This window comes from Micropterus salmoides, unplaced genomic scaffold, assembly GCF_014851395.1.
Source record: "Micropterus salmoides isolate LMB-PRFRI ecotype aquatic unplaced genomic scaffold, ASM1485139v1 Ms_hic_scaffold_20, whole genome shotgun sequence".
Classification (NCBI taxonomy): Eukaryota; Metazoa; Chordata; class Actinopteri; order Centrarchiformes; family Centrarchidae; genus Micropterus; species Micropterus salmoides.
The window spans coordinates 27,115,017-27,236,912 of record NW_024041151.1 but is presented as its reverse complement, the minus strand read 5'-3'; the positions used below and the strand labels follow the sequence as shown (position 1 = coordinate 27,236,912).

General features: G+C 41.5%; 3 protein-coding genes and 2 non-coding genes across 7 annotated transcripts; 1 reads left to right on the top strand and 4 right to left on the bottom strand.

Annotated features, from left to right (window-relative positions):
• The first annotated feature begins 18,522 nt into the window (after positions 1-18,522).
• Positions 18,523-26,253, top strand: spp1 (secreted phosphoprotein 1). 3 transcript variants are annotated; one of them, XM_038732957.1, is made up of 8 exons: positions 18,523-18,652; positions 21,837-21,908; positions 22,015-22,059; positions 22,138-22,212; positions 23,101-23,184; positions 23,305-23,442; positions 23,967-24,320; positions 24,949-26,253. In XM_038732957.1, the coding sequence occupies exons 2-8, from the start codon at positions 21,855-21,857 to the stop codon at positions 25,330-25,332; spliced, it is 1,134 nt and encodes a 377-aa protein (XP_038588885.1). In that variant the 5' UTR covers positions 18,523-18,652; positions 21,837-21,854; the 3' UTR covers positions 25,333-26,253. The 3 variants fall into 3 exon arrangements, with proteins under 3 accessions (XP_038588885.1, XP_038588886.1, XP_038588884.1); XM_038732958.1 differs by having other exon boundaries at positions 23,302-23,442; positions 23,967-24,314; XM_038732956.1 differs by having other exon boundaries at positions 23,302-23,442.
• Positions 26,254-34,110: 7,857 nt separating this feature from the next.
• On the bottom strand, positions 34,111-35,973 carry scpp8 (secretory calcium-binding phosphoprotein 8). Its single transcript, XM_038732989.1, has 3 exons — positions 35,866-35,973; positions 35,532-35,608; positions 34,111-34,622 (listed from the first exon to the last, which is right to left on the bottom strand). The coding sequence occupies exons 2-3, from the start codon at positions 35,589-35,591 to the stop codon at positions 34,188-34,190; spliced, it is 495 nt and encodes a 164-aa protein (XP_038588917.1). The 5' UTR covers positions 35,592-35,608; positions 35,866-35,973; the 3' UTR covers positions 34,111-34,187.
• A 9,717-nt stretch (positions 35,974-45,690) lies between these two features.
• LOC119915168 lies at positions 45,691-45,798 on the bottom strand. Its single transcript, XR_005446907.1, has one exon. It is a non-coding gene; the product is annotated as a U6 spliceosomal RNA (small nuclear RNA).
• Positions 45,799-47,231: 1,433 nt separating this feature from the next.
• On the bottom strand, positions 47,232-47,339 carry LOC119915167. The gene has a single exon (XR_005446906.1). It is a non-coding gene; the product is annotated as a U6 spliceosomal RNA (small nuclear RNA).
• A 7,988-nt stretch (positions 47,340-55,327) lies between these two features.
• parm1 (prostate androgen-regulated mucin-like protein 1) lies at positions 55,328-77,355 on the bottom strand. The gene is made up of 7 exons (XM_038734320.1): positions 77,240-77,355; positions 70,903-70,989; positions 69,320-69,721; positions 67,764-68,165; positions 63,968-64,675; positions 57,268-57,346; positions 55,328-56,712 (listed from the first exon to the last, which is right to left on the bottom strand). Exons 1-7 carry the CDS (start codon positions 77,268-77,270, stop codon positions 56,634-56,636), a joined length of 1,788 nt encoding a protein of 595 aa, XP_038590248.1. The 5' UTR covers positions 77,271-77,355; the 3' UTR covers positions 55,328-56,633.
• Between the last annotated feature and the right edge of the window lie 44,541 nt (positions 77,356-121,896).

Below are 121,896 nucleotides of genomic sequence, written 5' to 3'. Positions count from 1 at the left end.
TGATGTCTCTCTATACATTATCACTGCAGTCCGAAAAAAAATGTGTGTTCCATCCACATGTTTTATGAATATTTTTAATGTGCATAAACCCTGACTGAAATTCAGTAAATAAAATAAATGCTTGGCTGAGGTACAATGGAAACCAACTTAGCGAATAAATCATGACGTCCAAGAAGCATGTGACTTAAATGACCACTGAAGCTTCAAAAATAATGGCAGACAAAAACATCAGATGTGTAAGCAAATGAAGAGACTGTTTCGTTCCTCCTACTAATACATCCATCATTTGAGGTTTGCTCTTTTAATTATGTCATCTTGCTACGCCCTCTCCTTCGGTAATAGTTGGCATCTGGAACATTAGCGCCACCAACTCCCAACTTCTACTAAAGCAGTGGATGAAATCGGATTTTCCTTTGACAGTGGTTCAGAAATTCATTTAAGGGGCGATGGTTAGCTCCGCCAGAGTGCGCGCCCCATATACGAAGACACAGTCCTTGTCGCAGCAGCCCGGGTTCAAGTCCATCCTGCGGCCCTTTGCTGCATGTCTTCCCCTCTCTCTCTCTCTCTCTCTCTCTCTGCCGAATTTCCTGTCTCTCCTTGACTGTCCTGTCCAATTAAAGGTTAAAAAGCCAGAAAAAATACCTTTGGGAAAAAACGTTTTGCATTTAATGGGGCATGGGGCGTCTCTTTTACTGCATGTCATCCCTTCTCGCTCTTCCACGTTTCCTGCCTGTACTATCAAAAGCTAAGATATTCTTATTATTAAATTTACACTTGATTTGAATGGAAACTGGACTATAGTGTCTGAATATAGACACCTAAGTGTGCCAAAAGCCATGTTAAAATTAATTTCCTTACACACAAATAATCTGCTCTAGAATCATTTTAATCAATCATCTAAAATGTACAAGAGCCATCATTTCTCTTCTCTGACCTGAAGTCCCAGATGACTTGTAACTCAAATATCCTCACAGTGTTATTGCACAGTGATTAAAACTATTGCAAAATGCTAATCACCATCTGGCCTGGCTTATTTTATTTCAGGGTTATTGACTTGACTGTCTTGTGTCACTCAGTTTTGTGTTGGACTTCAGATAACCCTCTCTACCACTGTATGAGGAATTCCTGCCTTACAAAGTTGTGTAACACCAGAGAGTTTTAATGTACAACTCTCACCCAGAACCAGGGGAAACTGGCAGAATTTTTCTCTCAAAAAAATCATATACAGACTGTAGAGATGGGATTGGTAGGGAACTCAGTGGCCTGGTTTCAGTGCCAGACTACTGCAGAAAAAAGTGCATCTGTAATTAGTGATGCTGTAATGTCAGAGAGAATCTAAAAGCGGGGGAAAACTACAATCTGGAACAGAAAAGATTGAGGGGATTATAATTACAGTAGCTGAAAATGAAACTAAGTCTACATGTGAAATAAAAGTTGCTCAACAGAAGCACAAACACACAAGTTCGTGTTAAAGATATTGACGGCCCCCCAAAGCCCCCTACCCTTACCATAACCATCAGAAATGTTAGTGCCTAAACCTAAGTCAGTGACTAACCCTACAGTAGGGTTAGCCTCCTTTGTGCTGCTGCGACGAAGCAAACGGTGGCATTGGCTGAACATCATCATGTCAGAAATCTCAACAGATTTAGGTCTTGCTGTCTCCATGTAGTCTCTCTATAGAATGATAACTGTAGTCCTGATGTTTAATTACATTTTTGAAGAAGATGCACATAGACTTTAGCTACATTGCACAGGCTGTGCAGGTATGCTCAAACACCATAACCAGAGCTGGATATCCTGTCCGCTGAGTACGCACATTCAGTAGGGCCCCGCCTCACACCTTTGATAAGAGGATGAAGAGGAAACTATCTTATCCTTCTGGGCACGAGAAGTGAAAAAACGAATTTACAGGCAACAGCAGTCAGGTAAATGTCTTCTGATCAAAGTCTGATGTCAGCCAATGCTTAAGTTTGTCAATGGAGTAGACGCTGGATCATCAGCCAGTACAAGCACAGTTCATCACCATCCAGCTTCTGCCCGTACGAGCACAGCCAGAAATGTACAGCCAGCATCAGATACAAACAGCCGTAATGGAACAGCTGCTGCTCCACCAAATGTCCCAGCAGATTGGCCCCCAGTTCTAACGGACTTTATGAGGACTGATTTAGTGGGCAGATGTCCATTTAAACCAGCACTGGATTTTTCTAGAAGAGGTTTCCATTCAGGCTTATTATAGAGACAGACTGTTTTAAAGGAGGAAGGATTGTAGTGAGAGTACTGCAGTGTCAGGTGTGACTGTGCAGCAATGGCAAATTGTGTATATGGCTCACGAGTCTGGTAGGAGGGCCCGTAGCAGAATTTTGCTTAGGGCCCCAGGGAGGTCATGACTGGCTCTGACCGGAACACACAGCTCTGAATCCAGTAATATTTTGATTACCCCCTTTACTACTTATTTTATCCCAGTTTTGGTCTTTTCCAGGATTAATGCTTTGTCTCCAAGTAGCTATCAATGTGTAATTATTCTATTACTATTCAATTCTTTCTCTTGTGTAGAACTTTCTGTCTGTCCAACACTGTAATCACCTCGAGAGGCATCTCAGTGTAGAAAGCTTAAATTACATTTTCGAATGACAGACAGTACTTTTACTGGGAAAAAGGAATGATCCTGGCTCATTTGACAGCTGTAACGTTTTATCAGGTATTTTCATCAGGACACGCCTTGTAGAGACACATTTAAAGTCAAAATGTCTCAGATGAAATTTTGAATGATTGAATGTATGAAACTGTGATATCTTACTCTCACGCTCATGTAATTATGCTCTCTGATCAGGATCGGCACGTTTCTACTGTAAATACAAACTCGGGGAGGAAACCGCAATTCTGTTTCAAACACGTAATTCCCCTCTGATTCTCCACATCTCCCCAATCAGCCTGCATCACTGCTGACAAACTGACGGACAATACAGCATACTTCACCAAACCAGCATCTCCACAACCGCTGCCATTACGCAATGTTACCACTGAAGTTTATTTTCTTTGGTCTGAACCAATGTTGACTTTATTACTGTTGGCATTTTTAATTTGTTTAGGTTCAGGGTGCCCATCTATAATCAAACCAGAGCTCGTAAACAGAGGCCACATGATGCCCAAGCACTATACCTGCCATTTAGTTTTGTTTTTAATTTTGTCAGTAGGAGACAAAAAAAAGTAGAACTTTCTGTAACCTTGTGAGATAATGGGCCTCATATGAACATATTTTTTTTCTGAAAAGGCAAATTGTCATATTTTGGAATTTAAATCCACTGTATAGCACCTTTCTAGTCTTTTCAACCACTCAAAGCGCTTTTACACGACATCTGCATTCACCTTTTGCTGAGCCCAAGTGCTCAAACAGAACAGCCACCAGATAAACTTTAACTGCTTTATTATTATTATCATCATGGTTACCAATTTACTGAGAGGTTGTTTTTTTGATTTTATGATTTATTGGCATATTAAGTTACAGCAACTTCTATAGTTCATTAGTGTAACATCAGCTACTGTAACCTTTATATATAATATTCTTATTCTATAACATTCTTTTGTCCAATGTCTCAGTGAACCTTATGTCAAACATTCCCTCTTTATTTCTGACACAATCCAGCACTGCTCTGATGACATGACATTAACAGCTGTATTATTAATATTTGATTTCTGACAGCAGACCTTGAAGCTCTGTATTGTCAAATTCTGCTTTTTACTCTTCTTTTGTAACATTTTTGAGATTGAAACAGGCACCTTTATATGGCGGTTTTATGGCCCATGATAATGTCAATGATGAAATCTCATGAAGGAAGAAACAAGCAATTTACCGTACGTTTTTGGAAGAGATCTTGCTGAATCTGAGTTAGAACACTTGAACAGACAAACCTCACAGAACAAAGTAAGCAAGGTTTGCCTGGTTTAGAAAAGGAATGTAAACCATTTGAAAGCCTTTTGCTTCAATCAGTTTTACAAGTGTTGTCAAAAAGGCCAACTTAGGAAAACTATGTAAGAAAAAGCAAAATGTTTTTATCTATATAAACGACTTAAAGATGAAAACTGTTGCTCTGGGCCATTTTTAGATGTTTTAAAATTACCTTGTGACGTGTGTCGATATGACTTGTTGCACATGATCCTAAACATTTGTGTGTGTGTGTGCTTAGTAGTCACACACACTCACACACACACACACACGCACACAATGAAAACCATTCCATGGAAACATGCTGCTTGTTGCAGGAAGTCAGACACTGCGGCCAAGCCAGATACAGGAAGTGAACGGCCACCCAGTCATGGTGGAAACTGGGGGTGGAAGCTAAGAATACTGCAGACCTGTGTATGTATGTGTGTGTGTGTGTGTGTGTGTGTTTGTGTGATTTGTGAAACTGTGGTCTGTAAGAAAAGAGTCACATCAGGAAGTGATAAAGACTCAAGAAAGAACAATTTTATCTTTTTGTTTTTCAAAAACATGTTTTACTTCAAGCTGTTTGTTCCTCTCTTGCTCTTATTGGTTATTTTATATTTAATTTGGAACATGTCTGCTTTAAAATCAGCAACAACATCCCAGATGAATTGTTTCTCAGGTTGCCAGGTTTGCTCTTCGTCCTGCTCAGTTCTGGAGGCTTTCTCAGAGAGGCGACTGTTTTTATTTAAGAGCTTTCCACCAGATTAACTGTATTATTCTTACTGAGCTCTGTGTTTGTGTTGCAGAGGCCCAAAAGTTGGCTGTTATACACGGCGGATAGGCAATCCCAGCCACATAAAGCCAGAGCCTTGTCTGTTTCACAATGTATTTATTTGCTGCCTCAACAACTGCGGCTTATCCAGACTTTGTTTATGGAATATGAAAAATTCAGACGGAAAAGATCCAAACTGTGGCCGTTTTCACCATGGTCAAAGCTCAGTCAGTAAAACAGAAAGCAGTTAGGTTGTAAGAACTTACTGTTATGTTGATTCTGAGTTTTTCTTTTTATTTGGCAGATCCACCTAGCTTTGAATCCAAACAAATTTTACTGCTGCTTCCACTGTTGTTCACAATTCTAAAGTGAGAATAAAATATCATTGATTTACAATGACTATCTAATGGATCTTGGGTGTGATTGGTCCCCTTGCCACAACTCTGAGCTTTGCAAGCATTTTCCCCATACACAATCATTACAGAACGAACAGCAATAAAACTGCAAATACAGTTTTTCTAAGTGTCACAAACCGAAATGACTGCTTCTACTGTCAGAATTTGGTCCAATACAATTCGGAAAGTCTAGAAGAGCTACATGATTAAATAATTGGTGCTAGGAGCCGTCAGGAAGTCAGCCAGCTCAGACAGTGGAAGTCTCGGACTCACATGATCTCAACTGGCTTGGCTGGAGAAGTACCCAAAAACGGTGGCAATAAATTCCGTGATAATTCAGTGTGCTTTACATACATAAAAGCAATCAGGAACATCCATCCTCAGCTGCTTATCCTGCGCACAGGGTCGCAGGGGGCTGGAGACAAGCTTACATTGGGCGAAAGGCAGGGTACACCCTGGACAGGTCTCCAGTCCATCGCAGGGCCACACATAGACAAACAACCACTCACACTCACACCTAAGGACAATTGTAGAGACACCAATTAACCTAGGCTGCATGTCTTTGGATGGTGGGAGGAAGCCGGAGCACCCGGAGAGAACCCATGCAAATCACACAGAAAGGCCTGGGAGACCGGGGTTTGAACCCACGACCTTCTTGCTGTGAGGCGACAGTGCTAACCACTGCCCGCAATAAGGAACATACATATATAAAATACAATAAATATATGTAGCCGAAGCCTCTTGCTACGGGTAACCCCAGTACACACGCCGACTCAGGATCTCATCCAAGTAGTGACTTTATTTCACACACCGCACACAAACACACTCAACATGAAGAACTTTGCCCGGGCTGGCCGTGCGCTTCCCGGCTCATTCACACCAGTACCACAGGTCAGTCCTCCACCGGTCACACCAGCGTCCAACACAAATCTTTGCATGTAGGCTACAGCCTCACTGGCTGTTCTTCTTGTGACGGCAGGCAGCAGGCAACTGAGGTCCAGCACACTACTGCATTTGGAGGGAGAGCATAACTAGTGAATGAACAGCAGCTGTGACAATTTGCTCTCCCTGGCTCTGCTCACCTGAGCCACCTCCCCCTACCTCTCCCCACTGCAGCGGAATGCAAACCATGCCCACCTCCACAATATAATTAAAAGAACATACAAAGTACATAAAATAGAATTGAAACATAGTGGAAGTAGTCTCGACTGTGTGTTTGTATCTTTCAGAACACAGAAAAGACAACCACCAAGCAAAAGCCTGCCAGTAGGGCTAAGCTGTACACCTGAGGTCTACTTCAGGGTTAAAGAACAGAGTGCAAGACTTAGAGCTCAAGCATAGGTACATTTAAAAATTGTTAATTTGGGGCACATTTAAGACAAGTTCCAGTTGTATACAGCATAACAACTAAATGCTACTTCACTATGTTTAGTTTGGACAAGGTTTAAGCATTCTAAATGAGCCGTAGCTGTTTAATCTGCATGTCATAGTAACTCTGTCAGATTCATAACGAAGTAACTCCTCAATAATACTGTAACCAATCATTGTTATGTTTAGTCACTACTGGATCCAAGAGCAGACAAATAGACTGAGGTTGGAATGAAACACAAGGGGTTTTATTCAGTATTTTACAGGGATTTTGCAAGTGAGGGGATTGCACGGGCAGAGGCAGGTTATCCTCCAATCTTCCAAAGCGACAACCTGGGATGAAGGCAAACACAAAGACAGTTCATTAACTGCTCAGCAAAAGAGAGAAAAAAAAACTTAACTTCTATATGAGGCCGTCCATAGCATGAGTACCACAGATGTGGTAATTGTAGTAATTGTGACAGGTCTCTCATTGTTTTTAACACAGAGGTATCCATACTTCTTTTTTTCTTAATGAATGTCTGATAGCAGTGATCCACAACTATTTGCTGCAAATCAGATGTTGTCGAGCCAATCTGATTGCATCCCATTTTCAATGCATTCTGTGTTAATTTTCACACGCAACAAATTGGCATGAGTATTTCCTGATCAAGATGAGATGTCCAGATGTAGATTGCACGTTGCATACAAAACTCCTGCAATAAAAAGTGTTTTGTTGACATGGAAGACAGCGAGATGTGGGCATGTTAGTACTGTTGAAATATGTGAGACTATCCTTTAAGACTGGTTGAGCTAAACAAAAGGTCAGGGGGTCAAAAACATCCTTAGAAAATGAACTGAAACCATGGCTGCCCTCACATAACCTACGAGCAATTTGTAGTCAGAGCTAAAACAGGTCCAACTTAGTAAAAGTCCTTTTGCTACCTTGCAGAATAGATGACATGCACCAAGAGGAGCAAGTCTTGTCCTCATATAAACACAAAAACACACACATTTACACTTGCACCACATGTACACATGCACGGCCTGGGAAAGTCATTATCATAGCGGGTTTCACACTCTTCTCATTTATGTCTTGTTCCACTGTCTGCCAGCCAGTATTCCACCACATTTATAGCCTAGAGTGTGAACGTGTGTGTTTGTGTGTGTGTTTGCATGAATTGTATATGTACATGTCTTGTGTGTGTGTGTGTGTGTGTGTGTGTGAAACTCCAGAGCGAGTTGTTCCATCTCCACCAGCTGCCAGACCACGTCTGATCTCTCCCAGCATGCATTAACACACACATTTTTTTTTTTTATGATAAGAGAACTTGATGGACTAATGTCGTATTAAAGATTAACGCAGCAATTTGCATGAACACACAAATATCCTGAGGTTGCCATTAAAGGGAATATTTCCACACGGAGGCGACCACAGAGATCGAGGCCCCTCACATGCATTTAACAAGAGGCTACAAGCAGAAAATGACCAATGACATCAGCTTCCCAAAGCACGTGTGTGTGTCTCATTTTAGAATGCTACAGTTTGAAAAGAAGAGTTCCAGTCCTAACAGGGAAACAAAAAGAATGCACATATAAATATGTGACTTGCACATTTCTCGTATGCATCTGTTGCATGCCTCTTGGTGTTCCGTTCGAGATCAGTCAGTTTAAACATCATATTACATGGCTTATCTAGTCATGCTTTTAGACACGCAGGGGTCATTGTACATTCTTTTATTCCTGCACACAAAATCCCAACAGGCTATTCATTTGTCTTAAACAAAAATGTGTTGACTGTGTAGTACTCTGCAGCCAGGAGCAAATCATGCATCTTTTAACCTCCTTACACTGGGATTATTTTAATGTTTACCTTTATACCTGCAATGCTTCCTGGAGGCTACAGAAACAAGTTGCGAACACAATACTGACATATCATCGCCTTTGAAGATGAAAACAGTTACCATACAGCAGTTGACTGGCTCTTTAGCTGCCAAATGTACTATGCTCACCAGCTAGTCGCTAACTGTGTCTGTCTGCTGTTTGGTGCAGGGCCGGTAGAGTACAGTGGCTTTTTAGAGCTTTTTCTGTAAAAACAGCTGCCTGTTGTGGCAGAAAATGACTCTATAAGTGCAGTGAGAGGGAACCAGAACTGCCAAGTTACGACTGGACAGCAAAATCATGAGCTGAAACGTCTCGGGTTACGTATGTAACCCTGGTTCCCCGAGAAGGGGAACGAGAGACTGCGTCGGTTACGACACTATGGGAACGCCTCTAGGCGAAGCAGGTCTGAACGTGAATGAAATCACTCCAATCCTATTGGCCTGTTGCTAGAACAGTAAGGTGTGACGGAATAACCGGAGGAGTATAAAGCACACCTGTACACACTCATCATTAGCTTAAACTATGAAGCAGGCGCTTCAGGCGGGGAGAGAGGTGCGGCGGGCCGACGCAGTCTCTCGTTCCCCTTCTCGGGGAACCAGGGTTACATACGTAACCCGAGACGTTCCCCTTCGAGGGAACTCGAACTGCGTCGGTTACGACACTATGGGAACGAGATACCCACTAAACCGTGCCGAAAACCCCGCCTGCCCCTGTGTGCAATAAAGTGGCACGACTAAGAGGAGAGCGCACGAGTGCCAGGTGCCGAAGGAAGGTCAAGACTGTAAAACTGAATGAATGTGTGTGGAGTGGCCCAGCCAGCCGCTAAACAACATCCTGCAAGAGGCCCCGGAAAGGAGGGCTCGAGAGGCCGCCTTGCCTCTGGTAGAATGAGCCCTCACAGCCACAGGTGAAGGCAAACCGCGCACCTGATAGGCCAGGGAAATAGTCTGAACAATCCAGTTGCTAATAGTATGTTTGGATGCAGGGAGCCCGGCCCTGGGAGACCCAAAACACACTAGCAGCTGGTCAGCCTTCCTCCAACGGGAGGACCTCAGAGTGTAAATACTCAGTGCTCTGACAGGGCAGAGCAGATGAAGTCTCCCGTCCTCCGCCGTCACATGAGGTGGAGGATGAAATGCCTGCAGCAGTGTGGACCCTGCCGCACAAGAAGGCACTTTAGGGATGTATCCTGAATATTCCCCGGGGCAAACTCCAGGCTTTGCGGGGAAACCGAAAGCGCTTGGAGCTCCCCCACCCTCCTCAGAGAGGTGATAGCAAGGAGAAAGGCCATCTTGAGGGTCAAGTGCTTAGCCTCAGCTGACTCCAGGGGTTTGAAGGGGGCCTCAGCCAACGCCCCAAGAACCACTGCCAGATCCCAGGTGGGAACCTTGGACCGAGTCGCAGGTCTCATCCTCCGGGCACCACGGAGGAAAAGTACAACCAAGGGAAGTTTCCCCAAGAACCCCTCCCTCAGAGGGGTGTGGAAAGATGAAATAGCTGCCACGTACACCTTGAGGGTGGAAGGGGAAAGACCAGCAGAGAACCGGTCCTGGAGGAACTCAAGTACCTGAACCACCGGGCAGGTAACAGGGTCCACCGACCGCTCACTACACCAAGTGGAGAAAACACTCCACTTCAGGCCGTACATCCTCCGTGTGGACGGGGCCCTGGGCTCAGGAGGGTCTCGACTGCTCCGGCTGTTAGACCCGCCTCTAGGTACTGTGCCCCCTCAGGGGCCAGACCCACAGTCGCCATATGGCGGGGCAAGGGTGAAGAACCCGGCCCTGCGCCTGGGACAGCAGGTCTCTCCTCAGAGGGAACCGCCACGGCGGGCCGTCCAGGAGCGACATGATGTCCGAGAACCACACCCGGGTTGGCCAGAACGGGGCTATGAGCAGTAGGCCGACATAGTCCTGGCGGACCCGCTCCAGAACCCCGGGAGCAGAGCGACTGGGGGAAAAGCGTACAGACGTAGCCTCGGCCACGAATGTACCATGGCGTCCAGACCCAACAGGGCTGGAGGAACGAGAGAAACCATAGCGGGCAGTGCGTAGTCTCTTGAGACGCAAACAGATCCACGTCTATGGGGCCGAACTCTTCGCACAAGAGCTCCACCACTTCGGGGTGAAGTCTCCATTCCCCGGGCCTCAGCCCCTGCCTCAACAGCAGGTCTGCTCCCTGATTCTGCGTCCCCAGGAGATACATCGCCCTGAGCGATAGTAACCTCTGCTGGGACCACAGGAGGATCTGACGTGCCAGTCTGTCCAGAGGGCGCGAGCGCAGACCGCCCTGGTGATTCAGATAGGCCACCACCGCTGTGTTGTACTCCTCGGAACGAACCAGGACGTGGTGGCCTTGGAGATCGGGCAGGAAACTCCTTAGAGCCTGGAACACCGCCAACATCTCGAGACAGTTGATATGCCACTCGGATTGATGCACCTGCCAGGATCCCCTTGCAAAGCGGCCGTCCATGACCGCGCCCCAGCCCATGAGGGAGGCGTCTGTCGAAATAACCAGCCGGCGACAAGACCCTCCCAGCACGGGCCCCTGGGACAGGAACCAAGTTTCCTTCCAAACTGATAGGGAACGAAGACACTTGCGCGTAACCCAAATCAGACGGAGAGGATTTCCCCTCGGGGAAAAACCCTTGTTCCTTAGCCACCACTGCAGGGGTCTCATGTGCAGCAGTCCAGATGGTATTACGCTGGACGCAGCCGCCAGGAGACCCAACACTCGTTGAAAGTGTTTCATAGTGATGGCGTGGCCTAACTTCACCCCTTTCACGGCAGCCAATATGGTGTCGACACGTGCCGGAGACAATTGTGCCCGCATCGTTGTCGAATCCCATGCAACCCCTAGGAACGTAGCCCGTTGGGTGGGCGCCAGCACGCTCTTCTTTGCGTTGAGCCTCAGCCCTAAACGCCGCAGACGAGCCAGAACGACATCTCGATGCCGAACCGCCAACTTTCGAGACTGGGCTAGGATGAGCCAGTCGTCGATGAAGTTGAAATCCGGATGCCCCGGAGCCTCAGCGGGGCCAGTGCTGCATCCATACACTTGGTGAATGTGCTAGGGGAAGTGCCAGGCCGAATGGAAGAACCCGATACTGGTAAGCCACACCCCCGAAGGCAAACCTCAGGAACTTCCTGTGAGAAGGACGGATGGAGACCTGGAAATAGGCGTCCTTTAGATCTATCGTGACGAACCAATCCTCAGATTGGATGTGCGTCACGGTGGCGGGGATGATGAGCATCTTTAACCCGAATCTCCTCAGAGACCGGTTAGAACCCGCAGATCCAAAATAGGGCACGCAGCCCTCCGTCCTTCTTGGGGACTATGAAGTACCGGCTGTAGAACCAGCGTCTCTGTCTGGGGGGGAGACACGTTCCACGGCCCCTTTCCTCAGCAGAGTACAAACTTCCTGTCCCAACACCGGACCTTGCTCCGGGCGGACCACAGTCCAAACCACCCCCTCTCTTCTGTTGAATTTGGAGGGCGGGTTTTGAACTGTAGTCGATACCCATCTATGGCAGTGCGCAGGACCCGCGGAGAAATGTTCGTCAGGCTCCGCCAAGCATCTGCAAAGTCTGCCAACGGAACCAGCCCCTCGGGGCTGGTGGTCGGTGTCTCGTGTGATCTTCTGGTGGACCCCTGAAGCCCCAGAACGGCAGGGGGGAACCGCCGAAGATCCAAGGTGAGTGAGTCGGGATGCCGTCCGCCTGCAGACCCTCGGGGCAGGCAGTACGGCGCGGACTCGATGGTGGCAGGTGCGTCCTGAACGTGTAAACGGCGGGATAACATCACCTGTTGCCACGGCGGAGGGGACTGGATGACGGTCCTCAGATCGCATCTCTCAGACGGCTGAGGGTGAGAGCGCCGTCTCGCTGCCCCAGCTCCTCGGGGGGCCCCCGAGAAGCGACACTCTGCTTCCTCTCTTCTCCGTAGGAGCTCGTAGAGGGAAGGGACCTACGCCTGCCTTGGGTCCAGACCGGCGAGGGAGGTACTGGCGGAATGCTTCGCACTGCGTCTAACGCTTCGTGGTTCTGCGAAGCTCCGCCAGATCTTCCTCGGAGGGACCCCCCCTCTGAACCATCTCCTGTAGCAGGTTGGCTTGGTAGGCTTGAAGCACCGTGGTGTGCAAGCTCGCACCTGCCTGGCCCGCTGCCATGTACGCCTTCCCCACGAGCGTGGATGTGGTGCGACATGGTTTGGATGGTAACGCCGGCTTCTCCAGGGAGGACGCAAGTCGAGGGGAGAGATAGCTAGCAAGCTCATCCTCCACCCGAGGCATCCTCCCATAACCACGGTCCCTAACCCCCATCACATTACTGTAGTTCAGTGATCGGGGTGTGGAAAGCCATGTAGAGAAGGGTCTGCCCCATGATTACTCAGTTCATCATGTAAATCAGGAAAGAATGGCAGAGACCGGCGTGGAGGTGGCGTGTGGTGCTTAAGAAACCTTTCATCAAGCTACCACTAGCCTGTGGTGTCTGCTCCTCTTTTCTCCTTTTGTTTTTTTTCGGCCAGTTGATGTTGAGCTTAGCCACGGCTCTAGTCACCACCTCCAGCAGCACGTCATAGTCGGGCGCGGCCAGATGACGCCGCCCCGACACCCGGAAGTCATCGTCCACTGCACTGAGCACGTTCGCCTCCTCGGAGTCGGATTGCTGCAGCGTCTCCGGATCCAAACCGCGAGCGGGAGAAGCCGAGAACGGGCTCCCGAACGAGGAAAGGAAGCGTCGGAGCCAGCGGATGAAGGTCGGGAAAAAGCCTCAGCCGTCCCGAAATCCTCCGACAGATCACGCTGTGAACCCCATGAGTGAAGCCGCCGGGCCGCCTCAGCGGCCGCAGGGCCCGCACCACGGGGAAAACTTATCCGGCCATCCTCGGAAAGAGAGCCATGCTGTACCTCAGTACCCGCACGGAAAGGGCTTCGCAACGGGCGCAGGCAGCCCCCTCGAGAGCTGCCCGTGCGTGCTCCATCCCCAAACATGAGACACACATCTCATGAGAATCTCCATCCCTGATGTACCGAGGGCAAGAAAAAACACACCTTCTGTACATCTGGTTGCCGGACATGCTGGTAGACTTCTTCTTCAGGTAAGACACACTGCTTGTAGGACTGGAGCTTTCTTCAAACAACATACAGAGCGCCTGCTGAATAGAAAAAAGCTAATGATGAGTGTGTACAGGTGTGCTTTATACTCCTCCGGTTATTCCGTCACACCTTACCGTTCTAGCAACAGGCCAATAGGATTGGAGTGATTTCATTCACGTTCAGACCTGCTTCGCCTAGAGGCGTTCCCATAGTGTCGTAACCGACGCAGTTCGAGTTCCCTCGAAGGGGAACTCACTATTTAGCGTCGTAAAATGAGCAAAGTCTTTCACGTTGTCTCTTTTTTTTACACTGTCATTTGAAACATTGCTTTTCTCAAAATATTGATTATAGCCACTTTGAGGCTCTTGATAGCCTGACTCTGTGCTATATTTCTGCTTTTTTAATGCCATACAAGCCTGTAGTTTTAGGGTCCACAGTTTTGGTTTGTTCTCAGCGATCTCATCAACCTCGTTTCCAGCAGAAGGCAGCGGTTTCCCTTTGGAAAAACACAAATGCATGAATATCACACACACACATGCACATAAGCAGGAGGAAGAGATACAAACACAAACATTTCTATATATTAGTCCACTGTTTTTAGTTGCACTTTGGTTCTTTGTTGGGACAATTTTATTGAACTATGAAACGACACTTTGGTGTTTTTCCAAATAAACAGTTCACACCACTCAGATTTGTTTTTGTACCCGACGTTGGAAACTGTAGGAGGCCTTACAGGAGACTCATTGTCCCAGACATCCTCCACTCATCACGTTTGATGTGTTTACTGTAATTTATTTTTAATTGTTGCTGCAGCAGTTTGTTTCAGTTGACATTTTCTTTTTCTTCAGGCTGTTTGATGTCACTGGTATCTTCTTTATCACTTCTCAGAAACTGTTTCATGTTCACTATTCTCACCTATTCAGTAACCCACAGAAGATATAAATTGAACCACAACTTTTTTTTCAAAAAGCCAATGAACAAGAACAGGTAGAAAAAGTATCCTGCCACAGTACTATTCAGGGCTTTTTATTTGTCTCTTCATGTCTAATTTCTTGGCATCTGATAAATTTTCATGGGAGTTCATGGGCTGAATTCTTTGATCATTTTCAGTGTCTGTGTCCTAGTTAAACACCACATACTAGTATATAGATGAAGAAAGATGAAGGAGCCTGGACCTGCTAAACATTTAAAATTTTAAATCATGAATAAAAAATGCTAATCTACCGTTTGAAGGATAAGGCTGGCATGATTCAATTTTGTTTTTTATTTGTTTTAATATATAATTTGTCTCATTAATTTACTTAAACAGTTTTTAGGAAATGTAACTGAAACTGATGTTAAAAGTGAATTTGTTGGGGACTATTTTCAGTGGCAGATTAATACTGATTAGGTTCTCTAGTTAGTAATTACAGCAGCAGGACGGGGTATGTGGGACTGAGTCAAATTAAACTACATTGTGTGTGTTCTTAGTGATGAGGGACCATGTCAGCCAGTGCAATAGTGTGGAACACTGATGTGTTTTTTAGGAGTTTTTGGACAATAATGGAGCTCTATGGCACAGAGGAATATATGCTGTGCTCAACTTCGGAAAGGCATTGGAGTCATGGAGAGATCTCCGCTTTGTTTTGAAGATAAAAACCGATCCAGTGTTGGCTATCACGGAATGGTGCGCTAACAGTACTACACTGCATGTGAAATATATTGTGATTTTATGTTTTAGTTGGATCAAGTTAGATAATGTTAGCTTGCCGGCTAGCGGCAATCAGTTGCTGATGTTACCCATTGCAAAAAACAGTAGTTGTATGGCTTGCCACATTACTTCACCAGCTAACGTGATCCATATTACTATCTTATGTAGTCTACTGGTAGTATGTCAAAGTGTTGATTTAGCCTGTAAGAAAATGATACATGAAATGAATCCAAAAGGCTATCTTCCATTCCAAAAAGTAGGTTCTTTAGAACATAATTTTGTTTTTGTAAGATCACTCCCAAACTCCACAATGATCAGTCTGCCCCTGACAGATACACAAATAGTTATTGAAAAGCAGGCAGGCGAGCACCGATGTATCATGTAGGCTAAATGCAGTCAATGTAGCGTAATCATGCAACGAGCATGGATTAGTTCAACGTAAAATAAAAATATTGCTGTAACGTTGTAAGTTTGTTGAGTTTCCAGAATTTTGTGTGACGTCTTCTGTATGTCTCTTTTTTTTAGCCGATGCCCAGAGTGCTCATTCATTAGTTTGAGCGCACGCAGGAGCACATGCTTGGAAACTTAGTGGTTGCAATCTGAAACCTCACCGCTAGAGGCCGCTGAAAACTACCCATGGCCCCTTTAAGAGTGTTATTGCCAGGTTCACAGACACACACACACACGCACATATGTAAACTTATACATATGTATACAAAAACATATATGTATATGTAAAAGCATATAAAGTTTAAAGAATGGCATGAAATTAAAGAATAGAATATGCAAGAACATCATTTATATTCTGTGACATTTGAAAAAAAAACAGAGGCATCTTTAACGACAAAAAACTTTATCTATAATATCTATATCTTCAATTAGTCGCAAAAACAGCTACGGTTCTCCAGGTTCATACAAGGCTGAGCAGGACGCTCCTGCCATGTTTCATGTGCAACATACCTCAGTGCGTTGGTAGAAGACGAACGCTTTGATCTTGGCGCATGTGTAATTGTAGGTTTGTGACTCTGAGGCCTCAGAACTCATCAAGCTGTCAGAGTTCAACATGTATGTACTATCAGAGCGATGACACATTGTGTTACTGTAATCAGGCGATGACAATGTGCGTGTGTAAACCCAGTGACTAAAGGTGTATACTAAATATAGTATAGAGTGTGTCTTCTGTGTGTTTGCTTGTTAAGGCAAACTCAGTGTCAAATGCATTAACTGACTATTACTGTATGACTCAAATGTCCATTTCTGTTCATGTATTTACATGTGGCTTACAAGTAATCTTAATTTACCTATTCTACTTACCTTATTCTGATTGATTGATTTAGGTTAATTAGAAATGTTACCAAAGCAGGAGCTACACAAACTTTATATAGACTTTATTTTTCCTACAGGATTGAGCGAGTACTCTGTTGAAACGAGTATTCAGTACACTCTCTAAATTCTTCCGTCTCACGGAGAAAAGAAGGGTCAGGTCACAAACATCTGTTATTATATTATGGGATTATTATTATAAAAAAAACCTGCCTGATACATTCACAGTCAACTTTTTACAAGTATGATTCTCAGAGTAAAATGTCAATATCGGTTTTCTGATAAACTGTAACTGGGTGGCTTCTGCTGCTTGTGACCACCTTACATTTAAGCAAGTATTTGTCCAGTATCTGTGAGTTTTTCCCTAAAAACAGCTGCCTGCTGCTGGAAACAAGTTTTAATGACTACGCTGACAATGAAATAGTAAATGTGCCGTAAAACCAACATTATGTTCTAAATAAGGCAAACAATTTCAGGGAAACTGCAGAGTTGGCGATGATTCTCTGTTGGTTTGTCACTACGAACGATTACTTTCACATACACATAGTCATCTAATCAATTGTTCATCATCATGGTACGTCAGGTAAACTTCTCTGTGTTTCGCAGTATACTGGAGTTTTTAAATCTGGTGACGACATTCCTGTGCTGGCACACTGGTAGTGATGGGTTTTACGCCAACCAGCAATGATTGCTTTGCCAAAGCTGAAGGAGGAGTGACCCCACGGTGACAAGAGAAACATAGAACTTTTTTGGAGAAAAGTAACAATGTGTTATGTTTCTGAGATGTGTAAGAGATCAAGCTGGTACATGTATGTTTGTGTTGTTCCTCTATTTGTCTGATTCTTGAGCATAAATCTAAAAATGTGTAGGTACAGTATCTGTGTGCACGTGTCTAGCTTTGTTCGTTAGTGTATATGTTACCAGCCCTGTATGTCAGTGTATCAGACATCAACACACACAGACAGACTCAGACACTTTATGAGCCAATCAAGTTTAATGACTCTGTAGTCTCAATGATGCTTTAAGTGCAAAATATAAATTACATGAGAATTCAGAGAATGTATATCTGTCTGATACAACCCACCGAACCCCCTTTTTTATTTATTCATTCAATTCCGCCACTTCAGTCTTATTTTCAAATTAAAGTCAGCATGATGTAAAACAAAATGTTTTTAAGACATCAATACTAAATGTATGAACAGCGATCTTGGCGGAGATTTTCATTCAGTTAAAGATGTGATAAGCTGGTGAACTTTGTGAATGGACTGTACAACTTAACAACAACAATAAAATGTGATCTAATGCAGTATTAAATTGTCATACAAGCTAAATAAAAAGCGCAAAACTGATAACTGAACTAAATACCATGATGTCCTGTATGCTTAACTTAATAAACTATTACACAGTAACAATTTGTTCAGTTTATACATTGCTTTTCCAAATATATCCACACATGTAGATGTACACACACACACACACACACACACACACCCACAATGTTCAGAAAATTACTCACATGCTTGGAAAAATAATAATATATATATAGACTTTTACACACCCAGAAAAAAAATGCTTCTCCTCCCCTTGTTCGACAGTTTAAGACAAATCAGTCTGGTGTTGCAGACAAATTCTCAATTATCCAGAAAGACCTCAGTCAGATGATTTTCTTCTGTCTGTGAGGAAGCTGAATCACTGTCCTACCACTGACACTATATGTTACTTTTTCCCCCCAGAGCCTGTCACTACATGTCCTTAAATTAACTTCATACACAACAAGAATGTGTGTGTGTGTGTGTGTGTGCATAAGAGAGAGGCTGACAAAGTTGCTTCTGTCTGAGCTGTAAATGTCTGCATGTCTTCATCCATGTATTTGTCTTTGCATTGTGTGTGTGTGTGTGTGTGTGCGTGCGCGTACGTGCGTTTGCCCCCACACCACCACAGCACCAACCACAGGAAGAGTGGGAGAGAGAGAGAGGAGAGGTGGACCACGGAGCGGTTAACCTCATGACATCACAAGCTCCGACCTGATTGGCTGCTGCCAGAGGCTGGAGGGTTTATAAGCCAAAGAGGAGCCTCGGTTTCAGCAGCAGCATCACTGAGCAGTGAACAACATCCAGGGAAACCCGGGAGATAAACTAAAGGCAAACCACGTCTGTCTGTTTCTGCTCCCCATTCGGCAGCCGCTAAACTCCTGAAGCTTCCTCCGTCTGCAAACAAGGTCAGAATAAATATATGACAAACTGAACCTTATATTTACTGTGTACGATGATTGGTTGGAACTTTTTCTGCAGCACTGGTGGTGTGATGGGAGGTGGGTATGCAGGACAATATTTGTAAAAGCTGCTGGAAATATGCTTTATTTACCCTAAAGAAAACAATTCAACATTTACAATATGTCTACGTTCTTTCATGCATTTGAAGTACACTATATGGCCAAAGGTATCTGGACACCCCTGTCTACATACTTTTGGCCTGGGTCTGTTATTCACTGTTTGGGCTGAGCCTCTTATAGTTCCAATGAAGGGAAATCTACAGGTACAGTATGCAGAGATATTTTAGTCAATAGTGTGCATCCATCGTGGAAAAGATTCTTCCCACAGTAGGGTTTGGTTATCCTCCATAAAAGCGCAGCAGTGTATTGCAGTTAATTACAAGTTCTTTTTTAAGACTTTATGGAGGTCCGCCTGGGATTGGTCAGAGGTGCAGCCAAGGGAGCTGTGTTTGATTGGCTGATTAGTATCACAGTGACTCTCCAGGGCAGGAAGGGGAAGCTGCGGGCAACAGGAAACAAACCTCTGGATTATGTATCACATGACCAGGACCAGGACGAACCACACAGAGTAAACACACACATATTGATTAACTACCAGCTCAGTCAACTACGTTTTTCTTTTTAACTTTAGCACTAAAGAGTTTTAAAGAAGATCTTTTTGTAGGTGTTTTGTTTTCCAAAGAAAGACCAAAGCCCAGCAGAGTTTCTGAGTTACAAAAGGTTCTGTTCTTCTATGGAAGTAAATAAGCACTAAACCCATTTGAGTGCTGTTCATTCTGCAAAGAATACCGTAGCAGAAGTATATAACTTCGTCTGAGATCTTCTCTCCCTTGTAACCTTCACTTTAGGCAATCTGTGTCCCCTTAGCACAAACTCAAACTGAGATCTGAGACTAAAGTGTTTGTTTTCACCTGGAAGTGAGGAAACATCCCGTTTAACTATTTGATGTCTGCTCGATTGAAAAATTCTAAATTAATAAATTCACAGTTCACATGTTTGCAATTAATTTTCAGTGTCGTAGTGATTCCCAAATCTTTTGGCTTGTATAGGAAAACTATGTCTACTCACAACCACTTGGCCGCTTCGTTATCAATAAGGTACTAGCAGTTCAACAAGATGATGTTCCTTTCTCAGGTTTCATGTCAATAGTTTTTAGAAGCACCAAGAGAGAAAACTATCCAGTATTTTATAATAAAGGTTAGAGAAAGTCTCTGGATGCCTGGCAAGTCTCCAGGAAATCAAAGCTCCTGGCAAAGAAATAATCTGAGCCATCACCCCTTGTAAAACCACAGCTAGCAGTTTAACACTTTGGGTTTCATATAACAAAAGAGACATGACATGTTAATTAGTGAGCTTTGGAGGGGCTGTTTGGCAGATGTGGTCACGTTTTAACATAACCAGGCTAACTGTTAACCGCTGTTTCCAGTCTTTATGCAAAGCTAAGCTAATTCCTTGCTAGCTTTAGTGTACATAAATGAGACTGGTATTGATCTTCTCTCAATTATTAAAACGGAAAACAAATCTGAAACTTAAATCGGTCCTCACAAAATAGACTTACACGAGCACACCAATGCAGATTCAATTCCTGCATCTGTTGGGAGGACTCATTGACATTTCCTAGACCCTAATCTTAGAATTATCCTAAACCAAATTCTAGCCTTAAGTCTAAAACCAAATCTTGATCTCCTTAAAGAGTCCTTAAAAGACCTGAGGCTTCTAAATATGTGTCCACTCTCCAAGCCTAAAACTCCTACCAGCCCTCACAAAGACAGACGTACAGAAATACACACATGCATACAGTCATATGGGCGTCTGTCATGTTTCTGCTGCACTGTGGCTTTCCAGTTATAACCTGGTGAATTACACAGTATAGGAAGAGTCCATCATTAAAGATAGAAGCAGACACACAGACTGGTCCTCCCACAGCATAGCTTGGTACAGTTAGGGAACAGAGAAAAAAAGAAATGTTTTAAAGCGGATGTTGAGGGATCCATAATACTGCCATTTTGCTGTTATTTCACTGTAAAAAGTACTTTAAACATCTACAGTTAAAGTTGCTGTTAGCTGTCAATAAATCCAGTGAAAAGACCAAAACCAACAATAACCTGATTCCAGTAACTAGTGTTGTGTCTACCCAAAGAGATATATCTTATTCCACTGTGCCATAGAGCTCCATTGTTGTCAAAAAACTATTAAAAAAACACCAGTGAGCCACACTGTTACACTGGCTGACATGTTAACTACACACATTGTAATTTATTTCAACTCCATCCCACATAAACTGTCCTGCTGCTCAAAATACCTTGAAATGTGTATTACTCCTCATTTGAAAATAGTCCCCAACAAATGCACTATTTACTCCTCTTTAAGGAAGTTTTTTTAAATGAGCCTAATTTGTGGGCAATGTTTTTTATGTTAACATCTTCAATAAAACCAATGAGCTTAGAGCTGAGAGTCACAGACAATTGCCTAAATGATATACTGACACTCATTTGTAGAAACATCTTGAAACAAGGCTCTGAGTTCGTGTGGATTTATGGCTGATTTGAAGATAATTGGCCTTAAGGCCTAAATGAGTTTGTCATGTTGTACAAATGTGAACTTAAATACTTAGAGAGTGCTTTACAGAATGATTGGTGGAAATGTAGACAGTATGATGCTGTTTTTTTCTCTTAATCTCCTTTCTTTCATCTCCTTTTAATATCATACCTCTTATTTTTTCACACCTTTTGGACCAGAAACAGCCAGAAACAGCCAGAAACATCCAGTCTCTGATGCTTGATACTGTATCGAAAGAGAGTTGTCAGGGACACTCAACCACTTGTCTGTAATTAAGGACTTAATGACTTCCTTTGACTTACCAAGGCCTCAGGAAGTGCCACTGCTAGTCATGTGACAATGCAGCCTCCATTTTTAGGAAGGAATCTGGGCGAGAGCATTTATTGACGAGACTTGCAGCTCATTTTCAGTTTGACAAGTCATTGTGTTTCCTGCGAAGTTATGGCATCCGGACGAGTATTTTGGTGTCGTACAAGCTCAACGTGTCATGATTAAGTTTTATTGTTTTATTGTGTTATACGATGATGTTTCATTGTGGGACTTGTGTGTTTCTGGTTTTCTTCCCATCCAGACACCAAACTGTGACACAATGAAAGTGGCCGTTGTTTTTGTTCTGCTCTTCGCCACAGTTCTCTGCCGGCCGGTCAGTCATTTTCCCTGTCAAGTCAAAAGTTTTCAACATTATTTTTGTCTTTTACGTACTTTCTTGCTGTCTGTTCAATTTCTATATATCTTTGTTTGCTTTTTAGGCGAGAAAACCTTCTGACAGCAGTTCAGAGAGCTCTGAGGAAGTGGTGAGTATCTGGGGAGAGAGAGACAGAGACAGAGAGAAGACTGACTTCCACAATAATTAATGTTGGTCTTGTCCACAGGTGAGACGACCAGCAGCTCAGCCCATCAGGAAACAGGCAGCAGTGGTTCCTCAGACCCGTGCAGCACCTGTACAGGTAAAATATTCCTTCACTTCATCCACTTGTTCTTGTTTCCATGCCATTTTGTTAATTCTCCCTTTTCTCCCCTCTGCTCGCCTGTTCTGAGTTGCATTATGGGAAATTTGTTTTTTGGAACTTGACCCATACTAGCAACTAAAACTCAGGATGTCTTTACCCCTGCTTCTTCTATTTGGACCTTTCCTTTTTTAAATATGTCTCATGTGAGTGCTCTAACTTTATGGAAGTGCAAAACTAAATCAAAGTACCTCTTCAAGTCCTGCATCAATACCTCATCCTGAGGCCCTGTCTTGTCAGCCAGTAAGGACCCAAAAGCCTATTTTTGCCCCCAAGGGCCCATAGACGGTTAATCCATGTTTCACTCTTCTGGGTAGAATCATCGTCAGGGCTCAGTCAGTTGACATTTACAGATTGACAGTGACTGGCAGGCCACAATTTGCTGTTGTCAATGGCTTAAAATCCAGCAACCCTGTTTCAAAAGCACACAAAACACAAAGTACATGTATGATGTGGCCCTACATATCCAAATGAAAGACATTTCGTGTTGTTATACCATCACAGTGTGGACTCCCTGATCACCTTAAGTGGAGTTCTTTGGATCTTAACATCTCAGAGACTGGAAATGATTAATGGGGAAAACTCCTCAATCTTTTTAAAGTTAGGAAAGACTCTAAGAGCTGTCACTCACTGAATTAGTCCTCACTACAATTTTGTTGAAAAGCAACCTTCTGTAACCTTCTGATTTATTTTGTAATGCAGCAAAGACAAAGAGCCATCCACTAATTAACTTTCTTTGACTGGCATTTGCCTGAGACATGAATGAAGCAGCAACAAAAAACAGTAAAAGGTAAAAAGAGGATTCATTATGTCTCTCTGATGTTGCAGAATGTTGTAGCAGCAGCAGCAGCAGCAGCAGCAGCAGGAGCTGCCGGCTCAGATGAGAGCACAGAGAGTTCAGATGAAGACAAGGTGACACATGTCAAATCAATAATTTAAATAAAAACAATATTTTATCAGGAGAACAATCAAGTTTTTATCTCTCTTTCTGGTGAAGTTTATGACTTTGTGCTTTAATGATTTTCGCAGCAGGCAGCAGCAGAGGCTCCAGTACAAGTAAGATCTGACAGCACGGACACAGCTTTGTCCTCAGACACAGCCTCTGTCAACAGCAAGGACAATGAAGACAGCAAGGATGATGATGATGATGACGATGAAGCAGAGGAGAATGTGAGTTAAAAACGCACTTTCTGTTTGTTGGTGGACAATGTTGGTGCCGCTGCTTAACATTTTAACATTTAAATGCCAGTAAAATGGTCTGTATATGTGTAGCCTACCGACCTTGAGACCAGATAATGCCCCAGACACTGTTTTGTTGCAGATGTTAGAGGTTTCTGATCTGTCAAAGTTTCAATTTTAATTTATCAACTATGAATTACTTCAGGCTTCACGCCAGAACCATCCATGTGTGTGGAAAAGCAAAAACAAAGCTTTAATTAGGACGGAAAGACATCAACAGCTAATGATTATTACAATTCAACCGAATTATTGTAAACAAAATGCTTCATCATCAACAAATACCAAAGGAAAAACAAAAACACAATGGAAAATACTACCAAATAAGTCTGAATTCATAACAGTAAGAAACGTAAGAAATGTAATAGATATCATTCTCAAGACTGTGTTAACTACTCAAATATTGTAGTCCTGCTAGAAATGGCCTTTTTATTTGTTTCCCACCTCTGTATCTCCAGGAGACCGAGGACAATGAATCCAGCGACAGCTCCGAGTCGGGCGAGTCGGGCGAGTCCTCCACCCCCGCTCCCACCACGGCCAACCCTGTGGTCGTCACAGATGGACCCGTGGCTGAAACCACTCCTGATCCCATCATGCCTACCATCGTCACCGACACGGACGAAGCCCGCGGTGACAACCTGGGAGGCTACCCCAGCGACTACAAGTCCATTGTTTACGTGGAGGACAAATCCGACCACAAGGTTCCTGCTCCCTACAAGTCCTACGAGCTCGTCGGCACAGGAAAGAAGATGGCCTATGACATGAAAGACGGCAATGAGGTGGAGAAGTCACTGCAGGTGTACAAGGTACAGGTTAGTTTGAGCTTCCTGAGAGTGGCCGTCAATAGAGTCCAAATTGAATTTAATTAAGCATTACGCTGCTGTAGAATGTGCTGTTGCAAGCAGCTACCACAACTGCATTTGTACCATTTTGGGACACATGGGTAGTGTTTACAAAATACTGACATAGAGCTGGTGCTTAAAAATGTAGCTAAACTCCAAACTTTTTCTCACTTCAATCTACAAAAGATACCAAAATGTAAAACAACAGTAGACATGTGCCTTTTACTTGTACTTCAGCTAACATTTTAAACTCCTTTTAGCACTTGCACCTTATGTGACACTGCTTGTACTCCTGCCGACACTTCAACTCCTTTCAGTTCTTGCTTACACATCAAGAGACGCTTTCAGTTTTTGACTTGAATTGACACTCACTCCTTTCAGGACTTTCACTAGACCTCCTTTCAGTGACTGGATTTGAATTGACTCTTCAAGTCATTTCAGAACTTTTACTTTCACTTCACCTTCACTTCAATATTCATTCAATGTTAACTGCCACTGTAGACAAATGTGCTGCATTAGTGCAGTTTTGTATATACTGTGGACTTACAGACAAATCAAACAAACTAATTCTCCCATCCCTCCTCTGGCTTCATTCTAGGCTCTTCAGGTCCACTCCGATCTTCTGGAGGAGGACACCAGCACCCCTGAGGTGGAGAGCCAGAGCCTGGACATCTCCTCCGGCACCTCTCAGGACGTCAGTCCCCGCCAGGCATCCCTCCCAGAGGAGGAGGAGAGCGCTAGCACAAGCGATTCCACCAACAGTGAGAGCTCCAGCACTCCAGAGGAAGAGGAGGAGGAGGAGAGCACCAGCAGCACCAGTGACAGTACCAGCACCAGCGAGGAGTCAGAGGACAAGGAGAGCCAGAGCAGTGAGGAGGCCACAGCCACGCCCGGAGCAGCTGACAGCGAATCAGATGAGAGTGATAGCACTGAGGGTGACTCAGAGGAGGGGGTGCAACCTGAGACCATCACTGCCAAATAAGCCCCACCCATCCAGGAAATGGAGTGGTCATGTCAGAGAGATTCGTATAAAGAGTGCATGCTGCATCCAGGTGCAACCCCCCCCCATGAGCCACTTTCCACTGTAGGGTCAAACAGGGACAGTCAGGGCTTAAATATTTTGATTTAGATTTGTTCTGCCAATAATTCTGTAATTACTTGTGCATCATATGAGAAGCAGAAACGCTTTTTGTTCTGGGTTATATTTAAATAAACCAATCACTCCTGCATCCTGTGGTCTAGTTGCCCTGGTAAATCCCATGTTTGACCCCATAGGGGAAAAGGTGGTCGATGTAACTTTATAGGATGTTGAAAGTGACGACTGCTACCTGCAACAGGAGGTTGACTGACCTCATGACCTTTGCCCCCTCCCCGCTCCCGTCTGTTGCTGCAGGGTAAAAGGTCAAAACTGGTAAAGAACAAGGAAACAAATACGGTTGAGTCCTGATGTCTACACTAGCAAAACACTGCATTTAATCATTAATTAAAAACTGCAATATGCAAACCTACATTGTTTACGTGCTTATAAAATAAGAGAGAAAAGTGCACAGTTTATTTAAATACTATTCAAGTATAATACAATTTAAACTTGACATCAAGCCATACATTTGCTGCCTGTGTGGCTTAGCTTTGTTGCTAGCTTGTATTAAATCTGCTGGTGTAGATAAAAGGATGTAAACAAAGAGAAACTCACCATCCAGTACAGGGTTCAATCAGGTATAGATGCAGTACACACACACACACACACACACACACACACACACACACACACACAAACAACACAGTCCTGTTCATTTGCACAGTTCCTACCTACACTACATGTCGTTTGTCCCATGTTGTTTACTGTAATGTATCATATTGTACCATTTCTAAAATATTAATAAAGTTCTTTTTCATAAAAATAGTACGGGTTGTTTACATTTGTTTTAGATGTAAAGACAAGAATGGTGGCTGAGAATATAGATATAGAAATATAATAATAATAATAGCACAATATCATCTGCAAAGTCTAAATCATCAAGTCTAGATGTGACATCTATATCTGATATTGTGCTGCTCTCCTCCTCTAAACAGTAGATACAGGACAAGATGAATAAGCTGAATAAGGAACAACATAAAGAGACAGCGATGACGAGAATCATCTCCAGAAACCAAGACAAAATAAATTTTGAGGGACAAGATGTAGATGAGGTTGAACCTGGGAGCTATAGTCTGTAAAGAACGAGATGGTATGACGGACTTAAAAAAATGAATTTGTGAGATTAAAGATGATCTGGAGATCTAACAACATATCGAGAAGAACTAAACTGAAACTGTCTGAGCTGCAATTACATGGGTGTGAAATGTGGAAAATGAATAAAGGGTATGACAAAGGAATAAATGTCTTTCAAAATGAGTGCCTTAGACAAATCCTACAAATCCACTAGGAAGATCATGTGAGTACTGATTAAGAATGCGGGTATGAAACCACTGGGCGCAGGAATGGAAAATTGATTGTCCACATACTTCGACAGGATTGAGACAACCATAACAACGTAGCGTAGAGGTGGACTAAAAACCTCGTGGAGACGTTCAGTGGAGAAAGAGCAGAAATAGGCGGGTTGGAATTCATGGGACGAAGCACGAGTGATTGCAGCAGACTAGAAGAGATGGAGATAATCTGTGAAGGCCTTATGTGCCACAAGGCACGGAGGAGACAGATGATGATAGTCGCAGCATGCAACTCTCATCATAGTTGTTTCCCCCTTGTTATAGTCTTTATATTAATAAAGACTAATATTACTCGTCGGTACAGATATCTAAAGTGCCGGTACACCAGAACTGGCCCTAGCACTGAAGACAAGGTTACAAAACACTTGTACATTGTTCACAGTCTTTGTCTAGACTGCTGTAATAAGTGATGACCTACAAAAATATGTGTGTTGATTAGGAACAGGGACAGAATGATTCTGCTGCAGAGTGATGTGGCAAGACAAGGACACAATTACCAGAACACATTCTAATCAGTGTATTATTTAAATGTTGATATTGGAAGTAATATTAGGTTAAGTAACAATTGATGCTTATGTTTTAGGTGCAATCTTGAACTGAACCTGCCCTACACATGTAAAAAGGTCTTACCTAGTGACCTCTATAGGTAGAACTGCACAGAACAACCAGCTATATGGGAGTGATTGTTACAGAAATCTCATACTGAGGCACCTAGTTCACCTGTTAAAGTCCTCCCTTCTGTCAAACACTATAGAGACACATTTCTGACTGATTACAGGCTTCATGTCGTCTGCGACCCCAGACTGCAGCACTGAAACAGTCTTTCTTTTTCTGTGACAACAGTGATGTAAGTGATTTATGTTCAGTTGTGCACAGACAGGCCACAACCTGATTTATTATCCCTTCTGAGAAAACAGAGACAGACACAGTTTGGAGATGTAAAGCAATGCAGATTATCATGCTTTTACCATGCTAGGCATGTTTGTCCTATTATAATCATAATAAAAATAATAATTATTATATGATATGTAGCCATTTTGCTACAATTACGCTTCACACAACAGCTGCTGTGTTTATGACCTGACCTTTCTTTATTCCGTGAGAGGGAAGAATTTAGAAAGTTGTGTGATGCTGTGTTGAGCCCTCAGCTGCAGTAGTGCATGGACCATGTGTAATATTCATTCAGCCAGAGGAAACGATCAGGAACTGTTAACAGCACGTCAGTCGTACTAGTGACACAACCCGTACCAGAGAGGGAGTGGGGCGGTGGAGCGCACAGGGTCCGGGACAGGAGATCACGGAGCGACCGGCCTGCTGCGGACGTTCTCTCTGATCGTTCTCTCTGGCTGGATGAAGTGAGGCTCCTGATTTTACGCATGGATATATGACGAAAGAGAAATATAGAAATTAATGGCAATAAAGCATGCTGTATTATTATAGAGACCCCATAAAATATCACAAATCATGCTTTTAGGAGAGCTGATGTCTTATTAAGAGCAGCTAAGCTCCCCCTGGCTCCCCTGTATTCCGCACCCTGGGTGTGTGGATTTGGGAATGTTTGTAGCTGTGCAGAGGGTTTGGTTTTGTGTTATGCTATCCATCCATCCATTGTCAACCACTTATCTTGCGTACAGGGTCGCGGGGAAAGCTGATGCCCCCCCCCCATCCGTCCCGGGCCGTAGTAGGATCGGCTTCGAAGCGTCGATGGGCGGAGTCTGATTCGACTGTCTCACAGTCGAAGCTTTGCAGCAAAACAAAGATCATGCCATTTTGGCAATATGGGGTTGCTCAACGTCTGATTTTGCATAGAACTACCAGTTTTCTCCCACTAAGTAAGATACTTTATTGTGACATACAAGTTGCAAAATTCATTCTCTGCATTTAACCCATTGTAGTATCCCATATTTATGCATTTGACTCAGCACTGTAGCAGCAAGACAGAGGATGGCAAAGGAAGACATTGTGCACATGAAAAACATGCAAAGCAACAAAATGAATATTCTTCAACATATAGCCAAGCTTTTTACAGAAAATATTCAAATATAACCACATAAGCATTTTCTTAAGTAACTGTAATTTAACCACATTTCCTATTGACTGTAACAGATTACAGTTACATTTATTTTGAAATTAAATTACGTAACTAAATTACATGCAACTACTTACTCCCCAACACTGTTGACACTTTATGTTGTGGCCTACTTGGCGTCCTTCTTACATCTTATTTGAACTGGGTAAAGCTTTTTCTCCTTTGTGTCTGACGACCATCTTTAAGGATCCGAGGATTCAGATCTTTATATGTCACATAAACAAACAATGTAATGAAATGCATTGTTGCATGCTCCCGTGGCTGTGCTATAAGACTAGTGTAAACAATAAGAAAAAAACAATATCGTTGTTGTGGTCTGACCTTCTCTTTCTGGTTCAAGACTTGAACAGCTTTGTAGCCTCGCTCAGACCTTTAAAATGTGTTATTTCTCAACAGGATTTATTGAAATGGTGTCGATCCCTGCTGCCCGCTTCTTCACCTCGGCCTTCAGGGAGGGCTGCTGACAGCCCATCCAGCATTGGAAATGAGCCTTAGTTTAGCTTTTATGTAGATGACTAAAATAATAACAGCATAATAGGCTAATTACTATATTTATTCATGAGTCATAGTGAGAGATGTGTTATTCTGCAGTGGGATTTGAGACATGAAGAGCTGATCAATAAATCAAGTGTATAAAAACAGTCGCTTGTGTTCAGAGAAAAAAAAAAGACAAACAATATTTAGGAATTTAATGGACCTACCACAGTGTAGTGCTCACCTCAGGGTGTGGTTTCTAATTTAAAGCACTCTGGTCACTGAAAGAGAGAGCTGTATTCACTGACTGAGTGTCACTGAGAGTCCATCCATGTTTCCATATCAGATATTGTAGTATATATACCCTACCGGTGTATATATATTTTTCTAGTTTTTATTGAAATATTCGTAGCTCAAAACAGCCTGTATAATACACTACTGAAGCTTTATTGGTACAATAAAATGGAGGAAGAAGTAATTTTCATACTTAATTAAAAGTACAGATACCACACGAAGTCATCCAGCATAAGCCTACTGAAGTAAAAGTAAGAAAGTACCTGGTTTTAAAAATACTTAAGTAATCAAAAGCAAAAGCATCAAAATCTATTGATCTTACAAAACACAATCTATCTTTTTAAATTCACTCAAGGCAGGTTTGAATATAGAATTATAAGTTACAGTGAATCACAACAAGGAAAACTGAGTTGCAAGAGGACAAGTGCATATTTCCTGTATGTGGGGAGGATAAGGCTGCCTTATTGCTCTGCTGGTGTGGTAGTATCCCCTTCAGACCGTCTGACAGACACAGAACCCCATTTGGGACTTTGGGAATGTAACAGAAACCAAAACTAACTGAAACACCTCTTAATTCACAATCTCACCAAAAACCCACACGTTACCTTCATCACCTTTCATAAGTGCAGCTCACAGTCCCACACAGAGCAAAGTTGGCTTCAGTTTTTAGATGTTTATATTGCAAAACTCTACCAGCTACGTTACCACTCGGTCACTGACTGTCTGGACTGACGCCACAAATGTTTCTTGCTGCGTGACTTTAATTTCTTGCACGCGCATATGAACACATTTCCACATGCAACACGGTCATATTTCCGAGCTGCAGTTTATAAACATCGTGGCCCGTCGGCATTTATCAAACGTAATAAATAGTTGCATTTCACTGAACTTTGTTCAGTCACAGTCTGGCAACCAAAACAAGGCAGACAAGAGCTGAGAGATTGACTGCAGCTGCACATTAGGCTACGTGGGATCTACATCAGACTGGAGAGGAGAGAACACATGTTTACTTGACTGCTGTTCCCGCACTTCACTCTCATTGAGTTTCTTAGAACGATAGACCTTCATCCTCTCATCGAAGTTTTAAACATTCACGTTCACCTTTGGCAGGAAAGTGAGGCGGGGTTTATCAGTTTACATTTGTTTTTCAGTTCTGCTCCACTCAGGTCTGCATAGGCTACTAATACCAATGTAACGAGGTCTGGTGCAGAATGTGACTTTGAAATGTAGCAAAATGAAAGTAAAAAGATGTAACAACTACAAATACTCAATTAAAGTACAGATACTGAAAAAACTACTTAAGTACACATTCCACCACTGAATGAATCCTACAGTGAAATAATGACCAAAACTCCTTAATTTAATTGTTAATTTTACAACAATAACAATGTCGATGATGAAGTAAACATTGTTTACAGCAGTTTGCTGCTTACTTTTGTACCATTTAGGGTGCTTCACTGGACTTGAATTCTTCTATTTTAATACCAACTAGAAAAATGGGGGTGTTCAGAAACTTTGAACGATCTTTATATGTATCTTTATTGTAAATGCTTCTTTGGATTGTATTGCAAAGCCATGGTAGCATAGCATTCATTTCTCTTGCTCTCTTCTGGTTTCAGGCTTTCCATCAGATGTTGGAACTTGGCTTTAGGGATTTGCTCCCTTTCACAGACACAAGACCATTAGTAAGGTCCAATACTGCTGTTGGTTAATAAGGCGTGGCTCACAGTCAGTCAAGTTCTTCCACAAGACCATGTCTTTATGGACCTGGCTTTGTTCACATAGGCAGCCAGAAACCAATTTGAAATACCCATGGTAGACATAGACTGTAATAAATGGGTTTTGCCACTAGATGGGGCTATGTCATTGAAATGCCATTTGCAAGTGCTTTGTGTACACCCATCTTGCCTTGAAAACTCCTAGATAGATTTTTAGACTTGAGTTCAAGGGAGTGGATTTGCAGCGATCAGAGCTTGTTTTTTGGTATTTTCATAATTGGAAAACATCTTCTATATCATGGGGCAGTATTCCAGGCAGTATTCAATGTTACAGCATGTTGACCAGGTACAGCATGCTATTTTTGTTAAGGACACTTATGCATAGTCTGAACCATACATGAGTTTGAGCGGTGACATTCACAGTGCAGGACAATATGTGAATATATGAATATGAATTGCCCACTCACTGCTATGAAGTACAGAAGATGATGTTCTGCTGTGACCTTAAATGGTCAGTTCATCCAGAATTCATTAAGACAGTTTCTCACTTAACCTGGCAGAGAGTTTGGCTGTATGTGTCCAGGCTTTGAGATATCCACCAGATTTCATAGGAACCTTTTCTTTGGCCGGACGTAGTTTAAATAAAAACAGTGCCTGTGGATTATCCATAGTAATGGGGGGATTGTTTCTGGAAGTATATGTTGCTGTTAATAATTTTAATTTAATTTGTCAATGCTGTGATCTGTCCATCTTACAGTATATCGCAAACCAAAATTATATGCATGGCTAGATACCACCAGAGGTAACAGTAAAATTTCCTTATAAATCTGGCTCTCAACTTTATCTAAATTGAACCCCCCCCCACTTCATTCCTTATGTACAGTAGCAACCACGGACTGTATAAAAGAAGTTCGACGTTTGCATCAGTTTGCTGACTGGAAGCTTCCGCTTAGTAGCAAAATATTTATGTGAAGAAAAGAACATCCTCTTCCTCAGTTTCTAAACTACTGGGTTGAGACCCCATGTGGGGTCACTTCTTAATGAGAGATTTATAAGACTGATATAGTTATGATTAACATTAAAATATATTACATTTATCTGACAATTTTATCCAAAGCGACTTACAATTGCTGCTGTTGTCAGAGGTCGCACGCCTCTGGAGCAACTAGGGGTTAAGTGTCTTGCTCAGGGACACATTGGTGGATGCATCACAGTGGGAAATGAACCCAGATCTCCCACACAAAAGGCAAGCATCTTATCTATGGGCCATCACTAGGTCAAAAAGCACAATGTTAAATTCATATTCCCATTACTGAACCTAGGGATAATCAAAACTTTGTTTTTCAGAAACATTTAAGCTCTAATCAGTAACTCAATCTGCTTAAAGCTGGCAACATTTGAGAAACTCGCAAGAGACATCTAGACTTTGAAAGTATCCAACTGAAAAAAACCCACCCCCTCCCTTCAGGGATCCCTCTAACGCCACTCCTCCAAAACGATTTCTTATGTGCCGTGACTGTGTGCAGGTAGGCAGGTTCATTCGGACCAAATTAAATTATGCTTATTACAGTCCGACGACAGCCAAAGATACTAGATATTTTTTTTCTCACTTTTGTGTCAGAGCAATTGATTTATTGTTGTTGGGATGTCAAGAGAATTTCAACAAATATTACAAAAAGATATTCTGAAATAAATTAAGGAATCTAATGAATTTTCAAACATAGCAATTTCATTTTTGTTTAGATACTTTATTTGTCTTCAGAAGAAAAAACAATAGTTCTCAATCAATCAATTATGCACATTAGATCCAGCTCAACAAAATGAAGTACAACACATGTTAAAAGATAACAAACCGACAACATTAAGGTGTTGTCTGGGGCCCTCTCAACCATGTTTAATTTGGGAAAATATGAATTCACAACCCATAATTAAAGCCAACCCACCGCTGCATAACTCACTCTTATTCAGCATGTACAAACAACAGGCGAGACAAGACAAGACAAACAGGACACACCCTGCACTCTATAAACACACTGCTGTGGGACACATACTCTGGATGCTTCATGCAGAAGGGTGACTTATTGTGTATGTGGTGGACATTTTAAACTATTTGTTTTAACAAGCATGTGCTGTAGGAGCTACACTTTCCAGAACAAAATCCTTATAAAATACTAAAAATTTAAAACAAATACTTTGAATAGTATGTAAGGAGCAGAAACACTGAAATTGGCGCACAGGAAGAAATCAACCAAAGGATCCTACCTGTACTTTTCTGACCAGTTAACACTTTAAGGTAAACATGACTGAGCCACAGATTTGTTTATGTTATGTAACAGTACGTAAACACATCTAAGTTGTTCTGTAGTGTCACAATACGGTGGCTGAAAAAGGCCCCTGGGGAACACTAATGAAAGTGGAAATTAGAATCTTTGGAAGAGAATAGCGTTAATAAAAGTGTATCATCATAATGCCACATTAATTAGCCTGTTGTTTTAAATAAATATTACTACTTGTTGTTGATCAATCTGTGGTGGAAGATGCCCATTAATTCTGCTGCAGCACATGATAAGAAATTAAGAAGTAGAACACAAAATGGCCTAAAAATGACATGCTTTAAGAGAGGGGTTGCTCAAAACTCCTAAAAATTGACTGTTCTTTCTAGAAGTTGAGTTCCTGTAACTAGACTGAGAAATCCTGGAAAAGACACATTTTTAATAGCATAGCATAGTTGTTAGTTGTTGTTTGCAGTTGGTTAAGAGGAGTGGCATTTGCTTAGTTGTCTCCTCTGTTTTCTGTAACAGGAGCTGGCGTTGGAATTTCCTTGGTAACACAATGAGTCACATTGCTGGGTGATGTGACAACAACATCTGTGGTGGGTACTGTTGGTGGAGTCGTCACAGTAATAGTTGGCTCATCTGTGCTCGCTGTGTCTGGTTCAGGGGTGAGGGTACTCCTGTCTGCCGTAGTGACGGTTATCATGGCAGTGGTGGGCACGACTACTGTTGTCTTATTGGTGATTATATCTTCCTCAGAGGACTCCAAAGATTTACTTTTTGAGGATTCACTAGATTCATGTGAATTCGGTGACTGATCCGAATCTGAAGAAGAATCTTTGGAGTTGGACGATTCAGTGAACCGCCAAGACCGCCATTCCTTGAGCTTGTCATTTTCAGTGATGTCAGCATCATGGTGCCGATGCCAGCCAATCTGTGGAAGGATTATTAATTAAAAGAGACGTTACACTTAGATTCTGTCAAATAAAGTCCACAATCCGTCTGATCTCCCAGCCCAGTATGTTTAGATATTACGTTTATATTGGACAATTCTACAGCACATCATTTACGTACAGGCAGAAAGTTAATGTTTTTTTAAACTGTAATCACAATGTTTTCCACACCTTAACCAACGTTAAACCATATCATTTTTTGCCTTTTTTAACAAGCATTCATAGTGCTGGTGATGTGCCGTTAGCAGTTAAAGACATCTGTCCCAACATCATCAGTTGAAACCAAAAATGCAGCCCCATGGGGAACACTTACAGTGTGCTATTATGGCAGAACAATAAATGGAACCTAGATTTTTCTATTTTACTTTTGAGAGTTGCAAAATTGATCTCTGTGTTTTTTGTAAATTAACAGTCACAATAAACATAACTCAACGTAATATGTAATAATAAAGTTAAAATAGTTCAGTTAATGTCTAAAACATATTGTGCCCTACTAGAGGTTACAATGTTACAACTCATGACAGGGATGTGTTGATTGAAACAATAATACAACATAACCTAAAATAACAATATGAATCAGGTATGTATTGAAAGCAGGTATGTAATCAACAACAGCAATGCGGTAGTGTGGTTGACAGAGGAAACTCAACGTAAACAGCGAATAAACAATTCATAAACAATTCATACACTATCATAATAAATAGAGGATTTGAACCAGACTATATCAGATATAATCTGTAATGTATTCATACTAAAAACGCTAAAAGACTTCGGCTGTTAGAGTGACAAAACACAAAACACAACAACAGAAAAAGTGATGCGCAGCCAGTGAGAGCAGTGAGGAAGGAGGAATGAGGGAAGATTCAAATGCAGCTTTGCGGTGAGCTTACCGGCTTAGCGGAGGCTGCTGTAAGAAGTACAATGACAAGAGCGGTTGTCAGAAGCTCCATCTCTAATTGGTTCTTGTCTGCGAAGGAGGGAAGCCACAGAAATAAATAAAGTAACAGTCACTTACACACAGACAGAAACAAGGCAGTGTCAGAGTCTTGGCTTATGAATCAGATTTACTCTGGAGAATTGCATTAATCCCTACTATTGTTAATGTATTTTTAGAGAGATAAATATTTGAATACTGATAAGTTATAAGTTGCTCATAATCCCAATATCCAATAAAACACAAATAAAAATCTACAGTAAAACATTTGAATAAATGAAAAAACTTACCAGATTTATGTGGCAGCAGGTGTCTCTAGTTTGTTGTAATTTCTCTTTAATTCTGTATAAGATCAATGGGATTCTGTTCAGCTGTGACCTCCATGCAGGACTGGCTGCTGCTCATATATGGTCCCTGGACAGAGAGGCTGGGCTGGGCTGTGACGGGCAGAGGGCCGGGGGCAGGATTAGGCAAGACTGGATTGCCTGGGGCTAGAGTTGTGGGGAGTGGCAGGAGAGGAAGTTTTACAAACTTACAGATCATCCAAATGCTGAATCATTGGCAATATTATTTTATTTAGTTTCATGAGTAATGTATTTTTTTGGCAAATAAAGATTTTTTTTTATAGATATTTTATTTGGACAAACACTTACTGCTTTTAGAACTTCTTGAAAACTTGGATTCTTACAAGGTGGAAATGGGTGGACAAAATGCCACGAGCAAGCTAGATAAGCTAGTTACAAGCTAATAATCTTACATCAGATACCTTTGTGTACCCCAGCATGTCAGAGTGGTGCATGATTCAGCTCATTATAGTTTGTGGTGATTGTTAATGTGACCAAGAGTGTGTCATCTGCATATATGTAAAAGACAGGACAGGAGGATCAGCTCTGAGAGTTATTTATGTAGACTGTATAGAAACATAGGGCCACAGCTGGTGTGCAGTAATGTGCCATCAGGGGAATGTTACAGTAAACTTTGGTCTAAACAGTGTGTGTGTGTGTGTGTGTGTGTGTGTGTGTGTGTGTGACACTACATTAGTTAATCTCTCTGAAACTAACCCCCTCCTCGCTTCCTCTCTCTTCTCATCACAAAAATTACACAAACACCTCAGGATGAGTCATCTTAGAAGTTAAGAACACCTTAACGATACCTATCCCTAACAATTCTAAATAAATGTGAGACCTCACACAGAACCAAAACTGACACAGGAACCGTGGCAACCAGGGTAATCATTAACAATAAACATAGATATGGTTTTTATGTCTTTTAACAACACACCTTCTCAAGTCCCCCTGATCGATACCTCTACTCTCACTCTCCATCATCTTACCAGGGAATAAAATAAAATAAAAATAAATAAATAATATATTAACGACAAATAAAAAAATATATATTAAAAAAACAATATATAATAATAGAGAGGAGGGGATGAAGCAGGGAGGAGAAGGGAGGCAGAAAGAGACATTTTATTCAATGAAGAGTAGTGCTTTGCTGTTTGTGTGAATTTTAGGAATAATGCACCTCTAAAATAACAAAACACAGTGAAATACTGCTCTGGGTGCAAGATAGGGCCCCTAGTCTTCATTATATCCACTATTTCCGAGGCCCACTAGGCCTCCCACAATACATTAGTGTGCTACAAACATCACCACAGTTTCCAAGGTACCAAACTGCATTGAGAAATGGAAAATGAGAAGTGTCCCGTATGTGTAGTTTTCTATCTGTTACAGTTGTTTCATTTATATAATTTGTTTCATTTATATCATAACGCAATGACATGCATATTAACACATCATTGGATGCTTGTGGTTCGATCCCACACTCCCCCAGTCTGCATGTCAAAGTGTCCTTAGGAAAGATACTGAACCCCAAATACACACACACACACAAAGTATATCCATCATAATCACAACAAACACACTGCATGTCTCCTACAGCCTGAGACATAATCCCACTTCCTACTGTGAACACAACCTTATTGACGGATCACATGTAAAAGTCTTACAAGTTCAGACAATCTGTTCTGAATCAGAGTCAGAAATAACTGGAAACAGTTTCAACCACTTTATCCAGTCATTTAGGGGAAGATCCTAACTCTTGTAATTTATTACTGTCATCCAACCACAGTCTTTTCTGAGGTGTGGTCATGTACAGGAAGTGCTCGTTTAAGTCCTCCTGATCGATACCTCTACTCTCACTCTCCCTCATCTTACCAGGGAATAAAATAAAATAAAATAAATAAATAATATATTAACGACAAATAAAAAATATATATTAAAAAAACAATATATAATAATAATAGAGAGGAGGGGATGAAGCAGGGAGGAGAAGGGAGGCAGAAAGAGACGTTTTATTCAATTAAATTTTACAATCATTTTTAATATATATATATACAGTGAGGAAAATAAGTATTTGAACCCCCTGCTATTTTGCAAGTTCTCCCACTTAGAAATCATGGAGGGGTCTGAAATTGTCATTGTAGGTGCATGTCCACTGTGAGAGACATAATCTAAAAAAAATCCAGAGATCACAATGTATGATTTTTTAACTATTTATTTGTATGATACAGCTGCAAATAAGTATTTGAACACCTGTCTATCAGCTAGAATTCTGACTCTCAAATACCTGTTAGTCTGCCTTCAAAATGTCCACCTCCACTCCATTTATTATCCTAAATTAGATGCACCTGTTTGAGGTTGTTAGCTGCATAAAGACACCTGTCCACCCCATGCAATCAGTAAGAATCCAACTACTAACATGGCCAAGACCAAAGAGCTGTCCAAAGACACTAGAGACAAAATTGTACACCTCCACAAGGCTGGAAAGGGCTTTGGGGAAATTGCCAAGCAGCTTGGTGAAAAAAGGTCTACTGTTGGAGCAATCATTAGAAAATGGAAGAAGCTAATCATGACAATCTCCCTCGGACTGGGGCTCCATGCAAGATCTCACCTCGTGGGGTCTCAATGATCCTAAGAAAGGTGAGAAATCAGCCCAGAACTACACGGGAGGAGCTGGTCAATGACCTGAAAAGAGCTGGGACGACCGTTTCCAAGGTTACTGTTGGTAATACACTAAGACGTCATGGTTTGAAATCATGCATGGCACGGAAGGTTCCCCTGCTTAAACCAGCACATGTCAGTTTGCCAATGACCATTTGGATGATTCAGAGGAGTCATGGGAGAAAGTCATGTGGTCAGATGAGACCAAAATAGAACTTTTTGGTCATAATTCCACTAACTGTGTTTGGAGGAAGAAGAATGATGAGTACCATCCCAAGAACAGCATCCCTACTGTGAAGCATGGGGGTGGTAGCATCATGCTTTGGGGGTGTTTTTCTGCACATGGGACAGGGCGACTGCACTGTATTAAGGAGAGGATGACCATGTATTGCGAGATTTTGGGGAACAACCTCCTTCCCTCAGTTAGAGCATTGAAGATGGGTCGAGGCTGGGTCTTCCAACATGACAATGACCCGAAGCACACAGCCAGGATAACCAAGGAGTGGCTCTGTAAGAAGCATATCAAGGTTCTGGCGTGGCCTAGCCAGTCTCCAGACCTAAACCCAATAGAGAATCTTTGGAGGGAGCTCAAACTCCGTGTTTCTCAGCGACAGCCCAGAAACCTGACTGATCTAGAGAAGATCTGTGTGGAGGAGTGGGCCAAAATCCCTCCTGCAGTGTGTGCAAACCTGGTGAAAAACTACAGGAAACGTTTGACCTCTGTAATTGCAAACAGGCTACTGTACCAAATATTAACATTGATTTTCTCAGGTGTTCAAATACTTATTTGCAGCTGTATCATACAAATAAATAGTTATAAAATCATACATTGTGATCTCTGGATTTTTTTTTAGATTATGTCTCTCACAGTGGACATGCACCTACGATGACAATTTCAGACCCCTCCATGATTTCTAAGTGGGAGAACTTGCAAAATTGCAGGGTGTTCAAATACTTATTTTCCTCACTGTATATATCATATAGGTGTTTTATGTGTTAGGTGTTTTAGAAGTGTTTTAGGGTAGAATACACTATTCTATTATGTGTGGATGTTCATGGTGGTGACATACATAACAGACACAAAAGTACTTGGTGAAAAAAAACAAACAAACAACTGTGCAGCAACAGCATGTTGGATGTTTAAGGCAATTTGTGTATGGGTGTGTGTGTGTGTGTGTGTATGTTCAAGAGGTAGAAAAATGGAGGTGGTGTGGGGGAAACTGAGTTGGGAAGTATAGAGATAAAATGCTTTGAACTTAAAAATAAATAAAAATAATAAAAGGTGATTAAGGAGGGGGCAGCAAGAATATAAAAATAATATATATATAAACACCTATAAAGAAATAAGACATTGTGTGTGACAATGTGACATCAGAAATAAGACAGGTCTATGTGCATAAGACAAAAGAGAGTTAACATCAACATCAGCACAAGCACAGGTTTGTGTGCTGTACACTATCACATAATGACCTTCAGAGCCTTCAGAGTGGTAGTTTTTATTGCAAAGGCCCATTGTGTCTAGTTGTTGCATTTTATCTGGTCTGAGTGCAGGTGCTTGCAACAATTTGTTAAAATCCATACAGGCCCTATTGTCCCTCAGTCAGACATGAGAACAAATTAATTAACAGACAAATTAATTCTAAATTACGGTCTTTGCCTGAGCCTCTGATAGCAACACTGTTCAACTGGCGGATGTGTGTGTTTTTGCAAAAAGTGTAGTATGAGTGTTTTTGTGAAGTCTATGTGTTCTTACAAAAATGTGAAGGCCAGAGAGCAACAAGCTGAGTGAGTGTTTCAGTGCATCTTCCAATAAACACCTCATACATTATTCTAATAAACTGTCAGGATTTCTTAAAGAGAACCCAGAAGCAGACCGGAGACAGAGAGCAGTTCAGGATGTTTATTACAGGGAACAATGGGTGGATGGTAAGCAGGGTTAGAGAGGGTGGCGGGCAGGCAGGGAACTTGACAAATTCCTGGAGTCGGTCTTGAGGGGCAGGTCCTTGGTAGAAAGCCATACCTTGTCTCCTACGGTGTGCTGTGGGGCAGGCGTGCGGTGGCGGTTGGCAAAATGCTGGTATTGCTCGGAGGACCTGAGCATCGCAGCCCGGGCGCGGTGCCAAGTCCGGTGACATCGTCTGATATGGGCTTGGACGGAGGGAACTGCCAGATCCCTCTCATGAGAGGGAACAGAGGGGGTTGGTAACCATAGAGACACTGGAAAGGGGACAAACCTGTGCCTGCTGGTAGGCAGGGTATTGTGGAGCATACTCCACCCAGGGGAGTTGTGAGGACCAGGTGGTAGGGTTAGTGGAGACCAAGCAACGGAGGGCAGTCTCCATCTTCTGATTGGTCCGTTCTGCTTGACCGATAGACTGGGGATGATAACCAGAAGACAGACTGACAGTGGCCCCTATGGCCAGGCAGAAGGCCCTCCACACTGCAGATGTAAACTGGGAACCCCAGTCGGAGACAATATCAGTGGGCAAACCATGAACCCGGAACACTTCCTTTACCAAAAGATCAGCCATCTCCTTAGCTGAGGGCAAACTGGGCAGAGACAAAAAACTAAAACGATCCACCACTGTCAGAATAACTGTCATGCCAAGTCCAAAGCCAGGTATGACCAGGGGCGGCGAGAAATGAGCAGAGGGCGGAGGAGAACAGGAGTGGGCTGGTTGAAACTCTTATTCTGTGAACAGATGTGACAGGCAGAAGATGTGACAGGCAGAAACAAACGACTTTGTGTCAGCCTCCATAGTCGGCCACCAAAACCGTCTACGGAGGAAACTCAGGGTACGAGCCAAGCTGGGATGGCAGGTTAGTCTGGAGGACACTATCATCAACAGGCGGTCCACGGGACCATTACCTGGACTGGGCTGGTTCCTTAGTGCCTCCTTAACCTCACGCTCAATATCCGAAATAGTGGCACAGACAGCAGTTCAGGATGTTTATTATAGGGAACAATGGGTGGATGGTAAGCAGGGTTAGAGAGGGTGGCGGGCAGGCAGGGAACTTGAGCTGAGGTCCGGGAGGTGGGTGCTGACGGGCAGGCAGAGTGGAAGGGTTGGGTCCGGGGATCACAGACATGATGGCTGGTGTAGATGACTGGAGACGGAGAGAAACAAGATTAACAAGGATCAGAAAGACAGACTAACTCAACTAAGCAAGTTACTTGAAGTTTGGCTGGTGCGAGTGCATATACAAATGACACAACGATCCAGTGGTGACTGGATGGTTGGAGGCAGTATAAGAAGGGTGAGGAGATTGCTTGATGAAGAGCAGGTGAGTGATCAGGGATGGGGAGCAGATGAGTGAGTGAACCAGATCCGAGGACACACCTCCTCTCGCCGACCGTGCAGGGAGAAGGAGGGAGAACACAGACAAACACAAAAGGACAGGTTTAAAAAAAAAAAAGATCTTTATCAGCCAGAGAACGGACATTTGGTGGACGTTTTCCCATTCGGCGTCTCCAGTAGATTCCATACAGAGCTGCTGCTCCTCCAACTATTTACTCCGCAGATTCGATAAGGAACGATGGAATAGTATAAGCAGTTGAAAGTCCAATATTTAAGAGTTCTTCTCTGCTAAATGTTACCAGAGAGGGATGGAAGAAAACAGAGTTAATAAACAAAAAGCACTATGGATATACTTATTTTGTGTTTTACAGGAAAGAAGCAAAATATATGTCACTCCTAACATCCATGTCCCGAAAGACCTCACCTTTGAATACCGCCTGTCTAGGGCATCTTTTGATGCACATATGGCGCTTCTGAGGGAGAAGACCCATGGCTGGGGCCAAGATACTGATGTCCTCTTGGTTGCATACTGACTGGCACATGGATTGTCTTACAGTGTTGTCTCTTGGGTCTTTCTTGTGCCAAAGACAACCTTGTTTGATGTCGTTCATCGCATCTGTGATACGATGCTGTTAAATAAAGTGGTCCACTTCCTCACACTGGCACAGTGTGCTGAAGTTGGGTATGGCTTTCAACACACATGGTCCGCGTGCACAAGACTAGCAGACCAGGTAACTCTTCCACTCTTTCAGGCTGTCTCTCACCTCTTCAAGAACATGATTATTTTTTTAATAAATGGCTTTTTTTGTTAAATTTTGGTCTTGATCAATAATTGACCAACTTATCAACACATTGGTTAGTACATCAATAACTGAAGAACTGGCCTTTTCTTTCACAGTGTTATATGTCATATTTCTTACAGTGGATCTTTCTGTGAGAGATGCAAAGATCCAGGGCTACCTAAAAAACGATTAACTCTATAAAAACCACTGTTGAGGGACATTTCTTTGGTCAAACTATTCTTACTAATTAATGTGGTGGTCAAATGTAAATTGAAGTATTTAGTAAATAGAAGAACATTGTGTCTTGCTGACCCTAGAAACTCAAGATAAGAGAAGAACTGAGTGTCTTTTAGTGCCTGAAGCCACTAAAAAGAGTAATCATGTTGCCACCACTCCTCAGAAAGTACAGCAACCAGAAAATATGTCTAAGAACACTGAACAACCCAACCGAGGCAAAGCTAGAAGCAAAGACTTACAGTTAATACCATTGAATATACTATCATTGGATGGGAAGTTGGTGAAAAAGGTATGCCATATTTACAAGGCTTTGTAAATTTGAAAGTAAAGAAACCACTGGCTGGTATCAAAGAGATGGATTTCAGTCGCGCCGCTAGAGGTGCCGATGTGGACAACGAGAAGTACTGCAGTAAAGATGAAGATATTTACCTAGACATTGGTGAGCCTTCTGCTCAAGGAAAACGGACGGATCTGGATGCTGCTGTGGAGATGCTTCGTGCAAGTAATGGAGATCTGTGTGTGGTTGCTACGGCAATGCCTCTGCTTTTATTCCGTATGACCATGGACTGTCTCAGTGGGTTGACTTTGCTCAGCTTGGTAAGCAATGTGATTTTAAAACACGTGTTCATGTGCTTGTAGGGCCACCATTATGTCCCCCTAACCCTACTACAGGAGACAGGAAAGGTAGCACTGAAGCACCTTTCCTTATCATTTAGAGAATTTGACCAGCTCTTATTATGGCTGCCAAAACAAGTTAACCCATAATCAACCCCTGCAGTTTTCAAACCCCAGCTCTGCACATCTTTGCCAGATTGTCTGTTCACTTCCAGTGGCACACTTGCTATCAGTTGTAAAAAGCTATGACATGCTGTCTTTGCTTGTTTCTCAAGCTCCGTTTGTCTGCCTTGCTAGGTTTCTTCCTTCTTTCTGAGTCCTCGCAGCCACCAAACCTTAACATATCCATGTGAATTGATAAGATTCACATGGATCCAACATCTGTTTAATATCTTTTAGACACAGATGTCTCCCACTTATCCATTTTTAGCTGTAGCTGTATCTGATGTTATCTGTAGGCCTAAAAAGATTTAATAATAATTGATAGCTGATTATTGCCCTGCGATGGACTGGCGACCTGTCCAGGATGTACCCCGCCTTTCGCCAGCTGGGATTGGCTCCAGCACCCCGCGACCCTGTACGCAGGATAAGCAGTTGACGATGGATGGATGGATAGCTGGTTATACAGTCCTCTGTTTAAACATGCATTTTATCATTGAGGTTAACAAATACAGAGAGCATATCTTTGCTATTTCAGCAATTAAACATTCCCACAATTACATTACACAAAATTACAAGTCCACAAAATCAGTGCTGCTGCTGGACCTGCCTGCAGGCTTCAGTCTGAGAAGACAGCTGAAACACAAAGAGAGAGATGTGCAATTTTTTTTCTGCTCTTGTCTGTATATATAGTATGTATATCTAACACTAACATTATGAATTAAACATTTTTCTGTTCTAATATTCATCACTCCATCATTTACTCCTCATTTTGTGAAACTCCACAATCATTTTGTAGCTGCTTCACCACCCCTGATACTCTTCTCCATCTTTGTCCCAGCCAAGGATTGAACTGCTAACCCACAGTAGGAGCAGGAGGAAAACCCCCTTTCCCATGGCCTCATCAGGGAAACAGGCCAGAAGACAAGTAAAAGTTATTATGGCAATCCACCATTACCAGTAAGAAATGAACCCAGAGTTAACCCTGAACTTATCTGGATAAGCTCAAATCCTGTTTCGTGGTACAAGCCTCTGGTATGTGAGTGAGTGTGTTTTTATTTATTTTTCCTTATGGATGGTTGTGTGTGATTGGTGTGTTGAGCTCCTTCTCTCCTGGTAGGCGTGTTCTTCAGCTTCCCTGGGTTCACTCACCTGACAGTAATCACCACTCTCACACCTGTTCCTCATCACTCCAATCACCTCAGCCTACTTAAGACCAAACAAGTCCTTCTTGTGTTGTTTATGGTGTGGTCATGTACCAGTGGTGTTGGTGTTAAGCGTGTGCTGTCACAACATTCATTACTCCATCATTTACTGAGACTTCAGTCATTTTGTATTTGATATACAACTCCTGAAGCTCTTCTCTATCTTTGTCCCAGCAGAGGAGAGCCCCCCTTCCCCATGGCCTTCAATTCAGATTAGTTTGCTTGTGTGTTTTTCTTCCATTACTTGTACTACTCACCTTTCACTCATCCACACACCTTTTACACTACTAATGCCTAAAATCCCCAAATTCCTTTAAGAGTTGTTCTGCTTTGTTTAATAAATACCCTTTTCATCTTTCATCAGTGTGTGGACTCATTTGCTGCAAGTCCTGAGCAACACTAAATACTGCCTGCCAATTCTTTCTGATGTTTATGAAATTCACAGAAAGGGTAAGGCCAAAATTCTCTGACAGTGAAGGTGTCTGGCCTCAATGTTTCTTTGAGGCTGCAGGTTAAACTTTGGGCCCCAAACCTAATCCACCCCCCCATGACACATCCCAGGATAACTGGGAACCTCAGACAAACTGTGGAATCAGCTGTAGGATAAGCAACACTGGAAAGTTCTTCACGCCAATTATATTTTCCTGAGCACTTGGGATACGGACAACACACTTTCTAGGCAAGGTGTTGCCTCCTTGCTGCTGGCACTTACTGTAAGCTGTCGACTGTAAGAAGCAACAAGGAACACCGCCACTTATAAAGGACACACATCCTCAGCAGTGGTTCGAGAAGAGCTCGGGGCAAAACGAGCAGATCAAAATGTGGAAACGCTTCACGAATTTGCGTGTCATCCTTTCGCAGGGGCCATGCTAATCGTCTCTGTATCTGTATCCAATGTATCATATGTGCTGCCGGAGCAAGCACGGAAAGTCCTACCTCGCTGCCTAACTTTTAATCCCCTACTTGCGCAAACGACCCTTTTGCAGCAGTGCAGGCTGAGGCACCTGAAATTCGTTCTTCTCTGTTCCAATTGTTCCAATTTCTGGCCAGTGATTGACAGTCAACAGTGATGCCCCGCCTCTCCGCATTTCCGAGATCACACAGCCCGCTAGATTGTCATTTCATGCGAGGTTACATTCATCAGAATCACTTTTAGTGGCCAGGTGTGTGTAGACATCCAAGGAATTTGACAGAATAAGCTTAATAGATCTTTGTCATGAATATCAAACATTTTATCAGAGCAGCTTCATTATATTATTACAGATATTCTGACATCTCTTTATATTTGAAATAAACATTAAGTTGTAACAGCATGTTGTCCTACAACTGATTCCATAGAGAGATGCTCAGTTTGTCTGAGAGGTTCCCAGTTGTCCGTTGATGTGTCATGGGAGGGGTTCATTAGGTTTGGGGCCCAAGGTTTAACCTGCAGCCTTAAAGAAAAAATGAGGCCAGTCACCTTCAGTGTCAGGGCATTTTGGCCTTACCCTTTCTGTGATTTTCATATATTTTGGAAGAATTGGCAGGCAGTATTTAGTGTTGATGACGGTGAATAAGATGTTGGTTAGTTGAGTCGGTGTTAAATTATTTGGAGTTGGTTTTTCCTTTCCTCTGTATATATGTATATTTAATGCAAACATTATACATTTAAATTAAACCTTTTTCTGTGTCTCAACATTCATTACTCCATCATTTACTCCTCATTTACTGAGACTCCACAGTCCTTCTGTATCAGCTTTACAACCCTGAAGCTCTTCTCCATCTTTTATCCCAGCAGAGGATTGAACCGCTAACTACCGAGGAGAACCCCCCTTCCCCATGGCCTTCACTTCAGATTAGTTTGCTTGTGTGTTATTTTCCATTACTTGTACTACTCACCTTTTACTCATCCACACACCTTTTACACTAATAACGCCTAAAATCCCCAAATTCCTTTAAGAGTTGTTCTGCTTAGTTTAATAAATACCCTTTTCATCTTTCATCAGTGTGTGGACTCATTTGCTGCAAGTCCTGAGCAACACTAAATACTGCCTGCCAATTCTTTCTGATGTTTATGAAATTCACAGAAAGGGTAAGGCCAAAATTCTCTGACAGTGAAGGTGTCTGGCCTCAATGTTTCTTTGAGGCTGCAGGTTAAACTTTGGGCCCCAAACCTAATCCACCCACCATGACACATCCCAGGATAACTGGGAACCTCTCAGACAAACTGTGGAATCAGCTGTAGGATAAGCAATTGCTGCTGGCACTCACCATGTCATGATTTCGACTGTAAGAAGCAACAAGGAACACCGCCACTTATAAAGGACACACATCCTCAGCAGTGGTTCGAGAAGAGCTCGGGGCAAAACGAGCAGATCAAAATGTGGAAACGCTTCACGAATTTGCGTGTCATCCTTTCGCAGGGGCCATGCTAATCGTCTCTGTATCTGTATCCAATGTATCATATGTGCTGCCGGAGCAAGCACAGAAGTCCTACCTCGCTGCCTAACTTTTAATTCCCTACTTGTGCAAATGACCCTTTTGCAGCAGTGCAGGCTGAGGCACCTGAAATCCGTTTTTCTCTGTTCCAATTGTTCCAATTTCTGGTTAGAAGGTCAACAGCGATGCCCCGCCTCTCCACATTTCCCTCCAATCACTGTACAGGATTTGTCCCGCTGTGCCCTGGCTACGGAGAACACACAGCCCACTAGATCGTCATTTCATGCAACGTTAAATTCATCAGAATCACTTTTAGTGGCCAGGTGTGTGTATACATCCAAGGAATTTGACAGAATAAGCTTAATAAATCTTTGTCATGAAATTTTTGAGTTTTGAGTTTGGCTTAGTTGACTGATGGGAACGAGTCTGACCCAAAAAATCCGGGATGTTGCAGAACAATGTGGATTATAATTTAGTTGCTGTACTGACCGTCGATGATGAGTTAATGTCTGATTTACATAGTTTTGTCAACTACCTCCAGAGGAAGGCGCCAGCTTACAGATGGAAAACGCCGTCTGGTACGTCAGGCAGCTGCAGCAGCATCACAGCCAATGTCGCGGCTGCAAGCCTAAGAGCCAAGAGTGTATCACAACACGTATTTTATTTTAAAGCTGAGTTTGACCTAGATGACCTTTCTGAAGACATTTTAGTGTTTGTCCTGTCGCCACATTAAAGATGTTGTGTCATTTATTCTTTCACATTAATTCCTCAACACATACTTTGTAGCTGCAAAAAAATAGTTGTTGTTACATCTTTTTTTAATCTTTGTGGTAACTCTGTGTTTCCATTGACGCAACAACATTATAGTCACCAGCCTGCGTCATGAACATGAACTAACACACTTTTGAATGTCTATGGGAGTGTGGTTTGATTGAAAAACAGTGACTCATGGTCAATTAGTTCTCTCCAGTCACGGTACTAGCAGACAGCAATGCAACAGTAATAAGAGTCAGTTTGTTGATTCAGATATTAATGGAAAGTCACCAAGATGTCCTGTTATACTCTTTTTTATTTTTAAACAAATATTAAATATTATATATTCTCACTGGGGGTGTTATGCATTTGTACCATAGAACTGAGGTGGTTGTTGTGGATGATCAACAAATAGAGCATGTGGTTCACATACTGCATCCTACGTGTGGTTATGTTTATGCTACTTACTCACTTTGTTTAAAGGGGCTAAATGTAGTTTTCAGCAGCCACTAGCAGTGCAGTTTTTTTTATTGCAACCTGGTGTGTGCTCGTATGCATGCTCGAACTCATGAGCGAGCAGAATCCGACACACCGGTAGACAGATTCACACAACACGCTGTAAAACTGCAACGCTACAGTACTATTTTTATCAGCTTGAGGTTGAAGTAATCCATGCTTGTTGCACGGTAACGTTACATCACCTGCCATTTTTATTCTCACGTTTTCAGTAACTTTTTGTGTTTCTTTCACTGAACAATGTCCGCACAGCTAAATGCATTGGATGATAAAAAAAATGGTTAGTAAGCTAGACTGAATATTATAATGAGATTGTTGCCACACTTTAAAACAGTGGCAACAATCCACAGTTAGACCACAGTAAATACCCAACCAACTAAAGCACAACAACACAATAAATTTCACATGCTTTGCAAAACAAAGCAAAGGTCTCTTCGCTTTGAAAGTCTGAAAGTCTTTCTGACGTTAACTGTGTTGTCACCCAAAGTCTGAAGGGCTCCAGTACATTAAACTTTTGTGTTGCGATGTTGTTGTTCGGTACAGATTCAGCAGGCAAGAGGCGCAAGAGCGCGCGTATGCAAGTTACAGCCAAGGTATTTCCGGAAAATCTGACCCAGACTTTTCACAAAGGATTAGACATACTGGCCGTCAGAGGTAACAGAAAAACCTTGGATGTGGATCGTTTTTATGTGAGGTTACAACCCATTCACACACAGGCAATAAAAAAGTAGGCTAATTCATTACATTAAAAAAATACTTTTTCAAGATTTAACCAACACCACCATCTCTCCTGAAAGTGCTTTTATTGACCTAAAGAGAACCATAAAAATGTGAATCACGCTTTAGCTGCCACAAATGGATATTGTAGTGAAAATAGATTTACTTACTTAATTACTTACAGTCCAGTTGTCCATTATAGGGGCTTATTATTGTGTAACATGATTGTTGATATAAGGTGGTACAGTGGTTAGCACTGTCGCCTCACATCCCCGGTTGCCCCGGCCTTTCTGTGTGGAGTTTGCATGATCTCTCCGGGTGCTCCAGCTTCCTCGCACCATCCAATCCGGTTGATTGGTTACCCTAAATTGTCCTTAGGTTAACCAGTCAAATTAGGTTGTTCGTCTATGTGTGGCCCTGCGATGGACTGGGGATCTGTCCAGGGTGTACCCCGCCTTTCGCCCGACATCAGCTAGGATTGGCTCTTTCAACTTTTTATATTTCACAAGTAAACTACTATATGCAGTGATATAGAATAATAAAGGATAATGATGCAAATGTATAAATTTCTGATTCATTCTTATTACAAATACTTTAGTACAGTCAATGAAGTGGAAAGACGTTATTCTTACTGTTTTTCTCTGTGACTCTGGTACATTTCTCAAATCATCCTTAACATTCTACGTGCAGCCGGCTGTGAGACGAGACCGAAAACACATTCTGCAGAGATATTCAATAACTCCACACTTACACAATATAGTGCCCCCAAAATCACCTTACACATTAACACATTACACATACATGATATACTGCTGGTTATACTACAACAACTGGTTATACTACAACAACTGGTTATATCACAAGCAGGATTCACATTTATGTGAAAATGTACTTGTAGCTCGTTGTCTACTTAACTACGATAATAAAGAGCGTTTGTGTTTTAAACACGTTTTGCTTACGAGTTATTGATCCCGGAAGCTCAAATCTGTGAATCTATTTCCAACTTTACTGGACTCAGTAATAAATGGCACCTTTCCAGTCATCTCTAATTACGAGATCTTTTCTCATAATCACAAGATCTTTTCTCATAATTACGACATCCTGATCTGTAATTATGAGATAAGGCTTCCAATTTTTTTTTCTTTGGTGAATGCAATGCGCTTCCGTACCATTGAAAAAAACTGTAAGTGAGAATGGAAAAACACAAGACCTCTTTCTACAAAATCACTGGTGAGTGAAGCATTGGGAAACTCTTCTATAAGGACTTGCGGATATAAACCAAACATACAAGTGAAATGTGACTTAATGGAGTGTTTTCATGAAGTCTAATTAGTGGTGTGACTGTGTGTGTGTGTGATGTTTTGTGGATCTTATCCTATGAAATAATACAGTGGCATCCTCCCCCCTCTCCTCCTTCTTAGTCAGATGGTCGCCCACGGCCCAGGAGTTTTTCCTTGCTCTTGCTTGCTCATGGTGGGAATTTTTTGGGTCTCTCTAAATATTATAACAAAGAGTAATGAGATGACTTCTGTTATGCTGCTATATAAATAAAATTGAACTGAATATTTTTTCTGATGAAAACTGTCTTTCTTACTATTTGTGCAAAATCAACAAGTAGCTATTTTTGGGGACAAAATGATCCATCACATACCTCTCATGTCAACTTTAGTGCTGAGTTTCCACATCTTTTTATTCTTCTTCATGTTTTTTGACTTGAGAAGGTTAAATGACTGAATGGATCTATAGTTTGATCTATTTCTGGGGGTTGTCTTAAAAAATAATCTCCTAAAATACACATATTTATTTGATTTTAGGGAAACACCACATAAAGTAAGTTATTTGGCTTAAAACTAAAATTTGATCTTGAAAGACTTTTGTTGGTGTATCTACTATATGAGGACCTCACTTTGCATAAATATCCTCTCTGAAGGTCTAAAACTGTCCTTACAGAGACAGATGAACAAGAGTTCACATTCACACATTGTCAGGACTTTAAATTCCTCTCTGCTGTTTTCTCTGTGATGCCATTTGTATGCTACAAACCCTGGTGATTAGTGACATCTACTGGTGATTAGTGACATCTACTGGTGATAACAATAAAGTGCAACCTACAGTAACTACAACTTCAGTGTTGACAAATTACCGGAAACACCAATATTAATAATAATAATAATAATAATAATAATACATTTTATTTCTATAGCGCTTTTCAAGACACTCAAAGACACTTTACAGTAAAAGCAGAAGTTATGTACATTTAAAACAGATAAAGATAAAGAAAAACATAAATAGTATAATATAAAATATATGAACAGTAGATAAAATCATGTGGTGCGGAAATACATAAGAGCAAAGGGGCCAATGATTCATTTTGGGATGTGTTTATGGCATTTTGAATGCAGTGTTTCATTTTGAAGGACATATGAGGCATTTTGCATTTTGTGTGAGCAGTTTTGGGAATTGTGTGTAGAGTTTTGAAAAAAGGAGACATAGTTTTGAAAATGTGTGTAAGCCGTTGGAAAAAACTGTAAAAGAAAAGGAAATCATGAACATAGATACACCAAAAGTATTATTTTTACTTTCATTGCAAAAAATTACTGTAATAGTTATTTACAATACTGTACTGTTGAAATAACCCCTAGATCAGGGGTTGGCAAATAAGTCAGGGATCGGGCCAAACCTTTTTAAAGGCCAGAACAAATTATTTTAAACCCTTGTGTACTTATGTGCATGTTCAGCTCAGTCGACATAACTCTTCCAACTCTTCCTCCTTGAACTTGTCCTCATTGTTGTGCCCTGCCTCTCCCTCCTACTCCCCTTGCACTCCATCCATTGTTCAAAACAGGCAATCTGACCTTTGTCAGTGCTTGAAGTGGGGCGGTACGCGGGACTTCTCCCAAGCTGCCAGCCCTCTTCTCTGCCCTCTCCATATAAGGTTTACATTTACATTTATTCATTTAGCTGACGCTTTTATCTAAAGCAACTTACAATTGCTATATATGTCAGAGGTCGCACGCCTCTGTAGCAACTAGGGGTTAAGTGTCTTGCTCAGGGACACAATGGTGGATGTCTCACAGTGGGGGATTGAACCTGGATCTCTCACAACAAAGGCATGTGTCTTATCCAGGTTTCTGGGCGCTACATGACACTTACTTGTTCCTGTTCTCACCTGCCTGCTAATCTCTGTCTGCAGAGAGAGACGAGGGAGAAGTGAGGAGTGAGCTGATGAAAAAGCGTAGCATTTTGATTGGTTGCGTTTTGAAAATGTGAAAGTCACTTCCTGTTAGATTTTTGTGTCTTATGTAGAGAATTGTGTTTGCTCTTTGAGTGAGAGGTTTCTAAAATCATGTGACATGTATGAGACTAAAACTCTTGATGGGACATCATGTCAAGACATTTTGAGTGAGTTTTAAGGCATCATGAGGTGCTGTCAAAACTTCTGATACATTAGTCACAAACCAGTGCAACATCATGTGTCAAGCTTTTCTAGGGGAATTTCTTGATCTTTACTCGCACCAAACAGCTCTGCACTGCAGGGGTTGTGTGTGTGTGTGTCTGTTGGTGTACATGTTTCCTATGTGTTCACTAATTTAGTGAACATATCACATCAAAGCAAAGCAAATCAGAAAAGTTTAATTTCATTCAGAAATCCGCTAAAGGTATTTTGCAGTTCCACAGTTTTAGTTACCACTGCTATTAGGTTTACATAATTTAACAGTTAATTTGATAGAAAAAAACAGTCACCAAACTTCATTTCTGTTCTAATTGTATCTCTAAAATCTCTATCCTGTTTTTATTCTCTCCTTTTTCAGCTTTACAGCAGTGCAGTGTAGAGTTTGGTCATAAAGTGTTTTCAGATGTGAAGAAACCCAAAGCAGCTTCAGTGCGGCAGAAAGTGAAACCCTGACCTATTTTCCCACGTAAATGAAACTGCAATTCAGAAAACGGTTTCCGTTCTGTTAGTAGAGCGGTCTGTGTGTGGACAAAGAGGGTGGGGGGGGGGTAAGATTTATTGCACAAATGCTCAGGTTTCCAGAGGCGGTGTCTGTTTGTTGTTGGATCTTGTGTGTTTCCTGTTATCCAAACAGGAAGGAAATACATGTCTGACATGTAAAAATCAACACAAACGCAGTCAGTGTACAGATGGACTGAATTTAATCCCACTTTACTGACACATAACTGCTCTATACACTATGCAGTATGTGCCCTTGTATAATGATGACATCTGTCAGTAACAGTAACAGTGACAGACTGTGGCTCATTTTAAGGACTGCATTATGTCAATGTCAAGATGGTTCCACCCTTCCCTCAGTGTAATTATAATGAAACACACACACACACACACACACCCACACACACACACACACACACACACACACACAGACACACACACACACACAGACACACACACTTACACACACTAAACACTGCTCAGGGTCTTTAGGGCCTGATAATAATAGTGGAGCACAAGAATCTGCTTCCTCTATTATTACTTGTGCTGCCCAGTAATGAAAAACAGAAAAATACCTTAGTACATTTACACTTTGAGGTATTTCTATCTACTTGATTACTCCATTTTATATTACTTTACACTTGTACTTTATTAGGCTACATTTCAGGGGTTAATATTTTCATGGGGACAGCGCGGTGGTGCAGTGGTTAGCACTGTGGCCTCACAGCAAGAAGGTTGTGGGTTCAAACCAGTTGCCCAGGCCTTTCTGTGTCGAGTTTGCATGTTCTCCTCATGTCTGTGTGGGTTCTCTCCCACCATCTCTTGTCCTTAGGTGTGGTTGTTTGTCTATGTGTGGCCCTGCGATGGACTGGCGGCCTGTCCAGAATGTACCCCGCCTTTCACCCAATGTCAGCTGGGATTGGGTAAGCGGTTGACGATGGATGGATAATGTATAAATTGCAAGCATCTCTTAAAGGAAGACTGTGCAACTGTAGAAAGAAAACACAACACAATCCTTCTACTTGAAAAGCAAAGTTGAATTTAATAAGCAATAAAATGTGCCCTTACTTACACAGTCAGGGGTGCTTCTGTTATAGCCTCACTTGGTTTGGTATGATGGCTAATATAAGCAACTTGTGACTGTTACTCCTGTTAAATTATCATTTAGAGATAAACATTTAAATGTCAAGGTTAACAAGTCAATGATTGTCCAGTTACAGTGCGGTATTTTAGTAACATGCAATCATGAATGTTTTGGCAGCAATAAATAGTTTAGCTGCTCTTAAAAGTAGGCTCTTTTAGAAGAAGATCTGACGTAAGAAAAAAAAAACAAGGAAGCTGGTAAGGGGTAAAGTAGGTAAAGCGTGGGCAGCAGAGGAGGATTTCATGCAAGGGTTTGAGAAAGAAGAAGAATGGGAGCAGTTACGATGGGAGGGCAGTGATGACAGGACCATTATTAAGGCTTCCACTAATAAATGCTCTGCAGCCCATTGAGAAGCAGAGACAAAGACACTGAGCTGAATCTTAGCAAGCATGTGTGTTTTAGGCACATGTGGTGTTGTCATATCGCTTTATTTGTTTCATATCTTGAAACAGCTATCTTGGCGTTGTATTTAGATAGCTACAGTGGTTATTTTGAATAACCCAGAGCAGAAGGGTCTGATCCTTTTCTGTCCTCTGACGCCATTTTTACATTCCAAGATCATTTTTCATGACTCCAGAAGAATTTTAACATGCTAACATTTGCTAATCAGCACTAAACACAAAGTACCACTGAAGTTGATAGGAATGTCATTAATTTTGCAGGTACTTGGTCAGAATTTTGACCTGATAGTTATTGAGACATTTCACTCAAAGCCACAAGTGTCAACCTCATGCTGGCGCTAGAGGAAAAGTCAGGGAGTCTTTAGGATTCTTCCTCTGTGCACCATGAACTTCTTTACAAAACTCGATAACAGACTGACATTACCATTCTCTAGAGCCATTCCTCTAGCATGGCTAAAAAAGCATACAAATGCTTGTAAGTGCTTCTGCTACTCATTATCATTATGTATGTACCTTAAAGTTTAAAGAGTTACATCTAAACAAGGGACTCTCTTCATTCCTTATTCACTTTTATTCCACAAACAATTTAATACAATCATATAACACAAAATAATTGTGTCAAAAACATCAAAAGAGTCACTTTATTCTTCACCTGAATGCAAACAATACTATATCAAACACTTAAGGAGTGCCAATTACAATCACAGATGCAGCCTGAGCTGCTAAGCAGAGCAAAATCACACTAGAACATGAAAAAAAGCATCACATTAATAACATTCAATAAAAAACAAACAAAATAATAGTTGAAGTTGATCGGGTGCTATAGAGACACAATTCCCCACCCCACATTTTATGGCCACATTTAATGTAAGTGAGATTTTCTGATTTGTTTTCCTATGAATTCCGGTTGCCTACAAATGTCTGCAGTAAGGAAATTTGTTTTTTTTGGTTCTTCCACAGGGAGGTCAAAGGTCAGGCTCAGCAAAGGACTTGAACCTTTTGCTCCAGTCTTCCTCTGCCTCGGAACCGTTCAGTTTGTAATATGAAAACAAGTCATTTTAACTTTTTAACGGAATGCATGTGATCCAAGTCTCTGGATGGAAAAACACACTTTTCCACAGTTGAAAATTAATGAATGAAACATTTTCTGTACGTTAGCCTCCTTTCTTGGTTGTCCTAGGTAATGTTGACACGTCTATACTTCCCGGTTTAAAGGAAATTCTGAAAATCTCATAATGTCCAAGTTTAAGCATTGAAAAAGTATCTCAGCAGGTGCCTGTGAGAACAGTCCATGATTAGAAAAGAAACATTTTGCGTTATGATGTAAATCTACTGTACATTATTTGCACTTCATGTGTATTCTTGCAGAAAATTAAGCATTTTTTAACTTTATAAATCACAAATTTTGACAGCCCTGTTCTCTGTAGTAATACTTTTTATCCATTGCAGCTCGCAGATTGTCAGGTCTTCGGTCACGCCTTAATACTGTTTTTAATCATCTTATTTACAACAAAGTAGAGTTTTGATTATGTTTGAGCTTTTTTACTAAAACAACCTGGTTGAGTTCACATAATCTGCTCCTTCTGTACTTTTTCACGACACCTCTGATGAACACACTTATTTGCGCTGTGATTTAACCTGTCCTTTCCGTGGTGGTAATGTGATTATGCGCTGTTGCTACCTGAGTAATTTTATTTCCTTTCATGTTTACTGTACCTAGCAATAAAAATGAGGCTACTTGAAGAAAGATCAAAAGAAACAATCAGATTTGTTTGGCAGTTGAGTTGAATCAAGCTACATCACAATGGCTCCTTCTGCAGACTGAGGACTTTGGGTTTACAAGGTGAAAAGTTACAATTCAGGCGTCATACATTGGGTTGGTGAAGTTTCCCAAAGTGCTGTGCTCGTTGTCCAGAAGAGGACCGTAGGATGTACGTCTGAAATGGAGAGGAAATAGAGAAAATAGAGTAAGAGATAAAGTCATATATTCACTAACAAAGATGAGATGACAGTAGTCTTATTTACAATGATAAAAGGAGTTAAAGATAAGTAAAGGAATGCTCTTTTGGTTGTACGAACATTTCAGATCTGCTCTGAAACCCTGAGGTAATCTCTCTGGTTGACAGAAATTTTGTTGAGAACATTTTTTTATTATTATCTACTACTAAGTTCAGTTCAGTAGAATTAACCAGGTTTATGAAAACAACAAACATTTGCTCTTTTTAATGTAATTTTTCAATGATATGAGCATCACCAATTACATTATATTCCTTTTCATTGTTATGAGGTTGGGGGCAGAAAAAAAAGAGACAGATATATAGTCAGACTAAGAGCAGGGACACGTTTGTAATTGCTACTTTTCAGGAAGTCCAGTATAGATGTAATCTACGTGATATTACATTTCCCGCAACGTGTCATCACTTGACCTTCAGTGCATTAAAAGGTGCATGTTAATGTAGTTTGTAGGAGATCTCATTAAGCTCTGGACTCACCGGAACTTATAGTAGTACACCCCACCTAACACTAGGATGACAGTTAAGATGAACACAAAAACAATGGCGGCAGTACTTCCTGTAGAGAGAGATGGAGAAAGAGAGAAACAATTAGTCCATTGTCAGTCATTTTAGTCCTGCGATAGAGTAGTGATCTGCTTAAGGTGTTTTTCAAGCACTTCCTGATGATCTAAGATAAGTCCTTTTCCAGTAGATCAAACTGACATTTAAGCTTAAGAATTAATTAGTACTCTCCTTGTGGGGAAACTGGGCCAAACACACTGCAGAAGGTTTATTTCAGGGGTGGCCAGACTTATTTGAATGTGGGCCATAAGCAAAAACATCTTCTTGATTCCACCATGTTTATTCAACTGAGGTAAATGTTTTCATCAACTACTAATCATCCAAGACAGGGCCTGAACTTAGTTTATATTGCCACTCAGAAATGTGTGCGATGAATGAAGGAATAACATCCAACTAATTTAGGCATCATTTAATGTAAATAATGTTGTCATTCAATGTTCAATATATTTACTCACAAACATTACATGCATGTTTGCATGCACAAAGGACAGATGTTTTTCAGTACATGACAATCACTCCTCCTCCTTAATTAACAACTCACTAACAGGCAGGTACTTTAAAGGTGCTGACAGACAATAAGAAACACAAAGCACACAAGAACTTCACCACAGTTCACCACAGTGTGTTGTACAGTCAGTGCTCAATACACTTCTGAATGAGTCCTTATCTTATTTAAATTTCCACAAGAGTCCATATCTTAACAAAAATCACACAAAAAAAGTCATTTTGGAGATCGGCTGTCCAAAAGTGTTCACTCTAGTGCTCAACACACGAGCCCCCCAGGGCTGTGTGCTCAGCCCCCCACCCCCTTGTTCACACTGTACACCCACGACTGCATCCCCCGACATGAAGAAAACTCTGTTGTGAAGTTTGCGGATGACACCAGACTTCATATTGGGAGGAAATTTATAATCTTGCAGAGTGGTGCTCAGAGAACAACCTGCTGCTCAACGTCAGCAAAACTAAGGAGCTGATCGTTGATTTCAGGAAGAAGGAGATAAAGACACACACTTCTGTCTACATCAGTGGAGCTGAGGTGGAGCAGGTGAACAGTTTCAGGTTCCTGGGAATCAGCATCACAGAGAACCTGACATGGTCGTCTCACATCTCCATGCTGGTAAAGAAAGCTCAGAAAGTACTGGCCAAATTACCGTGCCAAGCTCTTGTCAGCTTTTACAGAGGAGCAATAGAAAGCATCCTGACTGGAAACACAAACTGGCATGGGATGTGCGCAGCCCTGGACCGGACTGGTACCCATCTCCCGAGCATCAGTGATATCTGTGAGGTGAGGTGCCTACGCAGAGCCCAAAGGATACTAAAGGAAAGTACCCACCCAGCCACAGCCTGACTGCAGAGCAGTTTTTCCCACCAAGTAATCAAACTCTAATTCATCCTAAGCACTGCTCCACTGAGCATAGAAAAGTTTATTTCTGTTTTTTTTTTTTTTTTTTTTTTTACAATTGATCTATATTAATGTATATTGTCTGTTATGTAGCAGAAGGGAGTTACAAAACACAATTTTTCTCTATAACTTGTTATATTGTGACAATAAACCTACCTACCTACCTACCTAGCTACCTTGGTGTTGGGTCCTGGCTAGCTAACCTGCTGTTACTCAGGACGGACTTGGGCTGTATCACTGGTGAGTCTCGGTTTGAATATATTTTGAGCTGCTGCTGAGTGTGTGTTTGATGCCATATTCTAATTTATTTTTAAAAATTCACTGTGCACCATTTAAAATTGGGCAGTGGGGCCGTAGTTTGGCCACCCTTTGTCTATTTTGTGTCTGTGAGATGGCACTGAGGCCCAGTAAAAATGTTCAGACAGCCAATACACTCCAAATCACTCCTCTTACCTGGAAGCAGAATCAAAAGAAACAACGGTCTACCAAGTAATGGATAACTTTTGTGAGTTTTAACATTGAGTTGGGAGGATATCTTAGAGATGTGGGGTCTCTGTTGGAAGCTCTGACAAAAATGTGTGATCTTATCTGCTCATTTTTGTCTATTTAATGTTTCTTATCAGTCTTCAACTCGTCGTGACACAAAGCTGTCTGGTCTTTGAACTAACTTTGTGTTAAGTGGGCGGAGTTCAAGATAGAGGTTTGCGCTACACACTCAAGTCGGTTGTAGTTCCCTTTATAATATTCACAAAATTGATCGCAGGTTTGAAATAAGTCCTACACGCAGGTATGCATGATTTGAGCCATTCTTGAGCCAAATTGATTTGACCGCATGGAACATATCTGAAAATGTGACCAGAGATGTGAAAACCCCTTTAAATATAAACAAGACTAAGAATTCACAACCACGCTAGCTGCATGTTGTGGCTGCACAGTGCTAACATGCTAAGTATACGAGAAGCTTAAATGCTGATGTTTAGCCGGTACCGGTACAATATTTAAAATTTTCACCATCCTAGTTTATTGTGTAAGCATGCTAGTGGCTAATTAGCACTAAACAAAAGCAGACAAATCAAAAGTTTGACCTGATGATAGCACTGAAGCAAACTTTAAGCGCCCAACAAAGTTACAATGGAAGTATTTTGTGAAGGGTGGAGGAGTTGCTGTAGTACTGAATGGAAAATCTCTACTGATTGTGTTTAAACACTGGAGGCAGCTTATCTGAATAAATGGTGTTCGCCAACACATTTTCCATCTGCAGAGACAAAAACTGCTTTGAACATTTCTGACACAGTCCTGTATATCACAGCATTTAGGGGCCATTGTAGATAAAAACAAACAAATGACAGAGCTGGGGGAGGGAGGTAATATTCAGAGAAAAAGCTTCCATGATTAAAGTGGCAAATTTATGAGAAAGAAACTCATTCAATAATACAAGTCAGTACAGACATAGGAAAAGAGGTGCAGCTTTCAGACAGCTAGGCAGATATGAGAGACTGCAGCAAGGTCACTTGAAAGCATGCATAATATCTTAGTCATTTATAAACGCCTGCAGGTCTTCAACAATTTTTTTATGCTATGCTAACAGCAAAAAAGTATTTCATTACTGGTTGGTGTATGTAGCATATATGTGATGGCTGTTGTTATTAACATATGCATGCCCTGCTTAATAAAGTACAGCACCTTTAATAACACAAGCACATCTAAAAAAATAATAGAAATAAAAGAAGATTTTTATCTCATAAATGTGTGACTTTATAATCTCAGAGGATATTCAGATGTTTTTCTTGTAAATGTACAACTTTAATCTCGGAAAGTTTTTTTCCGGAATACCTCCTCCTCCTTTTTTTTACCTATGCAATGGCCCCAAAAAGCCACCATATGTGTAACTACTTACAGGACTTACAGGACAGCACTTTTCTACCATTGGAACTCTTCCAGAAACCTCAGAAGGAACTCAGGTACTTTACCAGCATTTCAATTAAATGTACAGTAGCTCCTGGTCAGTGACTAATGACTAATCCTCAGTGTTCTTCAAATGGGAAAGCAAACAGGAACTTTTAGTTTGAGACTTTTGGTTCTGCTATAGTGTATAACTATAGAGAAGTAATTCCAGATTTAGGTCCTGACTTTAGTTTCTGGGGCTATTTGGTCAAAAAGGGTGGCTGGGTGACTCATACTACTTAACAACTTTAACAGGACACCTAGCCCAGCTGTAGTCAGGTTTAAAAGACACAGTCCTGGTAAGACACTGTAATAGTTCTGAGTCAGATATATTATCAGATGTAATGGTTTCTGATGACGGGAAGGGAGTTCCTCCACACAAGGTACAGAGTTCAAACTCAGTTACAGGACTTTGCTATAGAGCACTTAACCAGTGCAAACACATCCAGTAAGAAACAGTAAAATGGATAGATATAAAGAGCTGCAAGTCTTGCTTAACATGTCTTTCAATGGTGAAGATAATATAATAAAACTGATACCATAAGTGTCATCCCATAAGATAACGGAACATACAACTTCACAACAACTAAAACATACAGAAATAAAGTGAAATAGTTTCTCAGTGGCAGAGACAATGAGCTTATGAATTTTCCATGCCAGGGTTGCCTGTACAACTTCTAGAATTCACTAAAAGGTCTACTGCGATGTCATGAAAAACCAGGTCAGTGGTTAAACAGTTTTGTAAATGATAAAATGAGAAGGAATATAACTGGCAGACAGCCTTTTCTCTATAAACCGTGGCTGTTCATGTTCAGCTAGTCAAGACTCGACTGCAAAGTAAACAAGGAAGCGTGAGAGGAAACTGTTTCGTTTACATATTAACCACAGATCGACAGCGTGCTTAAGAAGGTCAAAGAGAATCAGGAACAGATAGTCTGAAGCACTGACTGCATGCATACATTTGACCTCTTTGATCAGAGAAGTGAGATCACTTGTGCTTTATTGGTTTCCTTCAGGCATGATTATGTGTTAGTCAATGTAATGTATGTGTGTACACATTCTGAAACACATTTGGAGTTATTTGGTTTTGTGAGATAATTTGCAGTTTACTGGCAACGCATTTTGATCATGCTTACAAAAATAAACTGCCACATCAGAGGCCATGAGTGTCAGATAAACAGCAAGTCTGCAGTCAGACAGAAATTAGCACTGGGTCAACAGTTTCCTCTTTCATTTCAATGAGACGACATCATTGACACAGTAGGTGTCCTGACACAGAGTCTCTGGCAATAAAATGCAGGGTTGTCCAGCAAAATCAAATATCCTGTTTCAGGGGAACATCAGGGGAAAAGTGAGAAATATACAAAAGTCAATTATATTATAAGCTAATTTAATCACCTACATGCTGCTCAGAGTAACCTCAGTCAGCATCTTTCCCTCTCCTCTCGCACTGTGCAGGAGTGAGAGTGAGTTTCGCTGGTTATGGGGACTCTCTGAAAGTTCACAAGAACACATGAGGAGAGCAAGGTCGGGTGGTTGCCTAGATGAGCAGCAGACTTGTAATACTAGTAATGATATTAGTTTTGTTAGTAGTTCCTTTATTAAGCACATCCAAAAAATAATATTTTCCAAGTTTTTATCTCAGAGAATATAAAAAGAAAATTGTGTTAGTTCTTGTAATTTTTCCACTTTAATCTTTTTAAACAGCCAGGTTTGTTTGACTTTTTTGTTTTTGGAATATCCAAATGAACGGAGAGGTGAGGGCTCTATCCAGAGCCAAAAAAAGCTGCTGGTGAGAAAGAAACTTACAGCACCGCCGAAGCGAGACTGAAAGCTGGCATCGAGGAGGTGAATCGGCGACATCAGCAGAGACCTCAACACCAACAACACCAAAGATGGCAGGCTTGCTTTGATCTCTTCAACAAAGAGTCAGCTGTAAAGTCTACTCCAAAAGCTCGTAAAGTCCACTCGACCCAAATCAGTATCCCCAGGAGATGTGATAAGTGTCCTGCTGAGAGTGTATATGAGTAAAGCTGCTAAGCCTGATAACATTCCTGGTTGTGTACTAAAAACCTTTGCCAATCAGCTAGTTACTACCTACTCTAAATCTTTCTAGGAGTTCAAACAATGATGAGACTTTGTTTCGGGAGGAAATCTATAATCTTGAAGGGGTGCGCAGAAAACAACCTACTGCTCAACATTAGCAAAACCAAGGAGCTGTTGATTTTAGAAAAAAAAAGGCAAAGACACATACTCCTGTCTACATCAGTGGAGCTGAGGTGGAGTAGGTGAACAGTTTCAGGTATTTCTGGGAATCAGCATCACAGAGAGCCTAACATGGTCATCTCAAATCTCCACGCTGGTGAAGAAAACTCAAAAACGCTTGAGCAGCTCATTGGTACCCATCAACTGAGCATCAGTGATATTGGTGAGGAACAAAGCCCAAAAGATATTAAAAGAGAGTACCCACCCAGCCACAGCCTGTTCACCCTGCTGCCGTCTGGCAAGAGATACAGAAGTATCCAATGCAGAGCTGCTTCTTCCCCCAGGCTATGAGACTCCTAAATTCATCCACAGCACTGCACCATGCAAAACAGTTTATTTCTGTATATAATTTTATAGTTTTATTACATATATTGTTTGTTTTGTATCATAAAGGGAACTACAAACTGTATGTCATTTTACAAGTCTGTTGTAATATGACAAATAAATTTACTTTGTACCTTGTACCTTACATGTGTAATTACCGTGATTGTGTATTGCCTTTAACAACAAAGCCAGTGTAGGTAATAAACAATGGAGCCAGGAGCGGTAAGCGCCTGCTTTGTGAAATTACTCTTAGTTTGGTTCATTTGTCTAGATTTTAACAATGACAGCAACCAGTTATGTCAGAGACATATGAAAATGCATGTCACTGACCTTATTGAAGCATCTCAACAGCTAATGGATGAATTGTCACAAGATTTGGTACAGACTGGTGTCACAAAAACGTTAGACTAAGATGGTGAACATGGTAAATATATACCTGATAAATATCCTGTTAGCATGCCGATGTGAGCATTTAGCTAAAACTACTGCAGTTCCAGCATGGCCTCATAGAACCGCCAGCATGGCTGTAGACTCTCAGCCATGTTCCTATACACAGATTTGTTTTAGTATAAATATTAAACTTGTAAAAGAGGGCTATTACTTTTTCAATAAAGATTAAATGTGTATATTAACTGCCAAATGCCAAAAACAAAAACCGAACAACTTTTTGTTGCCACGCACCTGAGCTCAGAGCCTCAGACTTGTGTCCCTCTTCTACCAGGGTGGTGGTTTGGGTGGTATTGGTGGTGGTGCTGGTGGTGCTGCCATTGCTGCTGGTACTATTGTAAGTAGTCGCGCTGGTGGTGGTACTGGTGTTGGTGCTATTAGTAGTGCTGGTGTTGGAACTGGTGGTGCTGCCGTTGCTGCTGGTACTATTGTAAGTAGTCGCGCTGGTGGTGGTACTGGTGTTGGTGCTATTAGTAGTGCTGGTGTTGGAACTGGTGGTGATGCCGTTGGTGCTGGTACTATTGTAAGTAGTCGCGCTGGTGGTGGTACTGGTGTTGGTGCTATTAGTAGTGCTGGTGTTGGAACTGGTGGTGGTGCTGTTGGGCTGGGTGGCAGTTGCAGTGCTGGTTTGTGTAGTGCTAGTGGTGTTGCTGGGGCTGGTTATGCTGGTGGCGGTGGTCCTAGAATCCTGGTCTGAAGTTGGGATATATGTGGAAGACGGGGATGATGAAGGGGAAGAAGAGGAGGTAGAAAAGGCTTCTGATGAAGTTGTCAAGTGATGAGTGCTGCTTTCCTCATTCCTGGCTGTTGTTGGGGTGAAAGCTGTGTTGCTGGTGGATTCTTTTGTAGATGGAGTTGGAATTTTGATTTGATGAACACTGGTTGTTGTTGAGGGTGGTGATGAAGATAATACGGCTGTTACTGCACAGCACAACAGTATACCTGCAATCCAAGATAAAATATGTTTGTTACTTTCTGCAGAAATTTGCTTAAATATATATAACAAAGTATACAAAAGCCATTCTTGTTTCTCTGATCAATTCCTTTTTTATGGTCCCATTGGCTTTAAGGAGACCATAGCAGAATGATTGCGTATATTCCATCTCTGTCCTTTCTGATGTTGTTTCTTTATTTTAAAGGTCCACTCCACACATTAAGGTCAGGTCAGTTTATTAACACTAGGTGTCCTACTCAGCTGCTGAAAACAATTGTATAATGTCTTGTGTGGCTGTGGGGGAGCTTTACAACAAATAACTCTGATGATGTCATCATAGAGAGTCCCCCAAATTATACAAAGCTATATAATAAGCTTCTGTAGCAGCCCCTTAAAATCAATTGTTAGTGTTTTAGAAATGATATCACTGATTGTAATCTGCTTACAGATCATTTTTATGTTCTGTATTTGATTGGTATAGCATTTCACTGCCCTACTTTAGTTGTACTGCAGTTCTGTTTTTATTGCACTTGTAATTTAACCCTGTCAGAAACAAGATAGTCTCAATTGATTTATGATGACCAACAATATTTTATTAATAATAATTTCCCCCTTAGATCTAGAATGTGCAATGTCTAATCTGTTATGTTGTACAGATGTTAATATTTTATGTGTGTGCCCTGGAAAATATCAGCCTACTGGCTAAAATCAGTGAATGCTAAATTAGAAGCAGGTCCAGTTTATGTTCTGGCAAAAATCACCAATAATTGTACAACAGAACCAGATGCCTTGAATTCAAATAAAACAAAGATGGCAAGGCAGAGAAACAAATCAGCAAAACAAGCGAACGGATGTAAAGTTAGCTAGCTTCACTTATAAAATATAAACAAGAGTAGGCTGCTATAGTTTTATGCAGACAAATGGAACCTGTGGCCTTCCCGGGGTAGCGGAGGCTATTATTGTTAATGCCTATAATTTTAAAATGAGATGTTTAGTGATCACTAACTGGTGTAACATTGCAATGTCCATATACTTTTGACTATGTAGTGTATAATCATGTATACATAGCATACAACAAACCATATATTTAAAAAGAAATGAAATACAAGGAAAACGATGATAGTTTATTGCACATGGGAGTTAGAGCAGGCTTCAAACTTAAGTTTTAAATGTGCTTTTGAACATTAACTGCAGCCGCACGCAATCTAGACCGCCAAATGTGGATTAATGCTGAAAATAGTGCCCAACAAATGCACTATTTCTTCCTGATAAAAACTACAGTGCCCAAGTGAAAATTACCTTTTGAAAAATGTAACTACATATTTGTGAGCTATTTTTAAATTTACACATTATGCTTTGACATAAGACTTCCTTCACTATCCACAGATTTCAAAACAGTACAGCTTTCTTCACAGTCAAAGTATAAAAAAAAACATTTCCTGCCTTGCTTTAGTGTGTCTGACACAAATCTGTTTTAACCGTCAGTAAGTCTTGAAAACTCAACACCAGATCAAACATTAAAGAAGCATTCTTGTGTGTAACCTTATCATCTATTAGGGAGAGTGTGACAAACTTTTTTGACCCCTATTTTAAAACAGTCTGTATTTATAAAGATGCTATAACTTGAATTGAATTGAAAATGTCTTCAAACAATGGTGGTATGGCTGCATTTCCCCTATCTCCCTGAGTAAAAAGGCACCATCGATTCAACTTATTTAAGCAGTTTTCTTGATTTTTGTTATTTGATAAGGGAACTCTTCTACATAAAAAGAGAAAGAGAGAAATTCGATTTTAAGGCTAGTCAGCAAATGAAATAACATGTATTGATGTCAGAGTTTACTTACATTTTATTAGAGTTTGCAGGCTGACCCTCATCATTGTGTTCCTTTTACTGTATATCTTCACAAACACTTGAGTAGCTGGAGCTCTATGTTCTCTGCTCCCTGTGGACAGCTGTAGTGTGTGTGTGGCTGCCTGTGACTGTAGATCACTGATTACGAGACCGGGGGGGGGGGGGTGTACATGATGCCTGAGTCACATTAAAAACCTCACAGGGCAGCATGAAGCTGTTGTAATGAAGACTTAAAAACTGAAGTCCACAGGAAGTTGATCTATACGTGACAAACTAGAAGGGAGAAGGGCCACATTAAAAGCTGCACCATTGTACATGATTCTATTCAATATAGTATCACTAATATTCCTCCTACTGACATTTTAATTGTAATTATTAATGTATACCAGCAGAGAGCAGCACATACATTTAGAATGTGGCCTGGAGCTTCACAGCAAAGAGATTTTAAAATATGAAAGTATTACAAGACACAGATAATCTACAAGTCCATGAAATACAATAAAGCACGAGGTAGATATTTGTCACATTGTAAAGTGAAATTGAGTTATAATTAAATATTGCTGCTAAACTGCTTGGTCCCAAAATGAGGTAGAAATATGCAGCTTACAGGATCACTCGATGCATCGTTAGTTGGAGATGAAGACTTGAGCTTATCTTTGTAGGCCACTCCACAAGTCCAGTGGCTCCAGGCTACCCTAGTAGTGGCTCCAGGCTACCTGGGGCCACTACTAGCATAACACACCTGAATATGTGACTGTACTGTCAGTATTTGAATTGTGGGAAAATTAATTAATTGAGAAGGAAGAAGAATGTTTGGAATAAAAAAACCCAATATCTGGTTCTGATCCCTTTTTTTTTAATGGTCGACCATAAGTCCAACAATGTGACAGGAGGGCTGTAACTTAATGAAGGACTTTTTAACTTTTCTGCTAGTGCACCATCAGGTCAATATTTCAGTATTCTAGTACTTTGATTTATGACCAAATCCCTGCAAAACTAACAACATGCTTATCAGCCTTGGCTGTCCTTGTTGTTGGTGGTGGTGTGCAAATTAGCAAATGTTAGTATTCTAGCATGCTAAACTAAGATGGCAAACATTATATATCAGCATGTTTTTTTTTGCTGTGAGCATGTTAACATGCTGACATTAGCATTTAGCCTAAAGAATCGCTGTGACTAAGGTGTAGCCCTGTTAGACTAAAGTACTTGTTACACTAAAGTCTTTTGGCTTTGGGTTAACTTACCTGAGGAATTCTGGTTGAAAGAGACAGTTTCTGTATTTAAAGAGCTACTGTTGATGCTGTTGGTAGCTGTGGTGGTTGTGATGGTGGCTGGTGTGGTCTGGGTCACAGATGTTGGGTCAGGCCCTAGAGTAGTGGGCTGCGCTTTGGTAGATGGGGATGTGGCAGATGAAGATGTATCGACTACAGGACTGGTTTTGGCTTGTCCAATCCTGGCTGTCACGAGGTCTGTGGATTGAGTAGAAACTGTAGAGGTGGCATCAGCATCATTGATGGATTGAGCTGAATTTGTAGTGGTCACATCAACAGGTGATGGGACAGGTTGGGTAAATGAGGTCTGGATAGTTGTGGTCCATGTTACTGTTGACGATTCCTCCCTCCTCTTAGTTTTCAATGGAGGAGCAGCTGTGGGAGTAAGAGAATTTTGTGTTGCACTTGAGGATGGTGATGCTGTTGATGATGAAGATGGTGTACATGATGCCTGAGTCACATTAAAAACCTCACAGGGCAGCATGAAGCTGTTGTATTGAAGACTTAAAAACTGAAGTCCACAGGAAGTTGATCTATACGTGACAAACTAGAAGGGAGAAGGGCTTACTTTAAACCACATTAAAAGCTGCACCATTGTACATGATTTTATTCAATATAGTATCACTAATATTCCTCTTACTGACATTTTAATTGTAATTATTAATGTATACCAGCAGAGAGCAGCACATACATTTAGAATGTGGCCTGGAGCTTCACAGCAAAGAGATTTTAAAATATGAAAGTATTACAAGACACAGATAATCTACAAGTCCATGAAATACAATAAAGCACGAGGTAGATATTTGTCACATTGTAAAGTGAAATTGAGTTATAATTAAATATTGCTGCTAAACTGCTTGGTCCCAAAATGAGGTAGAAATATGCAGCTTACAGGATCACTCGATGCATCGTTAGTTGGAGATGAAGACTTGAGCTTATCTTTGTAGGCCACTCCACAAGTCCAGTGGCTCCAGGCTACCCTAGTAGTGGCTCCAGGCTACCTGGGGCCACTACTAGCATAACACACCTGAATATGTGACTGTACTGTCAGTATTTGAATTGTGGGAAAATTAATTAATTGAGAAGGAAGAAGAATGTTTGGAATAAAAAAACCCAATATCTGGTTCTGATCCCTTTTTTTTTAATGGTCGACCATAAGTCCAACAATGTGACAGGAGGGCTGTAACTTAATGAAGGACTTTTTAACTTTTCTGCTAGTGCACCATCAGGTCAATATTTCAGTATTCTAGTACTTTGATTTATGACCAAATCCCTGCAAAACTAACAACATGCTTATCAGCCTTGGCTGTCCTTGTTGTTGGTGGTGGTGTGCAAATTAGCAAATGTTAGTATTCTAGCATGCTAAACTAAGATGGCAAACATTATATATCAGCATGTTTTTTTTTGCTGTGAGCATGTTAACATGCTGACATTAGCATTTAGCCTAAAGAATCGCTGTGACTAAGGTGTAGCCCTGTTAGACTAAAGTACTTGTTACACTAAAGTCTTTTGGCTTTGGGTTAACTTACCTGAGGAATTCTGGTTGAAAGAGACAGTTTCTGTATTTAAAGAGCTACTGTTGATGCTGTTGGTAGCTGTGGTGGTTGTGATGGTGGCTGGTGTGGTCTGGGTCACAGATGTTGGGTCAGGCCCTAGAGTAGTGGGCTGCGCTTTGGTAGATGGGGATGTGGCAGATGAAGATGTATCGACTACAGGACTGGTTTTGGCTTGTCCAATCCTGGCTGTCACGAGGTCTGTGGATTGAGTAGAAACTGTAGAGGTGGCATCAGCATCATTGATGGATTGAGCTGAATTTGTAGTGGTCACATCAACAGGTGATGGGGCAGGTTGGGTAAATGAGGTCTGGATAGTTGTGGTCCATGTTACTGTTGACGATTCCTCCCTCCTCTTAGTTTTCAATGGAGGAGCAGCTGTGGGAGTAAGAGAATTTTGTGTTGCACTTGAGGATGGTGATGCTGTTGATGATGAAGATGGTGGGGTTGTTGTGAATTATTTTGGAGCATTATAGCCTAAATTGTTATCATTAATTACTAGAGCAATGGTGGTCTACATTGTCATCATTTAAAGTGTTATTTTATAGTGTAAAGTTAGGATCACAGTGTTAAAACTCTGTAGCTCTGAGTGTGTGTGCTCCTTTCTGTATCTAACTGCCCAGGCTCAGCAGTAGCACATGTGTGTGTGTGTGTGAGCAAGTTCGTGTGCTTTGGGAGAAAAGGGAGGGAGCACAGTGAGGCAGCATCAAAAACACCTGCAAAGGAAAATATAGGAGCAGATTTTGTGCAAATTGTATTACAAAACATACAGTCCATCACAGTAAGAATGTCCTGTTTCTAGCACAGAGCACAAACAACACCAGTTTATTCCATAAAAGTCAGTTTGGAAGAAATAGCATGATCAAGCAGAGTGCATGCAGAGGACACAGAGAGGAGGAGCAGGCAGTCATGGAATTTCCCAGACTCAGGTGCAGTAGGAAAGAGAGCCAAGAGATGATGTGAAGCCAAGAAACAGAGCTATAAAAGGAGGTCCAGAAGGAGGTGAAAGTCAGTCGTTACATGGTTTTCATGTCGACTCGGGTCTCTGTTCTGGTAACAGAATGGGGCTCTATTTTGCACCGATCTCTGACACACTCCGGTGGAACTTCTAATTGGTGTCTGTTTTTGTTGATAATAAAAATGTTGGTAAAAGTTCAAACTTTCTTATCTGGCCCAAGTCTTGAATTTTTACACGACAGGGTGGTGAGAGCTGTCTGTCGTGTTGGGTCAGGACACACCAATATGACATTATTTAAACTGAGTTAAGCTTTTTGCAAACATATTTCTTCTAAACACAAATCAATTTGAGTTTGAATGAATTTTAAGTTAGAAAAAGGCCATGCAGTGGCAGAAAAACATCTTTACTTAAAATGCTTAGTTTAAATAATAATATCTAAATGCAAGCCATTATAATCATACAGCCTCTCACTAATTGTTCTTGTACATATCTGTCTGGTATTTATCTGTTTCTAAACTTTAATGTATTGATGAAAAGGGAATTGCGCTTTCAGTGGAAGTTGGAAGAAACATTGTGGCAGGAAAAGAGTTTTGTAGTGTACTTGAGAATGATGATGGTGGTGATGATGAAGATGATGGAACAGATGTATCTGCAGCAGGTCCTTTTAGGGTCCAGCAGAACAGCAACCCTGCAAAGTCAAGAGAAGTCTCTTACAATATTGAAAATGTAGCTTTAGCAACGTTTCCACCGTAGGAAATTTACCCAGGAACTAGGAACCTTTCGAGGAACTCACTGCATTTCCATCGCAGGCACCAGTGTCTAAATTGAGTTCTGGGGACTTTGGTTTACCCCCCAAAAAGTCCCTTCACAGGGTCTAGTACTTTCCCAAAGTACTGGAACTTTGGGTGGTGGGGCTTGCAGTGCTGAACATTTCTGAATAGTCCAGTAGAGGCTACTTGCTTCAAGTCCAGCATCTTGGGCATTTGAATCCGATTTGCTACTACTGCTCATCTCCTTTCTACCGTCAACTCACTGACCACATTTGTATACCAATAAATCATGATCAGCACCCAGATGGCACACATAAGTCTTGCTGATGTCAGCTCTGACGCTCAGGCGGACACAGTGAGTGCTGCAAGCTGAGCTGCTGCTGCTGCTAACGTTGGCTCAGTTCAGGTTTGTTTTTAGTTAAGGTGGCTTTTCCTTTGAGGAGGTTTCTATCGGGAGCCGAATTACCACCAAGGCCATTAAAGCATTAAAGACACTGAATAACCTTTTCCTTTAAATGTTAGTTTCTGGGACTAAAACATGGCTTTGGATAGAAGTGTTTTGTTCAAAAGAACAAATCTTATGGGTGAATAAACTGAACTGCCTGAAAAGATCTGTTCATTTCTCAGTCAGTTGCAAGCAAACTTGCAGGGCTACACTCACTAAGTTAAGTGATTCAAGTCATTTGTTTATAGGAGGAATGGGGTGTATTCAAGACACCAAATACACAGCTGATTCAGATTGCTAACATTTAGCTGCAGTTGAAATAAAGGCGGGGGCCTCTTGAAAGGTACTTGGTTTGGGTCGGCAGATACGATGATTGCAGTCAAAGAATCTGGTACAGGAGAGAGGATCCACAGTTCAAGTAATTTATTGCGGACCGTGCAGAAGACATACATATTCCATACAACACTTATTTGGTTAAGTAAGTGTGTGTGTGTGGTCAAAGGAGAAAAAACAATATACATAAGAATAACATGAATGTAAAGCAATATCGGCAAACATACATATCTACAGTGGGGGGAAAAAGTATTTGATCCCCTGTTGATTTTGCACGTTTGCCCACTGACAAAGAAATTATCAGTCTATAATTTTACTGGTAGGTTTATTTGAACAGTGAGAGACAAGATCCGATTTAAAAATTTAATGTAAGATTAAAAGCTTATTAAGATTAGTAATGTCTTGCGTGTAGTGGCAGTTGTACACAATGTTCTGTGTAATTGCTAACAACAAAAAAAATCTGAAAAACGCATGTCAAAAATATTATACATTGATTTGCATTTTAATGAGTGAAATAAGTATTTGACCCCTCTGCAAAACATGACTTAGTACTTGGTGGTACCTCTCCCCCATGATTTGACGGTACATGGCCCCGTCCATCGTCCCTTTGATGCGGTGAAGTTGTCCTGTACCCTTAGCATAAAAACACCCCCAAAGCATGTTTCCACCTCCATGTTTGACGGTGGGGATGGTGTTTCCGGGGTCATAGGCAGCCATCGTGCCTGCCTGTAACCTTCTCACCAAGCTGCTTGGCGATGGTCTTGTAGCCCATTACAGCTTTGTTGTGTAGGTCTACAATCTTGTCCCTGACATCCTTGGACAGCGCTTTGGTCTTGGCCATGGTGGAGAGTTTGGAATCTGATTGATCGCTTGCTTCTGTGGACAGGTGTATTTTATAGAGGTAACAAACGTGATCAGGAGCACTCCCTTTAAGAGTGTACTCCTAATCTCAGCTCGTTACCTGCATAAAAGATACCTGGGAGCCAGAGATCTTTCTGATTGAGAGGGGGTCAAATACTTATTTCACTCACTAAAATGGAAATCAATTTATAAAATTTTTGACAGCCATTTATCTGGATTTTTTTGTTGTTATACTGTCTCTCACTGTTCAAATAAACCACGAAAATTATAGACTGATAATTTCTTTGTCAGTGGGCAAATGTACAAAATCAGCAGGGGATCAAATAATTTTTTCCCCAACTGTAACTTCAGATCATTTGTAAATGTAGGAAACCCGCAATGGCAGTGCTAAACATATTGCAGGGTACGCTAACTGTAACACATGGATACAACTAACACAAGATAACAGCCATGCTGTGCCCTACACACAAATTGACATCGGTGTCGCAGTTTCTTTTTTCTCTAGTTTATGTGCAATCGCATGGGCCAGAATTACCGTGAAGGGCCGCACATCCTCACTGTCCCAAAGTTTGCTAAGAAAGTGGTTTATACATTACTAGTGCTTGAAGTGGAAAATAACAGCTGCCAGTAAACAGTTACCACTTAGGTTCTGCACCAATTTATGGTGGAAATGTCTTTATTTATGTAAAGGGAAACACAATTAAGGTGGCAGGTGGTAATTCAAAGTAGAAAAATATTACAGAATATAATGCAGTAATCAGCAGCTTGTTGCTTAAGCTTAAGTTACTGTTTTGGATAATGCATTTGCATTGCATGTTTCCTTATTGTACATTGTTTTACATAAATATGACTCCACTAAAAGTAGAAGTCTTCAATTTAAATACTTCTACTTGAGTCACAGTACAAAAGACTGATAGTTTCTTTGTCAGTGGGCAAATGTACCAAATCTTAATCTTTGTCTAACAAACAGTCCAAAAGCTCGAAATTATTATAAATTAATCTTTTTTAATTAAAAGAAAAAGCAGCAAATCTTCACATTTGTGAAGGTGGAACCATGAAATGTTTTTACATGACAAGTGTCTTAAACAAACTTGTTGCCAGTTAATTTCAATGTCAATCTAATAATTGTGTCAGCTGTACTTGTTTAAAATGTTGGTTAGTTTGTAACAAAACATATTTTATCAAGTCCTCATATATTTTTTGTGTTAAAATCTTAATTTGTAAAGTAACTAGTAACTAAACCCTCTGAAATGTAGTGGAGTACAAGTATAACGTGAAAAGAAAATACTCAAGTAAAGTACAAGTACCTCAAATTACTGTCCACCACTGTTTTCTTCAAACAAACTGGGGAAATAGTACATTTGATGGAGTGTACTGTCAGGAGGGGATTAATCAACTTTTGGTGAGTATTTCCAGCAGCAAGGTGCTATATGTATGAGTTTATGTGTTCATCGTAAGGAAGATCACCCAGTGAAACACTGTGACTCATTGATGTCTTTTTAATAGTAATAATGGAGCTCTATGGCACAGAGGAAAAAGATATATCAGGCTTTGCATACACGTTTCCAATAAGAAAAATATGAAATTAAAAGCTCACTAAGTGGTGTGAGCTCAGTGCTCTCTCTGTTAATGAAAAGAAGACTAAAGAGCTAGTCATCATGAGACACAACAGTGCTTGTCCATATTTGATTAATGATAAGCCTGTTGAGATAGTTGAGGAGGTTAAATTCTTAGGAACCATTTTTGATTGTAAATTAAGTTTTTACAGCCAACACAGAGTACATTTTTAAAAAAAACAATGCAGCGTTTGTATCTGCTCCGGAAATTGGACTCATACGACATAAGCAAGAATATCCTAGAGAGTGTTTATCGAAGTCTCATCAAAAGAATTCTAACTTTTAATGTATGTACATGGTATGGACATTTGGGGGTTAAGGACGAAAACAGATTACAAATTTGGCTGTTAACATTATTGGTAAAGAGCAGAAACAACTGGGATGTATATATAAAATGCAGGTGGAACTAAAAGATAGACAAATTGCATCTGATTTTGTACACCCCTTGTTTAATGAATTTACCAAATTGCCCTCTGGGAGGCGCTATAGAGCAGCTGTAGCAACGAAGACCATTTACAAAAGTCTTTCAATCCAAATTCAATAATCTTACTAAATTCCTAATGTCTCCACACTGGAATCCTATCTGTTATGGTCCGTACTTTGTATTTTGTGTTATTTAATATGTTTTTGTAGTGTGATTTATTTTTTTTAATGATGTGGTTTTTAATCTGCCTGTGAAGCCATAGACAAATTTACACACTGAGGACAAGAAAGACAATAAATCATAAATATAGCAACCACTGCTGCAGCCTCTATCGATTGAAAATGATGACATGGATACATCACTCTCAACTCATTGGTTGAGACAAAATGGCAACTATTCTTTAAAAAAAAAAGTTCAATTATGGTTTATTTCAATGAATACTACAATTGCATGTCATGCCAACTTTAGTGGCTAGACAAACAGCAGTGGGAGAAACCACCCGTAGAATGTAAGTTATTTCAAGCCATCATATCAAAGCAGAATAAAGCTGTTTGGGGAGGAGAAGGGTGTGTGTGTGTCTGTTTACTTGTGATGAAGAGAAGGATGTGTGTCTGCCTGGTAAGGGTGGGATGAACCGTCCCGCCATTAGTAATTAAAAACGCATTACACCAAATTAAAATATTTCAGTGAAGTGCAACTCCGATGTTTAGAACATATCTCAGCTGTAATAAAATTGTCATCTACAAATGGCTGAACTTACTCAATTTAAAATAAGAACAAATTTAGCATATAAAAGCATTTTTTTTTACATTACTTCAACAGACACCTTTTTACACTACATCATATACTGAAGTATGTCAGAAATGTGTACAAAAAAATTGTTAAAAAAGTACATGAAAGACAATAATTTGTGACAACAAAAGTTAAATGTAATAAAGTAATATTTTAATTAATTAATTGTTAATGTGAAAAGTGTAATTTTAATATCAAATAGAAAATATGTAGCAATAAAGTACATCATGTATTTTCTGCTGGCAATCCACATATGCTTAAAATATACTAGTGAAGAATATTAAAAGTTGCGTCTGAAAATGACATGTTTGAGTTTATTCAAAACAAGTTGAACATTAATGTATTGTTATAGTTCAAAGTTAATATTTCACTTTTATAAACATTATATGTATCACATTTTATATGCTCTTGTCAGTATTTATTATCGCTTATCACATCTGTTTTTTTAAGGTTATTGAGGTTATTATTATAATAATATTTTAATCCCTGAGAATATTTTCAAACGGGACATAGGATACATTTGTTTTCCTTAAGATATGTGCTTTATTCTGCCTTTTAGAGACCACGAGATGCCTGAACCCTTTTAGGAACCACTGTACAGTTATAGTCACATAACGATTGGAAGTTTGGAGGCAATTACCTAAATCACACATTTGTCCACAATATCACTCGATATGTGGAACTGATTACTTAAGTCATCAATTAATTAATAACTTATGTACATTGACAAGTTGTGAGTTGCTAAATTCTTTTTTTTTATATTTAAATACTGAAAGTAGTGAATTAATTCAATTAAATCCCATGGTTAAACTTCCTCTGATGGACTCACATACCTTAAGCCTTATTTTGTTACTGTTTTGGTTACACAGTATGTGACTGTGATGAGTTTCTGTTTCCACAAACTGAAATTAAACAGAAACTGTAGATTTACTGCCTCTTATGGTTTATAAAATTCCACTGAAATAAAGCTTTTCCCTCCAGCTTTTGAGTTTTATCTTTTTTAGTGCATAAGTCAAAAGTCTATCATCAGTGAGAGACTTCATGTTTATTTTTTTAACTGAAAGAATAACCTGGTAATGTAATATGGTGTTTTTTTTTAAACTAATAATAACATCCCAAAGATAATCCTGAAACAAATCAGTCTGCATTGTAAACCACTGGAATCACTTAATCTGTCCATCCATTGTTGTTGTTATTATCTCATTTTAATCTATTTTAATTTAACAAATGGGGTTATAAGGCTTAGAATTAAATCAAATATTGAATGGTAAACTATGTCTCACATTTACATTATGTAAATTACATTTTCTTCTGTAAAGTAATATGGTGATACTGAAATGTGATCTGCTGTATTGTCAGAGGGACTATTCTGGATTTAAGTGACAGATGATATTATAAATTAATAAAAATAATTTTACCAAAAATCAGATTTTGTGGCTCACAGTTTGTTATCATTACATTCTCATTGGTTGTCCACCAGTTTTACTTTTTTCTCAAAAAACTTTTTTTCTTAAGTTAAGTGGCATTGTCTTATACACAAATATATTAGCGTTTTTTCCTGAAACTATAAAAATCTTCAACTAATAAAATAAAAACATTTTTTAAAAGAATAAAAAAGAGATTTTAGGGTATAGTACCATCTTAAAAAACATCTAAAGTAGCAAATCCAAGTGTGGTGCATGGCAAAGTTTACTTACATGCAAACAAAATTTGTGTGCTGACCCTCATCACTGTGTGCCAGTATATTTCCCCCAAATTGTAGACTTGTTATGCTGCATGCAGCTCTGTGCTTTCTGCTTCCTGTGGATAGAAGTGTCTAGCTGATTGTGACTGTAGCTGACTGATTATAAGAGCCTGGGGGTGAGGCCAAATTATGGAGAATTGACCATGTCATATTTTGGAATTACAGATGGTTTCTTTTGCCAAGGATCAGAAAGTTTAAGTAAAAAGTGCAAGTTTAAAAAGTTTTATGTTTTTAGAGTTCTCTTGCAAAGGTAACTTGAAGGTGGTTTAATCTGGCCTTCACCCAACACGTTGTCTATAGCTTGCAGCTAGATCATTTTTATTGACACACAACTTTGTAGCCTTACATGGATCTTTCCCAGGGTGGCTTTTCCAATACATGTCCCTCAGTAGAAGCAAAATATGCTTTTATGTATTTCCTTTGTATGCCAGAATTAGCACCAGAGAGTTCTGCCTCCAAACACTTGATCAGACAATGTCCCCAAACCCATGTACAATGATAATCAATACAAGTCCAGACTTGCTGTTGGACTTTAAATGACTTGTCTTTGTCTCCTTGGGCAAGTTGTTTCACAGTGTACTGGCCATGGTTTTAATAGCCCTGTCTCTATATTCTAGACTGCAGTTTGGACTCATCAGGAATGCTTTACCTAAGGATCTGAGATTGCGCATATGCACTGACTAAAAGGCCAGAAATAGGGATCAGATCATGTGATGATTCAAAGCCTGATTCTTAATGGGCCAGTATACAGTGTCAGAAGAGCTTGTTAGATGATTAAACACCTTCGGAACCACAGGTGGGAATGGACCCAGGGTTTGAACTTCTTTCTCTATCTGTCTCTTTTTCATTCCTGACATTTTTCTTTTCCTTTTCATATGATCAACCAACTGCAACTTTATAAATGTTTTCAAGAATAGTGTGCCCATGTCCCCGTATTTAAACAATAGCATGTCACTTGCCGCCTTCATGACAGCAGACTTTTTCACTCCACAAAGAGATGAAGAGATGCTGAGGTAACCGTTCTCTTTACATTTTGCTCAAAGCCTCAGAATGAAACTGAATTTTGGCCAAGACATTTAAAAAGGGAGTTGCAGGAGTCTGAATGTGTAGATAAGAAATGACAAGATGCCTTACCACCTCAAGGTCAGTGCATGATAAATAGGTTTTAATTGGAAAAAACTAAACTAAACCAAATACTGCACCTAGCAGTCTAAGAGCAGTTTTAAGTTAATGTGATTTCAAGGAAATCCAGGCACTCTGTATCGCATTAACGTGGAAGGGATTACAATTTGAAATTCAGATGACATTGCATTTACTAATCTATTATACTATTATTTTAATAAAGTGGAGGTAAGCAGGTTCATCTTCTTACCGTATGATAAGATAATATTAATCATTACTTATTAATTGTTATGGATAATGAGAGCAACAGAGTGCTGGGGATTAAGCCTTGAGTGAATACTATGTAAGAGATAATGTGAGGCATGCTCCAAAATGACAAAAAATGACAGCAGACTTTTTCACTCCACAAAGAGATGAAGAGATGCTGAGGTAACCGTTCTCTTTACATTTTGCTCAAAGCCTCAGAATGAAACTGAATTTTGGCCAAGACATATAAAAAGGGAGTTGCAGGAGTCTGAATGTTTAGATAAGAAATGACAAGATGCCTTACCACCTCAAGGTCAGTGCATGATAAATAGCTTTTAATTGGAAAAAACTAAACTAAACCAAATACTGCACCTAGCAGTCTAAGAGCAGTTTTAAGTTAATGTGATTTCAAGGAAATCCAGGCACTCTGTATCGCATTAATGTGATTACAGTAACCAGTAGTGGAAGGGATTACAATCTGAAATTCAGATGACATTGAATTTACTAATCTATTATACTATTATTTTAATAAAGTGGAGGTAAGCAGGTTCATCTTCTTACCGTATGATAAGATAATATTAATCATTACTTATTAATTGTTATGGATAATGAGAGCAACAGAGTGCTGGGGATTAAGCCTTGGGTGAATACCATGTAAGAGATAATGTGAGGCATGCTCCAAAATAACAAAAAAGCTTTGGTTAGTAATACAGTGTGACTGGCTATCTGGACGTTCTGGTGATGTCCGCTCATTTTAGGACACACGAATCAGAATCGGACAGAGAAAATGGCTTTGGCTCTGAGAACTCAGCTAGACCAGTGAGCTATGAGCAGAGTGCAGTCAAGACAGGCTGCTATCACTGTGAAATACCACACACTGAGGGTCCTGATCATTGACAGGTGCTTATGAATCGACCTGCTTTCAGCACAATGTAACAGCGTTTGTGTAGGGCTGTAACTAACAATTTCATCATTTTCATCATGTACTGATTGTTTGGACTGTAAAACCTCAGAAAAGTGTGAAATATATCAAAATCAGACTGATTTCAGACTGAGAAAAGCACCAAATGCTCTCATTTGAAAAGTAGGAACAAACAAAAGTTTTTGCTTGATAAATGACTTTTTGAACAGAATTGCTGATACATTTCTGGAAATTATCTAAGCTGGCTGTAGTTCATATTTTGAGTCAGAAGAGAGCAGCATATTCATAGATGAAGTGACTTGAAATCCATGGGCGATTAATAATACCACTGGTGAGTCCCTCTGTATATGTTTTATGCAGTGTGTTATTTTATATATGAATATTGCCACAGGTTTTATAAATTCTGTCCCTGTACCTTCATTTTAATGAAACTACATGCAGGATCACAGAAAACTGATCATCCCTATTGGTCAATTGATATTAAAGAGCTCAGAAGCTTTGTCTGAGAGGCCTGCTGAATAAAATTCTTGCAGCAAACCTATCTCCGAAGCATTACATTTGTATACTACTAATCTGAAACAGAAAATACCATATGAATGAAATGTAGTCCCACAGATTATTTTTTTGTTGCAACATAATGGCCTAATGATGACATTTTTTGCTGACATGATTGCAAAGTCTCAAAATATTTCAAGTGTGAGTTATGTTTTTATGGTTCTGTTTAGGCACTCAGTTGAGGTTGATTTTGGAGACACTGACTTAAAGCCTGAGAGTGTTTTTTTTTAAAGTATAACACTATGGGCTCCCATTCAGATCCAACCAACACCTATTACCGTTGGGGGCACTGAGGTGGAGCTGGTGACTAATCACAAGTACCTTGGTGTGCAGCTTGACAGTAAGCTGGACTGGAAGAGCCATATGGAGGCGGTGTACTGCAAGGGGCAAAGCCAACTTTATTTTTTAAGGAGGCTAAGGTTGTTCGATATCTGTCAACCCTTGCTCCGCAGTGTCTATCAAACAGTGGTGGCCAGTGCTCTGTTTTTTGCTGTGGCTTGTTGGGAAGACGGCGTCCGCACAGCAGACAGACACAGGGTGGACAAGCTCATCAAGAAGGCTGGCTTGGTGGTTGGGGCTGAACTAGAGACGGTTCAGCAAGTAGCAGAGGCCAGAACATTGAATAAACTAAGATCAATATTGATCAACTCTGCACACCCAATCCACCACCTGAAGGTGATAAACAGTAGCACCTTCAGTCAAAGACTGATCACACTAATGTGCAAGACGGAGTAGGAAGTCTTTCATACCAGCTGCTATACGACTCTATAATGCACAAAAATAACTCCTTTCGTTTAGATTGTGGTATTTTAATTTAACTTATGGATATGTTCTGAGTGAATGCTTGGTATTGGGTCTGTCTTGAAGCTGCCATGACACTGTAATTTCCTGCAAAGGATCTATCTATCTATCTATAATCTAGACCACTAAACTTGAGCCCTTTAGCCTATACTTTGTTAACTTATTGACTGCCCAATTGTCAATTAGCAATCTACCCATGAATGTACGGACCACTTTCACTTTGGATTACTTTGATGCTGAAGAAAACTTGTGAAGTTCTGGAGTTATCCTTTTTCAAAGATTTCTCAGCAGATGTATGGATGTTTATTCACCATGGACAGAGATAATGAAATCCTCAGTTACACCGAATTTAAAGATATTTGTATCATGTTCACATTTAATTGAGTTATGACTCTAAGAAGGAGTACAAATTTTCAAATTGCGGCAACCAGGCTCTAAGGGTTTTAAAGTACCTTAATTGCCACCATGAGCTGTGTGTCACAGCTGCTGCTGCAACTGCTGACCTTTCTGGTAAGAGGACCATACCAGCAGGCCAAACTGAAATAACTAACTTCCCATGTTTTAATAAAACTGACACGCACCTGTCCCTTTCACATAATGCAGTATCGTTGCCTCATTTCTCTCCCTCCGCCCCCCGCTTGCAACTCTCCCTTGCCTCACAGTTTGAAAATCTTAACGGGATGCAGGACATCCAACGTCTGAAAATAGGTTGTAACATTGGCATGTTACATCACAACTATTTGTTTGTTTGTCTTTAGCTTTGCATGCTTCTCAGAAGCTTCAGTGAATAGTTTCTTCAGTTCTGAAACGTTTATGAACTGATAAGTCAATACAAACAATTAATTACAGCTATTTTAATAATTGCTTAATTCATTGTTTCAGTAAATAATTAAGCAAAAATGCCTAAACTTCACATCTGCAATAAAACCCTTGAATGCACACCAGTGTTAAGACATTTTTCCGGTAATATTGTTTTCACTGATAAAGACCATCAGTAAGAGGTTTACATACACCTCAGTCGGAGATGAAAATTATGGGCACCTCATGCAGTGACCTCGCTGTGACAAACTCCCTCTGCTCCCGACGGATTGCCTAATTAATCGGCCTGGCTGCTGATAGCCCTGAATTGGTTTGCAAAACAAATGAGGATGACTGCCGTGCCATTGAAACCTCTGCGGGGAAGGGCGAGAAGGAGGGGTGGCATGAATGAATAACAAGACTTATACTTCTCTAATATCTGAGGAATAACTTCATATCTCTTTCAGTGTTTTATATTGATAGTCCTAGAAGATATACTGGATGATGAGGACTTGCATTTGACTTTACATTGATATTTTAAAAGCACAGAGAAGCAGCAGGTGGAGTTTAGTGTTCTTTTACCGCAGTTGACACAGGTAGACGTTTGGTTTTTCTGGAGGTTGAACCAGTGCCCACACAGTCATTACCTTTTTTTAAAGAACTTTTTGCTTTGTGCAGCACAGGAGGCGTGTTGCTGCTGCAAAATACAAAGAGGGTGAAACATTAAAGGGATTTTTCAGGTGCCACTTCATCAATAGAATAATGGGGGTAATTATCCCTGGAGTGGAGAAAGGTCTGCAATTTAAATGGACTGTTTAATTGAGGCTGGAGTTTAGCCATCACTATTAGGTCCAGAACAGAGGTGTCCATCTGTGTGTGTGTGCATGTGTGTATGTACACTAAACTAATTAGTCATCCCTGTAGCCTCAACACATAAATCACAATCTTCCCAAACCATGACCATGTTACAGCCATGCTAAACGTACCGTCACTATCAGGGCAGGAATTTCACATTCACCTCAACAAATCATATGGCCGAACTTTCCCAGCTGATTTCGCCCTAACCCTTGAGGTCTGATAACCCCAGCCAGGACTCAGAGAAGATGCCAATGAAATGCAGTCCACTTTATGACGCTCAGGAATCCATCCTCAGGAGAATATCTGGACTTCATCAATAACCCATACAGGGAGAAAGGAACAAAAGATACCAACTTTGCAATCAACTAACGAGAACTAGGTACACATATCTACTACTAGAGAAAGAAGATTGGTGTAATGTGTGCCAGATCTGGACTGCTTCTTCACCCCTCCTTTTCTCACTCTTCTCAGGAGAGGAGACATTCCTGTGATCCCAAGAAAAGGGTCAGTGTATTGGTATTGACATTGCATGTTTTCTAATTGTGCAAATAAACCTTTCTCAAAGCATTTTCATTTGTAATTTATCATTTCTCCTTACAAGCTGTTTTTCAGAACATTTTTAACAAAAGCTTCAGAGGCTACATTCAGACTGCGATATCAATTTTATTTTCTCATATGTGACTCAGGTCTGATCTTTTTATGACAGTGTGAACAGGCCAAGTCACACGAAATCTGATCTTTTCCAGGTTGGAATTGGACCACTTCCATACGTGGTCCAAATCCCATACAGATCGGATGTTTTTAAATGCAACCTGAGTCTGGACACTTAGGCCAGGCTATGAGGGCTGCTCCATCCCAAGTGGGATAGACGCTATCTCTCCGAATCAGAACAGGTCTTCCCCAGAAAGTCTACTGTTGTGGGTTTTGTCAACATATGGTCAGGTTTGGTTATTAGCTGAATATCAAAGATATTATAGAAATATTAATAAAATTATTAATATTCAAAAATATTAATTATAATTAATAAATACGGGGCACCATCCTGGGATCAGGGACCAATGACCAAATATGAACCAAATATGATCCGTCTAAAATGGGGTTTGTCCACCTGGAAAAGGAAGAGAAGCGTGAATTCGTACTCTGGCCGTGGCAATCAACTCTTACTAGAACATTATACACAAATAATCACAGGTAACGACTTCTTAAAATTTTAATAGGATTTATTCAACTCAAGCATAGATCAATAATCAATAACTTTAGCAAGTAAATCACTATCTGGTGCCAGATCCGGTTGTGCTAGAGGCCAGCTGATTTTGGTTTCAAGATCAAGATGGCGGAAAATCACTCTCCCCTGAACTAAAAAAATGGGCGCAATGAGCAGTTTCAAAGAAGACTCAAGAAGTGTCATCTGCTCTCGCCCCAGGGATGCACTTAACTATGGCTGCTGGCTTCGCTAACTTCACATTTCTCAAAATGGAGCTGCCAAAATTCAGAGTTGGTTTCTCAGCAGGTGTGTACTGAGTGGGGAAAATCTGTTAGAAACGTGAACAGGTTGGTGATGACCCGTGGGCTTTGAATGCTTACGACTATTCGTGCTTCGGGCAGTCACCAGACATGATAGCCTTAATTTTGACCAAACCTAACCATGTAGTGGGGAGTCTTCCCCTCAGAATCTAGGCCTATGTGTCAAAACCAGAGACTGTATTTATTTTAATTCTAGAGAATGTATGAAATATTATAGGTTAGTTCATAATAAGCAAGAGTGTAGGTTTTCCTTTAGCAATGTGGACAGTTTTTGACGTTTCCATTTGGCTGGAGGAAAATTAATTAAATGACTAGAAGCAGGCTTTCATTGGTAAGGCTTTTGATGGAGGCATCCTACCAGTGTTCTCCACAAGAAAACTAACCCTTGAGAAACTACTCAAACATCAACAAATCTATCATCAAAACAAAATCGGATTCTCTATTGTATACAGACTTGAAAACTGCCCCAGAGAGTAATTGTCAGTAGAATCTTTACAAAATCAAATAAGGAAGAAACATAAGCACCGAGCACCAGAATTGGAGTTCATCGTAGGCTCTGACTTTACCTAAGAAACTGTTGAATCTTCTCAATCGTCTGAAGGGACTAGTTCATTAGGAGTTGACAAAATTATTGAGAACTATACAGAGTTGTAAAAAACTACTGGCCCTGTTCTCTTTGAAATTGTATCAGTAAATAGAAAAGTAAAAAAAAAAATGTTAATGAAGCAGAAACACTTTTCAAGTTTTTCATCGAAAACTACAGGCATCTAAATGTTTGCAGACTTTGAAAGTTGACATATCAAGCCTATAGTTTCTGGATATTGAGGATAATAGTTTGGTAGAACTGAACTTAATTGAACCTTGAATATGTCTTAGGTAAGGACTCTTCTGGCAAATGGAACACTTTTCAGTATATCCCATATAAGCACATATGTATGTGTACAGATGTAACATGGTTGTCATTATTCATTTAAACCAGGCTTAACAGTCTACTATTTAGGCACATGTGTGTTTAGTGTCTTTCAGCAACTGGCCAAGTTTTCAAACATGGGAGAATAAAATTAGTCACAAACTTTATTAATTATTTAAGAAAGAAATTGGTTAGGACAGAACAGAGCTCGGAGGGGTGGATTAAGCCACGCCTTTAGACCCTCTGTCTGGAGCCCAGCCCGACTCTGAAGAACTGAAACAAACTTAGCTTTTATCAAACTTGGCTCCAACTGGCTATCATAAGGGCAACTACCAATAGGGTTCACACTGTAGAGCAGCTTGTTAGGCCTCTATGAACCTTTTCTCATTTCCTTCCTCATTTGTTTCCATAAAGATAAAAAACCTCTGTATACCGAAAGGGACACAAACCATGTTAGTCATTCACACTCACTTTTTTATTTAGTTACTACATTGCAGACAATTTGACATTTCCAACCAAAATTTCAGTACTGGTCATAACAAAATAACGTGAGTGGTGACAAGTGACAGAGTGCAGGGTTTGTGAATGAGTGTGTATGTCACTAGGGAACTTATCCAAAGCCCAGTCACGTTGTATAATATTAATTTGTAATCTGCCAACAAGACTCCTAAATATATACAGTGGATATTTTCAGTTATCATTAGTCATTCAAGTCATGTGCTTTTTATTATGCACACAAACATTTTCCATTTTCCACCTGTAAAACTGTTCCCCCGACAGTTATCCACCCTTTGAATTCTTATCAGCTGATTTAGAATTTTCTTGAAACAAAGGTAACAAAGCATCTTGTGTTAACAGTAATTAAATCTATCCGTCCATCGTGAATCGCTTATCCTGCTTACAGGGTCGCGGGGGGCTGGAGCCAATCCCAACTGCCACTGGGCGAAAGGTGGGGTACAACATGGACAGGTCACCAGTCCATCGCAGGGCCACACATAGATAGGCAACCACTCACGCTCACACCTTATTTAGGGTCACCAATCAACCTAGTCTGCATGTCTTTGGACGGTGGGAGGAAGCCGGAGTACCAGGAGAAAACCCATGCAGACACGGGGGAGAACATGCAAACTCCACACAGAAATGCCGGGGCAACTGGGGTTCGACCCACGTCCTTCTTCTTCAATGAACCACCGCTCCACCCAGTAATTAAATCAAGAAGCTCAAATAAGGAAAATAAAGTTAAAAATTTAACACAAATTTCCAGTGTATGTAAACATTGAATCAAATGACAAAGGGTCACACAGTTCACTTGTGCAGGTTTGCCTTACTATAAGTGATTTGACACTTCATACAGTTGTGACAGCAGCCCCATCTCTGAACATCTTGAAAAAGTCTGGCAATACCGTTGCTCTTTACAGTGTATAAACGAGTCAGCTCACCCTCTTATTCTTGCTGTTCCAGTGTTGGCAATTGCCCAAATGTAATGAGCCAGTGACCTTTCACAGCATCATTTTCCCCAGCCTACTGCTAAATCATAATCCACACAGCCTTACCAGACTGTATGATTTGCATTTATATTGACTGGGAGGAATGTGATGATTGATGCAGTGGTGGTTGCAGTGGCCGCTGCTTGGACATAGTCGGATAAAATTACATATTGGATCATCTGGGTGCCTTTTGGTCTCCCCAGCCAAGCTGAAACCAAACAACATTTTTTCTTTTTTGTTTCACACATTGTTTCACTGTGAAGATCGGGGTCGATGACGATGACCAATCAATAGCTGTTTGGAGAATATACCAATACGAGAAAGGGCAGGGACATTATTGAAGAGTTTTGCTCTCTAACATTGCTAATGACTATCAAAAAAGGGTTTTAAATAGACACCTAAACAAATAAAAGCAATGGTAAACAAACATAATAGCCATTATTAACTGAATTTCAAAGTACAATTATCTTTGCCAACAGTACGTCCATCTGAAGATTACTGAAATAATTGTAGTATTCAACAGTACAAAACAATTTTAAACGTTTTGTTTTTTTATGTCTAAACTCCGATACCACACATATGCAGATTATCCTTAATACAGCTTTAGCCCATATTTGATAACAATGTATCAAATGACAATGTGAAAACAATGTGGCACTGTCACAGTGACAAACCTACAGAGAATTGCTACTTAAATCTGCAGTTCCTCTTGTCTTTACAGAGTTTTAAATTGAGTTTCAACTCATTGTTTAGCTGTCCAGCCCGTAACGTCACTGTTTTGGTTCACTCTCACTGTTCTCATAGAGTCATTTTTGGTTGCAGCAGGTAGCTGTTTTCAGAGAAAACAAAACCTCTAAAACCCTATGTACACTATCTACTCAGCACCAATCTAGCAGCTACAGAGCCAGATGTTTCCCTCAGGAGTTGGTACTGACCAAAAACAGAGCTGAGAATGAATATCAGACACTGAATTTCAACTCAAAATGAATAAAACTTCCAGCCTATACTCACAGCAGATGTTCCTGTACACTCTGCCAGCTACGTGGTTATGGCTTTCCATATACGCTGTTCCTGCCTGCATCTCACCCTGCTGTTATTTACTGTACTGTCTCAGGGGCATCCATACAGTCTGGGTCCTGCCTGGTGTGGTAGACCCCAGCCTCTATTGATCTTTTTGCATATTCTTGTGCGCCTCAGTTCTGATGTTTTTCCCCGTTTCTGATACCATCCGACCGCACTTTTGTAGTCCGAATGATATTCCAATGTTGTTGCTATACATCCTGGTAGTATGGATCAGTGAGTTGATGTCTAGCTCATTCCTGGCATACAGCTTGACACACGGTTGTTCCACTTCGGAACCGGTATTTGTAGGCTGAGGGGGTTCGGATATTATTTAAACCCCTCTTGTTTTCACTGGAAAAATGTCACAAAGTTGAAAATTTGTTTATCTGAGTATGTTATGAAAAATATACGTAACATTATACATAACCTAGCCCTCAGGCACTAACTCCCCAGGCAAATTGGTCCCAAGAGTTATTCATACACCTTACATGAATTGTGAAACATGGTAGTAGCTGTAGCACCTTGCTCAGAAAAGGAATACCGGGGCCCTCCTGCAGCTAGACCTGGTAGGCGAGCGTCTGGTGGCCAGGCTTGGGCATAGCCTGAAAGATCTACATGGAGCCTCTGCCCTAAGGGCCACCTACTGCAGGGAAAGGCATTGGGGTTGGATGCTTTTCAAATTGGGCGGCAGACAAAGGTGGGGACCTAGGTTTGCTGATTCCAGGCATTACAGACTGGTTCTAAGACGTGAAATGTCATCTCTGTGGAATAGAAGTAACCAAAACTGGTGAAGGAGGTGGAGCGGTACCAACTAGATATATTTAGGTTAATTTCTAAACAAAGCACTGGGTCTGAAACCAAGCCCCTGGAAAGGGGCTGGACCCTCTCCTTCACTGGAGGTGCCCTGGGTCAAAGGCGTCGGGCATGTGTGGTAATGTTCACAGAAAAGAAGAGGGTCACCTAAGTAACTGTGAAGCGCTGGGGGAATGTGTGTGCCTGTGCACCAAACAGCAGATCAGAGTACCCAGTCTTGAAGTCTCTGGGTGATGTCCTGGGAGAGAGCTGAGACACTTCAACTCTCACGTGGGCAATGATGAAGAAACCTAGAGGAGGGTCATTGGGAGGAATAGCCTGCCTTATCTGAACCAGATTGGTGTTTTTTTATTGGCCACAATTGTGCTTGGTACAGAACGGTCCCTACCTGGTGGAAATCCAGGACACAGGGAGAACATGCACGCAGAAAGGCCGGGACGATCGGGGTTTGAACCTTCTTGCTGTGAGGCCACAGTGCCTTTTACGGTAATGTCAACGTAAATATAAAAGGTTCCCAGCTTCTCCAATGTGGACATTTTAGGTAATGATAATTTAAAACTGAATACCTTATAATACTTGTTGTTTTTTTTTACCAGCTTTTACCAACATTATCGACCATTGTCCTTGAATTTTGTGTTAAAGTATACATCGTTTAATTTTGCGCCGCATGTTCATTCATTTAACCTCCATTATGCTAATGACGATCCTATTTTATCATCTGTAGCTATGAAATTATGTATGAATATCATTATCTTTATCAGAGATGTCTGATATTTAATTAAGGTCCCATACTGTCATATCAGTCTAAGCCAATTATCTTTAATGGGTTAGTTTTAATTGACTGAATGAGATTTTCTCCCCAGAACTTAAACACTATAAACAAATCCTGAATGCTTCCTGGTTCAGAAAGACACACACACACACACACACACACACACACACACACACACACACACACACACACACACACACACACACACACACACACACACAGTGTTATTTTTTTCGTCTCTTTTAATTACTCTCAAAGTGTTCTCACACAGCTCATAATGACTTTTGACCTTCTTGAATAACTTTTGAAGTTCCTTTGATATACAGACATGTCTATATGTTGCAAATTTAGAGAAGGTATCAGATGATCGCTCCAGTAGTTTTTTTCTGTTTTTTCCCATATGGAGCAGATAAGTCATGTGAGCTTTTCTGTAATGTGAAAACCTGCTATCCCGTGTCAGGCCAGTGCAGACTGGCAGATGGTAATAGTAGGTGTTGCAGTCTGTTTCCCACTGCAGAAATGACTAGAAGGCACAAAGGAGCAGAGATCTGTGAATGACAGTAACTGTGGCATTTTGCATTAATGAGGAGGTCTGGCTTTCTTACAGCGAATAAAGTATTTATTGACAGGAAATCACTCTTCTTTTGAGACTTGCACCATTTGAATGACTGCAAAACATGACAAATTTCAGACCTTGATGCCACAGACATAAAAAACTGTGATAAATTATCCGAAAGTTCCGCGAGGTGCGGACAACTCGGCACAACACCAGTGTAGCTGGAGCTCCATCTCATCAGCAAGTGCTCCTCCACTGCCACTGAACACATACATGCTACGCTTACACATGCGCACACTGCCAGATTGCCAGTCGAATCAGGCTCCGCCCATCAAAGTATCGAATCTTCGACTATTAGGGGTCAGCTCTAGTAGAGTAGCGAAACAACCGAGAATGCATCCTGTGGGGTAATGTTAAAAACAAAACTGGCCTGACAGTGGAGCTGACTTGAGAATGGAACCTGCACCAGAAGCGAGTCCACAGTGGAGGTCTGCAGTTAGACCTCTTTCCTTATTTCATGTGGATGTGACTGATGTAATGTTTCAACCACAGATGATCTTCCTCAGGTAAACGTGAAAAAGAGAACACGCCTGTTTTCATTATGCAATAAATCATTAAACATCACAGCACAGCTAATTTGATTTCAGAATCAGAATAAGCTTTATTTCCAGGTATATGTACACATACAAGGAATTTGACTCAGGATTGTACATTGCTCATGATGTGCTTACTTATAGAAAAATACCATAACACAATAATAAAATAATAATAAAATAAAATCAGACACAAACTACAGTATAGACAACACTAATATACACACTATGAACAAAACAATATAGACATATTGACAAATAATGCAGTGATCAGAGTGCAACGGATGCAAAAGTAAACTATTATTCTCCTTATGTACATTTAGAAGGTGGATATGATATACAGGTACACATACACATACTTACATGTACACATGTACACAGTGTGATGGAGCATTGTGCAAAGGATGCTGGAAAAAATAAATAAGACCCATGACCTTATGACCTGAGGTAGGTGTATTGGTATACAGTATATACAATGACATAGTATGAACAGCACACTGAAATAGAGAATGGTGAATAAATAAATAATAAGTGGTAACCAGTAAACAGGTGGCTGATTAGAGACAGTAGCTGGGTTATTGCACAAGAATTGTTCCTGACACTGTGAGTCAGAAATCAGCTGTTCATCAGAGTGATGGCTTGTGGGAAGAAACTGCTTCTGTGTCTGTTGGTTTTGGCGTACAGTGCTCTGTAGCGCCTACCAGAGGGGAGAAGCTGGAACATGTTGTGTCTGGGGTGAGATGGATCTGCAGTGATGTTTCCTGCCTGTTTCCTGACTCTGGAAATGTATAAGTCCTGAATGGAGGGCAGGTTGGCACCGATTATTTTTTCTGCAGTCCTGACTGTCTGTTGTAGTCTGCTCCTGTCCTTTTTGCTGGCAGATCCAAACCAGACAGTGATGGAGGTGCCATTGAGTATGGTGATGGGGGGGGCAGAGTCGGGGGGATTCTCCTGAAGTCCACAGTCATCTCCAAAGTTTTGAGCGTGTTAAGCTCCAAGTTGTTCTGACCGCACCAGAGAGCCAGCTGATCAACCTCCCGTCTGTAGGCCGCCTCGTCACCGTCCCGGATGAGGCCGATGACCGTTGTGTTGTCAGCGAACTTCAGGAGTTTGACAGATGGGTCTCGTGAGGTGCAGTCGTTGGTGTAGAGGGAGAAGAGCAGTGGGGAGAGCACACACCCCTGAGAGGCGCCAGTGCAGATAGTCCGGGTGCTGGATGTGATGTTTCCCAGCCTCATCTGCTGACTCCTGTCAGTCAGGAGGAGGTGGAGGTGGAGGCTGGCACAGTGAGCTGGGTGAGTTTGGTGCTGAGGATGTCCGGGATGATGGTGTTGAACACCGAGCTGAAGTCCACAAACAGGATCCTCGCATATGTCCCTGTAGAGTCGAGGTGTTGCAGGATGTAATGCACACAGACCTGTTAGCCCTGTAGGCAAACTGCAGGGGGTACAGCTGGGGGCCTGTAATGTCCTTCAGGTGGGCCAATACCATTCTTTCAAAGGACTTCATGACTACAGATGTCAGGGCGACAGACCTGTAGTCATTCAGACCACAGCTGGAGGTTTTTTTGGGACCGGTATGCCCGTGGAGTGTTCACACAGCTCCAGTGATCTGTTGAAGATCTGAGTGAAGAGGTGGCTCACGTCCTCTTCACAGATCTTGAGTGCAGGTGAGAGGTCAGAGGGGGAAGGTGACTGTTGGCGTTGGAGTGGGGGAGAGGTGCGACTCTGGGCTTTTCAAACCTACAGTAGATTCAGCTCATCTGCCAGTTCTTGAGTACCAGCAGTGTTGGGGAATGGTTTCTTGTAGTTTGTGAGTTTCCGCAAGCCACTCCACACTGACGCAGGGTCGTTGGCTGCAAAGCTGTTATTTAGTTTTTCAGCATAGCATCTCTTTTCAGCTTTGATCTCTTTAGTCAGCGTGTTCCTGGCCTGGTTGTACAAGACTCTGTCCCCACTTCTGAAGGCCTCCTCTTTGGTCTGACGAGTTTTGCTGTGAACCAGGGTTTTTGGTTATTGTATGTGCGTGTAGTTGACGTTACACATGGCTGTAATAAACAAGATGTATGAGTTCCAAACCAGAAACAAAACCAGCCGCGTGGAACTGATGGCCATTGATATTGGAAATATGGAGAGAGGTCATCAGGAATGTGTTTCAAGCGGGCAAGTTGCTGCCAGCCATGTCTCCGCACGTTAGGGGAATATCCAGCAAGACCGACAGCAGAAACAGCTGATCAGACATGAGTTACAAGTTCGCTACGTCAAAACCTATTTGGCAAAAAACACTGATGGAAACACGATTACTGTTACTGTTCGCTCTCTTACACAATTGTGTTTGTTTGGCTGCACTTTAAACAGATACACCACATGCTCTTCTGTTGCATTTCTGACAAAGTAGCTGTAGCTGTGTTTGCCGTGGTATTAAACTGCTCTTGCTGATATAACAAGTACCAGTGTCGTCAAATAAACCAGGTCTTAAAACCTAAGGATTGCAATTGTCTACACGAACATGGGTATTTTCAAAATCGTGACTTTTCCTACGCGGTTTGGCCGTTCATCCACACGGAAACACAGTGTCAGGTCACTGAAACCGAACATTTTTGAAAATCCGCTGACAGTAACACCGGATTTTTTGCCTTGCGACATCAGAGTGCACGCCGTTCTATTTCGTATAGGCTTCGCCCTCTAAGGCTATAGCTATTTGGTTTACCCCGCCACATGCCTGCGCGGAACTAGATTATGATTATGCCATCCTGGTGGGAAAAGAAGGCGTGGCTGCGGTTGTTGAACTCACTGAGGAACAGATGACATGGTATAAATTGCAGGGTGAAGTTGTACCCCATATCACTTTAGCTGTAAGTTCAAAGGATTTGGGCGCTATGTGTAAGCGTTTGGGGTCGATATCCAATTTAATTCAATTCAATTTTATTTACATAGCGCCAAATCACAACAACACTTTACTCACAGCGCTTTTCATAAAAGAGCAGGTTCTAGACTCTATGATGTTATTTACAGAAGCCCAACAATTCCCACCAAGAGCAAGCACTAGGCGACAGAGGCAAGGAAAAACTTCCTTTTAAGAGGCAGAAACCTCGAGCAGAACCATGGCTCAGGGTGGGCGGCCATCTGCCTCGACTGGTTGGGGGTGAAAGAGAGAGAGAGAGAGAGAGAGAGAGAGAGAGAGAGAGAGAGAGAGAGAGAGAGAAGGATCCTACTGGTTTTCCACCCAGTTACCATATATGTTTTTTATTCTTCATCTGAAAAGGCTTACAAAATTGTTAAGGCCACTACAGATCAGGTTACTTTGGAACACAGACAAATTGAGAGGTTCCATGGTAGGGAAAGAATGGACCATCAAGACTCAGAGGCGATGTTAAATTCGCTCCCATCTGTGTTATGGTCAGTGAGCCCGTTCTCTTCTCAGGGCGTCATATACCGACAATTTGAGAAAGAGTTTTTTACGCTAAAAGTACCCTTTAGCGTCTCTATGAGACGCTCTTGGGCGTCCCATACACTGAATGTATGCATGTCGACCGGCTAACCCTAGAGCTGCGCACAGGTAGGCACCCTTGTGTTGCTGCAACGTAGGAAGCGGGGGCGTTTCATACGGATGCTGAACGGTACCTTTAGAGTAAAATCGTTACGCTTTGTCACGCTGTCTGAAAGCGTCAGTTATGACACATTGAGATGAGAATGTGTTGGGTCAGCAAGCCCTACAGATGTAGGGCACTGCATTTATGTACAACCTGTGACCTTTGACCTCTCGGATTGTACTCCTATCTGGCAGAAGCAGTATCCACATAAGCAACAGGGTTTCATTCTTTCTCCTGGTCTATTTAACCAGATTTTGAAACAGCAGCTATCAGATCTTGATCTCCCTGACGGAGTAGTTTTGATACAGTATGTCGATAATATATTATTGGCTGCTCCAGACTCTGATTTCTGCCTGACTGCGACTCATTCTGTGCTCTCTAGGCTCTTCGCTTGTGGTTTTAAAGTCTCCAGATCCAAATTACAGTGTTGTAGACAGCAAGTTTCATTTCTGGGAGGACAAGGCACAGGGATGTTACCCTCGCACCTGTCATCTATTTTGCACCATTCCAAACCCCTCATTGTGAAAGACATGTTGTGTTTCCTAGGCTTGATGATGCAAGCAGAGAAAACGGTGTATGACTTGCTACCTTCGTGTGATGTAAATATGTTAATAATTGAACAGCAGAAAGCATCTCCACAGGAATTGACTATGTGGAAGGAAAGAGAGGCAGTGATTGGTGAGAATGGGATGTGGAGGTCCCCGGATGGGAGACCAGTGTTACCGCCAGGACTGATAGCTTCTATGCTACAGGAGGCACACGGGTTGACGCATTGTGGAAAAGCACCAGTGCAAAGACATTTAACCCACTGGTGGCACCCATTTCTACCAGCTATGACTGAGAGCCATATCAGAGAGAGTCACATATGTACTGGATACAATGTTCGACCAACAATAAATCCACATGAGGGTAAATTTTCCTTACCAAAAATGCCTGGGAAAGAAATTATTATTGACTACACAGACATGTTGGAAAGGGTGAACGGGTACAGCTATCTGTTGGTAGCAGTGGATGCATACACTGGCTGGCCAGAAGCAGTACCTGCAAAGTCAGAGGATGCAAAAACTGTGATGAAATTTCTCATTAATCAGTACATTCCAATGCATGGATTTCCAAAGAAAGTAAGGTCAGACAGTAAGGTATAAACCTTATTATGATCAACTAACAGTGGTGGTGTCAGCTTTCTCCAAACAGGTTGTCATGTCTTTGGTTGGGATGATTCCGTGTGTGGGATTGTGTGGTTGTTGTTGTATTCCCTTTGTCAGGTCCCTCTGCGTGCGATAGTCGCAGCTGTGGAGAAAAAGAATGCTCCACCTCCCTATCAAATGGTCCAGGCGGAGGTCATGGCATGGCTGGGAGAGGGAAACGAAGAAGAGGACGTCCCAGTGTAACTATGGACTGACAGTTGTTGTTGGTCTCATTTTTACTTTTGCGGCCCACAAGGAATGCGGCCGCAAAAGGCCGAACTGACCGTTGTTAAATGAGATGGTTTGGTTGCGTCATCAACTGACCCCGCTCTTACCCATGTGTGGGGAAGCGCCGCTCCTGTCGCCTAGCAACCTTCACAGCTGCGGTCCACCGACATGGAGACTAATATTTTAATTTTGATATTTTACCTCTTAATAGAGGAACTAGAGGTACTTCACCGCTGGCGCCGCCGCATGATGTATCTCAGGCTGAGAGAGGACCCTGGCCAGGTAAATACGGGGGAAAGTAACTAAGAAACGTTACATTTTATATGTATTTAGGCACTAAAGGCTTCCTAAAGCTAACAGTGATGTTAACCACAGTTAACGTAGTTTATTGCTACTGCCATTTCACTTTAACAACATAATTTTATATTTAAAGAAAACCTAAACTTACTTTAATATTAAAATATTGACAGTGTGTCCTAAGGTGTGCAATTTGATATGTTGATATTATGGTTTGCATAACCCTCCTGCTACTAAAATAAGTGAAAACTGAAGTTCCATTTCTTTTTGTTTTGTGGGCTAATATCCCCTATTATAGTGTATAGAAGTATTTTGACTGACGTAAACACTTGAGTTTGTGCTGATTCTGGGGATGTAGTAAACTTGATGATACTGGAAAAAATGACAATGAATGATGGCGGGAGCTCCCTGACGAGGCCACCGAGGGATTACAGGGAAGTGGCGTCGGACAGTGGGATGAAAATGTCGCCAGAGAGAGGCTGGAATCACCCCCTTGAAGGCCAGTGTGGTATCCAATATTTATTTGACTCATAACAGTTCAAAATAGCACTCTAGCAGCAGGCCAGAGGGTCAGTGACCTCCAAAGGGGAGAGCAGTGATTGGTGGTTATGTAGGGACTGAACCCTTCTATAGAATTTGACCTCTAACACCTTGTTTTGTTACCTCAGAATAGTACTGTAACCTTTTATGGGTTTGAGCTTTATTTTGCAGACGCAAACCCTTCTATGGTAACAGATACCTAAACATATCCTATATAAGCTATGTTTGATCTACAGAGAGACAGAGTGGCCATCGGGCTGGGTCAGTCTCCAAGCTGCTGCAGAGCCTGTAATTGATGCCGAACTCCTTGATGTAATAAACTTTTATGATCAAGAACAATGTCAAGCGGATTTCTTCTCAACACATCATCGCAGCATTATTGTTCGGACACCACACCAGCGTCCACCGAAGACCCGCGGATGGAGCGGAGTCATCTGACTCCTGCTCATCTGGCAGCAGAATTCCCATGGCTTCATCCAGTGAGTGTGCAGGTGGTGAGGCTGGGCTCCAGGGGACGGACTGGGGGGGAACCCCAGATCCATGAAATGTTTAGTTACCTAGACAGCCTTATTTAAATCTTTGTTCCATGTGCCCAATGTTTGAGTACCTGCCCTTCCAAAGGTCTCTGCACCACCCTGCATTATTGCATATTATCTGGGTCACGTAAGTTACAGCGACTGAGCCCGGTTAAGAAGCTGTTGTGGTGTCCGAACGATAATGCTGCGATGATGTGTTGAGAAGAAATCCGCTTGACACTGTTCTTGATTATAAAAGTTTATTACATCAAAGAATTCAGCATCAATTACAAGCTCTGCAGCAGCTTGGAGAGTGACCCAGCCCGATGACCACTCTGTCTCTCTGTACATCGAACACAGCTTATATAGGACATGTTTAGGTCTCTGCTAAAAACCATATAAGGGCACAGTCCCTTCATACACACTAACCTCTACTCCCCCTACCACTGGGTCAGAGGTCAAATTTCATAGAAGGGTTCACTCTTTGCACACCCATCAATCATTACTTCCCCATAAGGGTTCACTGTGCCTCTGTCCAGCTCTGAGTCAGGGGTCAAGTTCTATAGGAGGGTTCACTGTCCCCATAAGGGTTCACTGTCCCCAGCTACAGAGCATTATGTTAAACTGTAATGGTCAAATGCACATATGTTATATACCACATATTCCCCCCTACGAGACTTAATTGAGTCTCGAAAAACAAAAAGAGATAAATTTCTCCAACACATACTTCTAGCATATTATTTTTGGCAGCATATCAACTTTATGGAGTGTGAGAACGAAAAACCTGTCCAGCAGCCTTCATTCCAAATTCCCTCCAAGACAATCTAGACAGGAAAATTTTCTCACGGCCCCTCTGCCTTAGGCGGCCACGCATGGTACTCCAGTCCAATTAATAAACGACATCTTTATCAGTCAATACAGAAATACGGTTTAGCCAATACATGTGAAAACCTCAGGAAATAAAAAAAATCAAAACAATGTCCGAATTCAGGCTGGTCAACCCATCGGACCCTCCAACGGACCTTTCCCTGCCTAGACCCTATATCCCTAAGCATCAAGAAAAAGAAAACAACCTGAGGTCCCCAAATATTAACTCCCTAACTGAAAGTACAAGTCTTTACACAGTTAACACAAAAAGACTATATAATATAATTGTTAATTAAGTATTATTCATTCACATATGTATTCATATCTATATCAAAGTAGACACAGGAAGGTATTCCACTGCAGCTCCTCAGCAGTGTCGATGCAATCCAGACGTTTCCACACCGTCCTTGTCCAGAGTCCTTTCATATTGTCCTTGTTTGAGTATTTGAATCCCCATCTGTACATCCCCATATACTCTGGAAGAAAAGAAAACACCAACCAGTATCTTGTTGCAAATAACACATGAAAATTAAAACCTCAATGTATGAAAATACAAAGTAACATTAAAATGGATATCTTTCCATCATTACTTCATCTGGTTCCCCTTCATCCTCTCCATCTGAATCAGCCGTAGTTAACAAAGGCATCTGAGTGTTCTCCCCAGGCATTACCACTCCAACCCATCTCAATATCATAGCTTTCGCAAAAGTCAATAGCACCGTACAAAAGCAAAACATCAAACACAGCGCTACAAAAGCTGCTACCAAAATCTGAACCACCTCTGCTCCCACTGGTCCTAACTGATTTTGTAGCCAAGTATTTGCTGACCATCCAGCTCCCTCAGATTGACCAAACGCATCCCTTATACTCTTTAATGCATCTATAACACTAGTGATATTATCAGAACTATCTGGGATCAAAGTATAACAACCGTCTCCCGTCAAGTTCATAGCCACACACAAACCTCCTTGTTTGGCTAAAATATAATCAAGAGCCATGTCATGTTTCAACAATGTCAGTCTGTGACTTCTTTGAGTATTTGACAGAAGATTAAACCCTCGTATAGTTTCATTTGCAAATCCCCATTAATTTTTTCACAAATCCCTCGACTTTGTGGGTGATAAACTGCTCCAAGACGTTGTTTAGTTCCCACTTTTTGCTAAATCAATTTCACTGTTTTATCCACAAACTCTTTCCCATTATCTGATGATATTCGATCTGGAAGTCCCCACCTGCTTATGACTTCTCTACACAAAAACTTGGCAACCGATTGAGCGTCTTTCCACTTGGTTGGACAGGCCTCCGGCCATCGTGAAAATCTATCCACAACCACTAGCATGTATCTTTTCCCTTCAACTGGTTTTATCATATCGACAAAGTCAACAACTAACTCACGCATAGGACCCCTTGGGGTGGGAATGTAACCAGGAGGAACAGACATACCCCTGCGAACATTATTTTTCAGACAGATTGTACACCTGCCTATGACATAATCAATCTGTTCAAGCAAATATGGTGCCCAAAAACCATACTCCTTTGTGATTTTTCTCCTAACCTCCCCCCTGGCAACATGAGCTAACCCATGTGCTTCCTGAATCATCAAACCTAACAGGTCCAGAGGTGCTACTATCAGTCCCTCGTGATTTCTCCAAAGACCCGTAGAATCCTTAACAGCACCTCGGTCCAGCCACAACTGTTTATCAATCATAGAAGCAGCTTCCTGCATCAAAATCACTTCCTTAAGCGTAATTCTGTCTTCCAAGTCCACCCCATGAGTGACCCAAAAACCTTGCCCAATTTGTCAGCTCCTGTTACAGCTTTTGCAGCTTCATCAGCAGCTTTGTTCCCTTGTGTCACTCTTGACGCATCTGTTTTATGAGCTGCACACTTAGCTATCGCTATCTCTTTAGGCCTCATCATAGCATGCAACAGTTTTATTATTTGTGCGTGATGTTGTATCGGAGAACCATCCGTTCTCTTAAACCCCCGACCTTTCCACACTGCTCCAAACAAATGACATACATTATGTGCATATGCCGAATCAGTATATATTGTCACTCGCTGTCCGTCTGCTAACAAACACTCTTCTGTTAGCCCCACAAGTTCTGCCAGCTGTGCAGACGCAGGCTGTGGTATCACTTCAGCTTTTTCAACAACAAATCCCGTTCCTTGAGCTTTTACTACTGCATAGCCAGCACACAATTTCTCTCCCACACGATAACAAGACCCATCAGTCCAATACTCCAGGTCTGCCTCACGTAGTGGAAGGGCTTGCAAGTCTGATCTAAGCCTTGAGTATTTCTCTGCCTCTTGAACACCATCATGTGGCTTACCATCCTCTGACGTTGGCAAATTCTCGGCTGGATTTACCGTATCACACCTTACCAGGGTGACATCCTCCTGCTCTAAGAGCCTATGATAGTCTCTAAGCCTTGGCATAGTCAATGTGTATTTTCCCCTAGTTCAGGAGATTCCTGAGACTATGATGGGTAAGAATTGTCACTGGGTAACCCCTCGTAACAGATGATGCTTTGTCATACATTAAATAAACTCCAACCATTGCTCTGTAGCACAGTGGTAGCCCTAATTCCACTTCTGAATATGCAGTCGAATAAAAGGAAATAGGTTGAGGATTGACCCTGTACCCGTCGGCTGACAAAGGACTGCACATGCATATTTACCTCCAGTGGAATTAGACACATACAACAAGAAATTCTTAGAGTAGTCTGGTAGTGTGAGCGCTGGCGCCTCCTGTAACCTCTGTTTGATTGTTTCAAATGCCACAAGGCCTTCCTGTGTCCAGGACAGATTGCTGTGAAGTTGAGCGTTCCCAGTATCCTTAACCATAGCTCTCAAAGGTCCCGTCAAACTAGAATAATCCTCAACCCATGCTGAAGAATAACCAGCAATACCAAGAAACGTCAACATTTCTCTGACAGTTCTGGGCTTTGGAGCCTCCAATAGCCTCCAATTGACAATCAGAAATGCTTCTGTGTCCATGCGTTATTGTCTGACCCAAATATACAACCTTCTCCTGGCAATATTGCAACTTCTTTTGTGAGGCCTTATGCCCCTTTTCTGCCAATATTTGTAGCAATTTACTTTGTGAGTCTTTGTGACATGTTTCTTCATCTTGTGAACAGATCATAATATCGTCGACATATTGAATCACAGTACTCTGCAATATCTGATCTATCCCTACCAAATCATCTTTCAATACTTTGTTAAAATATGAGGACTGTGTTTAAATCCTTCAATCTCTCATACTCATAAAACTGTCCTTTATATGTGAATCCAAATAAACCCTGACTCTCTACACTAAGAGGAACACTAAAAAATGCACCACACAAATCTAACACCGTGAAATGTGTTGCATCAGGAGGGATTTGGGCTAACAAAGTATGTGGATCCGGAACTTCTGCTGGAAAATCAGTTACCACTTCATTTACTGCTCTCAAATCATGAACCATACGATAAGTCTCATCAGGTTTCTTCACAGGCAACAAAGGCGTGTTACTCTGAGGATTTGTTGTCTTCTTCAAAACACCCGCTTTCAAAAGTCCCCCAATTTGTGGTTCGATTCCTTGAATTGCTTCATCCTTCAATGGATACTGATACTTCCAAGGAGGTCTAGCTCCTGGTCGAAGTTCTACTTTCACTGGTTCGGCTGACTTCACAAGTCCAATATCGGTACTGTGTTGAGACCACAAACATTCTGGAACTCTTTCATAGAATCTGAGTCCATCTTGGCACTACAAATAGATTCATGTGTCATCCGTACAGCTTGTGGCTGTCCCTGTCCTTTAGCTGAAATCATGATTTTAACAAATCGCTGATCTGTACTCCTCCAAATTGCCAAATTCTCTTTCATCGGTACAAAAACAGCTTCCTCTGCTTCTGTCATCATTTCCCCTATATGTTTCTGCTCATAGTCTTCAGAAACCAACAAAGTCACATGTGGCACACTCTTCTCAATTTTGAATTCTTTCTCCAAATAATCGTCAGTGTTTACCTTCATAGCCGCTCCTTGTGGTCCCAAAATTATGCAACTTGAGCTTAGTTGAATTCCCTTTGGTTGATGAGCCAACCATTCCTCTGGGTTTGATTGGGCAGCATTCTTGAAATACTTGAGCGTACAATGGAATGGATATTCTGGAAGTTTGCATCTGGCATGTTCGCCACAATGAATTTCTCCCATATCTTAGCCGGCTCCAAGAAATCTGCACTGAGATTTCCAATCCAGAATACTGCAGAGGACTCCATCTCTGTTGTCATCAATAGTTGGTGGACCATTTCTTTTGGCACTTCTATCAGACAGCCATCTGGTGTACATTTTATTGTGCAGTTCAATCTACACAAAGCATCTCTTCCCATCAGCTGCTTCACTCCCTCAAACCCCCTTGTCCGAATCAGTTGATTGTACATAGGAAGATGTGTACCTTCAGGCCGAACACAGGTCAAAGCCGCTCCGCTATCCGCCATCACTTCCTATTTACTTTCACCTCAATTGTTGGATCTCTTTCCGGCCCTGATGCTACCAGCTGACACCCCCCTTTCGGATTTTCTGGGCACCTCTAGAATCCTGGCTCTGGGCCCCTGTGAGGGTTCACCAGTCCTCCAAGCGACCTTGACTGGCCCCTGAATCCTCCTCTGAAATTTCCTCCTCTGAAATTTCCTCCTGAGCTATTGCACTCATGGGCAAAGTGACCAACCTGTCCACAATTGTAACACACTTCTGGAGATTGCTGAAAGTATGGATTAAATCCTCCTCTTCTTGGGCTTCCTCGTCCTCTTCCTCTCCAATTCTGCATCTGTCCATAAACTGGCTGTGGATATGAAACAACTGGGACCACTAGTGGGGTTGGGGCAAATGCAGTTGTTCCTGGCTTGACTGAAGCTGTGGTGGTGATTGTTGCTTTGGTAAACACTGCTCCTGCATAACCAAAGCCTGTTTCTTCTCCTTCTTCTTATTTTCCACCAGTTGTATTTGATTGAGTTTCCTGAGAGTCACTTGGTCCTGTTCTTTCTGATCATGTTCCTTTTTCCTATATAGATCCACTTGATGGGCTATATGATCTGTATAGACTCCTATTGCCATGCTTCCAAGTCCAACCACCTCTGCCAGTTTGCTCCTTACTGGTGGGGGCAACCCCATCTGTAGTTTAGCTCGCAAAATTGACCGCTCCATTTGACTCGCCTCTGGATCATTTCCTGTGATATTTCTCCACACCTGATGAGCTCTCGACACATAGGCTCTCGGATTCTCTTCTTTTCCCAATGAATCAATCAAGATATTGTCAGGATGCACATTTGTGGGAAACGTGTCTTTCAGTGCTCTCCACAGTCGATTCCTACTTGCAGCGAACAACTCCGGATCATTTACAGCAGTCCCCACATATCGATTAAGTCCCGCTCTCTGAAAAATCTCTTCCATACCTGGAATCCCCAGGAGATTAGCAAAAAGTCTCTTAATATCTCCTATGGCAGTTTGTGTTCCTACCGTAATTTCTTCCAACTTCGAGATCCAAGGATGTGCTCCATCTTGAAGAATAGGCAACTTCTCAAGTATATCTGACATATCGGTATTCTGCAAAGGCTTATACTCCAGATTCTGTCCTCGGATTATCACTGGCAGCATCTTCTTACTTGTGCTCCCTTTCCTTGGGCGTAATGCATACTTCTTCTCCAATTTTTGAGACCCTTTTTTCCTCAATTTCTCCCTCTGTATTGTCAGCTTCTCGAGATGTTCTTCCAATTCTCTTATTTCTTCTGGATAAGTCGACTTCTCCAAGCATGATATGCATCGATCCATGTCTTTTTCTATTTCTTCAGTAGTCATTGGAGGATAAAATCCCCTTGAACATGAAGCACCTTTAATCTCCCACTCTTCATCGCTGTCTCCATCTTCACTTTCATCAGAGATCTGATCTCCTATATCCTTCTTCTTCCAACTTTCATCACCCCTTCTTTCCGCTCTGGCCAGCCTCCGTCTGATCACAGGATCATATCCACCCATGATCTCTTCTACATCACTCTGTTCATCATCATCTTCCATTCTCCTAAGCCTCGCTCTACCCTTGGTTTCCAAACGTGTCATTTTCTTCTTACTTTTGGAGCTTGGAGTCATCTTTATGGTTGTTTCTGCTTGTCCTCTCTCTATGACTCGTTCATCTTCATCTCTGATGCAATAACCACCCTCCTGAATAATCACTGGAAGCTGAGGATAGACATCCTTAAACTCCGCTTCCTCCTCGTATGGTGGAGGTCTTTTTGCTGAATCCGTATGTGAGAAGGGTTTGTTGACTTCTGCCATTAATTTTTCTCTGTTATCTTTGCCTCTTTTGCCATTTTCTCCACACCACTGTCCCTTTTCTCTTGCGTATCTTTCATCAGTTTTTGACCTTCATGTTCGAACAACTTAAGAACACCCAGCTCTCTTCGTCTCTTCTCTTTACGTCGTTCCCCTTTTTTCCCCTTGTTTTGATCCGACTTATATGTGGACACAAGTACTTGCATTATTTTAAGTACACCTGGGTTAAGAGTCCCTTCCACAGGCCATGGCTGTTCAATATTAGGCCAACGCTTATGCCATTTTTCAGATAACTTTACAATACCATCAACTAGAGGATTATTTTTTTGCACTACATCAACCGGAGTAGTTACTTTCAACGTTTTAATGTCCTTTTTCCGCATAGTGACAACTTTTTATATTTCTTTATTGTAAATTATTTTCCTTATTACTTATTTGTTTATTTTTCTTTTAATTCTACTTAATTGTTGATAGGTGGCAATCTTACCACATCCGCTAACGGAAAATCAAGGGAATTTGTCAACTCCAGAGCAATCACAAAAATCTTGTTATCCAGCAATCACACGGCGCCAGCTCCTACCTAATAAGCACCCACTCACCTTAGTTTTGTCCCAAAAGCTCAATACCACTCAATTCCCAACACAACTTGACTTCAAACGACCCCTGCACAAAAACTCCCATATGTAATATTCAAATACAGTAACTGATCAGTCCGTTGCCAAGTCTCCCCTTAGATAGTCATAACATGAAATATGGCAGGCATACACAAATGGACTCTCTTTGTTACAAACGTGTCTATAATATCCTGAAAGGAAACAAACTAAATGTGTAATAATTATAAATGAATATAGACACATATGCACAGGTGTTTGTAAAGAGTTTGTGGATTGCACAATGCTGGCCAGACTGGATCCGGGGCTGCTTTGCTGTGGCGCGCTGGACGGCACCCCCTCTCTCTCCTTCTCTCTCTCTCTCTCCTTCTTGTCTCTCAGTCCACAGGAGAACAAAAACCAAAAAAGGCAAACAACACTTTAGTCCTTTTATGTACTCACAAGGTTATTTCCCCCCAAAAATAAGAGTGTCACCTCTCTGAGTAATCATAATCTATTTTCCCTAACTTTTTAACATATCTACGTTAACATGCAAGCTAAGGAATTTCGGTGTCATTTACACTGGGGATGCTGGGGACACTACTCTTCACTCCTATTTAAAGCTTACTCTATTAACAACCGTTCTTCAATACCAATGAAAATGCCTTTTAAAAATGTATTTACACACATAAAAAAAACCCCAAATGAAATGCAAGTAAAATATAGAAAAACAAATGCGCACTTCCCAAAAAAGTAACTTAGGCTAAGAAAAACCCCCACTGCTGCTTCTGAAATGACCCAAACCATACAGCAGCATTAATCAATAACTTTAACAAATTTCATAACACAGTTTTCCCCTTGATCAAGTTCCCTTCTCTATTTCTTCATTCATATATGTATATATTCTCTTCCTTCTTTATTTATTTATTCTATTATATATATGTTTTCTTGAATCCTAGCCTTATTGTCCTCTGCATAGTCTCTCACACACACTAGGCTTCTCCCATTTCTCACACACACAACCGAGACACAGCAGGGCAGCTCTCCACACACACACACACACACACAATAGCTATCCAGTCAACAAGAATGCATTCCTTCACACTGTTTATAAAGCATGCTTCCGCCGCACCTTTTTCCTTTATTATTTTCCTTCCTAAATTTATGCTACCTCGAGTTTGCAGATATTTAATGAGAGGCCACTTCGGACATAGTTCGTCAACACATGTATCGAGAGGTAACTTACAATTAAATTTTTCTTCTACAAGCTCCCAGTTCCTTTGAACGGACCCGAAAATTCACCTAGTTCCTTTCCAGGATTTGCGGCCCATCTAAGATCGCCTTTCAAGGGCTTTTTGTCCAGATCTGCGGCGTCCTAATCCTTATTTTTTCCTTTTTCCTTAACCTTATATTTTCTTCCTTATCCTTATTCATTTGTATTCAAGCCGAATGACCCTGGCCAGGGTTGCACTCTCTCTCTTTTTCCCTTACTCCAATTTACCTATTCCTTAAAGCCTAGTTTCACGCGACAGTAATTTCCATCCCACATGACTTACGGTTATAAGAATCTGAGGGCCCATATTCTTAATCTTTGCAAAGTTATGAAACCTCACTTCCCGTTACTCCTAGGCTGTTCCTTTTTCTTCCTTTTATATCTATCTATCTGTCTTCATTACATTCACACACACAACCTTTTTGCGTTATCCACAATGCACACTAAATTTAGAACGGAGTCTTCTCACACATCCACCCGCAAGCATTCACACGGGATCGAACCGGTGTACCCTTCAACGCACACACAGACACACGAACTGACCAGCGCCCACAGTTTATGAGAAAACTCACCCTATACGCTAGCTTCTGGAGCGGGAGTCAGCTCGCTGGAGCCCTGTGTTGGAACGATGAATTCTGGCACAACACGGTCCCTTCGTGGTCGCCAATTTCTGTGGTGTCTGTTACCATGGCAATTTACACCGCATCTCTAAACTGCTCCGAGCAGGTTTTGTTAGTGGTTAACTCAAGGTTATCCTGTATACGCAGACTACACACCGCATCTGTACTCAGTGTTAATTTTGAGAAGCAGGATATTAATAGGCTACACACTGCTTCATAAAATATGTTTAGATTTCATCCTGATTTGCTCCACTGCGGTTGCAGTTCTGAACACAACAGCATTACGTTCAGAGAGCGAGCACTGTGGCCTCAGTGATTTTAAAGAGGAATCTTAATTAATTAACGGGATAGTTTCGTAGATGGAGCCCATCTGTGGTCTACAACTGAATTCTCCTGAGCGTTTTCACATATTTAAATAGACTATTTTACCTATCAAAAAAAATAGGGAGCCAGGGTAGGGTTTAATAAACTGAGAAAAAAAAATCCTAGATGAAAGTGTTAAATTTACAAGAAGAAAAATCGGAAATTCCCTGAAATTAATGTCATAAAAAAAATCGAAAATCACTCTGTTTTCTTCTGAATACAGGCAATCCAAGGCAAAGTCTCTAAGGTGCATGACAGTGATTGTGGGCTAAACTCAGGAGTATTTCCTCACTGCTAAATCCGATTGCAAAGTCTAATATAACTTTCCAGTGCATGCATAGCCTACTACACGGCAGACGTGTGTGTGAGTTTGCAGCCTTGCAAAGTGAAGTTTCTCTGATAAATGTGTGACTATAATGTCAGAGAATATTCAATATTCAATATTTTTTTTACTTGTAGATTAATCTTGGTAATTAAATTCTGTCTCAGATTATTCCCCTCTCCGTTGGCTCCTTTTTTCTATTGCAATGGACATTATGTGCAGTTGTACCTTTACATCTTAATCATATTACACATAAAAGAAGAGCCCATAAAATACATATAATAAGAACACTGTGAAGATAAGTAGGCTACATATTTACTCATTGCGATGCCAGAAAGCCTCCCTGGCTTTGTCGTCCGCCATGATAGTAGATTTAGCCATTAACTTGTCTTTACATTCATAATTTCCTGACACTACCAACGTGCATTCTTCTGGAGAAATACGAAGCATGCGCCGTTGCGAAAAAAGTCTGCCTGCACGGCCAAACACCCCTTTTAACGTGCACCACCTCTGATTAAGTTAACACCGGGTTAACACGGATTCAACTAACAAACATCTTATCCACCTTCGTAGTACCGTTTAACTTCAGTGTAGGCGGTCAGAGTTTGTCAACCCCGAGTTTGCCTGATAACCCCGAGTTAACTCTGAGTAGGTTGAACTCCCTGCGTAGTACAGGCCACTGATCCATGCAAACATAGCTGGCTGCTCCTGCCTTACGTCACTGTAGGCTAGTAGAAACAAATCCTTCCATATTTACATTGTACTGTCACATCTTGTCTTGTTGGCAAAAACACTTAATGTACATAAGATTGTTATATAGATCGAGTTAGCTTGATCTATATAACAATCTATATAATCTATCTATATAATTGTGGTAACAATAGCTAATGGTCGGTGTTTGCTATTTAACTTGAGCCAACTAAAACACAAAAGCACAATGTTAGTTTACCTGTCCAGTAGGCTGACAGCAAACACTTTGTCGGATTTTATATCAAAAACAAGACAGAGGTATATGCATGAGTTAAATGCCTTGTTGAGCGTGTTTTCTCCCAGAATCGATCTGATTCTCGTTTGGCCTGACGGGCTTCAGCCCATTAAACTTTTAGTTGAATTTTATCTTTATGAGGAGTTTGTGTAGGCTGGAGTCTGGCGCCTACTGCCCCGTGTTCCTGCTTTACACCTGTTGCTATAATTATTATTATTAGTCCTATTATCCATCCATCCATCCATTGTCAACCGTTGGCTGGACCCAAATATTCGAATACTCGACTGTTGGGTACGCATTAAATTTTCAATTATGAGATTAGATTATTGAGGGTTTTTTTTCGCGTGCCTGACCTCCGCCGACAGCAGTGAACGTAACGCTCCAGTTCACATCAAAGGGAAAACGAAATTAAGTCCTCAGCTGTGTGGGAGCACTTTAAACTGAGTGATGACAGCAGTAATGTGGAAGTTATGGCGTTTATTAATTTTACAATTGCTTAATTACATTACAGATCAAAAAATCTAATTTCCTACATTTAAAAATGAATCAGTAAACTGTAAGCTGAAAACAACAACACAATGAATGCATTTAAATAAGCCTAGTTATATTAGGCCAATTGTAGAAGAAGAGCATTTAATTAAAGTTAAGCTTTGATTATTTACTCTTAATTACTATTGAAGCGTCAAACCTCAAAAAATTATAAAAACTACTATTATTATAACTAATTATGATTACTATAGCTATAATTATTATTACTATTATTGTTTTTTGTTGCTATTTGTATTATTACCACTATCATTACTATTATTTGACAACTCTCTGTGTTGGGCAACTGTGTGTCTTTCCTTCTGAGAAATCACAGTAGTAGTTCCAAATAGGTGCTGGTATGACCGTATGTTCAGTGTTATTGACAGTGGAGAGCAGTATTTATACCAGTTATTATGTACAGTATTGTACATAATAACTGGTACAGTATGTATAATACATAAAATATGTTATACATAGAGATAAAGTGGGCAGAGTTGGAATGAGAGTGCATATATAAGGGTTATATATACTGAATAGACAGAATATGTACAGTCGATTGTATGTACAATATAAATAAGTGCAAGGATGTACAGTGCAGATATGAAAAGTACAGAGAAAGGGCAGTAATGTGTTCGATAACACTTACGCTGTGAGGTCAGCTGGGTCACAGCCTCAGGGCAGAAGCTCTTCCTTTAATGTGTGCCAGGTGAAGACTTTCAGGTTCCTGGGAATCAGTATCACAGAGAACCTGACACGGTTGTCTCACATCTCCACGCTGGTGAAGAAAGCTCAGAAACGACTATTTCTTGAGAACGCTTATGAAGGCCAAATTCTCATGCCAAGTTCTTGTCAGATTTTACAGAGGAGCAATAGAAAGCATCCTGACTGGAAACATCACAAACTGGCATGGGCACCAGGAGTTACCGCTACAGAGAAAGATATCCTTGGTTTTCTGGGTGTTGTCTGCACACTCTGGCCAGATGCTGAGCCTTGTCCCTGTAGGCCATTTTCGCGGGTGAAGAGAGAGTATATAAGAGGGCTCAGCACACAGCCTTGTGGCATGCTGGTGTTCAGTGTGAGAGAGTAAGAGTAGAGGTTATCTAATTGAACAGACTGGAATCTGTTAGAAAGTCCAATTGCAGAGGGATGTGCTGATTCCAAGCTGGCTAAGCTTGGAGATTGGATTAATGAGCCTAGACCATGGACTGTATAAAATGATGGACCAGAATGGTGTGCCAGAGCCTGATGTTTTTGAGCTGATGTGCTGATACAAAGTATGCCCTGCACACTGAGTAATTATGAATCCAACTAGGTGGTATCATTAATTGTGACATTGCAAACTCTGAGGTCTCAGAGATTGAATGCACCTGTAGTAAATAGGTGCAATAACCACAAGACCTTCTCAGAGGTCACAATAAATGAAACCACCTAGCTTGCATTCATGAAAACATCAATAGTGCAGTACACTGTTTACTGTTTACTCATTTGTGCAATGTTAATCTTGCTGCTGGACACCATTTGAGAAGTCAAGTTAGCTCTTTTTTATTATTTATGTTATATTTACTGTTAAACTGTTACTATGTCACATATACATACATATATATATACATATATACATGATATATTTATCGACAATTTTACTGCACCCCTAGGTTGTCACAAAAGTAATCTTTGCTATACAATACCAAAAAAGGGCTTGAATCTTGAATGTAAGCAGGGCTCTCACAGGTTAAAAATACGTGCAGCTGGAGAGGCTATACAAACTCAGAAGCGACTGTCGTACAGCTAATTTCTTGCCATAACAAATATTACTTTACCAGCTTTTTTCCTTTTAACCTGTCCAGCCTGGTATAGAGCATGATGACCTGGATACCATATTGTGCCAGACAGATTTTACTTTAACAAGAGAGTATTAATATACTCCTTTATCTGTTTTATTATTTATTTAATTATGTATTGATTTGTCACCGGGCCGGACAGGGGGGCAGACATGGGGATGGGGGGGCACAAACAGACAGCACAGAGAAAGGACAAGACATGCAAGAGGATGGAAGGTGGGGACTACAGGGAAAAGCAGTGGGAAACACCAATTGCAGAAAGCAACGAAACCTGCAATAGAACAAAGAGGGGGGCTTGGGGAGGAGAAAAACAACAACAAATAATAAATAAATAATAATATTAAAGACAACTAGCTGAACAGCAGCAATAAACAGCTGACATAGTATGACAACTAAGAGAAAAATGAAAACAACAAACAGTCAAGCACACTAAATAAGCAAAAAAATAATAACATTTAATTTAAATAAGCAACTGAAAGAAAAGCATCAGGAATAATTCTACCGGGGAGAACCTAAATTTGTTTGTGTCTATGTGTGAGACTGTGTGTGTCTGTGTGCGTGTGGGTGAACGTGTCTGTATGTGTATATGTGTGTACACATAAGCCTGCTAAAGAATGTAGTTGTTAGTGAGAGTGGGACGCCACGACTGTGCCACACCTACCCCAGCAACAAGCAGGCAAGAACCCCAGTAGCTAATAGGAGTGGGAGAAAGAAAAAAACAAATAAATCAAAAAACAAAGACTCCCAGATACACCGCGATGCAAACGCCCAAATGCCAGTTGACAATGTAATGCCGACGGAATGCAAGAAGCGTAGAGCAGCGCGGACCGACCGCGGCGCACACACAACATAGACCAGTGCTCCCCCCCACCCAGCACCCCACCGCCACACAGCGAACAACCAAAACGCCCAAATGCCACACAATCGTCAACACCAATGCACAAGTGACGAGCCCAACGCGCACACTGCGTGAGCACGGCGGCACCCAATGCACAGCAGCCCCCTGCGAATCCCGCATGCGAGGTCGGGTAAACGAGAGAGAGCGAGCGGAATAACACGACAGCAAAAGCCAGCGGAGAGAAACACCAGCAGCAAGTCCCAGCCTGGCAGCAAATGCGCCACGCAGGTCACCGTGCACCCGCCAATAAAAGTCTGCCGGAAAAAACTAAGGCCACCGGCGCCAGCCGACATCCCCCATGCCCAGCACGCCCCCTGGCCGCCGTACAACACCAGCCAAACCAGCAACGAGGCAAAATCAACCAGCTCAGCTGCATGCCACCACCCACCCGTCAAGGGCCGAGAACTCCAGGCACAAGCCCAGAACAAACCAGATCACAGCCCTGCCCTGCACCCACACTGCACATCCTGAAAACTAACTATATACCTCAGTATCCAGAGGGGTTCAACAATCCGAGGATCCGAGGCCAACAAAGCAAAACAGGGACGCAAACTGGTCTCTCCAAGCCAAAGAGGAAATGCCTCCCCCGGACTCCAGTGCACAAACTAAACGCCCAGCAGCCATTCAGAGACCCTGCCCAGGGAAAAAGCACAATGCATCAAGATGCATCGACAATCGCCCTACAATCCCACTGCAGCCCTCCAAACCGCAACCGGATCAACCCACGCAACGCCCAGAGACCCCCACCCCCAGAAGCCAGGGCACCCCGTGACCCCCCAAAGCGCAAAGGACCCAGGACATGCGGTCTGGGGTCCTGGGGGAAGCTGTACCCCGCCCCTGGGGTCCTGGGGGAAGCTGTACCCCGCCCCAATGAAGAACAGCAGAAAGCCGTGCCGGGAAGCTCCCCGCCGCCAAGGAGCGATAACGCGGGAGAACCAGGCCAACAGTCCCCCAGCCCAGCCAGAGGCATCCCTCCCCACAGTGCAGGCAGTGCCAGCAGCCCCCGAGGCCGATCTCATCCCTGGACGGGGGCCCAGCCAGTCAACCACCCCCAAGAAGGAGCACCAAAACCTACCCCGACAACACCGGCCATGTGCCCCAGAGACTCCCGAATGCCCCCACTGTGAGAGAGCTGGCAGGGGGAAGCAGCGGGAGCCCCACCCCTGCCAAAGAGGGCCCAGGCGAGGAGAGGAGACAACGGGCCCCCAGGCCCAGGGACACACCACCCGCCCAGAAATGAGCAAAAGCCAGAAGCCCGAGTCCCCATGTCTCTAAGTCAAGATGCATGTCATGGATTGTGAAGTGTTGTATGGTGGAGTAAAGATAAGGTGTGTGGTAACTAAGGTGCAGTTAAAATTGGAGGATAGTTGTGACACAGGCACCCCACAACTGTCAGGTAGTGGAGCCTCCCATCGTGCCCCTCCCACCCCCCAAGCCCTCTGTGTCTAATGTGTAATTAGAATTGAGGGGCAGCCAGTGGGGGAGGAAGAAGGGCGAGGCCGCAATAAAGCAGCCCCACCCACCAAACACCCTGCAGTCTGCCCGCCCCCCAGAATCCGAAGGGTGTATGTTATGAGACATGACCAAAGGGGGAAAGGTGAAGGAGGTCATAGGGAGGCTAGAATGGTCCTCCTCACTGGGACCAGATTCCTGACTGGCCCCATCATTCAGTCCCGTCCCCCACCCCCCTAAGCAGGAGGACGCAAGGTCCCTCCAGCCCAGGGCTTATAGCAAGAGCCCCTCTAGCACCAGCAGCACCCCAGAGTCAGCGACAACCCCGCCCAGCCCCAGGACGGGTCCAGGGGGGCCCAGTGCGCCCCAGACCAAGAGGCTCCAAAGCCCCGAGCCCCAGACCCCCACACACCCCCCGAGGCAGGTCAGCGCAGCCCCAACCCAAAGTCCAACAATCCTCCATCCCTGCCCCTCCGGCAGCCCCACTGTCACCCCCCCCACCTCACCGTTCCCACACAATCAGGAGCACTCCGAGCACCACCAGAGGGGGGGTTGGCCGTCCTCCGTTTTCCATTGCAGATAGTACCCAGCCCAGAGATAGCTCCCCTCAATCTAGCTGTTCGTCATAGAGACGCCACACACAACTGTCGCAACACAATATTAATGCGACACACACACCACAGCTGTCTCTTGATTTAAGCATGCACACAGGACAGAGCCGCACACCAGCCCAGTCCAAGCCCGCACCTGATGCCCCCAACCCCCAACAAGCACGCAAGCCAATCACGACCTACAGGTGAGCCAACCAACACTACCCCGCTACCAATCTAACTGGCGCCACACAACAGCCAAGTAATGCGCTGCACAGGAGAGATGCCAGCCGGTGCAAACCGCCCCCATCCCCCCAGCAGGCAAGGAGACCACAGACCCCCAACCCACGGCTACACTGTGAACCACACCGCACGTTCACCACCAGACCGAAACCCACCACAAGCGCTCCCCCCCCGCCAACCCCCACCGCCTCACAAACTCACAGACCAATCGCATGTGCTCCAATCGTTTCATGTGACGCTGCTCAGCCAATCAAATCTGTGCATTCCGATGTTTGCGAGTCGAGTCCGCGAGATTCACCAGAGACGTTTTGGAAACACATACAAGACAAAAGGGAAGAGAGATTTCACAAGGCTTTTAATCAAGAATGTACAGATTTTTACATGTACATTCCTCCTACAGCAGTTTAAAACCAGAATATCTCATAGAACTCCAATGCTAGCTAGCAGGACAAACTAGGGCTCACGCTTCTCACTGAACAAGAGAAAGTAGGAGTAGTAGCTCTGAAAGAGGGAAATGAAAGAGAAGAGGAGGCATTACAGCTGTTCAGTTGTTATGATGTGTTGAGTGTTTATTATAAAATTGGTTAAAACTACACTTAATCACTTGAAGCTACACTTTTTATTTCATTTTTTCAAAAAATTAGGCACTTTATTTTAGTTTACTTATATTAGAGTAGTTATTATTTATTATCCCTCCAGTCTGATGTGAAAACTGAAATATTATTTGATTTGACAGTCAGTTGTTGACTAAAAACAAATGTTGATACAACTATACGTAATGGTACTGAATGATAACAAATTCAGTACCAATCTACAGTACAGAATTCTAATTGAATACCCCTGGGCTATATAATACAGCATCGTGTTGTCTGAGAGACTGCAGTGTTTTCAGGTTAATTATTGTTCCAGTAAAGTGTATTCATTACCAACTCATTACCATTTCTGAGTAACTTGCCCAACACTGCAGCTAGATAGGCCGTATAAGCTGATAAGCCGCGAAGACAGCGTGCTGCTGTCTGACCCCTGGTTGCGCGCGCATCTCGGTGATGACGTTGCCATTGGCCAATGAAAGAATTGCAGTTTTTATCACTTCCTAAATGGCTTCAGAGATGAGACCGGAAGGTTGGTATTTGGCCTAGACAGACAAAATAGAGCTGTGCTCTCCTAAAAATTAGCTGTTTTTTTTATTTAGCTAACCTTTCCTCTTACTCCACCCTTGTGACAAACTGTCAAATGTTTTTGCCCTATGATAGTGTTAAGCATGTAAGAATAGCACATTTGTCTTTGTGTGTTTAGTCTTACAATTTTGATTTCAGAGTATATGAGCATAACAGCCCTACAGTGCTGTTAGTTTTGCTCTACACTAGTCCTTCTGCCTTCACTGCTTTTCCGAGACCTCTGAATTCCAACTATACCATTCAGCTTTTTGTAGCCCAGAGAGAATGAAGCTTTGGGGGACAAGCAGAGGCTTTCAGTACAAGCCCTGTAGGTTTATATTCCCAGGGCAAAATGAGCCACAGGCTCTTTATCACAGGCAGAGCCCCATGGTTAGCAGCTGGGTTCTGACTTAAAACTGGGAGAAAATAGCTTTCACAGATGTGGGAGCTTGAAACTGAGTTGACACAGTTGGCAGCTTTGAATTGGAGACCATCAGTCTATCCATCTAAAGTATTGTTCTACTCAGCCACATATTCCAGCTCAACCTGGTGTAACCTTCATAGGCTAAACTGGAAATGTGATCGCACATGTGTGTATTCATACTTTTCTGAACATAAGACTATAAATTGATTTTTCACACTTTTTACTTTTCTTTAACGAAAGATCTGCTTAGAAAGAGAGAAAGAAAAGAAAGAAAGAAAATCTAATTTACCAACAAAAATCACATAAAAAAGCCATAAGAGAGTGGGCTGAATTTGAATTTTTTCCTCTAATTGTCAGCACACACTCAAAGAAACCATGACAAAAAAGTTGATCTTGTTTGGTATGGACTGAAACTCTTCATACAGCTTAATATGTCAACATTGGATAATATTAGTTGGTCATCTGTGGATATGATTGCTTGCAGCATGCTCATCTCGGTCAGACCTTCTACTTTCTGACAGCTCCATTATGCCAAAGAGCTGTCTAGGAAACCGCCAACATGCTGCTGGTCAAAAAGCACCAGCCATCCACTCCCATCAAAAATCCTTAAAATAACTCCCACACAAATAGTGGCTCTCTAAATAGATGAAAGTTGTTTGCCTGTTTGAATTATTAAAAAGTAAAAGAAAAAATACACCTAAATTACACTACACTACATGGTCAAGAGTCTGGAAACACCCCGGCTCTTTTTTATGGTTTGGGCTGCTTACTTTCAATGAGGATAAATCTTAATGCTACACCATATGTTGCTATTTTAGACTGTGCACCTGGTATCAGCAAATCCCTGTAGCCAGGCTCCAGTATCTGGCGGAAATGTCAGTACCCCCTTGCCCTGACATCTGTATGGGAGTTAAAGTGTTTTCATTTTGGTTTCTTAATTTGTGTATGTGTATGCCTGTTGTGTTTTGGTTTTTGTCTGTCTATTCGTGTCTCTGCCTTTCTCTCCTTTCTCCTGGCAGCAGAGTTGTGGATGTGTCACTGGTTCCCAGGTAGGCTACTCTAACACACTTGCGGCGCATCTCAATCCCCCACCTGACTTGTTATCTGCTGTAGGAAGAGCCTGACATCCACTAAATCATACAAACCACTCACCTGCTACCTTGGGGATCGTCGAAAGCCCATTGTGGATTCCACCTGCCCGAGCCTGACCTCGCTTTTTGCCCAGACTGCTCTGCTGCTAACCCCAGCCCCTGCAATGTCTTTTTTTTGTTTTTAATTAATCAGCTTAAAACTTTACTACCATGTCCATCTGCTTTGGGGTTCAGACCACATGTCTGACACGGAAGCCTGAAACCACAAGAGTTGTTAAAGGTCCAGGCTGGACTACAAACGAGCTGTTTTCTAGCAGTTCAGAGCAAAGTTTTCTGTGGGAGATGGGAACTCCCTTTGGGGTGGACTTTAGGCTTTTCACTTTGCAAACCTATTACATGCACAAAAAAGGTATATAACTGAATTAACGAGAGGGAAAAAGTCAAAAAGCATAATACCAACTCTTTAAATAAACTTTACTTACTTACTTATAGCAGCAAATTGATGCCCATATTTACTGGTATGACATGCTGTCACATGGATATAATATTTGGGCATCCTAATATTTTTGGCCATGTAGTGGACAATGCTTGAAGTTAATTGTTTTTTCACAGTCTTTATCCCTCGTTGGGCTAATTCAAGAGACTAATTTTTCTATTAAGTATTTATACTCATTACGTTCATTACAATCAGAATCAGGTGTATTGCCAGATAGGTTTACACATACAAGGAATTTGCTTTGGTATTTTGGTGCTTAACAATTATAAATAATAATAATAATAATAAACATAATAAGTTGAAATTATAATAATAAATAATATAAAGAAAGACAAAGCAAGTACTGCAAGTCAAGAAGCATAAATAGAAAATTGTCAGTAAGATATGAAAAAACCCTCACAACCACAGGGTGATCAAGGTTATCTTCTCTATTGCCCAATAAATCATTCATTCACAACAGAAAATAGTGAAAACTGCCCTTCAACCGAGAAGGTTCTATATTGCTTGTTTTGTGAAAACAAAAGTCCAAAATCTAAAGCTACTCAATTTATTTAGTCATGCACTGACGGTCGGCAAACTGAATAATCAACACAAATAAAAAATAGTGTTCTGCTTGGGATTAAAATAACTGACTGCTGAAATATTTAGATCACCCAACTGTCCCTGAAGAAAGAATACCTGTCAAGATTTTGAAACAGAGATATGTCATTCTTTTGTATATCACTAAAGGTTCCCAGCATCGTGCGTGTGTGTGTTTGTTCTGTTCATGCCCCCCTACAACCCGCTTCCTGGCCACCTGAGACTTATCCGCTAATTAAGACTCTGCAGTATATCACCCAGACTCTTCACTCCAGTCTTCGCCAGATTGTTCAGTTTGCCAATGTGGTAATACATCACGGCCTGGCTCTCATAGTTCTTCTTGTTTGCTAAGTTTTTTTCCTGCGCTCAGGTTCACTTCCTTGCTGTGTTTGCCTGCTACCAGTCCTGCTCGCCTGCCACGCCAGGCTATTCATCAAGCTCACAGATCTGCTCACACTACCTACCTTGCTCTCTGCCATTCTGCTCCACTCACCCAGCACCTTCCCTCACTCTGGTTTCATAATTAACTGTTTTACTGCAACTAACCTCTGTCGAGTCTTTCATTTATATAATATAATATATGATAATATATTTATATATTCATATCCATATAGCTCAGTAATCGTATCACTCATTTTCAAGGTTCTGTCAATTGAACATAGCTGACTGTGTTGATGGAGTTACTGTAAATCTGCCTCAGCTAAACACCCATATGTACACCTAAATGTGTGGTATTTCACTTCCCAACAGGCCTCATTTTCTATTCATATTTATCCCACATTACATAAAATTGACTTTCTAGATGGAGGACGATCAGCAGTGTCGTGTTTGCAGTTTCTATCATGCGTTCTTGACTTACACAAACACTCTCACATCCTGACTTTCTCTCTTCACTCCCCCGCTCTTATGAACACACACATGAATACAAAATGGGCAGAGATCCTAAGACAGCACACCCGGACAGGCACTAGCCGAGATGACTATCATTACAGTGCATCTTATTATTCCAAGTATTCCAACTCAATCAGAGATGATACAAAAGGCCTTATCAGAGCTGACGAGCTGCCCTCTCGAGTCCCCTTCTTCCTTCTTCTACTGATTGCAGCTATCAGTGGTGGCGGTGTGGGCGAGATGCCGACTGATAACTCTCTCAAATGAGCCCATCTTCCACATTTAAGCTGGGAGAGGTGATGTCTCCGGTAGGTGTCGTAGCAAAATAGCATGACGTGTGCACACACACACACACACACACACACAAGCTATCTGAAAGCCCTTCATTTATTTAATTATTTCCAGATCAGATTTGTTTGTCCCCATACCTGTGGAACTGGGCTCACAAGCCCCATTTCCACTCCCACAGTTACCACCATAAACAGATGTAGAAATGCCCTTAAACATATGTTTACAGATTGATACTTGTGCCCGCTTCACCACTAGACCTGTCATCGAGAAGAATGCCAAAGGAGTGCAATTTCACTGACTGTGTTGCGCCAGCAAGGTTGTCCTACAGCACCAGAACAGCTGTCATTACATGTGACCATTAGGCACGGCTGTGGCTATTAATAGCAGCCATATCATTCATTTACCTCAATTTAGCAATGTCTCAATCATCATTATTAAAAGCTAGAGCGATGATCAATAATTATCTTATAGCACTCATACTGAACCTGACTTTACAAAGACCTTCACAATTCAGGATAAAATTAATTATCGACACAAGGCTGAATGGACATAAGGGAAACGACAAAATTCATGAAGTTTATAAATGTGCCTTTGATTGACATTTTACAAAACACTCTATAGACTGCAAAAATAATAACACAACAAAACAATGAAACTGGAAAACAATCTAAATAATGTTTCATTAAAGTTCTTACAGTATATTTATACCTGTTTTGAGGCGTATGCGCATGCTACTGTATTGTATGTTTTAGTTATGTGTTACTCATTTAAATGATCCTGAATATAAAGCACTTTGAGTATTCATACTTTATGTATGAAAAGTGCTATGCAAATAAAGACTATTATTATTATAATTTTTTCATGTCCACCTTAACGTTTTACCCACAGAAGGTAGAAAGACACAACAGCAGGTGATGGCCCTGCTTTACTTCATCTACACCTGCATTTCTGTCTCCCTCTCTTCTTGCTTGAAATGTATCTTTTTCACTTTCTCCTAAAAATTAAGAGAAGCCTATAGTTCATATTAGGCACTTGAATAAAGTTGAATAAGGAAGATGTTTTCTCTCACATTTATTCTCCTTCCAGCCTCCTCTCATTCACAAAGTTATTACGTCTCCATATCTGACCTCTCTGACATGTATCTCATACATGTTCCAAGAATCGGTTGTTGGATGCTGTTCTTTAAATACCCTTGTGATTCATTCGTTCCTTCATTTCAAGCGTTACACAACCCTTCCACGTGACTAATTAGCTTAAACTTGTGCCCGCTTTGAACGTCTCTTTTTCAAGACAAAAGATCCCGTTCTATCTTCTGTCTTCATGGTCCTGCATTACGATAATATTATTTCGTGTAAAGTAAGCTTCGCAAGGGGCTATGTGTTGTTTTCTAATGAAATTAATCACTTTTGTATTGACCATTTGTGAAGAGGTTGTAAAAATAAAAATGACCCTTTCACCGGCTTTCTTGCTTCCTATGGTAAGAAATCAGGTCGTATCCGTAAAATCAATTCGCTTACATAAGCTGTCACAGTCTATGTTTTGGCTTGCTCATTAATTCGTGCATGTGCACAAGCAGACGTTTGAAAAAGTAGTGGTTGCAATCTGAAACCTCGCCACTAGCGGCCACTGAAGGAAGGAAGACAAAAATAAAGGAAAAGGAGGAGGGTTTCTTTTCTACAGTATGTAAAAGTACACAAAGTGTAGACACACACAGAAATAGAATGTTTGATACTCACTCTCTCTTATAACTGTATCACAGAAAATGGCATTTATATTGGTTGGCATTTATCGACAGCCATATTCAGATGTTACTTTTATAACTATTTTAAGGACATTTTTAAGGAATTAAACAGTTAGGCCCTATGGGAGGGCAGTAAATGATATCACCAGCCTATTTTCTCAGATGGAACTAAAATAACACAACCTAGTAAAACCCAAATTGATCTTGTATTTTCAAACAAACCAAAGTGAATAAGATCTTTTAAAGGAGACCTATTATACTGCTTTCCAGTCCTATATTGTGGTTCTGTGACTCCTGTATGGCAGCTTTGCATGATTCAAAGTTTAAAAAATAACTGGGCAAGACAAGAGTTTTCTTAAAAATATCAAAGAAAAATTTGGCCAAATTTGATAGTGAACTGAAACTTTCAGATTGGGATCGGTTAACTAACATTGGAGAAATTGATCAGCCACATGGAAGCACATTAATAATCTTTCTTGAAAGGAAAATAAAAGGTTATTAAACCTAGAGAAACCATCCATTAACAGGGGGGGGGGGGGGGGGGGGGGGAGGGCTGAGACACCAATTATCCCCTACTTACTTGCTGTCCTTTAATCTCATGCCAGGAGAGTGAACAAACGCTCACATTTGGCCTCATGTGACAATGCCAACAACGGTCATTCAGACTAGCCTTCACGTGACTCCAACCAAAATGACAGTCACAGACGCCCAACTGCAGAGGCAGGTTAGGACCCAAACGCAAGACACCGGAGAGCATGATGCAGTTTATGACATATAACCCCAAAATTGTCCTACACAGCAGCACTTGACATACGATTCTGACACGACAGAGACTGAACAGAACTGACAAACATTTATACTCAAGTAAACGAGCAGGTTGGAGCATATTACGCAATCAAGATTGGGAGAACATACACACACACAGGCAGGGAGAGTGAAGCACAGGTGATACAGATGGTAAAGAACAGAACAGGAAACAGGCAGACTAACTCATAACACAGACAGACTCCAAACACGACAGAGAAACAGAAGACACAGAAAAACAGAACAGACAAGACCAAATCGTGACACTGTCGTTACAACAGCCAGGAGCATTACCAATCCATGCGGTATCTACCACCTTGATAACAATCCCACAGAGGTTAAATAGCTGTGATTCCCTACCAGTCAGTCAGAACTGAAGAAGTCTCTTGGATGAGAAGCAAAATGTCTTTGAGGATCTTCAACCAAGTCTAGTTGCCCTTGATTTTAACCTTACTTTGAAACATAATGAGGTGGTTAATATTGGTGTGGTGACTCAAACATCATAAGTCCTGCAAAACTGCAAGGGACCATGCACTTTATGTCCAACATAAATTAGTATAAATAAGTACAGCTCAGTACAGAAGCAAGCAAAAATTATTTAAAGCGGCAGAGTTGTCTTTGTTCTTTTTTTTTTTTTAAACCTGTCCTGCCCAGCAGCCTGGTATAGAGTATGATGAGCTGGATACCATATTGTGCCAGACAGATTTTACTTTAACAAGAGAGTATTAATATACTACTTTGTCTGTTTTATTATTTATTTAATTATGTATTGATTTGTCACCGGGCCGGACAGGGGGGCAGACGTGGGGACAGCACAGAGAAAGGACAAGACCTGTAAGAGAAGTGGAATGGAAGGTGGGGACAACAGGGAAAAGCAGT

What these genes read in the sequence shown, in the direction of transcription:
- scpp8 (XM_038732989.1), bottom strand. Translation starts at nt 35,591, where the DNA reads ATGGAGCTTCTGACAACCGCTCTTGTCATTGTACTTCTTACAGCAGCC. An exon ending in CAGCAGCCTCCGCTAAGCCG is followed by an intron (nt 34,623 to 35,531) that starts GTAAGCTCACCG and finishes ATCCTTCCACAG; the next exon opens with ATTGGCTGGCATCGGCACCA.
- spp1 (XM_038732956.1), top strand. Translation starts at nt 21,855, where the DNA reads ATGAAAGTGGCCGTTGTTTTTGTTCTGCTCTTCGCCACAGTTCTCTGC. An exon ending in ACGATGAAGCAGAGGAGAAT is followed by an intron (nt 23,443 to 23,966) that starts GTGAGTTAAAAA and finishes CTGTATCTCCAG; the next exon opens with GAGACCGAGGACAATGAATC. An exon ending in TGCAGGTGTACAAGGTACAG is followed by an intron (nt 24,321 to 24,948) that starts GTTAGTTTGAGC and finishes GCTTCATTCTAG; the next exon opens with GCTCTTCAGGTCCACTCCGA.
- parm1 (XM_038734320.1), bottom strand. Translation starts at nt 77,270, where the DNA reads ATGAGGGTCAGCACACAAATTTTGTTTGCAT. An exon ending in TTTCAACCAGAATTCCTCAG is followed by an intron (nt 64,676 to 67,763) that starts GTAAGTTAACCC and finishes CTTGGATTGCAG; the next exon opens with GTATACTGTTGTGCTGTGCA. An exon ending in GTCTGAGGCTCTGAGCTCAG is followed by an intron (nt 57,347 to 63,967) that starts GTGCGTGGCAAC and finishes CTCTCTCTACAG; the next exon opens with GAAGTACTGCCGCCATTGTT.